Below are 124,969 nucleotides of genomic sequence, written 5' to 3' on the forward strand. Positions count from 1 at the left end.
ATAATGTATGAACAATGTCTATCAAGCTAACAATGACATGATACCATCACCATGTAGATGATGTTCATTGCAGGATACTCCTCATTGACTACTCTAGCAAGCATTATTTTGTAGGAAAATAACACTAGCTCTCTAATTCAGGTAAGTTGGTTTTAGTTCATAATGTATGAACAATGTCTATCAAGCTAACAATGACATGATACCATCACCATGTAGATGATGTTCATTGCAGGATGTGTATATAGTTGGAGGACATATCAGCCGCAGTGAAAATGACAAAGGAAATGTGTTTTCGATTCCTTCCAGTGAATATGCAGAGTTCAATATGTTTCTTGACCCGTTGGCTGCAAAGACTGTGTTTGATTCCTCACTTAACATCACACTCATTCCTCTTGGCATCCAGCAGAGAGTTGGTTATTTTCCAAAAATATTAAAAAGGCTGCGCAGCACGAAGAAGACAACACCAGAAGCATTGTTTGCCCGGCGATTGCTGTCAAGGCTATACCGTTTGCAACAATTGCACCATAGCTATCACCACATGGTAATGCTTCTTATCTAAGAAAATGCCTAAATACTTTAGCTGTATTATGACAGGTTTTTCATGCATGTAGTGATTTTAGGAATATTCTTCTGTTTGTGATATCTAGCATGCTATACATTGAGAGAATAATCTGCACTACATATTTGATCATTGATTCAAATTGACAGTAACAAACATAACATGCAAGGAATGTTTGCCAAGAGAACATTTCCCAACCATTTTGGTCAATGTTCTGTTACTATATATTGGGCTGCTATGTTGTGAAACTGTTACTCTGACAGCATAATTGAAAACAAGAACTGACTGGGAGTTCAGAGTTTGGTTACCCCACAGTTTGATTCTATAAAAGAAAGATTGATCGGCTGCGAATAAGATGATACGCATTTAAAGAGCTTGAGAAATTTATGACATGAGCTTTTAACTTGATCCCAAGTACATTTGGTCTCCCTCTATTGAATGATCTTTGCTCTCATATGTTATTATTGTGCAGGGAACTTTCTTGGGGAAACTTCTTGGTGCAGTTCTCTTGGACGGTGATTCTCATCTGAGCCAAAGCTTCAAACTTAAACACATCAAAGTTTTTGCTGATGATATTGAATCCAGAGATGGGGAAATTTTGATTCATCAAAACCAAGGAAAATTAGTCAAAGTATCGGACAAAGTAAATCCCAGGGCATATTATGAACTTTTCGCAGAAACGGCTTAGCGATTCAAAGCAGTCTGCTGTATTAGCAAGTTTTGAAGAGCAAAAAAAAAAACTGTGACAGAAACCGCCAAATCAAACTGAGCCTGCCGAGTAGGTATTCTACTATTATTTTTAGCTCAAAAAACGGCAACACAGAGAAAAGGATACAGAACCGGCCAGGAGTATAGAAATTGTCATTGGAATTTTGGTCTTTGGCTTATAAGTTTAACAAAGCAAAGCTGTTCATTGTGCTTATAAGCAACCCATGACTGTATATTTTTATTTCACAAGTGTCACTAATGACTTGAAGAAGATAATGTTACTCCCTTTCTGTTTGATTTTGACAAGGATGGTTTGCTTACTAAAAGAACAACTAGGAGCTTAAAGAATTTAGGATCATTGCAACCAACAAAACTTAATTATCATCTTCTCTGTTATTATTACAATTTCACCATCTCTGACCTGCCAACAGTGTATCTTATGCAGTGCTGCATCAAAATTTTGAAGCCATGTTTTTGAAGTTGATTCTATCAATAATTTTCACAATATTGAAGGCTTTTTATGTAGACCCACTTTGTATCTATTGATGTATTCATCAATCATTTGATTCATTTCGTTTCTCTACAGTCTACACTGACTAATTTAAATAATTCCATTGGTTTCTGAACTAAATGAACTGACTCGATGGAAAATTCTATGTAGTAGTCTTCAAGTATCAACAATTGAAATGCAACTCTTTGCTTGATGATTATGAACCCTAAGACGCAGAAGTAAAGTTGTTGTAACCACACTTGTATCAGAGCTCTAAATTTGTTTGGTTAGGCACCTAGGCTGACGATGGTGCTTCCCTTTCTCCTTTTATTCTCCGCAACCAAACAAGGATAATTTTGATTAAGGAGCAAGAACTTAATGGCCACATTGGTGATTGACTTTTTTACATGGATTCTCCACGTTTTCGTACATGCTTTAGCAAAAGACACAGATAGACAACCAAAGCAGATCAAGATTGACCACCAAGGCTTCAAAGAATCAAATCTTTCGAACGGATTCATATTTCTTTTTATATTAGATTCCTCAAAGTAGACAGGCTCTCCATTATCATTAGTTTAATCTCTGATAGCAGGATGACAACCAAGGACTAATAATAGAATAGTGGTCTCTAAACAGAACAACAAAAACAAACTTGATTCACTGCAAAGGTTCCACAAAGCAAAAACTGCAAGCTGTCAGTTTTCTCATAGTGTCATATGCAAACTCAAAATCGATTTCTGCGCTTTTAACTTCAAACAAAACCAATTCTTTTCTTAAGTCTAAAAACCACCCCTAGCTCTGAATGAATATGTAAATGAGCAGCTAGCAAATAATTTCCAATGAACAAAACTCATGTACAAAATTATTGCAAGTAAATAAAAGAAAAGCATAGGTTACAAAGGTAACAAGGTTATTTGACCCTTGAAGGTTCATTAAGAAGTTGTAGCAGACAGAAAACTCCTTTCCATACAATTCATACAAGCATAATTCATTAGTGAAAGAGAACTTTCAATCAATTTAGAGAGGTGTTATACAATAATCTTGAAGAGATTCTCTACAACCTCCCAACTTTCTTGTTTTCTTTTGACAAATTGTAGGCTTAGAAACTTAATTCCAACATAGGAATTGACCCACCAGCTGCCACAATTTGTTGCTCCATCTGCAATCAACAATATGTAATCTTAAGAAACAAAAGCATAGATAAATAAATAACGAGTTCAGCAGAATAAATCAGTGTATTCTACTCACCGCGAAAAGAGTTTCAAGCTTGTTCTTCACAAGGTAGTACTCTTGCTTTAATTGTTGAAGACATCTGATACACCTGTTAACAACAAGATCTCAGTTAACTTTTTCATTAATTTTCAAGAGCTGATAAAGAAAAAGCTTATACGAAAGCTAATCTAGGAGTGTTTATATCTGAGGAGCGTTGAGGAAACTTACCCTTCAATGTTTTGTTCCTCACAGAAGTTGCGGAAAGCAATGCAGCCATTTTTAACTCTTTGTGCACCAACACTGCCAAACGACAAAATTCACCACAGTGAGCTTTAGACATTTTTGATGTCCTAGATCTGAAACTAGATTAAGGTTCTTGCATAGTTTAATTTGAAGGGTGCAGATAGTGGACTTAACCCATGTTTGCGAGACATTTAAAGAATGTTGCAGTAACCAAAAAGCCAAGATTTGTAAGTGGATCATTTAGCTCATAACGCAATTTTGAGAGACATTAAACGAATGTTGCAGTAACCAAAAAGCCAAGATTTGTAAATGGATCATTTAGCTCATACCTCAATTTTGAGAGACATTACTTTCTGTAATTTTCTATTTAAGAGAAAAAAGGGAAATTTATGTGTACCTGGAGCTGCTACCCTTGAACTGGTGAACATGGGCACCAATCTTTTTGAAGTCTACACTCGGCTGCTCTCTGTGCAATGAAAACAAAAAACGCAAAACCCCATGAAAATCGAAGTATCCAAAAGCAAAGCATGAGCACAAAACCAAGCAACCCAATCCAAAAGAGAAAAAGACAGATTGAAAAGGAAAAATCTTGGGTCCTTACAGAGCTCTGGTGATATCATTGAGAAGCTTCTCAGAATCATCAAAGAATAGAGACACCACTTCCACAACAAAATCTGGGTTGCTCTCATCTTGAAGCTGTTGAAGCTGCAGAAACTGTCCATCCAAAAGCCCCTTCTCTCCCCCAAAAACCCACCAGAAAACAAAAATGACCAAACAAAATCAAGAACACAACAAAAAGGCAAAACCAACCAAAATTCAACAAAACCAAAACAAACCCATCTGAAAATTATTCATCATAAATCCTCAACATTTTATGTTCCTTACCTCCAGAAACAAGGACTTTGTGTAGTCAACCCACTGTCTCTGCATCTGACCCACCTCCATGTTTTTGGTTTTGTTCCTCCCTACACAGACAGACCCAGCAGCAGCAAAAGCTTGTGCCTTGAAATTACAGATCTTGAGGAATTATTGCACAAACATATAAATGCTTGGAAACCCTGAAAAGGATTTGATAAGTTCAACGTGAAAGAAACAAAATCCAAAGCTTTGTTTTTGGGTATGTCTACTGTCTAGTACTAGTTGTAGAGTCTGACCCTGACCCCCCTTCCTCTCTCTCTCTCTCTCTCTCTCTCTCTGGATATGTGCTCTGGTTGTTTTAGTATTTTTATTCACAGAATCATAAACCCCACAATGGGCATTGGCCATTTCTTTACGGATTTATGAGCATTTAATCTCCTCTCTTTCCCCACTCTCTCTTCTTTTTTTATTTTCTAATTTAATTTCTCTTTTGTTTTTTTTTTAAACTAAAAGAAAAGAAAAAAACTATTGGTCCTGATTGATTTTTCTTGGCCAATAACTACTGGTCCTCATTGTAAGTTGTACATGGGTTTCGACTTTCGAGTGTTTGACACAGAAGTGACTTCATTTTTCTTTTTTAATATTTGGGAAGAATGTGCATTTCTTCGTGCTTCTTTTTCTTTACTAAATTACAAAAGTCATTTTCATTTTTTTGGACAAACAAAGTCATTTTTTCATTTGCTACTAGCATTATATAAACCTAAGTTTTCAATTTTCCCCATCAATAAGTCTTTGTCATCCTATCATTATACGTCATTTCTGTAGTAAGTAGTATCAAGGGCAGATCTAGGGTTTTAGAATGAAGTGGACAAACTAAAATATTTTAATATTCAATTAATAATATTTTAATTAAATTTAAAAATTTCGGGTGTGCTATTTTTTAATATTTAACTTTTTAAATTAAAATTAAGCCCTTTTTTTTTTTTTCAAAAATTTGAAGTTTGCTATAACCCTGCAGCCCATGTGTAGCTCTATGTCCTTGAGTATGAGTAGTATGATTTTCAACTTAAAAGACAAGGCATGTATTTAATATTTTAGCTAACTTTCTAAGGGAGCGGCTGGAATGCGCCCTACGTAGGGTGCGCCCCTGTGGGCCAGGCGTGCGTGGCTGATTCTTGTCCACAGGATTTGAATTGCAAGGTCAATAATGTAATTGTAGAGATAACCAACGTTATCAGTAAAAAGACTGCCGTTACTGTGACAACCAGAGGGTAGTAACGTAATATGCGCAAGAGGTAACAAGCTGGTTAAAGTTCTGGTGAAGGAGAAGCTCCACATAGTATCCTTTATAGACCATAACCCCGGATATTCACACCTTCTCGAAAACTTGATTCTCGTCAGTTTCAAATTCAAATCGATCAATTCGATTCTCGTATATTCTAGATGGCATAGATCGAACAAATTAGCAAGTACCAAGCCTCCATGATTGTTGATGATGACGGAAAAAGCCACGATTCCGGGTCCGATTGCTCCGAATCTAGCTCCCGCGCCTCAATTGTTTCGGATCTCTTCGAGGTTTTCAGTCGGATGAGATTGGTTATGTTAGAAGAAGATGATATGGAGTATGAGTTTACGAACAAGAAGTTTTCCATGGGTGTGGAATCGACCGGAGTAGAAGGGAGTGCCCAGGTCTCATGGTGTCGGAGTTCAATTGTTTGCTAATAAATATTCTTTTGAGGCTGATGAGAATGGGCTGAGGCACATGAATCCTATTCAAATTCTGCAACACCCAAATTCATATTTACCTTCCACCCAAAATTGAAGGAAAAATTGGAGTTCTTTTCCCTATTCAGGACGGAGAAAACATTAGGCTTTTTTATACTTTGCAGCAAGAAGAGCCACTTGCAGAGGACGAAGAACTTTCGGTTCTTGAAAGAGTGAAACAGACTATTAACAGCCTATGCAGGTTGACACAGCCCTTCATTTGTGTTGAAAGTGATTCTCAAGTTCTGTTGAATGAAATCCAAAACTCCAAAAGTAGAAATTGGTCAATTTACCCATTAATTGCTGCTATTCGTCGCCGGAGCAACAGTTTTGCCGGTGTTCGTTGGAGTTGGATCTCCCGTTAAGGGAATTGCGCTGCCCATGGGGTGGCTTCCCTTGCCAATCTGAGGGTGCGTCTTCAAAGATGGGCTAATAGGCCACCACCTTCTATCTTGCATGTTCTTAATTCTGATGGTCTCCCTTGTCCACCATCATCGAGCTAGCTTTTGATCTTTGCTGGGGTTCTTGTTCTGTGGCTTCTCGTTGATGTCATCAGAGTGAAATCTCCGGCTTTCTTTTCTTTTTGTGGGCTGGGCTGCCCTTTGTTGCCCCTCCTTTGCCCTTTTGGGCTTCTATTCATTTCCGTTCTGACCAAAAAAAAAAACATGGTGGTGAAGCCACAGTCACATACAATTATACAAATAACTACTAATAGTTAATTAGTTATTGTGGACGGTGGTCTGCACTCTGCAGGTTCGAGCCGAAAACAATTTTTTTTTATTTTTTTGTTGCCGAAAACTGTTTCTTCTTTTTTGTTGTTGGACTTCCAGAAAAAGGAAATGCTTGAGGTTTGTGTTTAAAATTTCTTTTATAATAAGCATTAAAACTTCTAATTCAATAAAAAAAATTAAAATGTGTAAAAAAAATTATAACAATAAAAAATATATTTAATTTCAATAGCGGACGACTATAAACTCTAAATATACATAAAACTGAAATGTTCGTAACCGCTCACTCGCAACTTATTTTTTCGATCAGTCAGCTCTTATTCTTTCGTGGGTATGAGCAATATAACCTAATGTAAAAGTTTCGGGAAATTTATCTATTCGTGATTCAGCTCCCCTTAAAGAAGTAGAAACAACTTTATTTAATGTCGAAATAACGAACGATCGGGTTAATTTTTTTACACAGTACCTAATAATACACTATAAATAGATGGATAATGTCAAACTGATCGATTTTTCAATTTCGAATATTTAGATCGCACAAAATGCTTACATGCCCACTAATGTAGTTTAACTTATTTATTAGTTACATGTAGAAGTATACATTCCATGACAAACAAGGTGGATGAAATATAATATATCAAATTCGACCGTTAGATATGATCATGACATAAATAAATGGTTATGGTCAAAATTTCAATTTTTTTTGTCGTAGTTTGAGTCTCGATCTACGTGGTCAACCGCAAACCCTAAATACACATAAAACTAAAATGCTCATTACCGCTCACTCGCAACTTATTTTTTCGATCTGTCAGCTCTTACACTCTCGTGGGTATGAGCTATATAACCTAATGTTAAAATTTTGGAAAATTTATCTCTTCGTGATTAAGCTCCCCTTAGGGAAGTACAAGCATATAAAGGGTTGACCGCTTTATTTAATGTCGAAATGACGGCAGATCGGATTAATTTTTTTACACAGTACCTGATAAAATATTATAAATAGATGGATAATCTCAAACTGATCGATTTCCAATTTTGATTATTTAGATCGCACAAAATGCTTACATGCCCACTAATGTAGTTTAACTTTATTTATTAGTTACATGTAGAAGTATACCTTCCATGACAAACAAGGTGGATGAAATATAATTTATCAAATTCGACCGTTAGATATGATCATGGCATAAAGAAATGGTTATGGTCAAAATTTCAATTTTTTTCGTCGTAGTTTGTCTCGATCTACGTGGTCAACCTTCCATGACAAACAAGGTGGATGAAATATAATTTATCAAATTCGACCGTTAGATATGATCATGACATAAAGAAATGGTTATGGTCAAAATTTCAATTCTTTTCGTTGTAGTTTGAGTCTCAATCAACGTGGTCAACCTTAAACCCTAAATACACATAAAACTAAAATGCTCATTACCGCTCACTCGCAACTTATTTTTTCGATCTGTCAGCTCTTACACTCTCGTGGGTATGAGCTATATAACCTAATGTTAAAATTTTGGAAAATTTATCTCTTCGTGATTAAGCTCCCCTTAGGGAAGTAGAAGCATATAAAGGGTTGACCGCTTTATTTAATGTCGAAATGATGACAGATCGGATTAATTTTTTTACACAGTACCTGATAAATATTATAAATAGATGGATAATGTCAAACTGATCGATTTCCAATTTTGATTATTTAGATCGCACAAAATGCTTACATGCCCACTAATGTAGTTCACTTATTTATTAGTTACATGTAGAAGTATACCTTCCATGACAAACAAGGTGGATGAAATATAATTTATCAAATTCGACCGTTAGATATGATCATGGCATAAAGAAATGGTTATGGTCAAGATTTCAATTTTTTTCGTCGTAGTTTGGGTCTCGATCTACGTGGTCAACCTTAAACCCTAATTACACAAAAAAAAAAACTAAAATGCTCATTACCGCTCACTCGCAACTTATTTTTTCTATCTGTCAGCTCTTACACTCTCGTAGGTATGAGCTATATAACCTAATGGAAAAAATTATCTCTTCGTGATTAAGCTCCCCTTAGGGAAGTAGAAGCATATAAAGGGTTGACCGCTTTATTTAATGTCGAAATGACGGCAGATCGGATTAATTTTTTTACACAGTACCTGATAAAATATTATAAATAGATGGATAATCTCAAACTGATCGATTTCCAATTTTGATTATTTAGATCGCACAAAATGCTTACATGCCCACTAATGTAGTTCACTTTATTTATTAGTTACATGTAGAAGTATACCTTCCATGACAAACAAGGTGGATGAAATATAATTTATCAAATTCGACCGTTAGATATGATCACGGCATAAAGCAATGGTTATGGTCAAAATTTCAATTTTTTTCGTCGTAGTTTGTGTCTCGATCTACGTGGTCAACGTTAAACCCTAAATACACATAAAACTAAAATGCTCATTACCGCTCACTCGCAACTTATTTTTTCGATATGTCAGCTCTTACACTCTCGTGTGTATGAGCTATATAACCTAATGTTAAAATTTTGGAAAATTTATCTCTTTGTGATTAAGCTCCCCTTAGGGAAGTAGAAGCATATAAAAGGTTGACCGCTTGATTTAATGTCGAAATGACGACAGATCGGGTTAATTTTTTTACACAATACCTAATAATACACTATAAATAGATGGATAATGTCAAACTGATCGATTTTCAATTTCGATTATTTAGATCGCAAAAAATGCTTACATGCCTACTAATGTAGTTCAACTTATTTGTTAGTTACAAGTAGAAGTATACCTTCTATGACAAATAAGGCGGGAGAAATATAATTTATCAAATTCGACCGTTAGATATGATCATGACATAAATAAATGGTTATGGTCAAAATTTCAATTTTTTTCGTCGTAGGTTGGGTCTCGATCTACGTGGTCAACCTTAAACCCTAAATACACATAAAACTAAAATGCTCATTACCGCTCACTCGCAACTTATTTTTTCGATATGTCAGCTCTTACATTCTCGTGGGTATGAGCTATATAACCTAATGTTAAAATTTTGGAAAATTTATCTCTTTGTGATTAAGCTCCCCTTAGGGAAGTAGAAGCATATAACGGGTTGACCGCTTGATTTAATGTCCAAATGACGACAGATCGGGTTAATTTTTTTATACAGTACCTAATAATACACTATAAATTAAATAGATGGGTAATGTCAAACTGATTGATTTTCAATTTCGATTATTTGGATCACACAAAATACTTACATGCCTACTAATGTAGTTTCAACTTAATTAGTTACACGTAAAAGTATACCTTCGAAGACAAACAAGGTCGAGGAAATAGAATTTATCAATTTTGACCGTTAGATATTATCATGACATAAAGAAATGGTAATGGTCCAAATTTCAATTTTTTTCGTCTTAATTTGGGCCTCGATCTACATAGTCAACCGTAAACTCTAAATACATATTAAACTAAAATGCTCGCAATCGCTCACTCACAATTTATTTTTTTGATCTGTCAGCTCTTACACTCTCGTGGGTATGAGCTAACCTAATCTAAAAATTTTGGAATATTTATCTCTTTGTGATTCAACTCCCCTTAGAGAAGTAAAAGTTTATAAAGGGTTGACCACTTTATTTAATGTCAGAATAACGATGAATCGAGTTAATTTTTTTACACAATACCTATTAATACACTATAAATAGATATGTAATGTCAAATTGATCGATTTCCAATTTTCATTATTTGGATTCCACAAAATACTTTCATGCCTACTAATGTAGTTTAACTTATTAGTTACATGTAAAAGTATACCTTCCATGACAAACAAGGTAGAGGAAATAGAATTTATCAGATTTGACCGTTAGATATTATCATGACATAGAGAAATGGTTATGGTCAAAATTTTAATATTTGTCGTTGTAGTTTGGGTCTCGATCTATGTGGTCAACCATAAACCCTAAATACACACAAAACTAAAATGCTCACCACCTCTCACTCGCAACTTATTTTTTCGATTTGTCAGCTCTCACACTCTCGTGGGTATGAGTTATATAACCTAATGTTAAAATTTTGGGAAATTTTTCTCTTAGTGATTCAGCTCCCCTTGGGGAAGTAGAAGCGTACAAAGGGTTGACCACTTTATTTAATGTCGAAATGACGAGGGATCGAGTTAATTTTTTTACACATTACCTAATAATACACTTTAAATAGATGGGTGATGTCAAACTGATCGATTTTCAATTTCGATTATTTAGATCGCACAAAATGCTTACATGCCTACTAATGTAGTCTAATTTATTAGTTCCATGTAAATGTATACCTTCCATGACAAACAAGGTGGAGGAGATAAAATTTATCAAATTCGACAGTTAAATATTCTCATGACATAAAGAAATGGTTATGGTCAAAATTTTAATTTTTTTGTCGTAGTTTGGATCTCGATCTACGTGATCAACCGTAGACCCTAAATACACATAAAACTAGTATGCACATAACCACTTATACACAACTTCTTTTTTCGAGCTGTCAGCTCTCACACTTTCCGACTTTCGTGGACATAAGCTATATCAATCAATGTAAAAATTTTAGAAAATTTATCTTCTCTTGGTTTCGCTCACTTAGATAAGTATTAGCATATAAAGGGTTGACCGTTTTGTTCAATTCAAATTTATTGATTTTCAATTTCGATTATTTGGATCCCATAAAATCCTTATATGTCTACTAATATGGTCTAACTTGTTTATTAATTGTATCAGATAGTATACTGTGAGCCCTGGAAAATATACAAGAAGTGGAAATGCAGTTAATGGATATTGAGTTTACAATCACAGTAATTATAAAAGGTGCTCGAGAATATTTTCAGAAGTACTCAAGGTGAAATCCTCTATTTAAAAGTCAGATAATAAACTACACGACACGATGATTTCGTAGGAATTTTCGGAAATTTTTTTGCATACTCAAGTTATTTATAGTGATTTTTTGAAGTTTTGGAATTATAAAAAATCATTTAAGAAAAATAGAAATTATCGCGGTGCAATCTGAGCCATTAAAATTATTCATCCCTTGATCTTAACCGTCGAACTTTATTTTAAAAAGGGGTATTAAAGACCAGACGGTATCGTACGACCCATAACCTTCGAGCGTCTCGAATCGTGAGATCGTACCCGGCGACGCTGAAACTTGACGCGACCTCATCTCTCGATTCCGGCCACCTCAGGTCGACGGACTAGTGGCGACTGAACCATCTTAGCGGTGAGGTGCAAGCCGTGACCTCAGACCATCCAATCGGTAACAGTACGACGTCGAGAAACCGCTGCAACTCCGGCTAGTTTTCTAGCAATTTATGGCGACTCCGGCGGCGGTTCAGCGTGCATGTTATACGGAATTTGGTCTACTCCTCGTCCTCTACACGTCTCTGTAAGTAGATTCGATTCGATTCGATTCGATTCGATTAAGGCAATGCAAGGACAGTGTGCCCATGTGGTCATACTTTAAGGCAATGCATTTTGGACAGAGCATGGAAGCTTGAGTGTTCCTTATTTGCTCAATAATAGATCTCGATGTAGGGTTATACACCTGCAACCATGCATGATTACCCAATCTCATCCTAACTATTTCTAGTAGGTAGGCCGTTGTAGATAGGCTGCTAGTGTATTTAAATTGCATGGCTGAAATGTCACGCAAATAAACATGCATGCATGTACATGGTCATATATGGGTTAGCACGTAACCTTGATGCAAGGTGTCATGGAATTAAAACATGATTGTATTTTCTTCACACACGTCTAGTCTAGCTTGAAGCTTATGCACATGTCACAGAACTGATTTGGTGGGCATGTGTTGCCAAATTATGGTTGTAGTGCACAAGTGTGTCATGCGAGCATTAGAACGTGTTTGTGCAGCAACCACGTACTTATATCATGCAAAGTTATATGAGATGTGGTTTGGTTCATGTATAATTGAGGATAGAAGCAAAGTAGCAGACTTATCTGTTGACTGCGTCTAAAGCATGAAGGAGCATTGCCCAGAATTCCAAGGACTTGGTGTATACTTAGGGTGTCCATAACAGTTGTCTTGGGTGCCCAAAGCAGACCTAGTCCCTCCTCCTTCTTCATTTTTTTTGGGTGTTTGGGATTTTTACTGTAATTTCGGTTTCGGTAGCAATTCCGGACTTCTGACTTTCTTCGGTAGCTATCCTGGTCCCAGAACTCGGAAGCATGATAGGTCGAACCCAGATGGTTTCGATTTTGATCAGAAATATTGGACCAGAGAAAAACAAACCCAGATGAGAGTGTGAATTGGATTAGAGTTCAACACAAGTCTCAATTGATATAATGACTAGGAGCAAAACCGAAAAAAGCACCAATAGGAATCATTAAAGTTGCGATTTTGATCAGAAGTGTTGGACCAGAGAAGGAAAAGAGGGAGACCCAGATGAGAATTTGAGTTGAAGTTAGAGTTTATGTGAAGAAAATTGAGATAAGAGAGTATTACAGATGAAGGGAAGCTCGGGTTCTCCGGCGAGGTTGTAGGAGAAGGAGTGAAAGTGAAACTCTGTGTTGTGTTGTGTCGAACCCAGATGGTTGGCCGAGCTGGGTTGATGATCTTGGAAGTTCTGCAGTTGATGATCTTGGGTTAATGAATATCGAGCTGGGTTGAAAGCGGCCAAAGATTCAGACTGGTGGAAGCCAAAGGTTATTCAATGGAATGAGAATACCCTTTTGCCCTTGGCAAGTGAGATGAATGGCGCGGCAGTAACAAGTTTTTACCCACAAGAGATTGCTTGTCGTTTGCGAAACCGGAAATTACGATTATACCCTTCCGTTAACGGACGTTTATGGCGCAGCGTGCGCAGGGCGTATTCCAGAAATTGCCACTTTCTAATCCTTTTTATAAAATCATGATCCATATATATATAGAGGGAACAATGCCTATCATAATCATATCAAGCTGTTGAGGCTCCTTCAATAGTTAGACTAAACTAAAGCCATGTTGTTAAGATGTTTATGTAGTAATGAAGATAATTAGGATTACTACCAACTATTCAGGGTGCTTTCGGTGGCCTACGTAGTTTGCCAAATGTTGAAATACGATTTGTCAGGAGCAAATGCAAATGATGTGAAAGTTGAATATCAACTTTTTCTAACATAATATTTGACTACTTTTGCTAACATACTATTCGATCTTTTGAAGATTATCGTGTGCGTATTCAATTGTTTGTTGCCAAATCATTCATCATCACTTATCGTTTAAGTTTAAGTTTTATTATTAGATCCATCTTTGTTTATTTTTTTTCTAGCAACCAATAATATTAGTACAGAGGGAATCTTGATATGGAAACAACACCAAATCTAACAGCTGTTTGTGTTCTAATCAAATGTCAATTATGGTTTGTCAACCAAGAGCAAGAAGCCCTTCGTTGGACAAAACAATGAAAACATATATATGCCTTTCTTAAAGTTAAACCTTTGTAAATTTTTTACATAAATTAACATATCTTTCCACCCATAAAACGTTAGAGATTTGAAGAGAATCTCATATAATGTGGACTTTCAAAGAACAAAATGAGGTGTCTGCTTACTCTTATTCTTCTCTTTTTCATTCTTGGTAATGATAGACTGCAAATTTTGGGTTGAGAGATATTCGTGATGAAGGAATCGATTCTGTTAGTTGTCAACATTACTTACTTGGGCAATGAGTGAAGTTCTTTAGGAAAATGAATTTTCCCATCTAGAAGGGAATCAATTTTGTGTGTCAAACATAAAAAATAGATAATTAATAATACCGTTAAACAATGATCTTCACATGCTATTAAGAAGACCAAAAAACCTAGGGTTTGAAGGTTTCGAGTTCAACAGCGGCGGCATCTTCTCCAATCGGATTCCGTTGAGCCTAGAGGTGCTTGACATCGAGCTCTCCTTCCCTTCAAGGATTGAGGTGTTGTTGAGGACGAGAGAGCGACACTACGGCGAACTTCTCATGCAGGGCTCAGAGTTGACGGACGACATCGACAGATTTTGGAGCAAGGGTGCAGTTTTGTCCGCCGGCAATTGAAGATAGGAGGCTGACAATCTGGTCGGACTCACGTTTGTGAAGTGCGTCGGTGCAAACAGGTCGGCGGGCTCTCGAATTCTAAGTAGCAATCAATGTTGCGATGGACAGGTTGGCTGCCGGAGGCCTTAACGGCGGCGTGGACAGCCTGGCGACCAAGGGCTAGGGCTTATGTCTTGTGTTTGGACCCAAAATAAGCATTTTGGCCTGACAAGGCGTGTCTTGGAGAAATTGAGCCAATGTCAGTGGCTCAAGCTATATATTGTCGACAAGTTCGAAATATATATTTAGAGGCTAAATAAAGCCTACTATGAAAGCATGGAAGCATGGAAACATGAAAAGTCAACTTTAGCACATTTTCCTACTTCGGCTAGGAGAAACCGAGCTAAACAAGGAAGGAGGGGCGGAAGACTGACCAAATGAACTTGAAATGAGCTGAAACTCTGCAGATCCATTCTAGACAGCCCAAGGATCATTTCTTATGAAGAGTACCAGAGCTTTTTTTTGAGTGGAAGGCCTTCAAACAATCAGCCCAATTTTCTACAGAAGCAAAACTGGAAAACTGGACCTGTAAGAGGTCCAGCAGCATTTTCGGCCCAACCACATGGAATAAAAATCTGAAAATTTGTCAGGATGATCTACACTCATAGTGGAACATTTCATATGAAGAAGTCAAAGGCATATAATGAAGTCTTGTTGGAGAAATAATTGAAGGAATAAAGGGGCAGAAACTGACCTAAAACCAGCTCAATATTCACATGTTCATGTTTCCTACCCACATGAAGAAAGCTAGATGCTTTTCTCTTTTTCCTTGGATATATTTTTCTTCTACAATCTCTTTAATAGATCATCACCACTTCCATGTTGCTGCACCTTCATGCTTTGCTTTCATTTCATCTTTTCTCTATCTTTTCCATATTTTACAAGTGAACTTAGATCTACTTTCATTATTTTTCTTCCACTCATCATTTCACTCTTCTTTTTCTTCCCTATATAAACACCTTCTCCTCTCATTCTAAAACACACATTCACAACACAACATCAAAACATCTCTAAGATGATCTAAGTTCTCTCTAGAGCAACCTCTCTAAGAGCAACTCCTCTCCTTCTCTTTCTCTTAGCGGTGATCACACTCCTAGTCCTAGTCTTCTCAGAAGCCGACTTTTAGTGCCACCAAACCCTCTGTCAACGTGCTTCGGTCCTAGTCTCCTCGGGAGCCGACGGTAGTGCCGCGACCACAACGGTTACAGAACCAGCCAAGCAAGGGTAACGCCCTAGCAACAGACATTCACATTCAACAACAACATCTCTAAGATGATCTAAGTTCTCTCTAGAGCAAACCTCTCTAAGAGCAACTCCTCTCCTTCTCTTTCTCTTACCGGTGATCACACTCCTAGTCCTAGTCTTCTCAGAAGCCGACTTTCAGTGCCACTAAACCCTCTGTCAACGTGCTTCGGTCCTAGTCTCCTCGGGAGCCGACGGTAGTGCCGCGACCACAACGGTTACAGAACCAGCCAAGCAAGGGTAACGCCCTAGCAACCCAGCCAAGCTAAAGTCACGCTTTAGCAAGTTCTCCTCACTTCCCGGTGGTTCTCGCTCTGCTCGATCTACAACATCGAGTATCGATTTGGTGATTTTCAAGAAGCTCAGCAAAAGTCCTCACCACGAGGCACAAAGAATCCCACGACGAGGTTGGTGCTCTCCTTGTCTACAATCGCTTGATAGAAGTCAGGTCAAGGGACACCCCCGACGACCGCACCCGAACGGTGCTAGCACGCCCGCGCAGAAAAGAGACTGTTGACCAGCTGCAGCAAAATTGGAGCCAAACATCTTGTTTTCTAGGGTTTGGGCGCCTGGGCTTGGATTTTATGGGCTTAATCTCTTCTAGGCCCATTTGAGTATGTCTGATTCTATTCCGAATTGGGCCAGGTTGGAGGGTGCCTTGACACCCTCATTTATTACTTAGTGCCTTGGGCTAGCCTGGCCCGGCCCGAGAGTCTGTGATGGTGAGCCTTTAAGGTCTCTATAGTGCCAGTCATAATTCAGATCATGGTTCTACGGAATTGGTAATTATCTCGAGTTGGACTGGAGAAAGCGGTTTATGGATGATGATTGATTCCTATTTATTTGCTGAGAAGTAGCTTTCTTTTCGTATCACAATTGCGTGTCTGGTGGATGGAGGGCTAGAATATGATTTTTCCTCAAAAGACACGGAGTTGTTCTTTGTTTATGAGTTCGCTTTACTAAACGGGCTCAAATTGACTTGTAATGAGTTTACATTGCTTAGATAGAAATTTTTTTGTCTTTTAAGTGTATGTTAGACTCTACATTTTTGACTCGTCATTTAATGCTATGAACTTTTATTTCAAAAGGAAAAAAAAATTGTGTGTCAAACATAATTCCGTATTTAGCAAGTCAAACTCCAAACCGTATATTTCATAATTTTTCCGCAACAAGATGGTTTACGAAGAAAACAGATATTGAGTATGTGTATCTTCGCCCGGAGACTCATTAAGTCGAGGTTTCTTTACAGAGAAGGTCCCTCATTAAGCTATGGTGGTGTCAACTCATACCAGATGAAGATAATGGATTCCCTCATCAATCTCTGTCTTCATTCTTTTTCAAGCAGCAGCTTTTCTTGGGGGTTCACTCTACCGAGGCCCCTGGAGGCTTGGCCTCCTTCAAATTATTGGGCCACCTGGATTTGTTTGCATGCTCATTTCTCGAATATATTTCACCACAAATCTTGAAAAAAAGTAAAGAAAAAGAACATGGGTCTTTCATGCTTTTATGAATTACCAAATATGAAGAAGACATTATTTTCCAAAAAGAATATATGAAGAACACATTCAAAGTTCCCAAAATGCTTACAGGACAGACATGAAGGACCACTACCCTTTTGCTTCTGATAATGATGGGAATCTCAGTCTGGTCCATTGAAATTGCACAACTCATAGCACGACTATTTCAAGGGGAATCAATCCAAGAATACAAGTGCGTTAAATTTTTGTCCAAAACAAAAACCAATTAATAACAACATTCCATGTCACTAAAATCAGGATCATGAAATAACAAAGACAAGTTACAATACAAATGCCCTTGAACTTTCTTTCTGGCCCAACTTCAAAAGAAAATCTGAGATTACATACAAACATTTGGGAACCGCAGTACTATGACACCACTTGCACCAGCTCAAGATCAAGATCGATATTTGCCAACTAAAACAGATCAAGATAGATCATGGGTTTAAAATTAGGGCCGTCACTCGGTCGGTTCGAATCGGTTATAAGAATTACCAACTTCAAAACCAAAGCTTTCGGTTTCAAAATTGAGCTATCAATTACCAACCAAAATTTTCAGTTTTTAGTCATATCTACCAAATTTGATATTTCGGTTTTCGGTATTACTAACTTAAAAACAACTAATTCTTTATAATATAAATTACAATGAACAATATTAGGTTTTTCAATTTTATAGTCGTCAACTTTGTACTGATCTACTTATTATATCTTTCTTTTTTACATATAACATCAAGTTTTAACCATTTTTAATAAAACTAGGTTATTTAACAATCTTTGACCAGATTACTTAAAATACATGTACTATTAGTGTAGTAATGTTCATACTATTATGAAATTTTTTATATTTATTTCTTAATATACATGTATGAGTATTTAGATAATCGGTAGATTCGGTATTTACTAAATCCAAACTAACTTTTTCGGTAATTTTTTATTTCGGTTTTATCGGTATTGATTACCAAAAAGTCAATTTACCAAACCTAAAACATCGGTTGGTGATCGGTTTGGTAACTACCAAACCAAGTGGCAGCCCTAGTTAAAATGGATGCATATCTAAACCTCTTCCCATCTGGACAAGTATCTATCTAGTACTACAAAATATGTCCCATTCATTCATCTTTCCATCCGAACAAGTAAAAACATGAGTTTACATTTAATATCTCCCTATAACATTCACAACTTACTAAATGCATTCTAATTATATGCTATAAAATGAACTAAAAGTCTTTATTTCATCTTTGATTCTACACAATAACACTTCCTTTGGTAACTTTCTATTGCTGTATTCCCTTAAAAAAAAAACAAAAAAAAACAAAAAAAAAAAAAACAAACAAACAACCAAGTAAGAGCAAGCAAAATTTGAGGTGTGCTATAGCTAGGGTTTCCCGAGTCAAATACTCTTCTCGTCCGGCGGCGCACCTACATCGGCGTGGGCCTCTGGCCGCGTCGGCGTGTGGCGCGTGCAGCCGGACGGGCACTGTCCTCATGGAGCTTGTGAGGTTGTCGTGCGCACTAGCAGGTTTCTAGCTCAAGCGTGGTCTGGGAAATATGGCAGGAAGGAGGATGTTGGGGTGGGTGGATCGATTCCGATCCGATCTTCTCTGGTCGTGGGAAATCGCAAGTGCAGAGCAGTGTGGGGGTGTGGCCAACCGGTGATGGGATGGGGGGTCACCGACGCCTTGACGATCTGGGTTTGGGTTGGGATTGGGGGTTCTTTCTCCTGGCAGTGGCGATTCAGACAAGGATTGGCTGTACTTTGGGGTCCGGCCGTCGATTTCAGCGGTGATCTCTGATTGTTGGCGGCGTGGTGTTACAGGTTCGATGGCGGTGGAATGGGTGGTCTGCAGCTCTGGCGTCCTTTGCTGGAATGATTGGAGGATGGGTCGGGCTTAGAGTGTTGGGCCTGTACTGGTGGGCGTGTGTTAGTTTTTTGCTTATGTTTTTTGCTTTGTTAGTGTTTCCAATAAGTCCCCATCCAAGTATGGTAGGCGAAGGTTTGCCATGGTGGCGGGCTTGGCTGTTATTAGTGTTTTTGGGTCTGGTTTTATTTTATTATTGGTAATAAGACACTACTAAAGGTGTGGCAGAGACGATCTTCTCTGTCGCGGTCTCGGGGATCGTTCCTGTTCTGGAGTTTGGTCAGCAGCGGTGGCGAAACAGTCTGGCTAGACAATCATCCTTGGCCTTCTAGTGGGTCCTTCCTATATGGGATCGGGTCGGAGGCGATGGCGTTTTGGAGCAGTGGTGGATGGATGGTGTCGACAATAGGGTGGTGATGGTGTTGGGTTTTCTTTAGTCTCAGGTCTGGAAGTCTGACAATCCTTTTGGTTGAGTTTAGGTCACAATGAGTGTTGGCTTGGTCGATCAAAAGCTGGTCAGGAGGACTCTGGTTGGTGAGTTTAGTGTCGACACAAATGAGTTGTCTAGTTTTAGAGTTCTTACTGACTGGACGAGAGGTGAGATGTCAAGGATTCACTGCTCCTGCGTCTTTTGTCTTTGTCATACAGTTGTAGTGCAAGTTTAGAGTCAGTATATAGAAATCCAGTGGGAAGTCTAGAGGCCATTTCTGGATAAGAGATGTCGCCTAAAACTCGTTGTAAGCAGTTCATTATTAATGAAGTTCTTATTTGATCAAAAAAAAAAAAACAAACAACCAAGTACATAGTTTAGCTCAAGTACAATTAGTAGAGAGACGACACAATTACTAGACAAAACCAAAGGTCGATTCAGCTGTCTGTAGAATACTTTTCAAGATAGTATTACAGTCCACCAAAAAATAAACGAATAACCACACCAGGAACAGAAAGCTTCCAATGGATGCTGAGCATGGAAATCATTAAGAACTCTAACACACCTTACAACTCCTCCTACAGTAGCCAGGAAGGCCAGCAGATCCAACCATATACTCTCGGTTCTTGGTGCATTCCCCAAGGGCAGCCCATCTGTCACAACTCTCATTTAGATCTGTGCAGTTCCCACCGGTATCCAAGATCTTGTCAAATGAGTCAACATGAATCCACTTTGTCGCTGACCATTTCTCACCTTCAATCACTGGGCACCCCGCATGGAGACTGTTTTCGTCTGGAACTGCGTTTGGGTGGAGACTGAAGAAAAGAAGGGCATCTCCTCTTCGTGGTTTCACTAAAATATGTCCAAGATGGAGAGAGAAAAACAACAATATAACATCACACTTTATCAACTCTGAAAAATAATCAATTTTCTACAAACAGTTCATATATTGTGATAAAAGCGATATTAATTTCTCTAGAGCTTTTACCTGCAATTCCTTTCTTTGCACAGTCAGAGAGACTCGCATCTGGTTCTGCAGCCTTTCGGCGGTGAATTTCCTGCAGGAAGTTTGGTTTACAAAACAACCATTAACAAGATTAACCAAGGACATAAGAAAGCTGGCATACTATCACTGCCCAACCCCTCCTACAGATGAGAGCATGACAAATAATTCCTTATTTTTGTTCTTTTTAATTTTTTTAGCCTGAAATCCTCAAGCATTCCATGCTTTCTATAACAGACACTGGGTTGAAACACTATATGCAATGCGAGGTTTTTGCTGATCCAAATGTGATATCGAACAAGGCAGTGCATTTTTGCTAATCCAAATGTGATATCGAACAATGCAGTGCAGACTCAGGTTGTTAACAGGAATAATCCAAGGGCAGCCAGCTGGAATTCCTGGAAGAATATTCTACAGGTAATAAGATTCTATCCTCTTTGAAAAGGGAACTAAGGTTAGATTCTGAAACCCATACGACACTAAAATTATAGAAATTCTAATAACATTAATCTGTAAAATGGAGCTAAAGTTCGCTCAATGGAATGCAAGAGGTAAATACTCCAACTAACCTCTGCTAGAGGAAACACTGTTTCACCACCTTTGGCCACATCAGTAAGATACATAAGTACAGTTGCTATACGATGTCCACCCCGCGCAATATTGACCTTGTCAGCAAAGTAATCATAGTGTGGTTCATATTTCTGCCCAGGCTCATATCTCAATACTTGTATGTCTTCTCCATTCTCTGAGAATCAAAAAGCAGATACATGAATGCTTGTTCCAGTAAATTAAGAAAATATTCTTAGTCTTTATCAATCCAGTATTGCCAATGCTCAGTTCATGCTGTTAGAATAGACAACCTCCAAAACCTTATCCACGTTGCTACTAATAAGTCTTACTTTCCTTCCCCCCTTTGTTCACATCTGAAGCAGTATGGTCATAATGAGACTTATACCAAAACTTTTTTTTTTTTTTTTTTCTGTTTAAAATTAGTTTTCATTTCGATATCAGTTATCAGAACATCTGTAAGTGTACATCCAGATATATGGGTCATCATATATAGATGTGCTCAAACAGGAAAAGAAGTATACGACCATAAAACAATAACCAAATGAAAAGCAGATCAACATGTTCCTTCACATATTTGTGTCCCATACATCGCATATTGTGTATTTGATGCATCATATATACATATTCTTGTGAAGCATGTGTGCCCTCTTTCCCAAACCATGGCGGATAATAAAAGCCCACACCTTCAGTTCCTTCCGAGCTACCTATTGCCATTTTTATCAAAACTGAACAAGTTGGAAACTTGGCTTCATGCTTCAAACTCCCTGAACTCAATCAGCCAGCAGACTGGCAGTTATGAGTTACGGTACCCTCTTTGCAGGGCTTATGACACTCCCATGGGTGGATGCCATGGGGAAGGTCTATTTCAAATTACCACTCTGCTGCACAAAATCAGCAGAACCAATTCCCAAACACTTACAGGAAGGTCCCAATTTCATGCATCCATTAGAAACTGAACCTATGAATTCACCGATTATGAGCTGCCAGCTCAGAGCTGGGCGCTTCAACCATTCCACCATGAATGATCAGAAGGGATACTCATACATGATAAAATCTAACAAATTTTAATTCGCTATTAAACTTTGAAGATGAATAAATGCAATTCTGGAGGACTCAATGAAAGGGCACGAACTGATTCTAGATTACTGAATCAAAAGATAGATGACCGTGGATGACAGTGACATTACTTAAGAGTAACTAGACGTTCAATGTGATACGAAAAAAATAACGTAAACAGTATGCCTCTCTAATCTATTTACCTTTTGGGAGAAATGTCCATGTTGCAAGCTTGTCCTCTATACCAGCAACAATATGATCCTACACAAAAAGAATCCAAATTGCACATATGTATCGAGTTGCAACCAAATTCAAGAGCCCTATACAAATCCACATTGTCTAATTCAAGTACTATTCTTTTTGCCGAAAAATTTCCCTAACAAAAACAATACACACAGATAAAGCACAGACAGCGGCGAATAGAAATGGTGAGAGAAAGAGAAAAAGAAGAAACCTTGGCCTTGGGGATGAACATGCCGGAGCTGGTGCGTACCTCGCTGAGCTTGCTCTGACCGGACAAGTTATCGGCGACGGCCGATCTCTTCAGCTCCGATTTCGCCTAATCCCACAAAACCATAATTCACCACAAGTCACAGAAATCAATGGATTGAGACGCGAGAAAAAAAAATTTGCAAAACTACTCACAATGGAGATCAAGTGATCGCATTCCAAGTCGGTGAGCAAACCTTCGTACACGAAAGCTCTGAAATGGATGATTCAATGGCGTCAAGGAAGACGGAAGTTTAGAATGGGTTTGGTTTATTTATTTACAGAGAGAGATGGATTACCTGGGGTTCCATGAGATCTGCTTCACTTTGGAGGGGTTGACGGTGAAGGTGGCAAAGGTGGTGGTTGAGAGAAGGAAGAAGAGGAAGCAGAGCTGAGGCGAAGAAACCCTAGTCTTCTTCATCCCAGATTTGATGGAGAGGTTTTCAGAAAGAGAAAGAGAGTCAATTCAACTTCTTGTTGGAAATGGAATTATAGTCAGTCCTAATATCCTAATCTCACTGCTACTCCTCTTAACTGCCCATGGCGCCATCTATTTTTATCTATCTATCTATTTATTTATAAAACACCTGCTTAATTATAAGGGATACTGCATCTTACGGTTCAGAATAAATGCATCATTTAAATTGTTCTAATTTTAGAGTTTAAATTGTTATATACAGAGCTTCTCCACTGCGGACGTCCGCAGTTTTTCTTAGGTACGGATTTCTAGTTTTTACCCACTTTTCGATCATATTTTCATATCTTAACTGTTCAGTCTTTATGTCATTTATCTCTACAAATTTTCAGCCAAATTGATGATCGTTAAGGCATTCAAAACTGCAATTTACCATTATAAACACGAACGGTTCCGGTTCGACAGATTCGGTTCGTTCGCGTAAATTGCAGTTTTGAATGCCTTACGGATCATCAATTTGGCTGAAATTTTGTAGAGATGATCTATATATTAGGACCTAAAAACTGAACGGTTAATTAAGATGTGAAAATATGATCGAAAAGTGGGTCAAATATGGAAATCCGTACCTTTTTGCTTAGGTGCGGATATCCGCACCTAAGCAAGGTTATATCGCTTGTCGGACTTACTATTTAATAATTAAATCGCGATGATTATTGATTCGCAAAGTTTTAGCCATGCATTAATTTTAGTTATCATATGAGTTATCGAAGTGGTAATATGAGTCCTTAAAGTGATAAATATTTTATAAAATAATACATGTATGAGAAATATAAACATACTATGTGTTACTTGAAAGAGGTTTCGTTAGCATAATTTACTTTTTATAAAGTAAATAGGAGAAGTAAAGAGCATGTGATAAGCAAATATAGAGTTCCCAATTGAAAAACTCAAAAGAAAAAGTTTTGTCAAGAAAATAATATTTTACATGTCAAATTTTAATCAATCAAAAAAGTACAATAATTTAAACAAAGATGATAAACATGAAACACATATATCTGTTATGCGATAATATAAAATAGGGGAAATTATCATTTACCCAATTTCAGCTTAAAAATTGTCCACTTGCTCCACTAACAGTTTTTTAACCCCGTTTACCCAAAACACTCTAAGAGATTATTTCCCTAATACCCAATTAATTCTTTTTTATTTATTTTTGGGATGTTTTTGCCCTCTCCTTCTTTCTCACTTAGAGGGAAGTCATCCTCCATCTTGTCGGACTCCGGTGACCAGTGGCCGGCCGCCGACTCCGGTGACCGGAATCCGGCGACCGTTCACCGGAATCCCGAATCCGGCTACCGGACTAGTGACCGGATTCCGGCATCTGATTTTATTGCCCCTAATAATGCCCAGTAATCATATTATTGCCCCCCCTCCCAATGAACATATTATTGCCTCCCAGTAACAAGTTTATTAGGGATCAATAATTAATAAAAAATGAACATGTTTATAATTTTGAAAGTTTTTGTGGGTTTACCCAAATAAATTATCGTATTATTGCCCTGTAATAATCTTATTATTGCTCCAATAATCATATTATTGATCCCTAATAATCTTATTATTGCCCCAATACACATTTTATTGCCCCCCAATAATCATATATATTATTGACCCGCAATAGACATGCATAACTCCTCAATAAAACCTTTTTTTTCATTCTTCTTTCTCCTTTCCTTAGACATGTATAAGCCTTCTACCAAATACCTAAAAAAAAAAAAAAAACCACAGAACGACGTCGTCCGAGCGAAGCCCAGACCCGAACTTGGAGCTTGAGCTTCGAAGCTTCCAGGACGTCTAACAAACAAAACCGGCGTGCCGGACTCGATAACGACAGAGGAAGAGTGTCGAACTCAGAGAGAGAGCACCGAACTCCAGTTGGAACTCCGGACCCGACCCGGACTCGGACTCGAACTCCGGCTGCCGCTCTAGCATTAATCTAGTTCCTCTCCGACTCGGAAACAAATGCCGCAACCGGAGCTTCTTCGTCATATGCAATCGACGTCGTCTTCCGCCCATGAAGGATCCGGTGAGTGGTGGATCTCTCTCCTATTCCTCGCCGTGCCGGACTCGATAACTCACCGACGATCGAGTACTCACTGGAGCCTCCGTCGTAGAGCGAGCCGGGCTCGGAGGCGTCTGGTTCGGAATCCGAGGGAAGAGAGAGAGAGAGAGAGTCCGGGTGGAGAGAGATTATGAGAGGAGAGAGAGAGTCCGGATGAGTTTCAATTTGATTAATGAGGGTAAAATTGTCAGTAGATGTTAGACTGGGTAAATGGGGTTAAAAAACTCTTAACGGAGCAAGTGAGCAATTTTTCTGCTGAAATTGGGTAAGTGGTCACGGCCCCTATAAAATATATATGTTATATATGAAGCAATTCGTAGAGAATGAGAGAAAAACTCATAGATCATTAGCCTCGGTCATAGGCAACTGTGTTGCACCATAAGGCTTGCAGATCATCATGGAGTTTAAGGAGAAAAAGAAATAAGTGCAACAACGTGCTGATAACGTGTTATAAACTAGAGCATAAGAAAGAGAGAACAGAGAAACAAAATTTATGAGGAGGTAGAAGTGTATGTTTAGTTCTCATTAGACCTCTTTATAGGAGTAGTGTTTACATCATAATGACACAACTAATGAGTATTTACAGTGGACAGCCACGTATACATAATATTTACAACAGTTCTTGATTTGTTTAATAAACTGGCAATTGTTGATGTTACTAAATTAGCAACTGCCATATTCATCAAAAATTAGCATTTACCTCTAGTTACACAAAAGCAACGTGATTTGTAAAATTAGGAGTGTAAATTCACTCCCCACAATTTGATTGTGGAACAATTTCAATTCAGGTACATTTTCTAAACCCTTCAAATGTCATTTTTCAAACAAAGCTTCTTACCAAGTAATTTGATCAACTAATGTCATTAAAAAATATGATATCTAACTAGTAGTAAAGTTGCCAATGGGGATTGCAAAGAATGATAAGGCACTTACTTGAGTAGAACCCCCACTCAATCGAGCCTCAACATTCACAATTGGTCCCTCATTGGTAAGTTGTTGAATACTGATCGAGGTCTTGTGGGACCCATGTAACGTTCGTAAATGTGTTAGCTTCTAGAGAATTTGGATTATCACTAGGCCTGCGAGCTTTTAAAGTGGAAAAGCCAGGGGGTCTAATTGCTCTCCTATGGTAATCGGCGCTGAACTTAGATGTTAGTTGAGTTCCTACGGGCTACGGGTGGTTCATAATGTTTCGGGGCTGGTGGGCTGTATCTCCCCAGTCCCAAAACCAATGTTCAAAGAAAAAAAAAAACACAAAAAACAAACGAACAGGCAGGCAGGCAGTATGGGAGGAATAAATCTTGAATCATTTTCAACTTAGTAAACAACTATGAGACAATCTAATTTTGATATTTGACATCTTCTCTTGATGTAGGTTTATCCTTCATGAGAATCGCTTACAAATTTACAGTACAGACTTCTGGTAAATAAAAACGAGAATTATTGCAGAAAGCACTCATACTCACTGAAAACAACTAGCTTTCCACCAGCTATGGATCACTAAAATCGCATCACTAAATTTGTCAGCATGTCACTCACCACCCCTTTTCTTCATCTGGTAGTTACTTTCATTATAAGTAACTACAATGCTTACATAACATTCTCTTCCATGTTGATCTGTTATCCTCCTTCCAAACTTTTTAGTTTGTGCATTCTCCAACCAATTCTTCCACAGAAATATTTACACTTCATTACAGGGGCCTAAAACAAACTCCAGACGCTTATCCAGATCAGTTAAATACTTGGTGGAGTTGTACTCGTCTGCATCTAAGAGCTCCTCAGAATATGTCCTCTCAAGTTTTTTAGACTTTTGCCGTTTTTTTACAAGATCCAAACTCTCTTGATCACCTTGTAAGACCTGGACAATCTGCGGTAGGTTTAAATTCAAATCAGAAGAATATTTACTACAGTGTCTCTATTTGACTGTTAAATTGTTAAGTCTTCATATTGAAACCGAAAAATCATGAATTTGATAACAGTCATTACTATATAAAAAAGAAGAATACGTGCCTGTCTCATTTGTGGTCGATTCACTGAAGACTGCTGTACACACATCGAAGCTATCGAGGCAAGACATTTCATTTGTTCCACATCATAGACATCAACAAGGCTTGGATCAGCTAGCTCTTTAATATTATTTTGCATGAGTAAAGGTTTGGCCTGTAAAATGTTCAAAACAGATTGAAATTGTCCAAATATTTCACTACTACTACTAACCACCTTCAAATAAACTAAGAAACCAGGATAATGCAGAAGCAAACATACCCACATGACAAGGCTTTTATGTGAGCTATCCAAAGCTTGCCGGCCAGTGATGAGCTCTAATAATAGTACCCCGTATGCATAGACATCAGTTTTTTCATCTACTATGCCATGCATGAAGAACTCAGGGGGAAGGTAGCTGTAATGGTTGGGGGAGTGGAATTTTGTCAATATATCTTAAAAAAAACAAAAAAAAAAAAGATAAACTTTCGGATTAACTAACCCAAATGTGCCTTCAAATTTTGATACAATGTGGTGAGTCCATTGATCTGGTAGCCACTTTGCTAGCCCGAAATCAGATATCTGAACAAAGAGAAGTATTAAAACTTTCAACTATTCAAAAAGCATATTTTCATTCATCAGCAATATATAGCCACTGATAAAAGAGATTTACCTGAGGCTCAAAATCCTCTGTGAGCAATATATTAGAAGCCTTAATATCTTTGTGGATAATTCTTCTCTGGCACCCCTCATGAAGATACACAAGGCCCTTAGCCGTCCCTAAAGCTACTTTATATCTGATGCCCCAATCTAGTATCTCTCTCGGGCCTAGAAATTTGACAAACCGATAATTGGAATGTCAGTGAAATTGAGAGGAATTTAAGATGTAAAAGATTCATAATGATATACCAACCATATAGTATAGATGCTAGGCTCCCGTGGGGAGACAAATGAAGAACAAGGTGCATCCCTCCTTCAACCCCATACCCAATCAGTTTTGCTATGTTGGGGTGGTCAACATGAACTATAACACCAAGCTCAGATAAGAAGTCTGCTGTCATTTCTTCTGGGTTACCTCTAGTTAGACGTTTAATTGCGACAATCTGCCCATCTTCCAATGTCCCCTTGTAAACTTCAGCATAGCCCCCCTCCCCAATCAAGTTCTCTTTACAAAAGACAAACAGAACACGTTATCAGCCCCATAGGATGAGAACCGTTTTAAAAAGAGAGCATATATAACCTTATTGAATACCATCAAAGTAGCTACTAGCTAGCTAAGAAAATGTAATGTAAGTTCTCTGAAGAAGTAAGAGTACAGACCATTGCCAAAGTTGTTGGTTGCAGCTTGGAGCTCTGAGAGTGAGTAATTCTTCCAGGAAGATTTGAAGCCGTATAGTTCAGGATCCAGAGGAGACCTCAGAGCGGGACTGTTGAGTGGTGGAATGAGGTCTTCTCTTATTCGTTTACTTTTCCGTCTTGTGAGTTTTGGTTTTGCTGGAATCTTCACAGGAGGGAAGGGTTGCTGTCCTCTTCTCAACATTCTGAAGAAACCACGAATGGGGCCATTATTGACTTTTCCTTCCGAGTCTGAAGTGCTTGCCTTGGGAGTTGATGCTTCAGATTCTAAGCTTCTTGAGTAGTCATCCTCAAGAACATCTCGAGGAGTACAGTCATCTATGACCGTCTCCTCCAATCTCAATGCTCTCAAATCTAACCATGACAAATTCCCAACATAAGTACCACTACATATATGCACGAATACTAACAATTCCGAGCTAGAGAGGAAACAATTCCAAGGTAGAGAAGGAAAAGAAATGAATTTGTTACCATGGTTTGAAAAGGTGTCGGAGAATCCAGCTCTTGATCTTCTTGTTGTACTACCTCCTGCAGGACTAGCAGCCACGGTAGTAGCAGCTGGTGCCGAGCTAGCAGCCTGTCCTTCTTGATTTTCTTTGGGGACGTCGCGCGAGCCATTGCTGCCCATTCAATGCAAGCCTCTTGTCAGCAAGGAAACAGAAAATATGACAAAACCCAACACAGCCAAAGTGCCCAAGAGCAAATTCAGACCTACCACGATAGTGAGTAGTACGTACTACTAATAATAATCAAGAAAAATGCCAAAAACAATATATGGCATATGGCAAAATATCTCAAAATCCAAAGAATCAAACAAATGATTTGGTACGGTTACAGAGGCACCATTGAAACATCATCTCTTGAGCAACAAGGGAAATCAAGCAAAACAGAAAATCCGAAAGAAAGACAAAACCAAATTAAACACATGCAACAAAGAAAATCAAAATGCAGCCAAGATCAGTCGGGCATTACATAGAACATTTACATATGCATGAAAAGCCAGAGAGAATACATACTGCTTAGAGACAAAAGCCGCAAACCCAGAAGCTATGAACTGAAGAGCAGGCACGGAGGCGATTACCATGAAGAAGTTTCAGGGTCAGATTGTAGGGCATCTTCCATAAACTTTTGTTCTCAAAGGCTGCCAAACCAAAGAGGAGGCTCCAGAAGCCAGGGAAATGACAGGCAACCAAAGAGAGGAAAACTCAAAAGTAGTGGTTGGCATCATCTTGTGCTGTAAATATTCCAATATTTTTGGACAATTCAACGGATATTCATGCACGAAAATCGGGTTTCATTGTCACTTTGACACAGATGGGTAATTTTAGAATGTTCATGAACGACCTTGGCTTTCAAGCAAGCACGGATATGGTTTTCGCTTATGCAGCTTAACTGATTCCCTCGCTTTTTTGTACACGCGGAATTAACAAGAGAAGGTCTGGACGTTTAGGCTATCATAATATATATGCTACCAGACTAGCAATCTTAATAGTTAATTAGGTCATTATTTCTTATTTGAAGGTGACCACGAAATATGAACATCAAGTCATTCCATAACAATAATAGATAAAGCGACCACGTAATGCCGCGTCATATGAACATTACGTAACGATAATGACACTCTAAAATTAGCTTCTTTCACTTTATCCAATGAAATTATCGTCATCACAATAGTTGGTGAGTGAAAAAGACTAAAACTAGAGTGTCATAATCGGTCATCCCAAAACAATAGAATCTTTCTAATTCAATCACTAGTATCAATTTTATGTGAAAATGATATCGGACTTGGCCACAAGGGCATTACTAAAGGCCTTCCTTAAAGTTGTATCAGACATGGACCATGAAGCAAGTAAAATGAAGTTGTAATGTCCACATTCCTAAGTTTGGAGCTGAAGAAAGTAAGGTCTTCAACATTCAACATTAATCGTATTGTGTTACCTAGCCTCCATCCACAAGCCTTGGAGCATATTTAGCAAACTCTCTATTTTGGCTCCTTAGCATTTTTGAGAGTGTGTTTAGCTTTTTATATATTTTAACAGCTGCACCACACTCTTAAGTGACTCTCTATTATAACTTTTAGCTATCTCGCTCTTAAATATAGAGAGAGCGAGATGATGCTCTCTATAATTTAAAACATTCATTTTGAGTTATTTTATGTAACTTATAAGTATATTTAGACTATTTAATCTTCATTTAAAAAATAATATAAATTCAAAACTAGCTAAAATAGAGAACACTAGTGCATCTGTATTTCTAAAAAAGCTAGTCAAAATGACTTTTTAGCTATTTTGGCTAAAATCTTACTCAAAAATGGCGCATTGCTAAAGATGCTCTTAAGAAGTTAGAAACAAGTCATTTGCCAACATTCTCGCAATTTTACTACTCATACAGTTACAGGAGTTCAAAGAATTGGTTTAGTAGAGACATATTTAATTTACATCGAAAACAGATGGAAGTAGTGAAACTGACGTTTACAGACTTCAATTGCCACGAAAAGTCAATGGACATTACGACTGATCAATCCTTCAAATATGGCATACAGATCCTTATTATCTGGGCCAAATATCTCATCAGCTTTATGCAGAGTCTCCTGAAATGCTCCAGTTTTATATTAGATGAGTAACAGCCAAGCAACAGTCTAAATCAAGTGTTAAAGAACAACACCACACACGAAAAAGAGAGAGAGAGGTAGGGAGCATATACCTCTTTTGTTTGCTTGTGGGCATTTAGTTCCTTAACATTTGCCAGAAATGCACCAAACTGCTCATAAGACAAACGACTCCTGAGGAAAACAACAGAACAACGTGAGACTTATTAAAGCACCATATGCAAAATGACTTCTGATGGCAATAAGAGGAAGAAAGATTACAAACATATGACTATCCAAGAAACAAATTTGTAACTTGAAAGAACACAACAGCCGGAATCTTTGTTCTCATGCTGCTTGCATTTATTGGTATTCAAAATCAACTCAGTACTTACTACCATATCAAGTAGATACAAGAAAATGGGGGGAGCTCAAGTAAATAGTAAATAAGGGGCTTATTCCTGGCTAATGTGTTGATGTTCAAAAACTGCCGAGTCCAGTTACTTGGAAGTTGGAAATATTTGCGTAGAGAATAGGGAATGGATGGATTAGGGTCGAGACATTTGAACTATCATTATAGTCACTAGTATTAGTGAACCTAGTTCAATTGATTTGAATCTGATACAAACACCATCTAGCCATTTGGGTTTCATCTGTGTTATTAATTTGGAAGAGCACACAATTTTACATACTCAGAAACACGTATTTTAGTAGTATGTAAAGTTTTCTATAAATTATTCTTTCCACCAAACTTGATGATCAAAACTAACAATGTCTTTACCTGACTTGGCGGAAAAATTCTTTCCCATCCACTCGGGTCCTTCCTGAAACAGATTAAGAAGATAATAAACGGCATTAAAACAATGCACATAGAACTACCTTAGGCAGAATCGTAAGCACGAGCAGTTCAATAAGGGTAATTTCCATAAGGATGGTTGTTGCGATATTAATCAACTGTACATCTGAAAGAGTGTTAGCTACTCTTTAGTATAGCTCAAACAGGAACCATAGTTTGCAAACTGGTTAATGGCCAAACTCTTTTAAAAATCTAGCAGAGAATCACATCTTAATTTGCATGTGATAAGTTAATTAAACTATCAAAAAACTTTATCTACAAAAGGTTTCTCAAGCTAACCATGTTCAGCGCCTGGCATGGAGCCGTGATGGCTTGAGGGCACCGAAGATCTATCATCAAACATGCCTCTTGAGGTAGCAAATGACATGGAATGCCGCCTTGGGGACACCGGCTTTGATGTCCTAGTTGGGGATGTGGATGCCGAATAGATAGGAGGAGAACCAGGGGGAGTAAGCCGCGGTGTGCTGGTTTGGGATGCTAATAGGAGCCCCGGTGATATGCGTGGAGCCCTCGATGCTGCCATTGCAACAATAAGAAACAAGAAATGCAACAAGATTAAAATCAACACAGTAAGTTGAGGGTTCAGCATAGCATTCCCTAGCACAAAAATGAGCAGTCTGGCACAATGCAAGCAAATATCACAACTAAGATCAGCATTCAAATCGTACCATTTGTGTCACGATCCTCAGTATATGTGCTTCCTGTTTCAGCGAATTGGCTCTGGCTCTGGATTGAAGATGTTCTCGAAGGTGGGAATGTGGCATCATGTTCTGAAATCATAGTGAAATTATGGTTTCATTTCACACTTAAGCACACAATCAAACGCTTAACCATATGCAAAACGTTAAGAAGATGCCACATTTTAACATCTACCAAACAAACAAACAAACAAAAATCCTCTTCCACGACAACTACAAACATGGAGACTAAACAACTCCCTAATTTTCTGCATTTCGGTCACAAATCAATGGCTGAGATATCTTAGAAATGTATACATTATTATTAAGCCTCAGATAATCAAAATTGAAAATTATATAATTCAAGGTCAGCAGACCTGCAGGTCCAGTCTGCGATTGAGAGGATAAGCTCTCTCCGGTCTGCTCCTCCGCCTTAGCAACCACTTCCGAAGCTCCACTCTCGTCCTCCTCCTGCAGCGAACGCATAAGCGTCTTTCTGAACACCTCCAACTGCGCAAATTACAAATCCAAACTCAGTCCAGCAAAAACGACATCGTTTTGTGAATTTCAAAATCGAGTTTACCTTGGAGACATCTCTGTTGAGCTTCCTCACAGTATTGGACAGGTAGCTCTTCTCCTTCAACAACTCCTCCTACACTCACCACAGCCAAGTCAACAATCAGTCAACAGATAAGAAAATTGAAGAGAAAACGGGTCGGGTCGGACCTTTTCCCTCTCAGCGAGGGCGAGCTTGTCGGCGGTGTCGGAGAGAGAGGCGTCGAGGGACTGGACCTGGGCCTGGAGGTCGGCGACGAGGTGGTCCTTGTCGGCGAGCTGGGCGCGAAGAGCGTCGGTCTCGGACTCGAGGGAGGAGACACGTGTCGCGAGGGCAATGGAGGTGATCTTGCGGGCCACATCGAGCTGCTCGAAAGGATCGGGCGGCAGAACTCGCAGCACTTCCTCGGGAAGATCGAAGTTCGAACTGCTCGATTCCCTCGCCAGCATTTCTCTTTCTCTCTCCTCCCTCTTTTTGCTTTTTCTCAATTTCTATTTTCAGATTTTTTTTTTCGTTTTTTGTTTTTGTTTTTATTGGGAGAACAGGGACGGTAGGGACATGTCCTACAAAGGAAAGGCAGCATTTTGTTTGGTTTTTGGGAATGGAGGGGGGGGGGGGGGGGGGATTTATGTGGTGTGGGAATGGATAGGAGTGTGGGAAAGAGACGAGAAGGGTGAAGCTGGTTTTTTCATGGTGGTGATGTGTTTGTGTGGTGATGAGAGGAAGAAGAAACCAGTGGATGTAACCAAGTAGAGGTACTACATCCAATTGAATGTACAGGGACCATACGATGCCTAAGATTTTGGGGCATATGGACATCACAATCTGTAATTAATTAGAGGAAGGGAAGAACAACAATTAGGGTTAGTAGTATAATGGTGTTGAATGTAATAGTTCATAACTAGTGTAAGTAACTACTGCGTGGATTGAGTTAGTACACACCCATTAAGTTTCTAATATTTCAATTCTGTCAGACTTTAAAGCCTAATATAGATTAAACTTTTAATTGAGGAAATTGAATAAAGCGTGCTCGGGGTGCTGACATCGTGTTGAAAGAGATTTCACGACTGAACTTGAGATCGATGCATGCGCATGAGACCTCAAGGTAATTAAGGGTTTACCGTCGAAGTGTGAATTCTATCTTGCGAGAAACCAGTCAGCCACCATAGTAGACCAAAGTGCTCCTGAGCGAATCACTGGTTTGCTTGAGGGAAGGTTTTTCCATGATTGTTCGATTAATCCCATATCATAATACATGAACGCGTACTGAAATTCATATGTAATATTTTGATATCGGTACACTTAGGTGTTCTATACAACCAAACCAACACTTTTGGTATTTTCAATTAGATGGTTCTATTCATACCTCCAAATTTAATATTTAGACCTCTCATACTTATTAGATCTCCAACTTATTTTTTGAGATATAAGATATGCTAATTGCACCTAGCTCGATCCCTAGATTCCCAAAACACCCTTCTTCCACAAACTCTAAAGCCAACTAGGGTTCTTCAATGCTTACAAAACTAAGAGAACAAAAATGCCATGACGCTTGGCCTAACTACAACCAATTTGAGTGGGGGAAAAACTAGTGAAGATTAATTGCAGCGTCGAAGACATGATCTTCTTTGTGCTCTGGAGATGATGAGTTTTTGACTTATATATATTGGATAGAAATATGAAGCGTCGATGACCATGTTTGCTATTCATACCCATGCCAGCTGTTTAATTGTATTGGTAATCAACTAATCATTCATTGAGTTTGACATAAACTTGGTTTTTTATGGTGCAAGTCTTGTTGTTCTACCAAATTTAAGTAGAGATACTGATTGATGAAGGGACAAAAAATGGAGAAGGAAGACGCTGGATTTGAAAAGGAAGATTTGGATTTGTCGAACAAAATGGAGGCTTGTGAGAACATAGTTTTTTTTTTTGCTAAATGTTTAGTGGTAATTTCATGTGTTGAGAAAGTCAACTATCACTTGAAAAAATGAGAGGTCTAGATATCAATTTTGGATATATAAATAGAACTACAATTTTCAATTTCAATATTTATTGATTTCGATTACCAAAAATCAGTTTATCAAATCAAAAATATTTAGTTGTTACAGTATTGAGTCGTTTAGGTAATTATCAACCCAAATGATAACCCTACCAGAAATTATGGGATTAAACCTTGTAGTCAAAGTTATAGTGCATGCGAGAATGAGAGAAAGGGATAAAGTGAAGCAGAGACGTAGAGCAATGACATGCGCCTCACGCGCGCCACCCAAAACCCCTAGAGCTCTGCTAGGGTTTGCCTAACCCAGTTTTCTAGCCACCGAACATAGTAAAGGAAGGCCGCCCTGGCCGGGCTTTCGAATCGCCCCTCATCCTTCTTCGTTTTCCCAATCCATGCCACTTGTTGTTAACCCCATGCCACTATTTCAATTTCCCACCCAAATCCTAGCAAATCCTTTTACATTTTGCCCCCTCGCTACATGTCTAACCCAGGCATTCATGACCTCTACCTCCACTTTCCGACCTAGATTCTTCCCTTAGGTGCCCTTACCCCCTGCCTGTTTTAGGAGGATTTGCATTTTACAAGACACATTAATGGAGGGTGAGATTTCTATTTTCCCTTTTGCCAACGAATCCAACGGCCAGGTATGTCTCTCTATCTGCTTTTTGTTCGTTCTGATTCTTAATGATTGCCCTGGTTCCATGTGGTTTGTGGATTGGAAATTTGGATTTGGTTTTCTAGGATCCCCCTGAATCGTTACGGCTTCCCCTTAGATTCTCTAGGGCAGTCTTGCGCTCTCTTCACATGATGCATTTATTCAGACCCTTCCACGCAGAGTTTTTACTTCTCCAAGACCATGCATATCTGACATGTGTTACTTTCCCAAACGATCCATATCCTCTGGCAACCCCAGTAGACACTATTTATCGGACCCCTTTTGGAGAAACAGGTCTTACACCACTTCTGCTACTAGTTTCTCCCCTTTCACTCACTTATCCTTTCCTAATGGCCTTCAGCCTAAATGCGCGAGCCCAAGCTAACTCCTCAAGATTCCGTTCCTCTCCTGTTTTCAACCCTTATCCTAGGCCAAACCCAAATGAACCCCCCTTCGTCACCAATGTTGATGTCGCTAGAGTTGTGGTGAAACGAAACCAAACCCAGGTTTTTGTTCCAAAGGATACTGTTACCCACAAGGATCACCTTAACAACTATTGCCTTCTTGCCAAAATTTTTAGCAAAAAGGTCTCAGCTAATAAGATCGTCAGAAAATGCAACTGGCATTGGTCAAGCCTGCAAGGGACAGTGAAGATGGTTAAGATGGCAAATGGTTGGTTCTCCTTGGAGTTTGCCCACCTACAAGATGTGGATTTTGTGCGGGCTACCCGTCCTTGGTTTGTCAAAGGAAGGATTTTCCATATCAGGAAATGGGCTCCGTTGTTTGATCTTAGGGAGGCGAAGATAAAAACCCTTACTCTATGGGTCAGGCTTCCTAACCTACCCTTGTACTACTGGAGTGAGAAGGCTATCCATCCCATTGTCAGGGTCATTGGGTGTTTTATCCGACTCGACGAAAGGACTGAGAATGCGAAGAACTACATCTTCGCTCGAGCTTGTATGGAAATCGACCTCCGAACTCCTTTGAAGCGTGTTTTGGTGATCCATGAAGAAGATGAGGGAGACCTCCCCTTTGATATGGTAAGTAAACCTGCAAGATTTTTTGTGTCGTATGAGGGTATTTTTGAAGTTTGCTTTGAGTGTGGCAGTCATAAGCATAAGATCTTGGAATGCCCTCCCAAAAAGAAAGATCAACATTTCATTATGGTTGATAGAGAAGAGGGAGACAATGATGTGGAACCGGAAGGCATGGAGATGGACTCTGAGATTAGGGGCCTTGCCTCTGAAAATGTCATGATTTATTTCCCCCAGCCGGACAAAAGAGATGTGGATCATGATGATGGCAACCTCAACAATGCAAACCTAAACCCCCTTCGATCCCCTGGATGGACCACTGTCTGTCGAAGGAGCAAGGCAACTTCAAAAGTAACTGCTGCTTCCAGTGACAACAAGGCTGAAGGACCTCGGTCTGAAGGAAAAACCACTACTGCAAAAGGCAAACAAGTTGTGGGAATGAAGAAGGCTTCCTTGGTCAAACCAGGAATCTCTTTCAAAGATGCTGCGCAAGGTCATGGAGTCATTGTCATTAGTGACAATGAAGAGGAAAAGGCTGAAAAATAGTCCAAGTACTCATCTTCAAGCGATGAGGAAGTGGTGAGACCTACTGCCACAAATAATCATTCTTTACTGTCTTATTCTAACTTTTCTAAAATTGCTAAACTCTATGATGACCATACCTTAGAATTAAACCCTACTCCAGTGGAGCTCTATTCTCCCACAGATGCTATTGATTTTTTCTATGCTAACTTTAGTCAACCTGACATGCAGTTTGAGAACTTTAGTGATGCTAGAGGGTCTGAATTTGTTACCAAGGAGGAGGACATGAATGAATATGATAACAAGATGGTAGATGGAAAAATGGGTCTGTTTCTTAGGACTGACAGCTCAGACATGAGCACTGGATCAAGAAAACGTACTCGGGATATGGCTAAGGAGTGAGGACCATAGCATGGCAGATGCTGAGGAAGCGGAGGGTGGTGCCTCTTCTCCTTAACTCCAGAAACCATGAAAATTATGTCTTGGAATAGTAAGGGTAGTGCATGGGATGGTTTTGTGGCACAGGTCCATTTCTATGTTTCCTGTTTTGATGTGGATGTTCTTTGCATCATGGATACCAAAACTTCTTCTAATATTTTAAAGGATTAAATACTTGTTACGTACTTCCTGTACTTTGCTCTAGAAAACAGTTCAGTCCCTCACCTTTTAAATTAAACAATTTAGTCCTTATTCTCTCTAATTCTCACACAAAAGGTCCAAAATGATCCAAAGTGACTATTATACCCCTCACTTCGTCTTTTTATTTTTATTTTTATTTTTTCTCTATTTTTATTTTATTTTTCTCCCCTTTTTTATATTCTCTCTCTCTCTCTTCTGTCTCTCTCTCTCTCTCTCTCTTTCTCTCTCTCTCTCTCCCTCCCCCTTCCTGAAAACAAAATTCCTAAAACTCTTGTTCTTCCTCTCCTTTTTTTCTTTTCTTTCTTCTTCTTCGCGTCTTCTTCCTCTTCTGGTTCTCTATTATGTTGTTTTTCTTGCAGAGCTGCTGCTGATGGGTGGGAGACGCTGGCAGAAGCAGCAAGATACAGCAAGCTAGCGGGTCTGTTAGAGGCGGGGTGTGCGCAGGTGGAAGGGCGCTGGGATCTGCGCAGCCGTGCGCTGCCCTAGGCTGACGCCGATGAATCCGATCTGGAGGCTGGAGGCTTGCTTGGCTGGAGGCCCGTGGGATGAAAGGATTATGCCGTCGAAGTTCATGGCGGAGCGGAGGGGAGTTCAGCGCCAGTGGCGGCCCGTGCGGCGTCTCCTCGTGTCAGTGGCTAATGAGGATTCAAAGGTAGGATGGCTGATGTTTGCTGTGTTACTATTACCCAATTCGATCCTCTTCTTCTGAGAGCACCAAAGTCTCTGTAGATTTGTACTACGAAACCCTTTATCCTGATTGCTCTGATTTCATTGTTAAACATCTGATCAAGCTCTTCGACACCGGACTCATCTCTGCCGTTGACTTGAATCTCGTCCCCTACAGCAACGCCAAGCTCGGAACCAACGACACCATCACTTGCCAGGTTCAAATTTCCTTTCTTTCTTCATTTCCTCTATATAAAAATTGAATCTTTTGCTTTCACAGTTTTCACAAAAAGAATGAATTTTCTATGTTTCTAGCTAGTTCTAGCTCTTGGGTAATTTTTAAATTGTACTTGGTTTCTGGTTTTCAATGTCGTTGCTGGGTCGAGTGATGGTGGCAGCACGGCGAGGCGGTGACCGGAAGTTTAAGAAAACCTGAGAGCAGAGGCGTCGAAGATTTGAGGTGAGCTTGTGGAGGCTGGGATCTATGCCATGCATCGATCCTGCCTCGGCTTCAATCCCGGGTTACCAGTCGAGTTGGAGAGGTTGGAGTGGAGCCAACTTCAGGAGCAGCTTGTCGAGAGAGAGAGAGAGAGAGAGAGAGAGAAAGAATAAATAAAAAAGGGATTGAAAAAATAAAAAGAGAAAAATTAAAAAAAGAAAAGAAAAATAATATAAAAAAGAAAATGAGGGGTATAATAGTCATTTTAGACCTGTTGTGGACTTGTTATGTGAGAATTAGAGAGAATAAGGACTAAATTGTTTAATTTAAAAGGTGAGGGACTGAACTGTTTTCTAGAGCAAAGTACAGGGAGTAACAAGTATTTAATCCTATTTTAAATAAGACCAGGAAACTTCTGTTTAATGATTCTTTTGTCGTTAATGCACTAGGACAGTGTGGTGGAATGGTTCTGCTTTGGAATACTAGATCAGTTAATTTAGAAATCATTCAACCTCATGACCATTTTATCCATTGTCGCCTAACTGACTTAACCTTGCAGCGCACTAGCTTTATAACCTTTGTTTATGCCTATCCTCAAAAGGAAAAACAACTTGAACTTTAGAATACCCTTGCTACTTTACAACCTCCTAATAATGACTACTGGGCTTTAATTGGTGATTTCAATAGTATTTTGGACTTAGAAGAAAAACTTGGTGGCAACCAAGTTGTTACCAGATATATGTTAAATTTTTTCCAGTTTTTTGAATGATCTACATTTGCTCTCTCTAAGAGCCTCTGGCCTCCCCTTTACTTGGACGAATAAACATGAAGATGATACTCTTATGTTCGAAAGACTTGATAGAGCCTGTGTCAGTGGTAACTTTATGAATGATTATCCAAATCTAAAGGTGGAAAATATTCCAATTATTGGTTCAGATCATGGTCCAATTTGTCTCACGTTACATAGTGAGCAAAGGAAAAGGCCCATATCTTTCAAATTTGAGGCAATGTGGCTCTCACACAAGGATTTTAAACCTTTTGCGAACACCATTTGGAAACAAACTACTGATACTAATCCTATTTTTAATTTTCTCACCATTGTAGGTCAATTCTCTCATCAGGCACAAAAGTGGAACAAGCTTGTCTATGGAAATATTTTCAAGATAATGGAGGATCTGAATTCTAGAAGCTATGACATCCAACAACAACTAATGATTTTCCCTACGTACTTCTCAGACTCTTAAGGAGAGGGATATGGCCATTAGAGAGGAACTCATGCAGCTTTACAAAGATGAAGAAACATACTGGGCACAAAAAGCAAAGGCAAATTGGCTCTCTCTAGGGGACAAAAACAATAAATTTTTCCAAACTCAGGCAAATGTGAGAAAGAAAAAGCATGGTGAAAGACCACATTACTATCATGACTAAGGCCACTGATGCAGATTCCAACAACAACAAGATGAAGAATATTGAAGATGATGAAGACTCTCTCTCTCTCCCCCCCCCCCCCCCCCCCCAATCCTCCAAAGAACCCATTACTCTCTCAATCTTTGCTCTCTAAAGAAACCCATAAAAACCCATTACTGGGTTTTGAGTATACTCCAAAGAACCCATTTCTTCTCTCTCAATCTTTGCTCTCTAAAGAAACCCAGTATACCCATTACCGGAATTTCCGAAGGCCAGTAAACAAATTTCGCACCGGAACCGCCTCGATCCTCACCGCTCTGCTTCTTCTCCTCCCCACCACCATGAACCAACTCCACAGAAGCTTCATTCTTTTCTTAGCCTTATTATCATCCCCGGTGATATTTCGCAACACCGAGTCCTCATTGGAGGTCTCCTCCGCGACCAAATAACCGTCCTTAGAATTCGAATCCGCGTCGCCTCTCGCGATCGGCCTCAGCTGGAGATCTGACTAGGCCCTCACACTTGCGACGGCGATGCCTCCGGCGAATCTGACATCACCATGGAAAAACCATAGCAATTGTTGATTTCCTGCTGGGATGTATTGAAGGAAGATGGCGAGGGGAGAGAGAGAGAGAACTAGGTGTAGAGAGAAGTCTTAGGTGTCCATAGCAATTGCTGGTGTTCCAATTTTTTTTTTCTTCAATCAAACTTGAAGAGACCGAATTGCCCTTGTAAATATGACACGTGGCATCCTCCATAATGGAGGAGATAACGGCATGTATGGAAGGTGGGTCGGGTTTCAAAGTCCATGTACTGAAGTTAGGTTTCACAAACGTTGGCCACCTTAATTCTCAGTGGCCTTAAGGTCATGTACTGTTCTTAAAATTTTCCCTTGCTGAAATTCTTGTGCAAAATTTCAAAAAAAGATTTCAGCTAGATAATCATATCAATGAACCTGATTTGTCGGACTTTATTTCCATTATTGATCCTTGTATTACTGATAATGACAATCACTGTCTTTTGCAACAGGTGACTGATGATGAAATCTTTCAGGCTATTATGTCCATTGGACCCCTGAAGGCTCCAGGACCTGATGGTATCCATGCCTCTTTCTACCAAAACTGTTGGAAAGAGGTTGAAGGTACTATCATTCCCCTAATTAAAAATCTTTTCATTGATAGTAGCTCCTTGAAACTTATTAACCATACTAATATTGCACTCATTCCAAAAGTGGAGAACCCCTCCTTAATTGGTGGGAGACTTTAGACCAATTAGTCTCTGTAATGTTTCTTATAAAATCCTAACCAAAATCCTGGTGAGTAAGCTTAAACCCCTTTTGGAAAAATGCGTTTCCAGAAATCAAGGGGCGTTTGCTCCGGAAGAGATATACAACACAACATCCTCATTATACATGAACTTTTTTCTGATTTTCAAAAGATGAATGGCAGAATTGGAGCCTTTGCTTTGAAATTGGATTTAGAAAAGGCTTATGATTTGCTAAACTGGTCGTATCTTTCTCAGTGCCTGAAAAGGTTTGGTTTCCATGATAATTGGATAAATCTAGTTATGAATTCTGTTTCAACTGCCTCTTTTTCAGTACTTGTGAATGGCTCCCCCACTGGCCATTCAAACTCCAAAGGAGAATCAGGCAGGTTGACCCTTTCTCCCCTTATCTTTTTATTCTAGCCATGGAACCTTTGATCAGACATCTCAATGATCTTGCTTGTAATTCGAAATCCCAGGTAGGTCTGCTTTCTTCTCCTCTGGGACTTAGAATCTCTAACCTAATGTTTGCAGACGACTGTTTAATCTTTGCTAAAGCAACAAAGATGAGTGCAAGGAAGATTGCTTGAGTTATGAATTTTTTCTCTTTAGCCTCGGGCCAGAAGATAAACTACCATAAATCCTCCTTGTTTTTCTCTCCTAAGGTAAATCCCTCTCTTAAAAGGAATATTGTCAACATTCTCAATATTCAACAAAAGGCTACTATTGGTAAGTACCTGGGAATTCATAATGTTATTTGTTGGAAAGACCTTGTCAATGCAAAGGAGTTGCTCTTAAAGATTTCTAACAAGTTAGCAAGTTGGAAAAAATCCTCACTGTTAAGAGCAGGTAGACTAACACTGATTCAGTCCAATCTAGCTTGCTAGTATGCCCAACCACACAATGTCCTGCTTTAAATGCCCCAAAAGCATAACGAACCAGATAGACAAGCAGGCTAAAGAGTTATTTTGGGGTTCTGATTCAAAGTGCCCCCCAATTGCTTGGGATCAAGTTTGTAAGGCCTCTTGGAGGGCTTGGTATTAGTCCTTCCAGTTTCTTTAACAATGCCGCAATTGCTAAACTGGCTTGGAAAGTTTTACAGGATAATGACAATTGGTGGGCTCAAATTGTTAGGAAAAAAATATCTAAACAGTTCTTCTTTTTTCCAGGTAAAAGAGAAACAGAAGAATTCGATGGCCTGGAAGGGTATACTGGATGCAAGAAACCTCATTTTGAAGGGCATGCACTGGATCGTTGGTAATGGTAAGACTATAAAGTTTTGGACTTTTAATTGGGTCTTTGATACGCCCCTTTTAAATTTTTATTCTTGAAAATTGCAAGCATTTGATCAACTTAGAAGAGATTGTGGACGATTATGTGTTACATGGCTCCTGGAATAAACCAAAGCTTCTAGCTTCCCTGGACTCGTCAATTGTAAAACATATCCTTGGTATTCCTTTGCCAGTATATGATCAAGAAGACAATTTTATCTGGGGACCTTCTGTGAATGGATGCTTCACAAATCACAATCAAATCGGCTACCTGGCTTCAATTACATGATCATCATCAGAAACATGATCAAAGTGACCTGATAAATAAACTTTGGAAACTCAATATCCCTCCTAAGCTCAAAGTTTTTGGTTGGCTCCTAATTAGGGGACGACTAAAAACTAGAGATAGACTGACCAGGTTTGGTCTGCTTGATGATAATACTTGCCCTCTATGTGGTATTGATAATGAAACAGCCAATCATCTTTTTGAAACCTGTGATTTTATAATGCAGGTTTGGAGCCTAGCTGGTATTGACCCCTTGATTAATTGGGAGGATGGCTACATCTCGGTTTTCTGAGAGCTCTTTATCAGGAAACCTTATCATTCTGATCTATTTACAAAATTAATTACTCTTTGTTGGCAGGTCTGGAAAGCAAGAAATGACCTCATCTTTAGAGGAATCACTCATCGTCCTTCTTCTGTCGTTGTAGCTTCTGCGACAACTATTAAAAGTTTCACAGATGCTAATGTGCAATCTAACAAAAACAAGAGGGTTATTGCACCAACCACGATCAGATGGGAACCACCAAAGCATGATCATGTTAAAATAAACTTCGATGGCTCTGTCCATCGAGATTCGGCTGCTGGGGGCTTCATGCTTCATCATTAGAAACCATGTGGGTAAGCCTTGTTGGTGTGAGTTGTACTTACCTTATTTATGTAGATATTCTGTACTATTATGTGATCTGTAATATTCTGTAATATCTGTAGTATTATTAGATTTACTACTTGCCTTACGAGTAGTACTTGTCTTATTAGGCACAATTGTAATTTGTATATAATTCCTTCTCGTAAGGTGAATGAGATATCGAAGTTATTCAGCCAAAATTATCTCTTGTTTTGACTTGGTATCAGAGCAGAGATCTGATCCTGGACTCTGACTCGTTGTTCTTTGATCCTTGACCCTTGTTCTTTGTGCTTGGATTTGTTCCTTGTCCTTTGATCTTTTCATCACCGTTACCTTCTTATATTTCCAAGTACTTTGTTGTTTTTTCCTTCCGCTGCGTATTCACCATGGTGAAAGATCAAGACGTTTCTCCCAGGTTCTCCTCAAATCTGACTTGTAACTACTGCAAGAATCCATGCCACATCAAAGCAAATTGTTACAGGTTGGTTGGTTTTCCAGCAGGCTACTTTGATAGGCCCGACCTCAGGACAACAAACCCAAGGGAAAGGCTGCTGTTCATCTTGTTCAAGACCAAGATTACTATACGGTGACAAAACCAGATCACACCAACTTTGCTGGTAAGGATACCGCACCCGTAAGTTGCGGTGGTAATGGTAATATTGGAGTTGCTTTAAAAATTTCTGGCTTTACTGGTGCCAATACTTGGATAATTGATTCTGGAGCATCTGACCATATGACCTATGATCGTAGTTTCTTTCTTTTTCTCAATCCACCCTCTATTTCCTCTGTTGTCAATGCCAATGGTGATTCTTTTCCTGTTTTAGGAATAGGGTCTGTTCGTCTCACCCCTTCTTTGACACTACATGATGTTCTTTATGTCCCTGATCTCTCTCATCATCTTATATCTGTGCCTCAGCTTAATACTCAATCTCGGTGTTCTGTAACATTTTTTCCTTTGTATGTGATTTTTCAGGACCTCCTCACCAGGGAAATAATCGGCAGGGGTTATCTGAGGGGTCGACTATTCCATCTGGATTGCATGTTTGCCGGAATGAAGTCGGAGAAGGCAGTCCAAGCAGCTTTGATTTCGACTGTGGTTACTAATCAAGTTGAAGAATTATGGCTATGGCATCGGAGATTGGGACATCCTTCATTTAGTGTCATGAAGAAATCTATGCCATCCTTGTTTCTGGGCATTGATGAGTCTAAGTTGCATTGTGAGTCATGTGTCTTAGCTAAAAGTCATCGTACTAGTTATCCTTTGAGTACTACTAGGAGTTCTTTTCCTTTTGAGCTTATTCATTCTGATGTCTGGGGACTAACCTCAAGATTGGGACGCTCCTCAGGGATTGGTTGACAAGGGTTATCTGTATCTAAGAGGGGTGGAGGAGCTTGGCCTTCTTGAACTGCTAAATTTTGGACGTCGTGTTCGCTGACATTCTCAGATGAAGATTGGAGAGGAAAGATCCCACATTGGAAAAGTGACAAATAAAATATAACTTATAAGTGGGTGGACCTCACCCAATTGTACCGAGGCCTTTTGTGATTAAAACCCAACACCTAACGAGTGGTTAAGTTGGGACAGTATCGGTACAATGGTGGGCCACGGGCTACGCTTGTCGCTGTTTAACATAGTATCAGAGCGGGTCCCTCTCCAATTGCGTCTCCAATTGTCATGGGCCCAAATTTGAGTTCCTTATATTGTCATCGGAAAATTCCGATTGGATTGTTACCAAGTGTCCGATGTGGGCCTTGGATTGTATTGACCAAGTCTCCGATATGAGGCTTGTGTCCCAATTTCCAATGTGGGAATTAGATTAATTAATTTCACGAGCAGACCTAGAGCTAGGTTGCACGTGAGGGGGCGTGTTGGAGAGGAAAGATCCCATATTGGAAAAGTGACAAATAAAATATAACTTATAAGTGGGTGGCTCTTACCCAATTGTACCGAGGCCTTTTGTGATTAAAACCCAACACCTATCGGGTGGTTAAGTTGGGACAGTATCGGTACAATGGTGGACCACGGGCCACGTTTGTCGCTGTTTAACAAGCCTCTCTACGCAGCCTACTGGAAATGCTTCAGTTCTTGTTGCTTAGGTGACTGCGCTCCGAAATAGCCTCATTCATGCCAGAGAGAAAGGTATTCAGAAATGCTTCATCATTAGAAACCATGTGGGTAAGCCTCTCTACGCAGCCTACTGGAAATGCTTCAGTTCTTGTTGCTTAGGCGACTGCGCTCCGAAATAGCCTCATTCATGCCAGAGAGAAAGGTATTCAGAAGGTGGAGGTTGAAGGCGACCCCAAACTTGTTATTGATGCAGTTAATGGAGTTATTAGTCCACCGAGGAGGCTGATTAAAATTGTCCAAGACATTAGAAGGATTGCTGCCAATTTCAGTTCCATTGCTTTCAAACATGTTCTAAGGGAAGCTAATTTTGTCGCTAACGCTCTAGCCAATTTAGGTCAAGTTACCAATTTGTATTCCATCTGGAATGACAGAGTTCCACCTCAGACTGCACAAGCCTTATTGCTTGACCTTATAAACTCTGGTTACCCTAGAAGTTTTGCTATGTAATGTTTTTCTCTTCATCAAAAAAAAAGAAGAAGTTATAGTGCATGCATCTCCTTCTTTCTTTGCCTTTTTCTCCTTTTGAAGCACTTCTTAAAATCAGCATATGCACCAGGATATGGGATTAGACATGAAAATGGTAAAGCTTTAAAGAGACTACAGCTGAAGCTAGTACTCCTTTTATAAAAAGAGGAAATAAGCAAATTAAGCATGCACTGGGTCTTTGGCATGGCCAGCCACTTTTGACGTCCTAGCCATCACGGCATCATCAAGTCCAAGCTACCCTTTTGGAAAACTCTTCAGTCTTCACGGACACTCAGAGCCACAACAGTCATTGCTTAATTGGTTCATGGAAAATATTATAAAGGAAGCTGCACGTAGCAGTCGTAGCTAGTTAGATCACTACTGGGTGATGACTCGTAAATGATCAGAGAAAGCAAGTACTGCAATTCTGTAAATTAATAATGTCGCCGACATCTTACGGCCGGCCGGACAATTATTTGGGTAGGTCAACTGCATACAGAAACCAAGTTGATCGAGTACTAGGTAGTAATAATTTAAAAGGTCTATTCCTCCTCAGATTCTGACCAAATCAACCTCTCCAAAAAGCTGAGCTCAGCTTCCATGATTCTTCTTCAGCTAAACTGGAGCTAGCTTTAGTTTGCGTTATTTTCTTTCTTTCATTTTTCTGGAAAGATGTTTCCACTACATATATGTAGACCTCATTAAGACAAGATAGCATGATTGCTTCCTTACAATTCACTTCTCTGTATATGAAAAAAGGCATGTACTGCATTTGAAGTCGACCTATAAAAGCTTCCCTTCTTCTCCTTTACATGTGAAAAAGAGTGATTAAAGAAGATCTGCATGCAGCTGGTTAATGGGATTTTTGGTTGGAAGGCACTGAAACTAAGAACTATGATTATCAAAACCGATCACGATCGAATCTAACCTAAAGATATGCTATCTAAGAGCCTAAGACTACTTACATATTCTGTGTTATCTTCTTATTACATGGATTATTTTGCAGTAAACAAGCATAGGATTGGTTTTACATGTCTCATTTGGAGTAGCACGACTGAGTTGGGTTAGATTCCTTGACCAAATCAATGAACAGTTTCATCATAATCTCTACAAGGAAATAAGATAGGGAGGGACAAGTCTGATTTTGAAGCTTTTCTTTAATGTAATGCAGAGTCATGCATCTTTAATTATTTATCACTTTAAAAAAGAAAGACAACCTTTAATGATTTCAGTGTTTAGTCTTGCTGATTAAACAATATAGCTAAGTGCATGTTAGTGGGGGGTTTATAATAATCATACATGAACAATGACAACTTGACAAGTAAAGCGTACTAATTGTTCTATCTTTTATCTAAAATTCTAGATCGGCCACCTTATTTATATTAGCAGTTGTTGTTCTTGTTGAAATTCCTTTTTATAAATTATTTGGAGGGACAATTTTGATTCTATATATATCAAAATGAATAAGTACTTGTTTGCTTTGTGCTTGTATTTCGTAAACACTGCAGCTACTTAAAATAAAAACAAAATGTGTTGATGCATAGTGCATTTTTCCCTACATTTTTTTTTAAAAAAGACCTTATTAAGAAGGTACGTATATGTAGATGCACAGTAATAATCATGACTTCCTTCAAAAAAATTTCGAGCCCCCCAAATAATATCACATCTTCCTCTGAGACAATCGATCAGTTAACAATTTTGAATTTCTTGGCCGGCATCATGCCTTTATATAGAACAACATGTATGTTCTTCTTGCTTGCTTTAGATCTTGAATTAAAGTAAGATCCTCCGCTAGAACACGTACATAATTTCCAATCAAACCATTGAAGTTCAGCTTTGGTACTTTCTCTTTTTCTCTCTTTCTTTTACCAAAGGTACTTTGTCTTTTTGGCAAATGAGTTGTATTGTTCCTATTGTTGTAAAACAAAACAAAAAAAAGTTACTATATTTAACTTTTAAGTGATTAGTACTAGTAAAATTAAATTAAATTCGGTGTGTTTGTATGAGAAAATTATGAAATTCATGAGAATTTATAAATGATGGAATCTTTAACTCTATCAATTTAAAATTCTATTAATTGCAATTTCTGTTGTTTGGTTGTATATATTTAGGATTTTAAATGTGTAATAAATTAAGAAATTTTAAAACAAATAAAAAAATAAAATAGAAAAAAGCCTTGTTTTGGAAATGAAAATTAAATATTGCAAAGAAATTCGTAAATGACACTTATTTTGGTGGAAATTGAAGTAGGGAATTTAAATAATGAATTCCTTCGTTTTTTTCCACAGAGAAATTTAAAATTTCTAATCTGATAATGCCAAACGAGGGAATTAGCTTGTAGGAATTATGAAATCCTCACTTTCAATTAAATTCCATTATTTTTTTCCCTCATCCAAACACACTCAAATGAAAACCAACCTGAATCTAACAATAAAGATACTATTTATCCACCCTATTTATCACTCTAAAATCATTGTTAAATATTTTGGCACTATTGTTGATATAACCACACCCGTATTATGTTGATAATTAACCTTTCTCAGGTTTGTAAGGTTTCTCAATCAGCATAATACATTGCATACTCCGCTTGTCAATTTAGTCGAAGCAAGATTTAGCATCACAATAACTATTATAAGTCCATATAAAACAAAAGGTACTTCTAAATATTTCTCCTTCACCCACCAAGAGAAAAATCATAAAGTTAAAAAGTAATTTGACCATCCCAACCAATATGGTATGGACATACCCTTACAGCTTTATTTTCAAATACATCTAACTGAAAATAAAATGGTGTCCTCGAGAGAATTTTGAGAGTGTATGAACGACTTTTCTTTTGGTCAAGGTGTATGAACAACCTAAGACAACAATGCAAAGTAATAAACTCCCAAATTAGAGGATGTTCTCTCTCGTCTATGAGAGATATAATCTAGCACCTCTCAACGTTGTTCTCTTTCATGGTTGCATAAAAAGGCTTGGTCCCAAAAGCTCTTCACATGTGTCGTAGTAGTGAACTAGTGATCAATCTTCGTCCTCTTATGAAACGCAGTTATATTTTTTTATTGTGAATGTTACTTAAAATACTATTTTATTTTAAATTATGTCGTTTTCCCTCAAAAATAACTATTCAAAATATGCTACTACACAATGGTTACTAGTTTTACAACAAACATCACAAAGTTCTATGAAGCATAATTTATAATATGTCAACCAACCAAGGCTAATTTTTTTTTCTCTCAGATACATGAAAGAAAAGCTACAAAACAAAATCTCTAGCACAAACATCTCCCAGCTGATCCAACTGAAACGTTGGGGACACGGATAAGGGAAGACAATGAAATCAAACATATACAGCCTAGATCGATTAGCGATTCTATCAGCTACAAAATTAGCCTCTCGAAAGATATACCTAACGTTAGATGAAGATGAACTTGACGTCTGCTGCAAGCGATTTAATTCTCAAATGAATGTTCACCTTTCCCGTAACGCTATCAATGAGTAATCTAGAATCTCCTTCCTCCCAAAGTAAAATAGTCTCCTCAACTAAACCTAGCTAATTTCCTAGTCGCTTCCCTTAAACAATGATTACCCCTCTTAAAAACATATCTTCCCCAACAGACAACATAATACACACACAATATCCCACCGAATGTGATTTAACAACCAAAAAAATAAAAAAAATATCACAACCGCGTTTCCAAGAGTGAAGAGTCCAAAGCAGCACACATTTTCGGCGAAACAAACCAAGCACCCGTCCCATTTCCCCGACGCTCGCAAGTCACAAGTCACAAGTCACAAGTCACAACCACCAAAACGCCGTTACACATAACGGAGCCGAGACCCAAACGGTTTCCGTCAAATCCGAACACCGAGGCGGGTCAAAAGACCCAGTCTCTCCTTCTTTGAAAAATGATTACTTGTATCACCCTCACGTAGACCCCACGCGCCACCCAAGCTCCCCTATATATACCCCCATTTCCTCTCGCAACACCACAAACCGATTAGATTCCAGCAGAGCAGAGAGAAGAAAGAAAACAAAAACAACCTCCTTCTTCCCTTCGTGTGAGGAAGAAGAAGAAGAGGCCAAGAAAAAAAAAAGATTAAGAGCTTTTTCCTTCTTTGATTCTTTGTTTCTTCATCTAGGGTTTGAATTTTAGGGTTGTAATCATGGGGACTGAGATCTTGAGGCCACAGGATTGTCTGATCGAGCGGATCCGAGTCTCTCCGCCGAAGAGTAATTACTATGGAAATCCCATTCCCATTCATGTGGCTAGCAACGTTAGATCTAGAAAGCCGGCGGTGAGGGCGGAGCAGAGGAGGCCGGAGCCGGCGGCGGCGGTCTCGAGGAGGTCCGGCCGGTCCAGCTCCGAGGATTTGAAGGCGGAGAAGGTGACGATTTTGAGGCGGGGAGAGCCGATGAGCCGGTTGAAGAAGGCGGCGAGCGACGGCCGGTTGGAGAGGTTGGGACCGGGGCCGACGGTGGTGCCCAAGGAGGTGAGTATTTTGGATTTGAGGGCTCCGGCGACGGACATGTATGCCGGATCGGCTTTCGCGATGTCGCCGGAGCCGAGCTCGCTCCCGTTGCCGTCGTTCTCGAGGAAGAAGAAGCAGGCGTCGAGGAGCTTTGACGACTCTGCGACCAGAGACCTGAGGCGTTTGCTTCGGCTCGAATGACGAAAAATTTCAGAGGTCAATAGTCCGGTGGGAGGATCCGAGTCCGAGGACCCGAAGAAGGCCCGAATGGATTCGGATTCGGATTCTAAAAATATAAGTGAAGCTACTCTCTGTCTCTCTCTCTCTCTCTCTCCTCTACGTCTGTATGATCGGCGACCCTCGTCATGTTTATCTGGGTTTCCGGGTCGGATCTGTCCGTGATTTTTTTAAACGGCGAGGCAAGATCCGGAAATCTGGAAAAAAGACGAGGGTGAATTAGTAATTACGTACTACTTGGTAGCGCTTGGTTTTATGGGGTTGTTGGTGAATGGGGTAAATTTGGAAGTTAGGATGGTGGAAGAAGGAAAAAAGTGGGAAATGGGGGGTTGATTTGTAATATTTGGGAAATTAGTTTGGGTTGGAAAAAAAGTAAGAATTTGGGATATGGTTTTAACTTATTTAGTGTGTATGTGATTATGAATATGTCAAGTGTTTCTGCTCTGTTGGGGAAAATATGGAAGGTGGGAGACTTTATGTATAATGTACTTTGTAAAGGAAGGAGGATATCAAAGTCTGGGCAGAATTTATATACATCTTATGCTTGGTGTCGATTAATTTATGGTGCTTAGGTTTAAATTTTCTGTACTTCCCAGAACTAAGAAGACAGTCAGACAGAGATGAATGTGTAAACATGGCAATTCAGATATGACATGAATTGAATTCCTACCCAATAGCTCAATATAAAACTAATAACATTTTGGAAAAAGTTGATATTTTTGTGAGTCTCACTCCAGAAAAGGTTCAAACTTGGGAGAATATTAGGCCACACTGATCCTATATATATCACATAAGTTATGTGCACGTCATGTGACTTTTCCTGAGAGATATGGAAATGTGTCGTGGAATCCCCCACCTCCCACTTTCCTTACTACTCCCTCGTTTCCTCTACTGATCGGCTTGATTCTCACAAAAAGTACTCCTCGATGGTCTTCGGGCAAACCCATTTTCAGTCAAGTTGAGCCTCATCCAGCCAAGTCCTTTGTATAGCTGCTCATGTTTTTAGAGAGGCGAATGCAGTAGCAGATGAAACGGCAAACCTAGAACCTGAGATTTTGAATGATTGTATTTTGTATTGGAAGAGAAAAGTGGGAGAGAAAAAAAAAAAAAAAATGAAATACATGTGGATTCATAGACTTTATTATATGACACTGATTTGGTATAGAATAGTATAAAAGACAACAACTCTATGTAACACACTTTAATGCCTCGTGGGAAGGGAAATGAAATTTCCCAACTTTCCATTCCGATGTTTGGTAAAGTAAGGAAAGTTATCAGGAAAGTTGTTAAAAAGTTTGTAAATAATGTAATAAAATAATATGTTGTGAGTAATAAATGCAAGGAAAGAAGAGGGGAAAGTGATTCCTTTAGGGTTTGGAATGAACCACTTTCGCTGACCAGGTATGGTCAGCCAAAGCTGACCATATCCACTAACTGGATGACATGCGTCCTTCTAAGCCAATTAAGCCTTCCTCACGCGCTCCCAGTAGCGATGTTGGTGAAGGCTTTGATTGAGAGGGTGGGGAAGGCGGTGGTGGTGACTGGAAACCGACGATGGGGAGTAGAGAAGGGGTTGAGGATGGTCAAGTTGGTCGCCGATAGAGACTGGAGAAGAGGGAGACGGAGTATAGGAAGAGGAAGGAGGAGAACAGAAAGAGAGGCAAAAAAAAAAAGACACGTGTTGGATTGAGAGTGTGACACACAGGGGTTGGTTAGGAAGGGCTTGGTCAGCCAAGTATTGTCCTTTCCTTTCCTTTTGCATGCCAAACGCAAGAGGTTTCATTTCCTGTTGCTTACTTTCCGCGAACCAAACGTGTCCTAAAAAGAGGTCATCTTTAGAACGGGCCTCTATATATGAGAGATACATTTTTTTGGCCAATTTAAGAAATCTTTTGTGGGGCTGACTTTTCGAAGATCAGACTATAAAAAATGGATAAGAACCACCCCCTATATATCAACCCTGAAAATTGTAAGACATTCAAATGAGGCTTACGTTCCAAGTAACTAGAAATTGGGATCATAATGAGTAGTAATCATCTACTATCTGGTACTGCTACTTAATTGGTATACTTGGAGCAACTCCAACAGCTTCTCCATATTTTGATTTTACTCTACTTTAGAGAAAAATAACTTCTTTTGCTCCAACAGATTCCTTATAACTATCCCTAAAATAGGGATAGTGAGGAAAGAGAAAACCAAATTCCCTAAATTTACAGCACTCTCTAAAATTTTAAGGAAGGATTATGAAGATTTTAGAGATTGTTGTAAAATAGAGAATCTGTTGGAGTTAGAGAAGAAAAAGAGATTAAAGCTTTAACCTTTGCATCCCTATAATACAAAAATTATAGATAAGCTATTGGAGTTGCTCTTAATAGAGAAGTAAATTGGATGTGAAGGCGAATGTTGACACTCTATTGGGAATCGGTTGTGGGTTCTAAGGTTCTGGATGCAAATCTTTTTGACAGATTAATAATAATAGCAGAATAAATTTATGGAAACATATCATCTCTCCCCTCTGCTTGATCATTCCTTAATTCAGGAGCATGGGCTATTTTTTATGGATTGAAGTTCTGCCTACGTGAAGGACTGTCTCTTATCGAAGTAGAAATTGATGCAAGCAATGTCATGTTGTTGTTGATGCAGCTCACACCGTCACTAGAGCAACACGGCCTTTAAGGCAGTCATTGTATTGGAAAGAATCTGGGCCTTCATGGCTTGAAAATGCTTTGTGGAATAATGTAATGATCTGACTAGGGGGTGGTACTCCTTATCTTAGCTTGATCGAGCCCACCGTTCTATTGACAAAACAAAATGCACTGCTTAATTAATTAACTAGTTCGAAACAGATAATTATAGTCCAAACACCATAAACACCAATCTGGCCAGGAAAAGAACAGAATAGCATGCATATAAGCAAAATGACAGGAAAAGAAGGAAAGAAAAATCAAAAAAGCTGGCTATAAAGAGAGCTAGCATTATCTCTCATCATAAGCATCCATAATCCCCTCACAAATCTCCTTAGCTTTCTTGAGCATATTGATTCTCTTTTCAAGACCCTTGCGTGCCAAAGGATAGTTCTCAAGCATATCCTCAAATACATGAGCAAAATGTGGCCTCTTCAAGATCTGCATATCGAACATCTCCAAATCCATGTATGTGTCCAGAAGGTTTGCAACGTACACTCGACTGCAAATGAGAAGCCATACCTTCAATAAAAGTTTCTGTATGTATCTTCCGAAATGCAATTGATTGCATTCTGACGCTAAAGGCTTCAGATAGTAGATCACGCGAGTAACTCCTAAGACCTTCAACCACAATCTCCCCAATACCGTCTACAATAATTGTAGAGGGCTTTTCCGGATCATCAAGGACTCCATGGATGAATACATTGCATTTGGACATAAGTCTAGTATACTCGGAAAAAAACTCATCCGTTTTTTCCTCATTCACATTCACGGTATAATAGTTCTCATGCGTCCACTGATACGACCTCTGAATCATCTTGTCCATTATATTATAAACAAGTGACTCAACATGGATACAAAGATGAACATATCTTGATAGATAAGTCTTTAACACAGAACGAGTTACTTGCATGATCACGTAATACCAGAACATATACAGAAACCAGGAATCATGGTGATGTTCCACCACGGCTAGATCTGCTGTAAGATCCGCGGCAAGTTTTGCTGCAAGACCACTGGCTTTTCCCACCTGCTGAGTAAACATACAGTAGTTGATCTCCGACTGTAGGAAGTTACTTTTGAGGTCACGTCGGAAAAAGCTGGAATGCAGCCAGCCACGTTCATCCTTGAACTGATTGTACATCTCAGCCAGGTTTGCAGTGCCGTGCATGCTCTTGTCATCAGGATACTCATCAAATTCTCCTCTCACAAGGATTTTTATGAGAGATTCTTTGGACAATGCCACCAGTTGCATGAAAGTGGCAACCGCCTCATCAACCGATGAAATACTAGCAGACAGCAAATTAAGTTCCGAGAGGCAGTAACAGAGCTTGGCATCGATCTTCTTAGCAATCTCTGGCAAGTCTCTAGCTCTGGTTGGGACTGGAATTTCAATCCCTTCCTCCTTGCAAGAATTGATGACATGTCGGATCTTGCGGCGAGGAATTACAGCATCTTGGTTTGCTACTCCCATTTCTGATCTGGTCTTTCTTTCTTTGGAACCTCTTGATGATTTGTTTTTTCTCTTTCTCCCCATTTCTGAAGTATACAAATGGTCACAACTGAAAGAAAGTGAATCAAGAACTCGAGAGTGATTAGTATTTAAGGAGGTTCGGTTGGAAGCATTGGTACTCGAGCAATCTTAAATTCATTGGAGCTAATCTCCTTAATTAGGTGCATGCATGATGCACGCATGAAAAGTTTTTCATGTTTTCAACACATAAAATTAAATTCTGGCTTTAAAATTTGAATTCTCTTGGGTATTTGGACTGCCTCATGTTGTCTGCTTTGGTTAAAGAAGTTTGCGTCTTTTCAAAATTTCAATGGTTTTTGGTCAAATCGTTCTCTGGTAATTATTATACTAGTAAATGAATGATCTAAATATACAGGTCTACAGAGGTTAAACATACAATGACATCCTTATGCAATCTGTAAAACATAAAACATAAAACATAAAAGGCGGGATCATACAATGAAAGCATTAAGAGTTCACCTTCACAGAAGTGTGGGAATAAGTAGCATTACTCATACATAGTAAATGCCAAATCGGTAATACTGTATTAGTGATTCTTGTCAATGAACGTGGTGGAACAGGCATTAACCATCAAAGAGCTTTACATTAGAGGTTCAAACTTAACTCACAACAGCTAAAACCCTAACACATAGGGGCTTCTTTGACTCTCCACCTATAAAATAGAGTTCAACATCAAATGTCTTTTCTGATCATATTTACTTTCCCACATATCCAAGTTTCAGGAGGTAGTACACTGTAAACGAGAAAGAAATGGAACAACACTGTTATACTACTCCGCAAATGCTAAGAGATCAGAATTAATATTGCTAAAATAAAAGTTCAAAGAAGTAAAAGGGGTTTCTCTAGAACAATAATATGGTACAGAAGAGGAGACAATGAAGATAATGATTTTAAATTGTCAATTTGTATGTCAAGGTATCTTAGACAATTGAACAATCAGTAGCGATTTGAATGTCCAAATGAACACTTGTTTCCATCCAGGAAAAAGAAAAAGAAAAAAACCCCACAGGTTTAGAAGGGGGGAAGGCAACTCAGTCAATCATTAGATTAGATTAACTTACAACAAGATAATTCCGCTGAAGAAGGAAAAGACATTGTGAAGTTCTATAATGGAACAAAGAAAGGCAAGGACGATTCTCAATCTTTCCGATTTGTGGGGTTTTTTTCCTCTTTTCCATAAGAATAAAAAATCTCAAGGATGGTGGGTATGGCAGGCATACGATCACCATCTCTAAATATCAGAATCTGAAGTCAGGATCGACATCCATTGCCCAAGCAAACTTTGCCAGGAGAGACTTCTGGAATATCTGTGTCAATAGCAAATGGTCTAGCTTATTAGCACCAGCTCTTTATACATGTGTACAAATCACCTATTGTTCATATAAAGACCCAAAAATGGAGCATATCTATTGGCAGTATCTCCATTGAAAAAATAATTAGGATAGCTCACCTTCTCAATGGGGACTTCATGTCGTTTGCACCATGCAACGGTGATTCTAGGATCAAGATAGTTGATTTTTGATGTTCCCAATGCAATTGTTTTCATGTCGTCTTTGGTTTGCATATCCAGTTTTACTTTATCAATCTTTTTATTGGCATCAGCTATCTTCTTCTGTAACCTGTAACAAATAAAAAAACTAATCTACTGAACCACTATACTCACCAAAAAAAAAAAAAAAAACTGAAGCAAACAACTAGTCGTATTACGCTTCCGGGGTCAAATTTCTCTTCTGCTTTCCATCTGCATCTTTCAGTGGGGGCTTTCCATTTCTTGCCCTGTCTAAATCTGTCTTTAGCTCTTTTAAAACACTCTGCAACCACAAAAGAAAATTAGGTCTGGAGCAATAATCACATATTGTACTTATAATTCAAGTACGAGCACCTAAGGATTACAATGAAGTTGCAGATGAGGTCATCCTGTCATTACCTGAAGGTCACTAAGCTTTTCCTTTAGCTTGTCCATTTGTGATTCATGAGACTTTGACACAGCTCGCTGATGATTACAGATAATAGCAACCTGCAAAGTAAAATACCAACAATTATAGATGCCACTTAATAAAAGATAGTAGTACAAGTTCTCATGGGATGGACTGTCTTCACCTTCTTGTTTGCTGTATCATAAAAAACTTTTTTCTTCAATACATCTCCCTCTGCAGTTTCCTGGTACAACTGCCATCAAGAGAATGATAAATAAGAATCAGTATAACAGGTTCCTGATGAATGATATATCTCTTGGCTATACTGAACATTTTACAATAACATCAGTCATGGTTTGTAGGGAACAAAATGCTTTTATATGCTTGTGAAACATGTAATGCTAACGTGATGACAATGTAGTATTAACAAAGCAGACAAAAAATAAAGTAATGAAACTGAACTATTTAGGGAGGTTGGATGAACTTCTATTCATGGACAGTAAGTACATTCTAGCCTATAGTTAAAAAGAAGCTCTGCATTTTTGTTTCTTTAATTTAATCTGATAATAAATATAATTAAACTTGAAAATAAACTTCTTTTAATATTTCTCAGAACTATAAGTCAATAAGCATCAAAGCTCCCCGGGATTACGAGTATTTCATCCCATCTGAGGTCAAAGATTCCAAACAGTTTGATTCGGCAAACAAATAAGAAAAACATTCACCATGTTATTGGTATTTTCATTAGCAAAAGTATACGGGGTTTTATATCTCACCATACAATGAAAAAAAATTATATGATTGTATATCTATAAAAAATGCTTCCCCTACATTTTTTTGTGAGAGGCTAGTGCATTTTTTGTTACTGCTTGTCCAAAATTGTGCACAGCTAGAAATTTACCGAATTTCGGAGTCTTAGCATTAAGAGAGTCCTATTTTTACTTGGGAGTTATATTTCAAATAGGAATCAGCTGATATGTAAAACATAAAAAAGCACAGCAAGAAACATAAAGTTCAAAAAATCAGTGAAGGGCAGCACCAACTTACTTCATTATCCAATGTGATAGATGCATTGTATGTACGGAACACTTTTGCAGTAAGACCAGGCATCAGTTCCTTTAGATGTGCATTCAATTTACTGGTATCTAACTTGTCAAAGAGATCATCACTGTCCTTTTTCCCTGAGCAAATAGGAAAAGAAAAATATAATTCATGCACTTTGGAGTCATGTACAGACATAAATATAGATGATATATATGACTGCTGTGTTTTGGGGGTGGGGGTGTAAAGTTGTGATCAATTTTTCTGAAGTCTGCAGTGAGGAAGTATGCTCCTGACAAAGTAGATATTATATCAAAATATTCTAACAGTGCAAGGTCCACATTGTGGATGTCAGCTCCAAAGCATCTATCTCTCCACACACATATATATCTCTCTGTGTGTGTGTAGCCACACAAAAGTGACAAATACTAAATTTAGAAACCAGCTACTCACCTTCCTGAAACTTTTTTATTTCCTTGTAAACAGCAGGTTCTACTTCAACAGTATTTTCATATCGGATGGAATCTTTACCAAGAAAGTTAAACTGATTTGAAAAGGACAAGAAAAAAAGAGTTGACATGTCATTTCCTGATGATCAAACAAATTTATAAACAAACTGCACCAATTTAGAATTCCAATAAACATACCTCCAATGAGTTGGGGGGGATTGCTTTTACATTCTCTACTTTTAATGTGCAGCAACCAACAGTATCAGCTTCATCATCATCCTGCAGGCCGTAAATGTGAAGCATTCATAAATAACTGTCTTAGTCGATTTTTTTTAGCATAATTGGTTTGACCTCTCATGTTAATTCTCCCTCTCTATAAGTAAGAATTAGCTGCACAGATACTGTCGATACTGGATAGTGAATTTAAATGTTCGGCTGATGTTTACACTACTTGTTAACCTACATAAAAACCTTGTTCAAAAAAACTCTAAGACACTAAAAATTGAAAAGCCAATTTATCTTACACCAGAAGAGTGCTTGCTATACATACATATATTATTATTATTTTAAATTCATAACATCATGTGGAGCCAAGCACAAGCTTGAATGTGGTTAAAAACAGTCTATATAGGCTCTGTTAAAGTACAACTGCAAATTATACCTTCTCATTTCCAGCCCTCAGAGCAAGTTTGTCAATGAGATACGTAGCAACAGCTATTTGCCGCTTTGCAGGATCTCTACTTGTAAAATCCCTAGTGTATGCAGCCCTGATATCTCCTATGTAGTCCTGCAATCAAAATAGTACGTTTTTCCATAAAAAAGATGATATTCCTCTTCGACATTATCATATAACAAATCACTGTAATCAAAAGCTTATAGCACATCTTCATCTAAACACCTTCAACTTCCTTGCTTTCTCATATTTCTCCTTGTCGCTTTGCCCCTTCAAGGCACTACTAGCTGCAAGAAATACATATTTGAACTCCTTTGGATTGATTGGATCATTCCAGAAAGCCAACCATGTAACAGTATTGTCATGCCTTACTTCTTTCCACCTGCGTAAAAAAATGTACCAAGTTAACCTCAAAATAGTTCCAGAAGAGAAGATAAGTAGATCAGGAATAAACAATAACCTTTAAATCCAATATATTGAAAACAGAGAGGAAGAACAAACCTTTCACCCGGAATGGGGCATTCGGGAACCTCGGCATCCTTTCCTATATTTATTGTAACTTCACTTGGACTAATCCGCCTCTTCAGCTTTCCTGACTGATACCATGAGTAGATATAGTTAACGGCAACACGAAGTAAGGAAAACTCTGAACCTATGTAAGCACTTCAACAGATAATGCATATCAAACTATCTCATCATGAACAAATCAGAAATCTATGTCACAGAAAAGAAGAAAAATCAAACAAACCTTCGGATGCTCGCCACGGCCTCGGAATAATCCAGGTGGTTCAACTCTGAAGTTTCCAACCTGTATTGAGATTACAATCAGAAACCACATGGGTAAATTAAATGCAAACAAGAACAGAGCTATGCTATTATCATCTATAACACATTATAATCAGGATACCAGGAAATGGATCACAAGAAGCATATCCATATTCAGAATCATCAGAAAAGCATATCCATATTCAGAATCATCAGAAAAGAGCCACAAATTTGGAAGATATATTGCAGATAGGCAGACTGCTAAAGAGGAAAGATAATCAAAGCTAGAGATAACCTTCTCTTTTACACCATCAACGACAGCCCACATATACTTCTCCTCTTGTTTCAATTTCTCTTCCTTGACAGCTTTCTTCTCCTGCATCAACAGAAATTCCATGACAGTCATGCAACAGGACAAGGAAATCTTCTCCATATAGTATAAGTTGTCACCAAATATAAGCCGCTACTGATGTAATATAGGAAATTATAGATCAGTCTGACGTAATATACAAGGAATGGATACAGTGACGCTAAATGCATCTCTCACATGTAAACCAAAAAGGATCAAGAAAGGAATGCATTGATCTCTTGCCAATCCATAATGAATAATCAAAAGATCGTGACTTGTTATTGACAATAGATATTCCAACAGTATGCCATGGAAAAACATGCTTTACAGAGAAACACTTGCCAAAAAGTGCATTGGGGATAAAGACTGTTCGGATCACTAACAAAAATCCAGAAACCAAATCCCCAACTTGTTTCAATAATAAGTCCCTAATGCTAGTAGTGGATCATAAAGGTGCAGCAAACATAATAACATCAAGATCCTAAAACTTGACAAACATGAGTGGAGCACCATAAACTATACTGCAAAATAAAACTGGGGGACAAATATGACTGGCATGTCTGTCAAAACATAGCTTCAGCAACCCATTATTGCTTAGTACAAAAGTGAGCCCAGACAGGTAGAAAACCGAATCTTGCCAGTAAAACCAATAATGGATACAAAGACGGTTTGGTTAGTATCAATCTCTTAAGGCAAACTTTCTTATATCGTTATTATGGATATCACCAACTTACTTCTGTACTCATTTGTTTCTTCTTCTCCTTTTCTTTCTGATACCAGTCGTATATTGGTTTGAAATCACAAGCATCCAATTTCTGAATTACATGGTTCTTCCCAAGCAACTTACGCCAATCATTCCAGAAGTTGTCTCTGAAAGTTTTTTTCTGCACATATTCTGTATCTATCATCACTGCATACATTGTTGCAACCTGTAAGGCAAAATACTTTTAGTTTAATAACTTTCAGAAATGAAAACTTAAGCGATATAAAGTATGTCAAGGAGAAAATAGATCGGCAAGAGTAAGAAACCTCCTCTTGTTCAGGAGTCAAGTTCACTGGCTTGCCATTGTAAAGCATCTTAACCCCGTGAGGCTTGTAAGGAGGTGGGAAAATGACACCATTGTGCTCTAAAGTAGTCCATTTTTTCTGCCCATCATTAGAGCTAGGTCCTTCTCTTGTTGACTTAGAATACTTTGAAAACTTATCTGTTTTTTTGCCTTTCTGGATCTTTTTCTGGATTGAGGATGAACTGACTTTAGATACAGTTTTCTTCGTCAGAGATGATTTATTAGCAGATGTGGCTTTCTTCATTCTCTGGGAAAGTGTCATGTCATCATCATCTGCCTTCGGCTCTGTTTTGGCCGACACCTGCTTGCTCTTTAGAGATGTTGAAGACTCTGCAATTTTTGGCTTTTTAATTGAAGACTGCTCAGCATAATTCGCCTTATCTAGAGGCCTCTTACCTGACACCAAAGAAGAGCTTTTCCCTTTATCTATTGTGCTTGAACCATTCTTCTGAACCAATGGCTTCCTTTCTTTAGCGTCACTTGGCTTACAGCCTGAGGTTCCCACATTGGACTTATTAACCCTTGTCGATAAGGGTTTATCATCTTCATCATCTGAATCTTCCTTTTTGACATTGTTTATTTTAGCCTTCAATCTGGAATTTATCGGTTTTTCATCGTCAGAATCACTGTTGTCTTCAGCAGGGCGTTCAATAGGAATATTTTCCTCTTTAATAGAGACCGCCTTGTTTTGTTCTGATAACACTTTTGGGATTGCTGTGGGAGATTTCCCTGGTGGCGGCTTTGTAGATGGAGCCATCTTACCCTTTTGAACACTAGAGTTTACACCATTGGAAGAGTGTACGTCAGAGACTCTTCGTGGTTGTCCATCACACCTCTGAGACGATAATTTCTTTGTGTCTGTGTTTGACTGATTTTGTTTAGATGCTGTAGACCGTTTGAAAACTAAAGGTTCCTCGTCATCTTCAGATAGATTTGGATTAATATTATTCTGATAAGCCATCAGCAAACTTTGTGCTCTACTTGCATGTAGATCACCTAAATCATGCAAAACATAACATATATTTCAAAATGGGTACACTCCCCCAACAATTACAATGAAAAGCACACATGTGAGGCTAGATAATTATCCATAAACAACAGAAGAAATATTATCAATATGACCTAAATCAGATGCTGTAGACCGTTTGAAAACTAAAGGTTCCTCGTCATCTTCAGATAGATTTGGATTAATATTATTCTGATAAGCCATCAGCAAACTTTGTGCCCTACTTGCATGTAGATCACCTAAATCATGCAAAACATAACATATATTTCAAAATGGGTACACTCCCCCAACAATTACAATGCAAAGCACACATGTGAGGCTAGATAATTATCCAAAGACAACAGAAGAAATATTATCAATATGATGATAAATTCAGGCAATTCTCTTCACAATTGGTTCAACACGTTAGCCAACTTTGAAATGAACTATGAGAAATGTGACACTCCCCTTAAGCTCATCCAAGGCATCTAATGTGACCCTAAGATTCTCCTCAAGTTTTAAGCTCAAATTACTGTAAGGTAAAGTTTTGGACAATCTGTCCATGTAGAGACTGGCAATGACAAAATAAGTAAAAAGGGACCAAATTGATAACAAGGAAAGTTACTCAACACCATTCACAAGCCTCACAAAGCAGAGCCTAGCATTGTCTCTAAGTTAAACGAAAACCCGAATTTCTAATTCCACTTATTGTGTTACCAATTAGAGCCGCATGAACTACAGACAACCATCAACTCCCCCAAACTTGCTTTTCCCCCAATCTCCCAAAACAAAAGATACCAGCTTTGATTGAACAACCCAGAAAAAGCAAATACAATTTTATCAAAACTAGAACAGATAAACACGTTCGTTATATATTCAACAATGTTTGCCTCACACCAAACTCAGATACAGCTCAACTACTTGAACCAAACCTAACCTAAAAACCTAGCAATGGAAAAAAAAAATTAAGCCCATTATTTCCGTCTTCACTGTTTCAATTCCCTCCAGCGGAACCCTAATTTCAATTCAAAAAATGGTGCGAGAGAGAAAGCAAAAAGCGAGAGGCTTGAGACGTACTTGTTCGGCAAATGTATTGAATGCGACGGCAGCGTTTTGTTGTCTGAAATTTAGGGCAAAACCGAATGGTATTGAGCTGAGTTTAATTTATATATTAGGGCAAAGCCGGGACCTCCAGACGACGCCGTTTTTGGGGTTAGAGAGAGAAGGAGAGCTCCGGATTCTGGTGAGAAAGAAGGGAAGAAAGGTTTGGCCTTGGGACAGGTTTTTACAGAAACCGATCAGGAAAATTTGACAGCTCCAAAACTGGCCCAGCCTTGTTTCCTCTTCACGTTTTTGGCCCTTTTGCCACGTTTTTAAGGTTCTAGACTGCTATCCCTGTTTAAACGTTGCGTTTTGAGAGGGAGGTGAGGTGGAATGCTGGCACGATAGGGTTGGAGTGTGTATTGGATACAATTGGAACCTAGGGCTTGGATGTTTTGATGCACCGGGGGCGGGGTTGGATTGGATCGACTTAAATCTGGAAAGATTCTCGGATTTAGATTATGTTTATGTTAGATTTAATTTCACGTTTCAGGTCCACTGAGTATCGGATTTCAACCCGATTGCGTATTATTATGTAGCGATTTATTTCCATAAAAAAAATGTAGCGATTTATTTTAGTATATCTATATATAAGCAAAATCTTATTAGTGGATTTAACTAGATAAGTTACCGTAAGAGATGAGTTACCGAGTCAGGTATTGTGTATCTTTAATCTCAATTCTTAAAGACATGTTGTTTTCCTATGTTTGTTAGGGTTTCCTAAGGTTTGGAACAGCCTCAGTGTTGCAGCACCCTAATTTTCACTCTAAGTTGTTGATGAGATGCCTATGAGATTTGCGTCATCTCTAGCATGTAAGATTGTTAATTCTAACACAACTCGATAACACCTGCACGATTAAAAAGAAAGTCATTTGCTTGTTAACCTGCTACGAACCAATTAATAAACAAGTAAGGTTTAATTTCAGTTTACCCCGCTGAGGTTTGGGGGTGTCATCATTTCACCCCCCAAACTCTCAATTTCACTTTTTTACTCTCTGAACTTTCCAATTTCAATCAGTCGTGTCCAATTTCTCTTATTTCGTCCAAATTGGACTTTAACTCTGACTTTTGAGGGGTAAAATGGTCATTTCAAGACAAAAAAAAAAATATAAAAAAAAATTCGTTTTTTTATTATTTTTTTTTTCTGTTTTTTTGTTTTTTTTTATGTTTCTTCGTTTTTTTTTTTTTAAAATTTTATTTTGTCTTCAACCTATACACCACATGTTATAATAGGTTTATAAAAATAAAAAAATACTCTAGGTGGTTAAAAGCCGCTCGCTGGTCTACGATATTTGTTATATATCTCCGATAAAGTGAAGAATTTTAGGATATATCCCCAATAAAGTGAAGAAATATCTGTAAAAAAATAATTTTACACTTTATCTGTAAATAAATATCTGTATATCCCCAATAAAGTGAAGAAATATCTGTGTGAAATCATTTTTGGTCTACGATATTTGTGATATATCTCCAATAAAGTGAAGAATTTTAGGATATATCCCCAATAAAGTGAAGAAATATTTGTGTAAAATCATTTTTGGTCTACGATATTTGTGATATATCTCCAATAAAGTGAAGAATTTTAGGATATATCCTCAATAAAGTGAAGAAATATCTGTAAAAAATGATTTTACACTTTATCTGTAAATATCTGTATATCCCCAATAAAGTGAAGAAATATCTGTTTAAAATCATTTTTTACAGATATTTATTTACAGATAAAGTGTAAAATTATTTTTTATAGATATTTCTTCACTTTATTGGGGATATATCTTAAAATTCTTCACTTTATCAGAGATATATCACAAATATCGTAGACCAGCGAGTGTGTAAAATCATTTTTTACAGATATTTATTTACAGATAAAGTGTAAAATTATTTTTTACAGATATTTCTTCACTTTATTGGGGATATATCCTAAAATTCTTCACTTTATCGGAGATATATCACAAATATCGTAGACCAGCGAGCGGCTTTTAACCACCTAGAGTATTTTTTTGTTTTTATAAACCTATTATAACTTGTGGTGTATAGGTTGAAGACAAATTTTTTTTAAAAAAAAAAAAAAAAAAAAAATAGAAAAAAAAAAATTTATTTTTTTTATTTTTTTTGTCTTGAAATGACCATTTTACCCCTTAAAAGTCAGAGTTAAAGTCCAATTTGGACGGAATAGGAGAAATTGGACACGACTGATTGAAATTGGAAAGTTCAGGGGGTAAAAAAGTGAAATTGAGAGTTTGGGGGGTGAAATGATGACACCCCCAAACCTCAGGGGGGTAAACTGTAATTAATCCAACAAGTAATTTACATGTCAAATGGCCAAAACGAAATGAACCAGTGTCACTCGTTTATTAAACGAATCGGGTCGAGTTGTATATAGTTCGTATACATAACCAATTTTTTTGAAATGAATTATTCATAGACATTAATATATGATCCTAACTTGGGTATAGAATAGTACAAAAGACGACTACTCCATGTAAACAATTTGAGCACCGAGTACGTAGTCAATACCAAACAAAAGTACTTCGCCTTGTAGGTAATTTATTCTACTTGACTTCATAGGCCTAGCACGCAATTGTGGTACGATAAAACCAATCACTTCCAAATGCTCCTACAAGCGCTTTCGCTAACATAGACATAAACAAACTAGGGCCAGTTAGTCGGGGCCCAATCTCACAAGAACTAGACTTAAGCTGGCCGACCCATATGAACTTGCACCCACGAGACCCAGGCCTAAACCTAAGCAAAGCTGACATAAGCACATGTAGAGTACCCTGCACCTCCTGCCAAAGCATCACTAAAGCCGTCTCTAGTGGCCAATCTTTCCAACCTATCGTCACTGAACTTAGACTCTACTCACCACGAGACCCAAGGCAGTCGACAACCAATAGCCGATATGCTATTCAACAGTTTTCGACAAACATCGGTCAAACCTACTAGAGACTGCCGATCGGTACCACGAATTCGTTGTCGTTGGGAACCACGAGTTGCATCGAGAACAAAACAGATCTCGACACCACCCACCGGATCAAACTCCCACCCAGTGAAATCGATCAACCAACTCCACTGCAGGGTAATTGACACCTCCGCGCACCACCATTGTCCTCAAGCCTCAATAACCGTAGACCTATGGATGCCCCGTCAAGCTTGACACCGACACTGCACCGTGATGACCAAGCCACTACCGCATAGACTCGAAACCATTAGGGTTTCGATATACACAACCAACTAAATATGAAATATTTTTAGAAAGTTAACATCTTAAAGAGATGCAATGGTGAAGTTGTGTACTAGTATTTTAAGATTTTTACATCCTTTTCAATCACGTATCTTAAATGGGTCAAATCGTGACCCACTTATATAGTATAAATAGGTCATCAAATTAACTTTCACACGACTTGTTTACTAAATGGGTTAAACGGGTTACAGTGCGTCACCCGTTTAATAAACAAGTTGAGTTTGTGTTTGTTTATTATGACATATTTATAACCGTGACACGTTTAATATCTAGATATGATATGCACTCGACTCAACATGACTCATTGACAACCTACCAGCATACATAACAATGTTGTTGGTTTTTAACCCATTGGTGGTGTTGTTCTTAAGGTGAGTCATCAGTTTACCGTGAGATACTCCTCATAAGTAAGAAGATTTCGAAAAAAAAGAAATAACCTTGAACTCAAAAGTCATCTCTTGCTTAAAGTAAGGATGATTGTATATATAATTTTTTTTACTAATTTTTTTGAGTAATGCATTGCATATGGCAGTGTCCAAAGGCTAAACATGTAGGTGTGGAAATTAACTTGGTTGAGGTCAGTGGTGAAGATATGGAGTGTGCCTTCTTTTATTGATCTGTTGTGTCATGTTGCTGCAGAAGGAGAGGTTAGGGAGATAGAATTGTTTGCAGGAATAGCTTGGTGGATTTGGCGTCATAGAAATAATGCTTTTCATTGGGGTAAGGAGCTGCAAGCTTCTGAGTTGTTCCATAAAGCAGTAGAGTGGATGGAGGAATGGTCCAATGCAAATGTAAAGGACCAGAAGCCTTTGCAATCTAGCGACAATGATGCAGATTCGTTAATTTGGGAGGCTCCTCCTCCTAGTTGGATCAAGCTTCACTTTGATGGTGCATGTGATGTAAAAAAATGGAAGAGTTGGTATACGTGCAGTAGTTCTTGATGAATTTGGAAGGATGCAAGGTGCATTGGTTGATCCTGTTGATGGGACACTTAGTCTGTTGGCAACAGAAGCTGGAGCTTTAAGGTATGGAATTCTTTATTGTAAAGAGCTGGGTTTTACTAGAGTTGAGATTGAAGGTGATGTCTTGAATGTGTTGAAGGCTTTAGACAGTAATGGCTTTGACTTGAGTGAGATTGGGGCTGTTATTGAGGGTGTTAAACATGTGATGGTAGAGATGGAGATGGTTAAGTGGAAGCATGTTAGGAAAAAGTACAATTAGCTTCCTCATGCTTTAGCCCGGCCGGTCAGCTTTGGCTATGGCTGGGAGTATGTTTTGCAAGGAAATAGGCCCTATTTGGCTACAAGATCTTGTGGAGAAATATACTATGTAACAAGTTTGGGGGCAGAGGCATCTATGCGCTGCTATTACCCTTTTTGCCTTTGGCATCAGTGAATGAAATTATCAGTTTGAATCCAACAAAAAAAAAATAATATAATATTGGAATTTTTCATGGTATTTTCTGATACTTGATGCTTATTCTAAATGATAATGACGGCCATGAGGTCATCAAATATGCATCAATGCATTTCATTAACATTAAGAATATAAGAGCATCTTTAGCAATACAACCATTTTTTAGTCAAATTTAGCCAAAGTAGCTAAAAAGTCATTTTGCTAGCCACTTTAGAAATATGTTTGCATAAGTTCTTTCTATTTTAGCTAGGTTTGAATTTATATTATTTATTGAATGAAGATAAGTTTAAATGTATTTAGAATTACATAGAATGACTAAAAAGGAATGTTTTAAATTAACAAAAATAATAGAAAGCCTCATCTCGTTCTTTATATTTAGAAGCGGATAACTAAAAGTTAAAATGAAGAGCCACTTAGGAGTCTGGTGCAGGCGCTAAAATTGATAAAAAGCTAAATATGCTCTCAAAAATACCTAAGGAGCCAAGATAGAGAGTCTGCTAAAGATGCTCTAAGTATTTAGTATTCATCTCACTCTACAAACTCAGCCACTTTGGTGACGAAAAATTCTGAAAAGGAGTTTGACTCACCAATGAATGCGAACTGGAGCGAGAGCTGACCAGGAAAGATTGAGAAGTTTCCTTGGGGAGTTGACTCGGAGTTTGACCGTCAGCTCGAAGAGGAGGGGGGTACCTGCAGAAAACCCTTTGATGCCTAAGTCAGTACGTTTCTTAGTCGAGTCTAATGAGAGGAATCAGAATGAGATGGTTTACCTGGACGTCAAGCCTCATTTATATAGGCAATGACTTACTTGGGGGACAAGCCGCCATTAATTCCGCTTTTATGGCCGCATTTTACATACTTATGATGATAATCACTGCTGCATTAACGATGGTTAATCATGACTCATTTATGACAGTCATTCATCGCGCATTCATAACCGTAATCATTGCGTGTAGTTATTATTGTAGTTAAGGCCGTATTAATTGTCGCTTTTATGATCGATATTCATCACCATATTAACTACTGAGTTAATTGTCTTTATTATGGGTCTAGTAGTAGTTGACCACCCCCATAATGCCCCAAATTTTCTACTTAGGAACCTTTCCCAAGAGAAAATTTCTAAAGCTTGAACTTTCTCCACATAAGAAGAGCCTCGTCCTCACTTAAGTCAGCATCTCATCTCATGGACGACGCTGACGCCGATGCACCCAGACCAGAACTCGGATCTGCCTCTGTCTCACAACAGGTGTTGATGTCTGAGATTTAGCGGTAACTAGATCTTGTTTAACGTTGGTCCACACTTGGACCGCTGCTGAAGAGGTTGCAGCACTTCCGTTACTTGTCAAGTAAAATACACAGGGCGTTAGAGGGAGACCACGGTTGGCAGTCTTCTCTACTCTGATGCCTAAGTCAGTCAATGTATTTATGTTGATAGAATAATGTTAGGTAAGTAGTAAAGGCATAATTAATTAGGAGAGAGGAGTGGACCTTTTATAGGTGAGGGAGAGACTGATCTCTTTCTTGTTTTCGATGTGGGACTGATGTGCTTCAATTCCTAGCTTCTGATGTTTCAGCGAGGTGACCTTGGCGCGGCGCGTGGCGGAGCGTCAACGGTGATCTCGGGCTGAGGCAGCGTTCAGGTGGTAGCCCGCTTGGTGGTGTTTCCGTTGGTCACACCCTTGCTGGTTGTTGGTACCGCTGGCGGTGGTATGAGTGTAGCTCATTATAGCTAATTATGGTTAGGCAAATGCTTATGTAAGTATAGCAGGTCAATCGCCGGATCTTCACTTCGCAACCTCGCCTGCTCGCGGCACCGGAGCCTAGTTTTCAATCTCGTCTGCGTACAGTGCCCCTGACGACCAGCATCGTCTCACAGGCCTCATCCCCGAGCTGTACCCCCAGCGCAGCTCAAGCTAGATGTCGAGCCTAAGTACCCTACTGCGAAGCTCTCTCTCTTCTCTTTGTGAGTGTGTTTTTTTTTTTGGCTCGTGACATCATCACAGAGTACCGCCAAAGCATGATACTGAATTTCCTTGGGATAGACGAGTCTCTCTTATCGTATTGTGTGGGCTCCGACGACGCTCCTCGACTTCGAAGCTTCTCAGCCTTCTCAATCACTCGAACATTTAGTTTCTTGGGACATGACTGTTAATCTCGACAACCATGACGCTCATCTTGACGACGACGACGGCGCTAGTCTCGATGACAGTAGTGCTTCTCCCCATGACTTTTTTCTCGACGATGGTGACGCCTTTCTCGATGACGGTGACGCCGACCTCGATGACCATCATTGCTGTTTCCATGACCGTGACAACGACGCCTTTCTCGATGACCGCACTGCTGGCGTCAACGATTAAGATGCCGGCACCGATGACCGCGATGCCGGCATCGATGATTACTACACTGACCCCGATGATAGCGTCGCTGGCGTTGATGATGGCGACTACTTTTCGATGACTGCAATGTTGACTCCAACGTTGGTGACACCTTTCACTATGACCGTGACGCCGGCCCCGATTACCATCTCGAACGGTTGGCATGATCACTCCCTCAATTACCTGTCTCCTTGAGCGTTTACCAACATGCCTTTATAAATTATCAATCATTTGAGTATTATCATATCATATGTACTAACCTTGAGTGCTTGGCGCAGTTGCTCCCTCAAGAGCCTGCCTCCTTAAAAGTTCACTTTTTTGTCTCTTTGAAAATTCGCCTCATCGAGAGAAACTTACCTCTACGAGCCCTTGCTTCCTTGAGGGTTTTTCTCTTTGAGAAAAATTCGCCTCCTCTAGAGTTCTTCTCTTTGAGAATTCTTTTACATGACGTATAATTCACTTCCCTACATGCCCCTTGTTTTTCTTCCCTGCGTGTGCAGTCGCCCAAGAAGAAAAACAAAACAAAAAAGCAATGTATTGGAGAATTTGAAACCAAACTTGGTTTACCAGCCGACGATCTCTTATGGGATTTCCCCCATGCCCTGAGGGGTTTGCATCCACTATCAATCTCGCAAACTAAGTTTGTCAATCTCCACGTCCCACAAGAATAAGATCTGTCACCTCGTCCCACCGTCGCATACAGCGAGGGTGAGGTCCATCATCCCACCCCCACCTACAGCGAGGGGGTGAGGTATATCGGCTCACCCCCGCCGTCGGCGAGGTGTGGTCCTACCAGCCCACCCCGCTGCCGGAGAGGGTGTGCTATTTCATCCCACTCCGCCGCTGGCGAGGGTGTGGTCCATCATCACACCCCTACTGCTGGGGAGGGTGAGGTTCAGGAGGTCGCGCAAGTTAAGCGAACAATATTTCAGTCACTCCAGCCACTAGCCTCAATTGCATTTCGAGATCAATTTTGAACGAAAATCACAGGAGTAACTGCTAATCACTGATCTGTGTTACCTGGGTTGGTGCCCATTTGCAAATTTGAATGGAGATTTGTAAAATGTCCCCTTAGATTTCTGTTGTGAGCCCTCGAGGACCGGCTTAATTACATTCATCAATCACTTTCTTCAGCGCGTGCTTTCTTGGACTGGCCTGTACTGGTTCCTCCGGTTATTCATCCAATCAGTGTGTTGCTTGCCACCTCGGCGAGAGGCACGCCAAAGCCTTTGTTGGCGGCACTGAAGGTGCCCGCGCTTATTACTCTGTTGGTTTGGCAAGCGCCGTTGCTGGCCTCGCCGCTACATCAGCCTTTACATCTCGTCGTCCGGAGGCAAGTTCAGATCTTGGATTAGGTTTGGGGCAAGTCAGTGTAGGGGCTGGGTTTCATCACTGCTAGTCCTCAGTGACAGAAATGGGATTCCTTAAGGTGCAGCTCCTGCCATCACTTTTTAGGGAAAAGTGCTTCCCATAGACGGCGCCACTTGTTGGTGACGAAAAATTCCGAAGAGGAGTTTGAATCACCAATGAATGCGAACTGGAGCGGGAGCTGACAAGGAAAGATCAAGAAGTTTCCTTGGGGAGTTGACTCGGAGTTCTATCGTTGGCTCTAAGATGAGGGGGCTACCTGCTGAAAACCCTCCAATGCCTAAGTCAGTACGATTCTAAGTCGAGTCTGCTGAAAACCCTCCAATGACTTACTCTGGAGACAAGCCGCTATTATTTCCGCTTTTATGACTGGATTTTCTTACACACTTATGATGATAATCATTGATGTATTAACGATGGTTAATTATGGCTCATTTACGACAGTCATTCATCGCGCATTCATAACCATAATCATTGCGCGTAGTTATTATCGTAGTTAAGGCCGTATTAATCGTCGCTTTTATAATCGATATTTATCGCCATATTAACTATAGAGTTAATTGTCTTTATTGTGGGTCTAGTAGTAGTTGACGACGCCCACAGCCACCATCATATTGATTGGCTCTACCCTTAAAATATGCTTAGGATGGACACTAATAACAGTGAGACTGCAATGGTCCATATTGCCCACTGCATATAATCAGCTCCACAATGTTAAGATGTAGGCAAACATAAATCAAAATAGAGTTCATTTGTAAGCAGTCATTCTAGAAATCCAACATAAGAAGTTAAATATCAACCATTATAAAGTCAGTAGAAAATTCACACAGTAGTCCACACTAGACTACTAATTACAGAAGCACCATCACCAATTCACCATGAGAGACCATATATAACCAGTGCAGCACCAAAGCACACATTTGTCCAAGTTCACACGAAGGGTATTGTAACTTGATATTTTACTGAAACTTTTTTTTTTGACTTTGTCAAGAGGAACCCAAAGGCTTCCTAGGCCCAAGATAAACCCCTTCGGCACATGTGAAATGCTCCAACTGTGCATTGCAGTACAGTGCCGCCTGACCACTTTGACAACTTCGGGGTTCAAACCTAGATTGAGAAGCACACCCAACTAGGCAAGAACCACTAGGCCACTTGCAGTGGTTAAAATTATGAAAAATATAAAAATGTGGAGAATTAGAGGGGAAAACAACAATTAGTTCATAGAGCTTGGAATATCCATAGACTAACAGTAGACAAGAATGTCATCTAGTAGAATAGGCTAGGAGTGATGAAGCCTAGGGATTGAGCTAGCTCCATCATACCAAGCTCTCCATCAAGAGTTCAAGACTATGCTTGGCCAAGTGGTTTGTTGCCAACTTGCCATGTTAGATTTACGATAAATGATATTCAAACTTGAAAGTTGTTTTTTTATTTGGGAAAATTTCGCAAACAGTACACCAAATAAAGGCCACTAATAATTCTTATACATAAAGTTCCAAACCAAACATTTCGGTACACGAAATTTGAAACTCGACCCACTATCAGTACACGACGTCAATTTTTGACACCAAAATGTCCATTATGCCCTCAGTTTTTTTTTTATAATTTTTTTTCTGTTATTTTTTTCTATCAATTTTTTTTCCTTCTTTTTTTCTGTTATTTTTTTTCCTTCGTTTTTTCTGTTATTTTTTTCTATTATTTTTTTTTCCTTCGTTTTTTATGTTATTTTTTTTCATTCGTTTTTATCTCTTTCTTCTTCCTTCTTCCGGGCTCACTCCCTCGCTTCCAACACCGCCCTTGCCCTCCAATTGGTGAGATTTATGGTCCTACAGCTTATATTTGTAGGGTAAAGCTATGGTATGTTAACATTTCTCATACATCAACTATTTTTACCACTTTAATGACTCATGTTACCACTTTGAGGACTAATATTACTATTTTGAGGACTCATATGGTAAACTAAGAAAATTTACCACTTTAAGGACTCATGTTACCACTTTGAGGACTAATATTACTATTTTGAGGACTCATGTGGTAACTAAGAAAATTTACCACTTTAAGGACTCATGTTACCACTTTGAGGACTAATATTACTATTTTGAGGACTCAAATTACCACTTTTAAGGCAATTGTATGCATGTCATACGTTAACATTTTGTAGAATTTTCCATATTTGTAACTCAGCCAATATTTAGTCATGTGAAAAGAAAGAAAGAAAGAGATAAAAACGAAGGAAAAAAAAAACGAAGGAAGAAAAAAAAATAACAGAAAAAATTAAGGAAAAAAATAATAGAAAAAAATAACAGAAAAAATAATAGAAAAAAATAACAGAAAAAATAATAGAAAAAATAACAGAAAAAACGAAGGAAAAAAAAATAACAGAAAAAAAAAGAAGGAAAAAAAAATAATAGAAAAAATGAAGGAAAAAAAAATAACAGAAAAAACGAAGGAAAAAAAATAATAGAAAAAGAGAAGGAAAAAAAAATAACAGAAAAAAAAATTTATTTAAAAAAAAAAAAACTGAGGGCATAATGGATATTTTGGTGTCAAAAATTGACGTCGTGTACTAATAGTGGGTCGAGTTTCAGATTTCGTGTACCAAAATGTTTGGTTTGGAACTTTATGTATAAGAATTATTAGTGGCCTTTACTTGGTGTACTGTTTGCAAAATTTTCCCTTTTTATTTTATACTTTTAATTCTTATTATTATTTTTTTCTTTCACATTGGATAAAAATTGAACCCCTAATCTAATACCCTTCACCACTTTCCAAATCCTAATATAATATACGGAAACTTGTGCATTACAATAGAAGAGAAATTATATGTAGTGTCGGTATCTCTATCAAATAAGGATGTGTGATCCACCAGCACGGAGCCACATCATTGTGAAAGAGCCAAAACTAATCTCATACAATCCACATATTGATATCTGAACGATAAAAAATGGCTACTATTCAACCAAATCTATTGGTTGGCCTAAAGTTGGAGTCACAATCCTTAATCAAATCTTTGAAAGGTACTTCAAACACTTGAAATTTGGTTAATGAAAATAAAACAGCAACAAAATTACAGAACAAAACACTTCGGAAATTTGGTTGGCAATTCACAACCTTCTCCAAGATTTTCTTAACTCATTTAGGAGGATATATATGACCACCCAAAATTAGAATATTTGAAAAGTGTTTTCTTAATCCAACAGTCCAACACAGATTTTTCTTAAGCAACTAAGCAAGTACTCTTCCATAAACATAGAATGATTGAAAAGTGCAAAGAAAGAAAGCAACTATCTTTGGAGTTTGGAATATGAGCACAGAGCATCTCCAAAGATCAGAATCTGAAGTCAGGGCCGACATCCATTGCCCAAGCAAACTTTCTCAAGAGGGACTTTGGAAATACCTGTGTAAGTACCAAACGGTCAAGTTAACTAGCTCGCACCAGCTCATTCAGTAGATTGCTAAGTCTTATAACAATCACCATCAATAATTTTTGTATAGACCACATGTTTAATTTCATTCGAACAATTGAAGCATATATATCTATTGGTAATACTATTGGTTTTAATAAGACAATGAGAGTGTGACTCACACTGTCAATGGGAACTCCATGTCTCCTGCACCATGCAACAGTGATTCTAGGATCAATCATTGTGGCTATGAGCCACCATAGCCACAATGAAAAGTTGAAATGAGCCACCATAGCATCCACACAAGATTTTCAGTTGGTGCAAATTAAAGAAGCAAACGAGTGAAATTACTCTTCTTGAGCTGAGTCACTCTTTCGTTTTCCATAAGAATCTCTCGCTGGGGACTCCGGACGCTTCTTATTCTACCCCGTCCAAGTATGCTTTCAGCTCTGTCAAAATGTCGTACATCCCAAACAGAAATGGACATGCATTTCAGTCAACAATATTATTAAGTTTTCACGCATGAGCATCAGATAAATTTTCATTCATTACCAGGAGCTCGTAAATCTTCAGCATTAACCTAGGGGTTTGTGCACTATCAGTCTTTGAGATACTACGCAGATAATTACAAGTGATATATAGCAACCTGCAAAGTGAAATGGCAACAGTTAAGCATCGATCCCGCAAAATTGAGAGAACAGTACAACTAGTTCAGTGCAAATTCTCCAGGGGTTGTTACCTCCTTGTTTGCACGGGCATAAACATCAAGTTGCTCTGAAACATCTCATCTATAGTCCCTTGCTCAACTGCCATAAGATCAAAGAGAAAAGGAATATTAAGAATCACTATAACAGGAGACTGAAACAGATAGATGACAAGGAAAGGCATGGCCACAAGAAACTAAAGAAGACAATCAGATTGGTAAAGGTGTTACAAGTCATGGACTATCTAAGATCTCCCATATTAATGTCAATACTAAAATATTCAAAGAGGTTACTGTTTTTATTCCCTCTTCCATTACCTTAATTACCATTTTTAATCATGAGATCCTATGGATGCCAATAAGTCCTAGATAATTAAGGTCATACCTGAAGCTCACCGATCTTCTCCATGAAGCTATCAAATTGTGCACTATAGGATCCTGTGATATTGCGCTTATGATTAGAGATGATATCAAACTGAAATGTAATTAAGAAAGGTGTTAAAAGTCACAGAGCTAAGCAATCCCCTACCTTACATATAATAGCATACAAAAGAGGTTATATATTGTTTTCTATGTCGAGATGTTTCAAGCATAAAGAACTCAGAAAGTCAAGCAGATAGGTCTATTACCTGAAGCTCACCAATCTTCTCCATTATCCTAGACATTTGTGCACTATGAGGCTCTTCGATATCAAGCTGATGACTACAAATCATTTCAACCTACAAAGAGAATACCAACAATTATAGATGCCATCAAGTAACAGATACCATTATTTAGTGTATGACTAGCTCATTTAAAATTCTTAATTGACTGTCCTTCACCTCCTTGGTTGCTGATATATCACCCTCGATAGTTTTCTTGTTCAACTGTCAAAATGACAAAGGAAACAAGAAAGTAAGAATCGCTACAACAGGGGGATGATGACATACGATTTAAGACCATATATATATTGGAAGAGCAAAGATATGTGACAAAAAAATTTAACCAACATATAACAGCTGATATTAATTAAGCACAGCCAAACATACAAGGTTCAAAATCAGTGATGGCAGCACTAAGTCACTAACTTACTAGTTTATCCAATGTGATAGACAAATTGTATGCACGGCTGCACGCAATACTTCCGCTGTAAGGCCGGACATCAGTGCCTTTAAATGTGCATTCAATTTACGGGTGTCCAACTTGTCAAACAGTTCGTCACTGCTACACTTACCTGAAACACAAAAAAAAGTTTTCATAGATCTGCATCAAGGTTTCAATTAATCACCACAGAAAATGAAATATCCTAAAATTAGAAAACCATCTGCTCACCAGCCTGAAACATTACAATTGCCTCATAAACAGGAAGATCAACTTCAACAGCATTTTTATATCTGATTGAATCTTTACTGAGGAAGCTAAACTGGTTTTTATCAAAAACGCAGTTGACATGTTATTTACTAGTCATAGTGTAAGCTCACAGTACCATAAAAAATTCAGTCTAATTCCTGTAAAGCATGGCCTTACCTCTAACAAGTTAGGGGATATTGCTTTTACATTCTCTACTTTTAATCTGCGGCAACTGACAATATCAGCTTCATCATCATCCTCATCAACCTGCAGGCAAGGAAAGTCAAGCATGCATAAACCACTCTGTTGCTGTCAACTTTTTTGAGCATAAATGGTTCGAAAGTCAAATTATCTCCCTCTCTCTGCACAATTGAAAATTAGCTACCAAGATCCTAATACACCATTCTGTTGCACTAGAGAGTGGATTTAGCCTACATCAGATCCCATGAGAACCTTGTTCAAAAACAGTAAGACTCTTAAAATTGAATGCCAATTGCTTTTAAGCACTCAGAAGAGTGATCACTATACTTTTCTTTTTATATATAGTATCTCACAGTACTCATCAAGGAACAGAAAATCATGCATGCAGCTGAAGAAATTTCTATAGTTTAGTACAGAATGTCCACATGTTATACCTTCTCAATTCCAGCCCTCAGACCAAGTTTATCCATGAGATAGGTAGCCACTGCTAGCTGCCGGCTTTGACCATCCTCACTTGTAATATCCCAAGTGCATGTATGCAGCCCTGATAGCTCCTATGTAGTCCTACAGGTAATAAGTTTTCAAACAGCAAGTTCGATCACAAATCTCCTCCACATTATCCAAAAGCAGAACAAGATATTTCTCATTGAAAGATATTATAAGCATATTTCAATAAAAACACCTTCAACTTCCTTGCTTTCTCAAATCTCTCCTTGTCACTTTGCCTCTTCAAGGAAGTACTAAGTGCTAGCTAGATACCCAAATTTGGAAATTCCAGAAGTTCTAAGTACTGGAGGTCCTGCTAGAAACATGCATGCATGTATGTGAATTCCTTTTGATTAATTGGGTGTTGGTAGAAAGCTAACCATGTCACAGTATTGTCATACCTTATTTCTTTTCAACTGCATAGATCACATGTTCTAGTTAACTTCAAAATAGTCTCAGATAAGAAAGAGATTAATATATCAGAAAAATTAAGCACCATCCTTTAAATCTTAGACAGTAAATCAGTCAACTTTGTTTTACAGTTGGAAAAGATGAAAATCAAAAGTTAAAACCTTTCACCAGGGATTGGACATTCTGGAATCAGGGCATCCTTTCCTGTATTTATCATTTTATTGTAACATCTTTTGGAGAAATCCGCCTTACAAGCTTTCCTGACTGAAACCATATATAGATAGCAATTATCAGAAGCAAGAACAAGTAAACAAAAAGTTTTACATTTGAGCAGAAGTATCACTCCAGAATGTGTATCACATAAAACAAAAGTAAATCAAACAAACCTTTGGGTGCTCCCCACGTCCTCGGAATAACCCAGGTGATCTAACCCGAGTTTGCTGCTCCAACCATTACCAAACTAATCGGAAACCACATGACATCTTGAAGGTAATGGTTAACTCCAAATAAAAAAGAACTATTGCCATCTACATCGATCATATTATAATCGGAAAATAGTTTATATAATTAAAATTGGATAAAAATATATTCCTACAGGCATAACTATCACATATTTTTTCTTTTCTTTATGTTAAAAGCATAAGACTCATATTCAAACCATGAGAAAAAAAAAACACCGTAACTTTGGAACATATATTGCAGATGGGATATCCAGATTACGCCAAGTAAAAGTGAAAAATATCAAAGCTAAAGATAACCTCTTTTCTGACATCACCAACAAGAGCCCACTTCTACTTCATCTGTTGTTTCAAGTCCTCTTGCTTGACGGCTTTCTTCTCCTGCGTCAACACAAATTCCTTAACATTTTCATAGACACACAATACAAAGCAATATTCAATGAAAGCTGAATACAACTCCAAAGAGTGAAAGCAGCATAACCTGCTCCCCATTGTAAAACCAGGACAGTTTGGTTTGTAAAGGAACTCATTGAGTTGACTCTATTCTATGTCAAATTATGCATATAAACTACGGGGGCTGTATTGTATTTGGATTTGTACAGACTTTTTTTAAATGATAGACTTTTTTAAAAGTCCACAAACTCTTTAAAAAGTTGATAGACTAGCTGTTATGGATTTCTTAAAACCATTGATTTTAGCAACAGACTTTTATTGATTCATGAAAATCTATATACTTTATTATGAATGACTTCTACAGATTTCCTAGCATGTACAAAATATAAAAACAAAAAACAATAAACAAAAAAACAAAACAAAAGCAGCCCAAACACAAAACAAGATAATAACTCGTTATCTCTTCAATGCTCAAGTATCTTCTAATAGAAATTGACTCAAATGAATGATCGTTAGTCTGTCTAGCTGATTACGTGCATTTTTGATGTACGTAATCGCTACTTAAACACTGAAAATACATTAATCCTCAAATCAATTATTATGTAATTAATCCATTTATATTTATTTTGTAGAAATAAGTGGAGTTGCAAAAATTGAGATGAAATGACCCGAAATTAGAGCAAAAGGAATTTTCGACAAATGACGAGTCGAGGCCAACGAGAATGGTGGACCATGATCACTAATAAAGAAATGAGACAAGGAAGGACATGGCAGCAGAATTAATTTGCATTACTTGTTGATTCAAATCGGAGAATGGTGGTAGCTTAATTAATAATTAAGCCAATTTGGTTTAATTACAAAAGGTGCTGCATGGATTTAATTAAGCTCAATTAAGCTATGAGCTTAATTAAGCTACCAATTTATTATCAAGGGTGCAGTTTTTAGTCTTCCTCTCCCAGCCAAAGACCACGTGCAGCTAGCCTGTTAAACAGCGACAAGCGTGGCCCGTGGCCCACCATTGTACCGATACTGTCCCAACTTAACCACCTGTTAGGTGTTGGGTTTTAATCACAAAAGGTCTCGGTACAATTGGATGGGATCACGGGCCACGCTTGTCGCTGTTTAACATGGTATCAGAGCGGGTCCTTCTCTAATTGCGTCTCCACGTAGGCACGTATCATGAGTCCAAATTGGGGTTCCCTGTATTGCCATCGAAATTACCAAGTGTCCAATGTGGGCCTTGGATTGTATCGACCAAGTCTCCGATATGAGACTTGTGTCCCAATTTCCAATGTGGAAATTGGATTAATTAATTTCACGTGCAGACCTAGAGTTAGGTTGCACGTGAGGGGGCGTGTTGGAGAGGAAAGATCTCACATTGGAAAAGTGACAAATAAAATATAACTTATAAGTGGGTGGATCTCACCCAATTGTACCGAGGCCTAAACCCTAAACCTAAAAGGCCCCCATCAGACACTTGGTAACAATCCGATCGGAATTTGTTCAATGGCAATATAAGGAACCCAAATTCGGGCCCATGATAATTGGAGACGTAATTGGAGAGGGACCCGCTTTGATACCATGTTAAACAGCGACAAGTGTGGCCCGTGACCCACCATTGTACCGATACTGTCCCAACTTAACCACCCGATAGGTGTTGGGTTTTAATCATAAAAGGTCTCGGTACAATTAGGTAAGAGTCACCCACTTATAAGTTATATTATATTTTGTCACTTTTCCAATGTGGGATCTTTCCTCTCCAACACGCCCCCTCATGTGCAACCTAGCTCTAGGTTCGCACGTGAAATTAATTAATCCAATTCCCACTTTGGAAATTGGGACATAAGCCTCATATCAGAGACTTGGTCAATACAATCCAAGGCACCCATCGGACACTTGGTAACAATCCGATCGGAATTTTTCCGATGGCAATATAAGGAACCCAAATTCGGGCCCATGATAATTGGAGACGTAATTGGAGAGGGACCCGCTCTGATACCATGTTAAACAGCGACAAGTGTGGCCCGTGGCCCACCATTGTACCGATACTGTCCCAACTTAACCACCCAATAGGTGTTGGGTTTTAATCACATAAGGCCTCGGTACAATTGGGTGAGATCCACCCACTTATAAGTTATATTTTATTTGTCACTTTTCCAATGTGGGATCTTTCCTCTCCAACATAGCCATCCTCATCCTTCACTCTTTCACGCGCCAGCATATAGTTGCATCTTTCTCTTTCTTTTGGAGCCATTGAGGAGCTGCCACCTCAACAAATCTCATCCTCTCCATTCTATCTGGGACAACTGCACACCACCGAGACCATATTTAAGCACCCTATTCTCTATTCTACATTCTACAGGAAGAACGACGATTGCGCCGCACCACCACTCCAGCATTTTCATCCGCACTCCCCAATTTCCTTTCATCTTCTCTCTAACACCGAACCCACTCACCCCATATCTCATCTTCTCCACACCACTTCATCAACTTTCTCTCTTCACCAAGATCCACTTCACTTCACCAAAATTCACCTCACCAAGATCTACCTCACTAAGATTTCATCTTCTCATCAATTCCACAAATTTCAAAGGGGGAGCCCAAGCATCAAGAAATTCATCACCATTAAATTTGGGTAAAAGTGGGGAGCCATAAATCAAGGCTAGTCATAATTGCTTTATAGCAATTTGTGGCTTATTCTTGTTACTCCTACTTCTCTTCACTTTGTTCCTCTTTAAATTATGTATATTGATGTTTGTTTAATGATGGGTAGTGAGTAGTTTTGTTGTTGGGGGCTATGGTTGTGTGCCCTAGTCCAAATCTTGTGTAAAAGATGCTTATTTTAATGTAATGATGCAATTTTCATATGATGGATGCTTATGACTATTTTTGTTGGGTTAAAATGCATGTCTAGGAGCCTAGTCAACTCTAGGGTGTGTATTTTGAGCATGTCTAGGATGGAGTTAGAGGCTTGACCCCCTCTAATTCCTAAGCTAGAAACCTTCAATTTCGTATTCGAGGGGTTATAAGCATGGTGATTTACACCCGTTGCGTGAATGCGCGGGCGGGTCGCTTAGTAGTCTAATTCCTCGATCTTTAGGCCTCTTGATGTGAATTAGAGACCCTTGAACCGGCTCTAATTCATGTCAAGTGAGTTCCTACGACCCTTGAACCGGAGTAGGAATACCATGAAAGAGAATTTCGGTCCTTGAGCCTTGAACCGCCTTGGATACGACTACCGCCAAAGTAGAAAATTTGCATCTACATTAGATTAGCTTCCGACACATGAGATTTGGGTGAAGGAACCTCCCTAGCACCCAACATTCTCATTATATTGTTTACACTTTTCGAGTTTAATTTTCTTGCATTTTTATTAATTGCTTTGCATTTTATTACTTTTTGTTAAGTTCAAATCCACTCTCAAATATTAAATCCATCGACTCATTTGTGTATACCCATCTTGAGGCTACAAGTTAGTGGCTTTGAATAGGCTTGGTGTGAGCTAAGCCGAGCATTGCCAAGGCTTGGTGCCTTGATTGTTTATAGTCTTTATTTTACTTTTTATTTTTCTTGTGTGCTTTTAGTATCCTACCGCCAATTACCTCGGTTAGGTCCAACACCTAATCCCCTAGGTACGATAATCAAGGTTTTAATACTTCCTTTACTTGACAACGATTCGTACGCTTACACGCATTTTTATACCCGTAATTACGTTCTAAACACTAGAATTAAGCTAATATCTAAAGTAATTATTATGTAATTAATTCATTTTTATTTATTTTGTAGAAGATAAACGGAGTTGCGGAAACTAGACAAAAATGTGCAAAACTGGAGCAAAATAGAGTTTCCGACAAAAGGACGAAATAGTAAAGATTGGTCAACCGTAGTCAATGTCATTGAAGGAGTGGGATCCAATTGCTTCCGATAATATGTGCGGAAATGCATGGAGACGAGTGAGAAAAAATGGAAGAATTGTAAAATGCATCTTAATTAAATAGGTTAATTAATTAAGCGATTAATTACTTAATTAACCTAATCAGTTAAAGAATGGTTGCAGCATGTATTAATTAACTAACTTTGCTTAGTTAATTAAACATGCACGTGCTACCTTTCCTTTTCTTCACCGAAGCCGTGCCACAAAGCTAGCTTTCTGGTCTTCATTTATTCATTCTCTCCAACCACATAGTGACACGTCACCAAGAACCTTATCCCTTCACATATAGCACCGTGGAGTCCTGATCTCCTGCTCAATGAAAGTCAATGCTCATTTGGTCACTCACCGTCCGATTGAAAATCGGACGGTTGACAGATAAGCACTCATTTAGTCACTTACTTGTCAACCGTCCGATTTTCAATCGGACGGTGAGTGACCAAATGAGCATTGACTTTCATTGAACAGGGGATCAGGCCTGTAGCACCGTGATCCAATCATCCAACCCTTCCTTTAAAGAGCAGAAGACCACGACCAATTGAGAGGGGGGAGAACAGAACCAAACAGCCGCACCACCACAAAAACAGAGGCAGCCCTTTGGGCTGCTCTCTTTCCCATTCTCCTCCTCCATTTTTTATAATAGTTTTAGTTTTCTTTTGGGTATTCATAGAATTTCTCACACAAGCTTCAAGGATTCATCAAGAGCTACAAGATTCAAGCTTTAGGTATTTGTGGGAGTTGTAATTCAAGGGAAGTCATATTAGTTTCCTAGCTAATTGTGGCTACCTTTGTTTTCTCCTACACTTTTATAATCTTTTCTCTTTGAATTTTGTATCTTTGATGTTTATAATTATGAGTTGTGAGTAATTTCTTTGTTGGGGGTTAGGGTTGTGTGCCCTAACCCAAATTTGATGTAATGGATGCTTAATTTAATTTTTATATGTAATTTGTTAATTATTGGATGCTTGTGTTTTGTGATAATTGATTAGAATGCATGCTTAGGAATTGTCAACTCTTGGGTATGTGTTTTAATAAGTCTAGATTAAAATTTAGGGGATGACATCCTTAGATTTTAGAGCTAGAACCTCGATTTAATATTCGTGAGAAGTACAAGCATGGTTCACTACATGATTAGCTTAATCGCAATTATGGTGAACTTGGTTGCCTAATTCCTCGAACTCTAGGCCTCTTGATGTGAGTTAGTGACCCTTGAACAGGCTCTAATTCATGTCAAGTGAGTTCCTACGGCCCTTGAACCGGAGTAGGAATACCATGAAAGGGAATTTCGACCCTTGAGCCTTGAAAAGCCTTGGGTACGGCTTCTACCATCTTTAATAAATTACACGTAAATCAAATTAGCATCTAGAGTATTGAATTAGAGTTAGGATTCATCCCTAACTACCAATCCCATATCTATATCATTTCTTACTTTTCTTTCCTTAATTTAATTTAGTTGTTAGTTAAAATTTTCATTTAAATTCTTGCACTTTAGTTGTTAGAAATGCAAATTACATTTTCGGTGACATTTCCTACTTCATTGTAAATAGTCATCACTAGGTCTTAGTTTTGATTAGGCTTCGGTGCAAACCAAAGCCGAGCATTGCTAAGGCTTGGTGTCTTAGAGTAGCATTTTTATTTATTTTCTTTTTATTTTTCTTTTGTTTGCTAAGTGTCTTTATTTCCGATTATCTAAGGATTGTGGGTTAGCCACTAATCCCCGTGGTACGATAACTTTGGGCATAATATTTCCCTATCTTGACAACGATACGTACGCTTGCGTAAATGTGTATCCAAGTCACTAGCGAGTTTGTTCTCATTCTTAATCTCCCAACAACATAAATATGCAATATAGATCACGGAAAATTCTACAAAATGTTAACGTATGACATGCATACAATTGCTTTAAAAGTGGTAATTTGAGTCCTCAAAATAGTAATATTAGTCCTCAAAGTTGTAACATGAGTCCTTAAAGTGGTAAATTTTCTTAGTTACCACAAGAGTCCTCAAAATAGTAATATTAGTCCTCAAAGTGATAACATGAGTCCTTAAAGTGGTAAATTTTCTTAGTTTACCATATGAGTCCTCAAAATAGTAATATTAGTCCTCAAAGTGGTAACATGAGTCCTTAAAGTGGTAAAATAGTTGATGTATGAGAAATGTTAACATACCATAGCTTTACCCTATAGATCACTTGATGTTGATGGTTAATTATTCTCATCAATTTTGTTTTCGCCGATTAACATATATTGTAGCAAATATTGGTCAATGTCTTGATCTATAATCAATCAATTGAAATTCAATTGTTCAACCTTTCTTTGAACCATAATATAAATTCAAATTAATGAGAATAATTAATTAATAAGATAAAATTTAGTATGCCATAGCAACACTATTCAAGGTCTTAGGGGTAGACCACAATATTTGAGTTTTAGGGTTTCATAAATCATTTTTATTGCTATTAGGGTTCGAAGTATCAGAATTGAAAAAAAAAAAATCACATTCAAGAACTACAATGAACATGTTGGGTATCAAAAAACGTTGATATGATAAAAGATTAGAGAAAAAATAAAAAATTAAGAAAGAGAGATGATGAAGGACCAACTTCTTCGTGCGTAGAGAGAAGAACTTTGATAGACCTTTTTTTTTTTTTTTTTTTAAAGAGGAAACTTTGATAGACTTTTTCAAATCTTTGGTGTGGAGGCTGGAAAATTATTGGAGTTTGGTATGTATAGTTAACACTACAAAGTCCATGATTATCCATGATTTTCTAATTCCATAAGTATGAATCATATTTTGAATACCTCTGTACTTTTATTCATTTTAAAAAATCCTAATTGAATACCTCTAGATTTTGGTGGAATTCATGAAGTCTTTAAAAATCCTAATTGAATACCTCAAGACTTTCATGGACTGTTAAAAGTCTATATTGAATACACCCAGACTTATAAATTTCATAGATTTCTTTAAAAGTTCCACTAATTCCATATACAATACACCCCCCTACATATTAGAGGCACCAACTTACTTTGTCACTCCTCTGTTTCTTCTTCTGCAATTCATTTCGATACCGATCATATATCGAAGTGAAATCACAACCACCCAAGTCCTGAATGACATGGTCATTGCCAAGCAACTTACATTAATCGTTCCAGAAGTTGTCTCTGAATATTTGTTTCTTCACATAATCAGAGTCTCTCATCTTCGCATACATTGTCGCAACCTGAAATAAAAGCTTTCGCATAAAAAATTGAGTAATGAAGAAACCGGAGTATAACGAGCAGTAGACAGAGAAAGACCTCCTCTTGTTCAGGAGTCAAGTTGACTAGCCTCCCATTGTAAAGCATGTTTACCCCATGAGGCTTGTATGGAGGTGGGAAAAGGAAACCATTGTGAACTAAACTAGTCCATCTTTGCTGCCTATCATTAGTAAAATGCAGCATTTTGGCTGATACCTCACACCATAAGTCAAGTTCACGATGGAAGTAATGGGCAGAGCTATTCGATCACCATCAACAAGCATTTTAAAGCAGAACATTCTGTTAGGCTGTTGCAGTTAAATTACAAAAATAAAATATGGCAATGAATTCTAATGGCGAAACCCTAGAATTTCTAATCACCGTAATCACATAAGCAATTGGAGATATTGAGCAAACTACAGGGATGAGTGATCAAACCCTAATGGGGCGAGAAGCAAAACACATAGGTTTAGACAAGGCCGGTCCTGAGATTTCCGGGGCTCTAGGTTGAAAAAAATATTAACTACCTTCACATATATCCACCCGAACAAGAAGTCAAGGGCATAAAAGATTAACAATGCAGTGAATTACAAGAAGTTGTAAAATCTTAAATATACCCAATTTGAACAAAATTTCAACGCATTCATAACAAATATATAATCCTCTATTAAATTACTTCAATATACCCATACACATAGATTATGGAAAGAAAAAAAAAAGGTTATATGTTGAAAGATATCGACATAATGTGTGCCTCTACAAACTAGGGTTTAGAGTTGTAATAGGAATGTGTTCTAGGTATTCAATTGTAATCGGATTCTATTACCTTTTTGGGTACCTTGTAACTCCCTATTTAAAGGGCTCCTATTATCAATAATACACACACAATTCCATTCTCCTAGAACACGTTATCAGCACGAGTTCTAACCCTAGCCCAAAAGAAAAAAAAAAACCTAAAAATTTCTCTCCCAAAAACCTGCCATAAACTCTCCTTGCCCATAAGACCCTAGCTGCAGCCCCGCCTGCAACCGGCCTCCCTGCAACCTTCAGCCGGCCTCCCTACAGCCTGCAACCCGCGCACTACTGCTGCCCTCGCAACCCCTGCTGCCCCCGCAGCTCCTGCACACTGCCTGCAAGCCCGCCCGCGCCCTGCCTGCCTGCGCACCAGCTCGCCTACAGCCCTGCGCACCAGCTCGCCTACGGTCCTGCTGCACAGCCCGCGCACAATCAGCCCTGCCCAACTCGCCAACCCCTCTCAAGACCGCTGCCTGCTCCCTGCGCACGCCCCTGCGCGTCCGTCCCCTGCTTCTTGCTGCACCTGCAAGCACGACCCCCACGCCTGACTAAGCTCACCCACCTGCAGATTAGGAGGAGGAAGAACATAGGAAAGAAAGAAAGAAGAAGACGAAGCGAAGAAAAAGAAAGAAAAAAGAAAAAAGGAGAAGGGACCCGACCTAGAAAAAAAAGAAGAAGAAACAAAAAAAGGAGAAGGGACCCGGCCCAGAAAAAAAAGAAGAAGAAAAAAAAAAAGAGAAGGGACCCGGCCCAGAAAAAAAAGAAGAGGAAAGCCCAAAGAATAGACGGCCCAGAGAAAAAAAAAAACACGCCTGCATCAACACGCGCGTGTTCTCAAGCCCAAAATCATCATGTAAGTTTTTGTAATTAAAGTTGCTGCTTTTATGTATTTTAAATTTTTTATTTTCTGCAGAATATTGGAATATATGTTGCCAAATGGTTTTGAGTGTTTAACAAAGCGGAATTGTGGGGATTCACGCTTAACGAACTAAGAGTGTTCGTATGAACTAAGAGTGTTCATAATTAAACGAACTAAGAGCGTTCGTATGAACTAAGAGTGTTCATAATGCTTGGACTAAGAGCGTCCACAAGCATCAAATTGTGACCATATTAAAACATCATTTTTTGGTCTAATCCAAAAGAGATTCTTGGAAATTGATTTCTTGGTAGCATAGCTCGGAAATCTTATTATTTTAGTTTTCGTGGAAGTTTAACTCCGAAACTAATATATCTTCTCTTCTTATTTTCAGGATGTCGAATGAACCTAGACTCGACTTTCCCATGCTTGACTCAACAGACTCGGATTACCACAGTTGGGTAACCGATGTTGAGAACCATCTCACTTCAAAGGGAATATTACCCATAATCCAGGCACCTAACCTGGATCTTGTGTTCGTGCGAACACCTACAAAGCATGCTCAAGCAGTTATCTTGATGCGACGCCATATGGACAAGGCACTCAGATTGGAGTATATATTGATCAAGAATGAAAGAGAGTTATGGGTAGTGCTAGAAGAGCGCTTTGGCAATGTCCAAGATTCCCTGCTCCCTGACTTGAAGGTTCAATGGAACAATCTGCGCTTTGCTGATTTCAAGTCTGTTGCTGAATATAATTCAGAAGCTCTTCGCATAGAGTCCATGTTGAGGTTTTGTGGACAACCTGTCACAGAGCAAGAGCTAATTGAGAAAACTCTCTCCACCTTCCCCGTTTCAGCCATTGTGGTATCAAAGCAATACCGTACTGAAGTCAATGCTGGACGGATCACGAGGTTTCATCAGCTTATTAATGTTATATCTGTAGCTGAGAAACATGATAACATACTCGTGAGGAATTATAATTCAAGACCCATTGAAACTAAGAGCGTTCATGAGGCGAATTATAATGCACCCAAAGGAGGGCGCAAGGAGCGGTACCCTAAGAATGGGGGACATGAGAGACGTATGGGCCCATATAACCGCCCTAACCAGGAAGGAAACCGCAAGTTTGGTGTGGATACAAGTGGTGGTAATGCCACACGTGGGAGAGGGGGTCGTGGTATCCCTAGCCATAATGGTGGCGCCATGGGTCGTGGTGGTGGCACCAACCCTCCTAGGGAACGCCCGCAACGTGCACCTCAATTAAAGGGAGGCAACCACAATGATGAGTGTCATCGATGTGGATCAATTGAGCATTGGTTTAAGCAATGCAAGGCAAGCGAGCAACTAGCCGCAAGATACAGGGCATATAGGGACCTGAGAGAGCAAGAAGTGTACCTTGCAGAAGAAGAAGAAGATGGTGGAGATGTCAATCTCACCATAGAGGACTTCAAAGCTGAAGATGAAGTGCACAAGGATGCAACAGACTTTGATTAGATTAGTCCTTTTATTTTTCCAAGAACTTTTGTAATGGCAATATGCCTTAGTCAATAAATGACAATTGTATTAACTCTTTCTTATGTGGCGGACCCAACAAAATGTGATGTCTAGGAAAGTCATTGAGATTATTGGTACTTAAGAGAGCCTCGCTCCACCAACATCTCTCTCTACTTTCCTGGTCATATTTGATTGGAGTTACCAAACGGATAGAGTGACTACAATGTGTCTTAGTTTGATTTTATTTCGGATTAGATTTTGGAAACTTTGATGTAATCGTTGGCTATTAATAAAGTGTCAATTCTTTTACTTAATGTCTTGGACATACCTTAATTCGAACTTTATTATATAAGAGCCAATGGTTTTCATGTGGAAACACATTATGAGAATGGACAGAGTTCCTTTGCATCACCTCTAATGACTACGAACATAAACGAGTATTAGAGAAACTTATGTGTCGCTCTAGTGGGTTGTATGCAACCACTATTCGAGTTATTGAATCCAACCATGTCATGAGAGACGACTTATGGGATTTTGACACATATAGGCTTTGGCATGATGATCTGTGTATTAAAAACTTTACCCGGATATCCATTTTCAGAACGAAGAAAAGTAAGAACCAAGAATTGGTTCGAGGAACTGCACATGCGCCTCATGGAGCCATGATTGTGCAAAGACCAGCCACACATGGCCGGCGCCGCCTACCCCCTGCGGCAAATACATGGCATTGACGCCATAAACCCTTATTCAACTCCTCTTCCTACTTCTCAAGTCCATTGTGACATTGTGGCTTAACCAAAACCTTCATTATAAGGCCCATGTTTTGTTCTGTAAAGCCTGTTATTTAGGATTGAGACCATCCTATGCAAAGGAGATTGAGGAAATAATTCCATTCTCACAAAGAATCTAAGGGAATTTTGTGGATTTGATCAACCAACTTGCGGACCGTATAGATGTTTTATGGTGTTGGTTGATACGCAAACACGTTGGTCCCGTGTTGTGCCATTATCCACTCGTAATGCTGCTTATACTACACTTCTAGCACATATCATATGGCTACGGGCTCACTACCCAGATCATCCCATTCAGTCAATTTGACTTGATAATGCTAGAGAGTTTACATCGAAAATTTTCGATGACTATTGCATATCATTGGGTATTGATATCTACACACCCAATTGGTCTCGCGAAAAAGCCACCATTAAACGACTACGATGGTAGCCCAGACTTTGGTAATGCGCACCAATATTTCCGCTTGGGTTATGCAATATCGCATGCAGCTATGCTAATTCGTCTACGACTCATAGCAGCCACTCAACCTTTATTTGCGTTACAGCTAGTGACTGGGTTCGAGTCTAATATCTCGTACTTATGCATATTTGAGTGTACAGTTCATGTGCTAATTGCGCCGCCACAGCGTATCAACATGAGTCATTGCAACGAATGCATATATATATATATATATATATATATTTGTTGGACATGAGTCTCTAACTATAAGTCCGCTACGTAAAACCCTTGACAGGCGATCTCTATTTCGCTGGATTTGTGAATTGTCACTTTGATGAGACAGTCTTCCCGTCGTTAGGGGGAGATTAGAATGTCAATGTTCAACAGGAACAACAGAAATTGTCGTGGTCTGTCCCCACTATGTCTCATCTTGATCCCCTAAAAGTGACGAGATCACATATACCTGCTGCAAACATGCCTGCAAGTCTTGATGTCCCCACAAGAGGACATGGTGCCACCCAGAGAAGATGGATACGGCAACACCACCATGGATGGTGGTATGGTGACGCCATAAAGGTGGCATAATGGCGTCATAGGCCATGGGTTCCGCTAGAGAGAGTAGGAGACCCATAGGTTCGATGGATTCTCGCCCTAAGAAGAGAGCGAGTTTGGCACAACTTGATCCATCGATCATTGATACTCAAAATCCGTCTCATGAGAATATTTTGGATTGTGGTTATGTCCAAGAGACATCGTTGGGGGACGCCTCAAGGTTAGAACCAATTCCTGAGAATATAGAGATCTCTACGAACTACACTAGTGTACATGAGGACATGGAATTATTGAGACCAATGACATCGAACCTTACTCCGTTGAAGAATGCTAACGTAGAGAAAATTGGCCTAAATGGAAAGATGCGTCCAGGTTGAATTGGATTCACTAACGAAGAGGAAGGATTTCGGGCCTGAGATGCAAACACCTCCTAACATAAAACCTATTGACATTAATAGGTATTCGTTAGATAGCGTGATGAGAAAAAGAGATGGTAATCTCACCTTATGGGGCAAAGTTTCTCACAACGCCCTGGAATCGACTACGAGAAGACATATTCTCTCGTAATGGATGTCATTGCACTCCACTACCTTGTCAGTTTGGTAGTTTCCAAATAACTGAACATGCAGCTTACGAATGTGGTAACTATGTATCTCTATGGGGATCTAGATACGGAATATAATGAAGGTTCTTATGGACTTCTTTTACCCAAGTCAAGTGGCTCTAGACCACGGAGCGTATTTGCAACGAGGTTGAAATGCTCACTAAAATGACTACTTGATTGGGAAGAGATTTGATGAACTATACCCACGCGTTTCCATGACAAGTTCCGAATTTGCAATTGTCGCGGTTTATGTTGATAAACATAATTGAAACCCTTGAGAGCTAAGGGAAACCGCTGAACACCTGAAATCCGAGTTTGAGAGGAAGGACCTTGGGAGAACACGGTTTTGTCTAGATTCAGAACTTGTATACCGTGTCAATAGATGCTTTGCATTTTGATAAAGTCAAAGATGCACTCCCATGGTCGTCCGTAGTCTTGACCCAAAAAGGGATCAGTTTCGTCCCAGGGATGATGACGAAGACGTGTTAATAGCAGAAGTGCTTACTTATATACAATAGGCGCATTATTGTACTCAGCACAATACAAGACCGGACACCTCAATTATTATAAACTTGTTGGCTAGACATAGCCCCGCGCCAACGCAACGCCATTGGATTGGTATAAAGACAATATTTCAATATTTGAGGGGTACTATTGATATGGGCTTGTTCTATCCCTACAGTGAGAAAAGAAATGACGGAAGTGTGGGATCGGACCCCACAAGGCAAAATGCCACCTTCCGTGCTCCTCCTCCCCTCCATCAAAATGACAACAAGCATTTCTAATTGAAGTGAAGCAAATCCGATCAGAGGATAATGTAGCGGACTTATTTACTAAGTCGTTACCAAAATCCACCTTCGAGAAATATGTGAAGAGCATCAGATTGAGAAAGTTATCCGAACTCCCATGATTGTAGCAATCAGGGGGAGATATTGACATCAGGGGGAGGCATGATGTCTACATGTTCGATCTCGAAGAGTGAATGACGTGTTGTGCTCTTTTTGTCCTTCGACTAGGGTTATTTTTGTCCCACAGAGTTTTTGTTACTTGGCAAGGTTTTTAATGAGGCAACAATCAATGCGTCATCACCAAGTTGGAGCGGCACAAGGGGGAGTGTTGAAGGATATCGACATAATGTGTGCCTCTACAAACTAGGGTTTAGAGTTGTAATAGGAATGTGTTCTAGGTATTCAATTGTAATCGGATTCTATTACCTTTTTGGGTACCTTGTAACTCCCTATTTAAAGGGCTCCTATTATCAATAATACACACACAATTCCATTCTCCTAGAACACTATATACTTCTATGCAAACAATTAGAGTCCAGAACTAAACCAATCATGAAGAATAGTACCCTAATTAAACACATCAAGTACCCAAAACCAAAATGCAAACCAATGCAGGCCACTCGAAGAAGATCAATACTCCATTTATCTTAAACTCAGAATAATGTAGGCCTAAAGCATCAACTGATCAACATCGAACATGAACTCATGAAGTTTCTTATCTTGACTCATAATCTTATTTCCCTTTCTGAATATGAATTCAAGCTTAAATTTTAAAAACAAATCAACATTTTCTATATTCATCATAGTTCATGTGAATGAACTAATAATAATAATAGAAAATAAATAAAATTGACCCAAAAATCTAAATCACTGAAAAGTAAAAGATAATTTGAATTTGCTAAGAGATACTTACCCAACAAAATTGCTATTTGTTACTTTTAAGAAATTATAAATTCAATCGTTCTTTCCTTCTTGTCAATAGAATTCCTAAGTCTGCCAGACATTCAGAAAAATTAAAAGATGAAGAACAAGAAAATTACATAATTGCAGATTTGCAGATGATGATGATGACGACTAACAACGATGATTTGATGATCCTGCCAATTAGTTGAGATTTTAGAATTGGAATTGTGGAGGTGGGAGGCTTGAAGAAGAGCTGAGAGGGTTTTGTAGTAGAGTCGTAGAGAACAATGATAGTGACTAATATTGAGGTTAGGGCCCGTTTAGAGGCACTTACACGTACATCAACAAGAACTGAACTGGCCGGGTGTGCATGTTTTCGTTCTCTGAAATGTTTAGGGCAAATACGAAATTATATGATTGAGGTTAGAGAGAGGCTTGGCGCACAAGTTTTACAGAAAGGAGCGAAAAAAGAATTGGGCAGCTCACTCAGTTGCATCCCATGCAAAAAGTTGTGCTTGGCGAGGGAGTCCACACCTGTGCGCCTCTGCTCAAGCTATTGAATTAGATGTGAACTCCTCTTTTCATCATTAAAGTACGAGCCTTTTTTTTTTGACGAAGATATTTGGACTGGGGGAGGGGGAAGGTAGCCCACCAGCCCAGGAACATTATGAACTACCTATAGCCCGTATGAACCCAACTAACATATGAGTTCAGCACTCACGCTGGCCCAATGTTTTTTATCTTGAAAGTTTGTAGGCATTTGGCAGTTGGATCTCGTAATGAACTAAACTCTTTGGAAGCTGACACTTTCACTAGCATCACATGGATCCCGCAAGACCCCAGTACTCAGCAACCTACCAATGAGGGACTTGTGAGTATTGGGCCTTGAACTTGAGCGTTTCTATTTATACATCTAAAATTAACATTTACACTTTTCTTTTTTTGAAAAAAAAAAAGAATAAATAAAAAACTTCTGCCAGTTGTTGTGGGCTTGAAGTCATATAAAAATATAAAATGACTTTATCAACTCATATAAAATGACCAGTAAATATATAAGACCACAAAAAAAAAAAAAAAAAAAAAATCTTACCTTCAGCTCCATTGTATTTGACAACTGGTATTTAAAAAAAAAAAAATTAAAAACTTTTTCTGCCCTGTTGTTGTGGGCTTGAAGTCTTGAAGAAGCAATAATGAATTTAGAAACTAACTTGGAAACATACTCAAATCATGCGAATAGAGTATAGAAAAAGTGCTTTAAAAAAGTGTACTTGCCTTTTCATTTGCATTTTGGAACCAATAGTTTTTTCTTTGACCTCTAAGGGCAACTCCAACCATTGGGTTCAAAATTAGAATTTGAACAATTATGGGACTTTTCATCTCCAACCAAGGTTTTTACAGGGGGCTGGTCCTATAAATATGGGACTTGGGCTCATTTGAAGTCTCAAATTTGAGACTTTTCCAGGACCAAGACTCATCAACAGTGGTCCGAGACCACAAGTTCGGCTGACCCAGCCCAAGAAAGAGAGAGACGCGCTGGAGAATGATAATGAGAAGCACGCGCAGAAGGGAGAACAAGGGAGGAAGAACACGCGCTTAATTGCGCTGGAGAGAGAAAATTATGTTGAATTGGTCTGCTCCAGTCGGCCCCTCATTGATGGCGTTGTCTCTTGCCGACCGTTGGGACGCCCAACGGTCATGTAATCGACGGCTGAGATCGGTCAGGTTTGAATATGGACGGTGAGATGTGGAGTTTATTTAATTTTTTTTTTCACTGAAACTGATCTATTTCCAATCTGAGGGCTGAGATTTGAGATAAAAAAAAAAACAATCAATGGCTCTTATTAAATCAAGGGTTATTAATTCCATTTTTTTCCAAAAAAAAAAAAATCAGAAAATTGAGGGAAAATAATATACCCGTTGGAACAGTAATTTGTAGGAAATTCTATAAATACCAACCCATTCTTTTCTATTTCCTCACACCAAATATCCTCTATCTCCTTCACAATTTTTCATTCATTAATGATTAACCCATCTTCTTGTTCTTAAATATTTTTTTTGTCTTGTAAAAAATGGCTCCAAGAGGGCCGGGGATTCTTGGAGACACAATGAAGAAGTTATTATTTGTCGAGCTTGGATCACCGTTGGGGGTGATGGTTCCGTCGGAAAAGATCAAATGTCGGAGTTATTGTGGAGTCGTGTTTCATAGGAGTACAATGCTCACAAACCGGCGGGTTGCATGGATAGAACAATTTCTAGTTGCCAAGCTCGTTGGAAGAAAATAAGTCCGGCATGTATGAAGTGGCACCAAGCTCTTAACAAGGTCGAACACTTTCAACGAAGAAGCGACGAAAATATGGAGGACGAGGTCATTATATTGAAATATGTTCAATAATGATTATTTTTTTATTTCTCATGTAGTTGTTTTTTTTTTTTTTTATCAGTCATGTAGTTGTTAAAAGTAAAATGTTCTTATATAGTTTATTGATCGATTTATACTAAGCTAATTTTTTAATTAATATTTTATTTACTTAATATTATATGTAGCTCATGAATGTTAAATCAACGTACTACGACACATGTGGTTGTGATTTTGTGTTTGAGCATTGTTGGAGAGAGTTGAAAAATACGGAAAAGTTCGGGAAAACGCCATCAATGGAAAACACCCACTTTAGTGTTCCTAATCATGTCGACTTGGATGACGATGGAACACCCACTACTGAGGATGAGCCGACTTCATCAAGGAAGGTACGTCCTCCAGGACAGAAAGCTCAGAAGCTAGCTAAGAAAAAAGGCAATAAGCAGGATGCGGATGGACTACGAGTTCAAATGCAGAAATGTTATGAACAAACAGAGCGCGAGTACCAACAAAGGCAAAGACAGTTCGAAGAAGGTCAACTAATTGAGCAACGCGCTGAGGATGCTCGCACGATGCGGGTGGATCCATCAATTTTCACCCCAAGAAAGAGGAAGAAACAACAAATAATTGATAAGGAGGCAGAAACTTCAAGCATCCCGGAACAATCTCAAGATCCTACACCCCCTGAAGGAGACAACACAGGCTTGACCACTTATGATCCACTTGACGAGACATCTTGGATGTAATTAATATTGTTAGTTGCTTTGAATGGTTTGTGTTTTAATTTATGATAATAAAAATTATTTTGTTGAGTAGATCATCTTCGTAAAAAAGGATTGAACTTTTATTTTCATTATAAAGCACACCACACAAATTAAAAGCACACAATACAAAGTAAAAGCATACCACACAACAATACAACCAAAGTAGGCCATGACTACTTATCATGACAACATGGCCACTTATTGAAAGCCAAAAAAAAAAAAAAACTCCTCACTGGTGGTTCGGATCAGCTTGTAACTTCATGGTTCATAGGTGATCGACTAGATCATCTTGGAGGTTTTTATTCATCACTGGACATCTAACCTCCCTATAACGACGCAAGAATTGATTTAGTTGTTGAGGATTGTGATGAACATCAGTGTCCATTACTGGTCTCTTATATATCTATGTTTTCCTTGGTCTGGTTGGGATATCATCCGGATCAAATGGCTCTGCTGCATCTTCATCATGCTCATCTTCAACAATCATATTGTGCAAGATAATGCACGTCATCATGATGTATTGAAGGTTCTCCTTACTCCACCCACGAGCAGGTCCTCTTATGATTGCCCAACGAGCTTGGAGAATACCAAATGCTCTCTCCACGTCTTTTCTGTATGCTTCCTACATCCTTGTGAAATGTTGTGTCTGCGACGACCTCAGGTTTCGGATTGCTTGTACAAATGACCCCCACTTAGGGTATATGCCATCAACTAGGTAATAACATTGACTATAATGCCTATTACGTACCTGGTAGCTCACTTCAGGGGTTTCACCAAGGCATACGTCATTGAACAACGGTGAACATCCAAGGACGTTAATATCATTCAGGGAACCTGGAAGTCCGAAGAAGGCATGCCAAATCCAAGTATCGTAGGAGGCCACCGCCTCTAAGATGATTGTCGGTTTCCCCTTGTGGCCAGTATACTGCCCTGCCCATCTGGTGGGACAATTTTTCCATTGACAGTGCATACAATCAAGCTACCGACCATCCCCGGGAATCCCCGTTCTGCAGCTTTATCAAGCAGCAGTCGCAAATCTGCCGGTGTTTGTCAGCGGAGATAAGTCTCATGGTACACATTCCAGATTGCTTTTGTGAAGTGCTCCAAAATCTCAATGGCAGTGGTCTTCGCAATATCTAGGTAATCATCGCAGAAATCAGCTGTGATGCCATACGCGAGCATTCTCATGGCGCATGTCAGCTTTTGTTCAGTGGATAAGCTGACTCTCCCACAAGCATCTCTTGTTTGAACAAAATATGGGTCGTAGTTGGTCACGTCGCGCATCATCCTGTCAAAGACCCAAGGTTGCATTCTATATCGCCTACGAAATATGTTTGGTTCATACCTGCACGGATCCGTGAAGTATTGAGCTTTAAGTCTAAGATCCATCAGCTCTCGATCCCTGGCCTTATAGTTACGACCTTTTGAAGAACCACCCAATTTTGAATCCTCATCTTCCAGAGTTTGGATTTGCAAGGCAGCGGCAGACATCATCAAGGCTCGTCGACGGCTTCTTCTTGATCTTTCTGCAACCATTTCGTCAAACGATTCATTGCAGAAATGGTTTGACAAAATCAAAACAGAAAATAAAGAAAGATTTGTGTGATTTGGATATGAGAAGTGTTTGTGAATTTGTGAGAGATGAGGATGACAATGACCCCATATTTATGGACGGTTTGAGTTGATAACATTAGATAAGATATGACACGTGGCGGACAAAGACTCAACCGTAATGCTAGCCAATTAGAGATTAACACGTGGCGCTGAAATCACATCCAAATTTGGCTGTTTGGCATATATGCCGACACAAAACATCAAAATATCTTCTAAATAGTTTGATTCTTTGTCGTATATGCCGACACAAATAAAAAAATTTAAACTTTTTTTTTAATTCATTAAATAATAAGAATAATTTTTAAATATTATAATAAAATGTTAAATGATTTTTTTTACCTTATTTAATTAAATTAACATATTTTTAATATAATATTCTCATAAGATATAATTTGTAAGGGACAAGTCAATTTGACAGCTGAGAATAAATGTATATTTTAAAGTTGTTGTAAGTTTAGGCTATGATCTTTCAGCACTGTGTTGTAAAGATTTTTCAATTCGTAGGTCGGTTGAGGTATTTTCCACGGAAAATTAAGTACCATAATGAGTGAATGATTATATTGTTTCATGATAATTGTTGGGCGGCCTGTAGTTCATAGCAACTCGGCAACCAATTTCTTCCTTCTCAATTACACCAAATTCTATATCTAGCTATAAAGTTTTAATGTCCAACTAAAATGGTGTCTAGCACTACATCATGCATTGTCTATAAAAGGAAAAATTGAAAAAGATAAGCAATGATATCACAACTGAAATGAGTAAAGCTAGCGAGTGCTGATATCATGGAGTATGTTTCATCAAGTCTCCATATCAAACACGACACACCAAAACAAGAAAAGAGCTAGTTAGACCTCTATAGAAGGGTAACTGTTTGGTTAATTAAAGACATAATTCCTTGCACAGACTAATAAACACTTGCACCAGAGTGTTTGGTTCTTTGTATAGCGTCGGTAGCTAGGATATGTACGTAGATTTATAATAATTAGGTCTAGAAACTAGATTTTTGGGTGTGAAGCGAAATATTAAGAACCGCATTAGATAATGATAGAGAAGTTTAGTCCGAAGTTTGAGTGCTGATACTTTGAATCTTAAGAAAGAAATGCATGATAATATACCTTGATGATATGTTTACCTACTGGAATGAGGAAAAGATGAATCAGGATTCAGGAATAAGTTTCCCAAATGAGTTATATTGCTAGGCGTCGTTATTATATTTAGCTATGCTTGTCTTCGTCTGAGGGTCATTTTCAAATTCTAGGTGTATCCACGAGTATTTAGTAATAGTAGTAGATCAATCTCTACTATTTCCCCAATATACTAATGTAAGGTCACTAGATAACAGCCTTACAATAAACGCATATGCTTTTATTTTTGGGACCATGACCAAATGCTTAAATTTGAGCAAATATGAACCCACTTAATTACTCCAGTAAGAGATTAGTGTGTCCACTTACCCCATTTAAAAGTAAAAATACTATTTTGGACAAACTCTCGTTATAAAATTAAAAGCATGCCACACTCTCTCTTTCATCTGCTTCCCGATCGAACCCGTCGACGGAGGTCTGCACACTCGCCACAGCCGCTGGCGGTCCTCCTCATCGTCCCAGTCAGCAACAGATCTGCTCCTCCGCCATCGTCTACGGCTCAGCTCCCTAGTCACACGACCTCCTCGTGGTCCGATTGCGGTCGCTCTTAACGATCACGGAGCCGAAATCGCCGCCGTTGTCGTCCTCATCGTCGAAGTAGTTGAGGGAGGCGCTGCCGCCGAAGTCCTTGTGAGGCGTTTGAGGAGCGGAAGGAGGGTGGAGGAGTTGTCGTCTTGGTCGCGAGAATACGGGTCGGGTTCTTTGTCCGTAGAGATCTTGAAATTGTCGCATCGCTGTTGTTTCTGGTCTCACTCGGATTCAGAGTTGGAATCATCGTCGTTGTGGACGACTACGGTGGAGTAGAGGTCGGGTTTCGGCTGGATACTTCATGTCCGGTGAGGAGTGCCGGTCGGATCCATTTCTGAGTGGGTAAAGGAGCAAGTCTGTGAGTTAGATGTTAAAGAAGAAGAAGAAGAAGAAGAAGAAGAAGAAGAAGAAGAAGAAGAAGAAGAAGAAGAAGAAGCTATATACTACCATTACCGTATGATCTGAACTTCGTATGCACCTCTGACTTAGCTCTCACTGCCCCTTTAAGGGAGAGGTGACGTTAGGAGTTAGGTTCCTCCTTTAGTTGTAACTTCTCAGTCTTAACTAAAGCAATTGGAACAAGCTTCTCTCAATATGATTACTCAAATTCTTTAATTACCAAAATTGATCTATAGCATGCCAGTCTATGAATGCCAGCATATTCCTTTCCTTTTAAATTTGATTATTGCACTCTGAGTTTAAGTTCCTAGCGGACACACAAACAATATTAGGCAGTTTCTTTTGGACTATGCCCACTGCATGTAATTTTTCAAACAATTAAGTGTTTAAGTAAAATAGATTCGAGAGAGAATTGTAGAGAGAGATGTAGGGAGAATGTAATCATATTATTGAGAATAGGAGCCCTTTATATAGGGATTACAAAGTACTAGTTCTAATGTTACATGGAATACTAATCCGTGTAGGATTGAGAAATCTAGAACCTTCTCTCCTATTGCTACTCCTAGTTTGATAAGGCACACATAAAACTGATTTTCCTTCAACACTCCCCCTTGTGCCGCTCAAACTTGGTGGTGACGCTTCATCCGTTGCCTCGTTAAAAACCTTGCTCGAGTGAAAAAACCCTGTGGGAAAAAATACGCTCGAGGAGGAGAAAAAGAGTACAACACGTCCTCTACTCTTCGAGATCGAACATGTAGACATCATAACTCCCCCTGATGTCGATATCTCCCCCTGATTGCTACAATCATGGAATTCGGATAACTTTCTCAATCCGATGCTTTTCACATGTTTCTCGACGGTGGATTTAGGTAACGACTTAGTGAATAAGTCCGCTACATTATCCTCTGATCGGATTTGATTCACTTCAATCTTTAGAAGTGATTGTTGTTGCTGATTATAAAAGAACTTAGGCGATATATGCTTGGTGTTGTCGCCCTTGATGAAACCTAACTTCATTTGCTCAATACAAGCTGCATTATCCTCATAAATGCATGTAGGTTCATCTGTGGTAGACTTCAAACCACAACTTCCTTGAATATGTCTAATTACAGACCTTAGCCATATGCATTCACGCACGGCTTCATGTAGAGCAATAATCTCTGCATGATTTGAGGAAGTAGCAACAAGGGTCTGTTTTGTAGACCTCCAAGATATCGCAGTGCTTCCCATGGTAAAGACATAACCAGTTTGGGAGCGACCTTTGTGAGGGTCAGAGAGGTACCCTGCATCAGCAAATCCCATCAAAACATCATTGTTGTTTTGATGGAGGGGAATAGGTACGAGTGTGCTGAAGTTGAAGCCAGTTGTAGAGCACGATGATGATGATGATGATACTTGTTCCGTAGTACTGGGCTCTGCAAATTTTGGTGGGATGAAGACAATGGAGTTGGAAATTAACAAAGAAGAAAACTCATAGGGCCATTGAGTCATACGTGGTAGAAGATCATTGGTGTTATGTTTCTCTAGTACATATTATATGCTTGGTTTGGTAATTTTTTGACTTTTGCCTAGCAAACTTTTTCAAAATTGACTTGGCAATTATGATTTCAGTTGGTATAAATGTATAAGCAAATGATTACATTTTATGTTTTGAGTGGTTTATTTCAATGTTTGCTGGAATGGACATTAATCACTGTAATTTTACATGATTATTGCCTCTAATAAAATTTTTTATTGAGGATATTACAGTGTAATTTTACATGATTATTGCCTCTAATGAATTTTTTATTGCCCCTCAATAAAAAATTTGGCAATAAAAATTTTATTAGGAGGCAATAAACTTGTTATTAAGGGGCAATAAACTTTTTATCGGGTCTTATTAAAGGGCAATAATATTCTCCGGTGACCTATGAGATCTCCGGCGACGGGTGACCGGAGTCCGGAGACCGTTAAAGTCTTCGATGACTTCTCTCTATCTAAGTGACAAAGGGAGGGAAAAGGGAGGGGAGGGGGGAAATTAAAAATAAACAAAAAACAATAAAAAAAAAAATACTTAATGGTGTATTAGGGCAAGAAAAATGTAATTTGTTGGGTAAGTAGGTAATCTTATAAGATGTTTGGGTAAATGAGATTAATGTAGCTCAAATTTGGGTAAATGGACATTTTCCCTTTATTTTTTGAAGAGATAAGTTTAATTTGAGTAGTTATATATAGTTTTTGTTCTTGATGACTGCATATATTATATATAGAGGAGTCATTATAGGCAAAATCTTCAATTATAGTCTCCCACACGCTTCTTCTCAAAAAAAAAAAAAAAAAAAAAAAGTCTCCCACACGCTTCAGTCGTTTACCCTAAATATAATACATGCTAAGATCAAAGTCTGAGAAAATTGAAGTCTAAAAGGTTGACAATACATTTGGTTCAATTAATTACCTAAGCAGTCTTAAGCTCCTAAGTCCACTAATATCTTCAAATCAAGTTCGATGTTCAAGTAACTTGTGTTGTGCAGCAATGATCGAGGTGGATGAATTTAATTAGGCACATATACTATTTTGAGTCGATTAGTTACAAATATTTGCTACAAGCTAGGTAAAATCATATCTTGGTCTTTTAGAAATCTCAATCCTCATTCCTCTTTAAGCTTGGATTAGAAAGGAAGCCCTCCCTTTCTAAAAGTAAAAGCAAGCTTTCCAACCCAACACGACAAACACACCATTTATCATTTAACGTGAAAGCAATCTTCTATCCTAAAACAGAAACCAACTCCCTCGCTCTTTCTCTATAAATCAGAACAAATTTTGTTGCGAGAACCATAATACAACACAGCGTTATCAAACAACCCTGCAACTCCCTCTTAAGTCTCTAGCATTCACAAGTAGCATCCATTCCTTTCCCAAATGGGGGCTTCATCCAGCGCTTCATCCAAATCCAAGAAATCCACCAAAAGCAAGGGTGTCAAAGACATTGCATTAACAGGTGTAGGCAACCTCATCAAGCTCCTCCCTACCGGCACGGTATTCTTGTTCCAGTTCCTCAACCCCGTTTTAACCAACAATGGCCAATGCAACCTCCCCGTCAACAAGATTCTAAGCGCCATTCTCATTGTCGTTTCCGCCTTCTCTTGCTGCTTTGCTTCCTTCACCGACAGTTACACCGGCAGTGATGGACAAATTCACTATGGAATTGCAACAACAAAGGGTCTTTGGCCCTCAACCAGTTCTGGCTCTGTGGACTTGTCTGCTTACAAGCTTCGGGTTGGGGACTTTGTGCATGCCTTCTTTTCCTTGATCGTGTTTGCAGGGCTATCACTTTTGGATTCCAACACTGTGAGGTGCTTCTATCCTGCATTTGAGTCCACTGAGAAGGTTCTGCTCCAGGCGTTGCCTCCTGTAATTGGCACTATTGCTGGTGCTGTCTTTGTTCTGTTCCCTAATACACGCCACGGAATTGGGTACCCTTCTTCAAGTTCAGATTCTTCAAAAGACTCTGAGGACTCCTAGTCTTCCACATACTACATACAACCTGTTGCATCCCAAGTTGATTCACTTACAAGATACTCCTAGTTTGACAATTGCTAAGAATGAATGCATGCTTTGATCGGTTTGGTTTTCCATTTATACTTTCCTTGTGTGTTTAGTAGTTTGCCGAAGTTTCATTGATTATTCATTTTCATCCATTTGAGAGTGTGTAACAAGTTTATAAGTCCTATGCACTGAATTTTTATGAATTGTATGGTGTCTCCATATATGGTGGACCATTGAAGCCAAGTTGTGCTTATGTTGCAGAGGCCTATAGATTTCCTTATTTGCCCCAATCAAAATCTACTGTCTACTATATGGAATTTAACAAGATCTACATGTTAAAGAACACAAGCATAATTCCACAAATAAATAGATAAATTAAAAAACACAGAAGCGACATGGGCATGAAGTGTAATTCTGATCAATAATTTCATTGATTATAGGGGACAACAAGAACAATACTATAATCCTTGCAACTGCCCTTGCATCTTGCATGTAAGTACAAACCAAAGCAAAGTTGAGATAGTTTTACATATGCAGTTATGCCAATGCAAAAACTCCTAATTCTAATTCTCCACGAAGCCAACTCCAAATTCCAACAGTAAATTGCAACAAAACCCTTGGCACTAAGGGTACGTTTTACTAGAGATTCTTCTGTTACCCGTCATGCATAAGGTCACAAGCTTATGTTGACAATCCAAACCATTTCCACTACTTAAGACGCTTGAAGTTATCTTACACCACTAAACAATCCATCCAGAAGGTTAGAAGATGGATTGTCATTTGCACTCTTGTCAAAGAAACTATTAGAATTCTGCTCTTTCCTAGATTTTCGCTCTTCAATCAATTACAGAATCTGCTGTTTCTGCAAAGAAACTTCTTCTTGTCTGCTTTGCAGGCTTCTCTGCCACAATATATGAACTTGTTCCCATCACGGGTTCTCTCAGGGAAGCCAGCCCAGACTGAAAGATAGACATGGGTTAGAAGTTTCAGAAGTCGTGCACAATGAGGAACTTGAAAACAGAGAATCTAGTCCATCATTAAAGGTACTAAAAGACCTTAATGTTGAAGGAAAATCAGTTTTATGTGTGCCTTATCAAACTAGGAGTAGCAATAGGAGAGAAGGTTCTAGATTTTCCAATCCTACACGGATTAGTATTCCATGTAACATTAGAACTAGTACTTTGTAATCCCTATATAAAGGGCTCCTATTCTCAATAATATGATTACATTCTCCCTACATCTCTCTCTACAATTCTCTCTCGAATCTATTTTACTTAAACACGTTATCAGCACGACTCTAGCCACAAAGCAAAAACCAAAAACAAAAAACCCAATCAATCCTCTTCACCAAAATCTGCCGAAGCCACCTAGCCCGAGCTAGCCCTACCACATCGCAGCAGCCCCTGCTGCCCTGCGCGCTGCACCTGCAGCCACACGCCCCTGCGTCGCTACCCTGCAGCCCCACGCCCCTGCGCACGCTGCTGCTTGCCCACACGCCCGCTCGCCTGCAGCCCTGCATCGCTGCCGTGCCCCTGCTGCCCCTACAGCGCACCTACCTCAGCAGCTCCTTTTCTCACCTGCTGCAACTCGCTGCCGCTGCAACATCTTTGCAGCCCCTATCCGACACCGCTGCAAACCTTCGCTCCATCACGCCTGCATCGACACGCGCGTGATCCAAATACAAGTAAGTATTCAAGAGAGTAAGTTTTGAAGTTCCTATAATTCGAAATTTAAATATTTCTTCTTTTCTCGGGGACTTGAAAACCTCCCTTCTTCTTCATCCCACCTTTCTTATAACGTGGGTTCGATCATTGAAAAGAGGAATCGTGGGGATTCACGCAATTAACGAATTAAGAGCGTTCGTAAGACTTCGGACTAAGAGCGTCCGTAAGCATCGATTAACGACCATACAAACATCATTGTTTCGGTCTAATCCAATCATTCTTGGAAATCGATTTCTTGGTAGCATAGCTCGGAAATCTTATTAGTTTTCGTGGAAGCATTGACTCCGAAACTAACTTGTCCCTGTTTCATCTTTCAGGATGTCAAACATGAACAAACTCGATTTTGTTCCATTGGATTATGCAGGCAAAAGGTACTTAATTTGGGTCACTGATGTCGAGATCCACCTTATTGCCCGTGATTTATTGCATACAATCCAAGAGCTTTGTCCTATAGAAACAGCTCCAGACCCTCAAACTGAGAAAGATAATTCCAAGGCACTTGCCTTCATGAAACGTCACATGGATAGTGACCTACAGTTTGAGTTCATAAATGAGGATAGCGCCATAAAGCTTTGGCATGCGCTTCGCGAACGATATGGCAATGTTCGTGACTCCATACTTCCGAATACAGAAGCAGAATGGAAAGATCTTCGCTTCTCTGGATTTGACACTGGCATGCAATTTTATTCGGAAGCTCTCAGCATCAGAGCAATGATGCGTCTTTGTGGAAAAACAATCACAGAAGACCAGTTGATTGAGAAAACCCTCAATACCTTCCCCGTCTGTGCTATGAGGTCCTCTGACTTATTCCGGACTCATGTAAATGCAAGACGGATCACAAGTTTTCGACAGCTTATTGAAGCTATGGCCACTACTGAAAGACATGGCAATGAACTTGTGAAAAGAAGATTTGATAGGCTTCAAGATAGCTATCAAGAGCATCGTCCTATGGCTAGAGAAAGTCGCCATCGACGTCATGATCCATACGATCGAAATGCTCAAGAAGGTAATCGCTCAAGGCGACAATCCCACGACCGTAGGAGGCGTGATTTTGAGGGACATAGGGTTGGAAACCATGGAGCCAACGTTGGCCATGGGCACCACTTTCCAACGCCACCAGTCCTAGGGACTATGCATATTGCGCCAATGCGCCTCAATCAAGGGAGAATCCTCTTTATGGTGTCTATTTCTGATATGGAACGTCTGATCAATGGACCTGAATTTGCAATGTACCTACGAAGGTAGTCGCATCAGGGTGATCAAGACATCGAGTTCACAAAGATTTTAAATCTGGCGATGAAGACAAAATGCCGCAGATTTTTATAGTATTTATTATTTCCAAGAATCATGTAATGGCAATTATGCCTTAAATCAATAAAATGACTTATTGTATTAACTCTTTCCCTCTAGGCGTACTCAAGAGTAATTGTGATGTCTAGGCAAGGTTTGATCTGAGAGAACGGTTTTAAAAGTGAGCAACGCTCCACCAAAATCTCGCCTTACCTTACCTGGTCACAACCAAATTGAAATTACCGAACGGATTGAGTGACTACGATTTGATTTTTATGATGGATTAGATTTTGGTCAAGAAACTTTGATGTAATCATTGGCTATTATTAATAAAGTATCGATTTATTTTTCATGTCATGGACATATTTTTCGAACTTTATTACTTAAAAGATATAAGAGCCAATGGTTTTCATGTGGACACACATTGTGAGAATGGACAAGAGTTCCTTTGCATCACCTCTAATGACTACGGAAATAACCGCGTATTAGAGAAACTTATGTGTCGATCTAGTGAGTTGTATGCAACCACTATTCGAATAATTGAATCCAACCATGTCATGAGAGATGATTTATGGGATTCTGACACATATAGGCTTTGGCATGACCGTTTGGGACACCCAGGTCGTGACATGATGATCCGTATATTAAAGACTTCACACGGACATCCATTTTTCAGAACGAAAAGAAGTAAAACTCGGTTTTTGGACGCCGAAGGAGCCCCTGCGCCTCACGGCGCCGTTCCCCCCCCAAATCCGGCCATCCTTGGCCGGCGCCGCCTTCCCCCTGCGGGCTGAGGGTGGCATTGACGCCACCAAGGCTCCTTTGTCTCCAACTTTTACTTCTAAAGTCACTTGTGATTTTGTGGCTCAACCAAAATCATCATTGGTTGTTTCTACATCCCATCATTCGTTCTGCAAAGCCTGCTCTTTAGCAAAGTTAGGATCGAGACCATCCTATGCAAAGGACACCAAAGAAAATATATCATTCTTGCAAAGAATCCAAGGTGATATTTGTGGATCTATTCAACCATCATGCGGACCATTTCTATATTTTATGGTATTGGTTGATACATCGACACGCTGGTCACATGTCATGCTATTGTCCACAAGGAACGCTGCATTTGCTAAACTCCTAGCACAAATAATTAAGTTAAGGGCTCACCACCCTGATCATCCCATTAAGTCTATAAGATTAGACAATGCTGGAGAGTTTACATCAAAGACTTTTGATGATTATTGCATGTCCATTGGGATTGATGTTGAACATCCTGTTCCTCATGTTCACACCCAAAATGGTCTCGCAGAAGCCGCCATTAAACGACTACAAATGGTCGCTAGGGCATTGGTAATGCGCACCAATCTCCCTATTTCTGCTTGGGGCTATGCAATATTGCATGCAGCTGTGCTTATTCGTCTGAGGCCCACTGCCACTCAACCCTTTTCTGCGTCCCAGATGGTGACTGGGTATGAGCCTAATGTCTCACACTTACGCATATTTGGGTGTGCAGTTTATGTGCCAATTGCGCCACCACAGCGCACCAAAATGGGTCCTCAAAGACGATTAGATATTTATGTTGGATATGATTCTCCAACGATTATCCGCTACATAGAACCCTTGACAGGCGATCTCTTTACCGCTAGATTTGCGGATTGTCACTTCGATGAGACAGTCTTCCCGTCGTTAGGGGGAGATAAGAACATCAATGTTCAACAGGAACGACAGGAATTGTCGTGGTCTATCCCCACTCTGTCTCATCTTGATCCCCGAACCGCACAGTCCGAAATTGAAGTGCGGAGAATTCTCGATCTTCAGAACGTAGCAGAATCGATGCCTAATGCGTTTTCTGATATCGCTAAAGTGACGAGATCACACATACCTGCTGCAAACGTGCCTGCAAGGATTGATGTCCCTAAAACTAGAGGACATGACGCCAACTCAAGAGGATATGAGCATGGCGCCAACGTCCCCTCTCACAGTGATGGTGACGTTTTGGCTAGGCCCATGGCTCTTGCCAGGAAGCGCGGGAGGCCCATAGGTTCGATGGATTCTCGCTCAAGAAAGAAAGCGAGTTTGGCACACAATAATCCATTAATCATCGATGTGAATAATCCATCTCATGAGAATATTCCGGATTATGGTTATGTCCAAGAGACATCATTGGGGGACGCTCCAATGTCAAAACCAACTCTAGAGAATAGAGAGATCTCCATAAATTACACTAGTGTACATGAGATGATGGATAGAAATTCTATGGCTATTGATGATGCATTTGCATATCATATTGCAAAAGGAATTATAGAATATGATGATATCGAACCTCGCTCTGTTGAAGAATGTCAACGAAGAGCAGATTGGCCTAAATGGAAAGATGCGATCCAGGTTGAATTGGATTCACTAACAAAGAGACAGGTATTTGGGCCTGTAACGCAGACACCCCCAAGTGTAAAGCCTGTTGGCCATAAATGGGTCTTTGTTAGAAAGCGTAATGAGAAAAATGAGGTGATAAGATATAAAGCCCGCCTTGTGGCGCAAGGTTTCTCACAACGCCCTGGAATCGACTACGAGGAGACATATTCTCCCATAATGGACGTTCTAACATTCCGCTACCTTGTCAGTTTGGTAGTTTCTGAAAAACTTGACATGTAGCTTATGGATGTGGTTACAGCATATCTCTATGGGGATCTAGATTTAGAGATATATATGAAGGTTCCAGATGGACTTCAATTACCCAAATCAAGTGGCTCTAAACCACGGAGCGCGTTTTCAATAAGATTAAAACGCTCACTATATGGATTAAAACAATCCGGACGGATGTGGTATAACCGTCTAAGTGACTACTTGATTGGGAAGGGATATATTAACAACGAAATATGCCCATGCGTGTTCATTAAGAGAACAAGTTCCGGATTTGCAATCGTAGCAATTTATGTCGATGACATGAACCTAATTGGAACTCTAGATGAGTTGAAGGAAACTGCTAAATACTTGAAATCCGAATTTGAGATGAAAGATCTTGGGAAAACACGGTTTTGTCTCGGTTTAGAACTCGAGCACCGAAGTGATGGAATTTTGATCCATCAGTCTGCATATACTCAGAAAATCCTAAGGCGCTTTAATGAAGATAAAGCAAAGCCTGTGAGTACTCCCATGATCGGCCGTAGTCTTGAGCCCGGAAAAATCCGTTTCGTCCAAGGGATGAGGACGAAGAACCATTAGAGGCCGAAGTGCCCTATTTGAGTGCAATAGGCGCATTATTGTACTTAGCTCAATGCACAAGACCGGATATCTCATTCGCAGTGAACTTGTTAGCTCGACATAGCTCTGCGCCAACACGCCGCCATTGGATTGGTGTAAAGACAATCTTTCGATACCTAAGAGGTACGATTGATATGGACCTATTTTATCCCTACAGAGAGACGAGGAACGACGGAAGAATGGGATCGGACCCCATTAGGCATGGAGCCGCCGTCCATAACATGACCGTCGGCCATGTTGTCACCTCCAGCGCCGCCGCCGCCCATGGTGGCCGGCCTCACCCTATTTCCCTCCATCAAAACAACAATGATGTTTTGATGGGATTTGCTGATGCAGGGTACCTCTCTGACCCTCACAAAGGTCGCTCCCAAACTGGTTATGTCTTTACCATGGGAAGCACTGCGATATCTTGGAGGTCTACAAAACAGACCATTGTTGCTACTTCCTCAAATCATGCAGAGATTATTGCTCTACATGAAGCCGTGCGTGAATGCATATGGCTAAGGTCTGTAATTAGACATATTCAAGGAAGTTGTGGTTTGAAGTCTACCACAGATGAACCTACATGCATTTATGAGGATAATGCAGCTTGTATTGAGCAAATGAAGTTAGGTTTCATCAAGAGCGACAACACCAAGCATATATCGCCTAAGTTCTTTTATAATCAGCAACAACAATCACTTCTAAAGATTGAAGTGAATCAAATCCGATCAGAGGATAATGTAGCGGACTTATTCACTAAGTCGTTACCTAAATCCACCGTCGAGAAACATGTGAAAAGCATCGGATTGAGAAAGTTATCCGAATTCCATGATTGTAGCAATCAGGGGGAGTTATGATGTCTACATGTTCGATCTCGAAGAGTTGAGGACGTGTTGTACTCTTTTTCTCCTCCTCGAGCGTATTTTTTCCCACAGGGTTTTTTCACTCGAGCAAGGTTTTTAACGAGGCAACGGATGAAGCGTCACCACCAAGTTTGAGCGGCACAAGGGGGAGTGTTGAAGGAAAATCAGTTTTATGTGTGCCTTATCAAACTAGGAGTAGCAATAGGAGAGAAGGTTCTAGATTTCCCAATCCTACACGGATTAGTATTCCATGTAACATTAGAACTAGTACTTTGTAATCCCTATATAAAGGGCTCCTATTCTCAATAATATGATTACATTCTCCTTACATCTCTCTCTACAATTCTCTCTCGAATCTATTTTACTTAAACACTTAATTGTTTGAAAAATTACATGCAGTGGGCATAGTCCAAAAGAAACTGCCCAATATTGTTTGTGTGTCCGCTAGGAACTTAAACTCAGAGTGCAATAATCAAATTTAAAAGGAAAGGAATATGCTGGCATTCATAGACTGGCATGCTATAGATCAATTTTGGTAATTAAAGAATTTGAGTAATCATATTGAGAGAAGCTTGTTCCAATTGCTTTAGTTAAGACTTAGAAGTTACAACTAAAGGAGGAACCTAACTCCTAACGTCACCTCTCCCTTAAAGGGGCAGTGAGAGCTAAGTCAGAGGTGCATACGAAGTTCAGATCATACGGTAATGGTAGTACGTAGGAAGTAGGAATTAGGATCTCAATAAGGAAAAGCACACAAAGAACCAGATCATTAGTATTTACATTAGTATTGAAGACCAAGAGTAAAGAAGAATAATTAAGTACGGTGTTATAAACATTTTCGATCATAATATTCACACCAAATGACATAAACAGCACAAGTTCATATCATTATTGATAGGTTACCTCCAAACTGATGCAGGACAATAGAAGCTGCGACAGTAACATTCAAGGAAGCAGTACCGTCCCCATACTGTGGGATATACACAAAAAAATCACATATCTCACACTCCTTAGCAAAAAGGCCTGTTCCCTACAAACAAAAAGGAGACAAAGATATCACGCAATGTAAGCTTCAATTGCAAATGCTGGCCAAGTGAAGTTTAACCTAAACAATTCAAACATAGAACACCAAAAGCTAACTTGCACCCTACTCAAACCAACAAAACATATCAAACAAATCAGAGTCTCTATCTCACTGATTTAGAAGAGAAATTATACGTAGTGTCGTTATCTCTCATTGTCCCAAATAAGGATGTGTGACCCACATCATTGTGAGAGAGCCAAATCTAATCTCATACAATTCACTTATTGATATTTGAATGATAAAATATGCTACTAGTCAACCAAATCTGTTGGTTGGTCTAAAGTTGGAGTGGCAATCCTTAATCAAATATTTAAAAGGTACATCAAGCACTTGAAATCTGGGTTTTTTTTAATTTTTTTTTTATGGTGAAATAAAACAGCAACAAAACTATTTTATTCCCCTCAAAAAAAAAAAAAAACAAAACACTTGGAAATTTGGTTGGCAATTTCACAAATTTAATTCTCAAAGATTTTCTTGATGGGGGAAACAAGTTCTTGATGGTGGTTCCAGATGGCGGATTGGTAATGGAAAGAGAGTGAGAATCAAAGAGGACAGATGGCTGCCTTCCCCGGTTACTTTCAAGGTATCGAGTCACACTATGCCAAAAAACGAATCAGACGACAGTTTTTCACTGTCGTCTGAAAGTGAAAATTGCTGTTGTTAATACTCCTGCCGTCTGATGCAGGTATCAGACGACATCGCGAAACTGTCGTCTGATTTGCTTTTGTACAAGAGCAGACATGTATTAGTATGTTGTCTGAACACCAGAAAGAACAACATAAGGAGATGCCAAATCTGTTGTCCAAAGCAAAGTATGTCAACAGCAGCCTAAAGAAAAGCAACTTGTAAAGAGAAGTCAGACAACAAGCCTTCTACAGAAACTGTTGTCTCTATCAATCTCCTACGTCAGAATTTAACTTAATTATGTTGAGTTTATTTAAGCAAGACAACAGAAAATTAAGAAAATCATTGTCTGTTTATATTTCATACAACAGAATGTGCTATTTTGTTGTTGTGTGTTTTCTAATTGGGCAATTGAATATTTTTGAAAAGTATTCTAGTTAGGTGGTTCATACAACAGTTTTTGCATTCCATTTTTTTTATGTTCAATTGTAAGACAATAGTTTTTAGTTGGAATTGAATTGTCTGAGAGAGAATCATAACACATCTAGAAACACATCCATTTATTCCAAAATAAATTCATTCCATCAGTAGTATGTTAATTCCAACATGTTAACATACTAACCCTGCTCACATATCTAAAGGCCGAAAACATAAACTTGTCCATAAATGTGTCCAATGCACATTAGCCATCCCTATTTATACCTAGAAGGCCAAAAACATACTAAGATACCAAAACAGATGAAGAAAAGATGATCTCCTCAATACTTCAGTTCCCACTTGCCATGTATTGGCTTCAAACTCTCATGCGGTGCAATAGCAAGTCTACTGATCAGCTGTGAAAGCTTTTGGATTAAAAGTCATAAAGATCTGTAATCTGCCCATGAACCTGAAATAAAATAGCATCCAATATATAAGTAATAATTTAGGGACCTATAATTGAGGACGATGTAATCAATCAGCGGTATGAATTAACCTTAAACCTTACCTATTGTAAAGCTACAACATCAGACACCTCAACAATCTTTTGTCTATTCCCCATTTGGAAACCAAGTAAGGACAAGATAGCTCCCAGAACAAATTTTAAGGATATAGAGAGAAACTGAGAGAGAGCAAAAGGTATGGAAAAGAGAGAAGAAGATAAGCGTAGAGGCTTAAAAAATGAAAGAATAGGAGAATAGAGACAGAGGACAGAAATAATAGTCAAGTAGGAACTATAAGATAAGCTCAAATCTTTATTATCCAATCAATATGCCATAAGGCCTATATATAGGCAATCCTGTAATCACTAATCATAGCAAAATGAACGCACAGAACCATAGCAAAGTAAACCAATTTGTCATTGAATGCACAGAAAGCATAAAACTATTTGCTGCAAATATATACATACCTGCTGCACTAAACATTCATCGAGTCCTACTATTAATTCAAAGTCTTAACATTTCACCTCATTATCTATACTCATTAGAATATCACTTTTTATACTCATTAGCCACCTTCTTACTACTATACATACAAAGTTCTGTTGCCAATTCAAAAGCTCAACATTCAACCTCAAACTATCTCTCAATTTCTTAGCTAACAAAACAGAAAGCTTTAAACTTTTCGCCCCAAATAGTTACACATTCATCAAGTCCTGCTTTAAAAAAGCAAGGCAATTGAAAATTCACGGTTCCACATAGAGGCCAGCAAGTTTAATCCCAGAATATCAAACACACAAACAACATAGCTACCAATTAAAATTTGATTACTAAAAATGCAAATCTAATATATACCTGATGATTTTTTGGATCTCTATTTCCTTCAATCACTTTTAGAGAATCAAACCCATACTCCAAATCTGGGCTCAGATTCTTCACACAATGAACTACTTTTCGTTAGAAAAAAAAAGTACAGTATATGAAGTAAAGACATTTCTAGAACGCAGTTTGTCAACTGCACTAACTATTGCGGTACAAACAAAGGTAAGTAAAATTATAACGAGCTCAAGCCTTTTGTCCTCTTCTTCTTTTGTTATTTGTTTTTTTCATGCTGGAAGTGATGAAGCTCACAACAATATTGTAGCTTAATAGAGTCAGCACGGGCTCAATATGATTTTTAGATGAAGAGATTACGAACAAAAGCAACATCAGTGACAATTTTTTAACCAGCCACTCAGAGGCAGTTCCATAAAAGTAACCCACATCAAGGCAGATACAATAAGTACCAAAAAAGAAAATCCAATTAACACCACCAATTGAAAACATCAAATTGGCCCAAAAAAGGCAAAGGCTTCAACTTTACACAATTAAATCCAAGAAAACGATCTGGGTATGAGCCAAAAGATTGAGAGAGCCATTCACCTTCATGGACTTGGGGGCTGAGGACGACTTGAATTATTGTCAGTTGCTATTTATCAAATATACCCACCTAAGTAAAGAGCCTGTGAAGACGTTCATGCTCAGCAGCTGTAAAACTCGGAAGCAGTTCATAGAATTCCTTTCGTTAAAAAAAGAAAAATCGAAGTTGAATCTACTACAAACTAGTACATGAAATTCGAAAGAAACCCCAAAATCTACAACAAGGAGTGATGAAACCCCAAAATCAAAAGAAACCACTCCAAAATCGAAATTAGAAAGAAACCATAATTTGATTTGACCCATTACCTAGAAAACCCATACAAATTGAGAAGGAAAGAGATTATCAATTCAGGCAAAGCAAATTTGCTTTGCTCCAATTTCATATTCGAGCACTTGCTTTTGAATAGCAGTAGATCTGGTTTAGCCGTGGTGGCAAAGGGAGTACATGGAGCGCCACCGGTGGGTTTCGCGATATCGATGGTGGCCATTGGAGAGGATTGGATTAAGTCTCAGTCGGAATAGGAAGCTGTTTGAGAGAGAAAGAAAGATGAGTTAATCAACCGAGAAATGAACATTGAATGAAGAAATTTTTTGTTTGATAAAAGAAAGAAGTGGAAGTTCAAGTTTTGGCCCAAAAAAGGGGCGGGAAGTACAAAGTGAGAAAACTAGGGCAGCATAAATTTAACCGAGAAAACTCAGACAACATAAATTAATAGCCATTGTCTGAAGGAGAGTTGCACGACAGATTAAAGCAACAAAAAATAACTGTTGTCTGAAGTCATTGTCTAAAGGAGACTTGCACAACAGAATAAAGTAGCACTAAATAACTGTTGTCTGAGTAAAATCAGTCAGCCAACATCATAACTCAACCATTGTCTAAATACAAATTGCACAATAGCAAAGTATCAATAGATAATTGTTGTCTGTAGCCATTGTCTGAAAGAGAGTTATACAACATAATAAAGCAGCAAAAAACAACTATTGTCTAAATTAGATTGAACAGACAACATCAAAATACCACAATTGTCTGAATAATAATTGCACAACAGTCAATGTAATAACTGTTGTCTGAAATAACTCACTCAGACAACATCAAAATATAACCATTGTCTGAATGACAATTGAACAACAGCAATGTAATAACTGTTGACTGAATCAAAAATTTAGACAACAGAATAATTCTTGCTGTCGTCTGATATAATCAGACGACAGTTAAAAATTTCGCTGTTGTTGGAAATGTGTCGTCTGATTCATTTTTTGGCATAGTGTCACTTACCTATGCAGGGGAATATGAAGGTTGAATCTTTATTTACGGAATCCGGAGCTTGGAATGTACCATTGATAAGAGCTATGTTTCTCCCTCATGAAACTGATATGATACTGAGCATGCCTTTGGGATTAAGAACGGTACCAGACAAGTTGGTGTGGCACTATACAAAGAATGGAGTTTATACGCACTACTAGAATTTTTCTCATATACATCGGCCAGAAACCGATGTAAAAAAAATTTTGTACACATGTGTTAGTGGGTGATGTAAAAGATCGGAAAAAAATAGACATCGGTTAAAAACCGATGTCCCATACTACGATAAACATCGGATTAGATTCTAGAATAGATGTTAAACTGCTATTATGATCACAAATTGGTGTTTTTAGATATTGTTAAACCTTCATATTTATGCATTTAATGCTTAACGAAATATAGGTCCAATAGCACTAGTATTCATTTTAACATCGTTACTCATTCTAGAAACGATGTGTAATATATTCTTACACATCGGTATTTTTGAAATTTGCCTGCTGTTTATAAGCTTTACAGGTACTTGCCATATATCAAACTATTTAAGATTGAATCTACATTCTTTTGTATTACTCAACCGATGTTCATTATTATGTTAAACATCGTTTTCTTTTACGAAGTGATGTGCAAACTTATATTAAACTTCAGTTTTTGAGGTTGACACCGATGTTCATACTTATACTAGACATCGTTTTTCATTTAATAAATCGATGTCCACTGCGTTGTTTTACATCGTTTCTTACTGAATAAGTCGATATCCATTGCGTTGTTTTACATCGTTTCTTACTTAATAACTAGATGTGCATTGAATAAAGAGACATCGATTTTTGTTTCCAATCTAATGTATCATCTCTTTAATGACATCGTTTTTGTAGTTTAATACTGATTTGAAATAAACGTATATACATCATGTCCTTTACATGAGCATGATGTCCACTAACTTTGTAATTGCTGCTAGAATGCATCTATCTAATCCACATTTGACAACATGAAATCCCAAATAATTTCAATATGGGGCATTGCATTAATTTGTATCCAACATACAATTGCAATAACTACATGTAGTTTATTTGATTTGTTCGCAGCTGCTGCAACAATACAACTACTCCAAAATGGTTCAAAAAAATCTAGCTAGCCTTACTCAAAATCACTTTGCTAGTCTCCATCTATAGCAAAGTCTACAAATAGTCAGCCACTTCAATGTGCACATTGTCAGGTTGTTCTTGGGTGTATCCTTTCCAAGTCTTTGCTGCCCGCTAAAAACATATAGAATAACATAAGTCATAATCATCAGGTAAAAGGGTTCGTGATTATAGACAAGCAATCGTCTCTAGGCTGGCAGCATAGTACAAAACAAATTAAGGTTTTAGTTTGGTCTTCACAAAGATAAGAGTGGAAGGCTAGGTTAGGGTCAGAGAAGTATAATATATTAAATGCACATGAATAAAGCTTCAAGGTACGTTCCTTAAATTAATTTGGCATCAGTCAAGGGTAGGATGACAACAAAGTTACAAAAGCATGGTTCATATATATATATACTAGTCACAGTAAGAAGCTGGTGCATGTGTGTATTTCCCAAGTTATAAACAATATGGTGTGTGTGTGTGTGAGACAGAGAGAGAGAGGAAGGCTACAGAATCATTAATCATCTTCTTCACCCTATGCATTACCTACATACTTCATTCATATTCAGCATAAAGTATTCAGGATGGTTCAAGGCACTGAATTCCTCCAGCTGATAAAAACAATTCAACCTACCATTAAGTAAAACCAAGATATATCAGACCAGCCCCTTTCTTATGCTGAGAGATATCATACATAGTTAAAGGTTGGTTTCTGTCTAGGGAACTGTCCATTTCAAGCATGTTGCGAATTTCAAAGAAGCAAATTCATCAATGTACAAAATATTAACACAAGAGATAGAGATTACCGAATCATGTGGAAAACAAAGCTGAGGTCATTTGTATAAAATTGCCCTTCTCCATGTCCCACTGTACTCTGAAGAGGAAAACTGAAAAGCAAAAATGAATCTTCTTTTCCAGACAATTAATTCCAAAACAGGGAGAATGCAACTATAGGTTATGTATAATATGCTGGATTCCGGACACATTGAAACATATAAAGCATAAAAGCACCGACCAATTTGAATTGCTAAATTAATATAGAGAATGAAAATTACAAAATTGATAAATTTAAGCATCAACAGCTAAACCCTTACCCTGTATCAGTTTCTGAAGTAAATTGAACTGGGTCTTTCGTCTCAAACTCTCAATCCGGAATTTCATATTAACAGTGCTGAAAAATCTGGACTGCCTCACCGTGAAGAACTCCGACTGGGTAAACCTTTACAGAAGCTCCAGTTCTCTCCTTAAAAATAGTATTTATACCAAAGTTTTCTGAACCAAAAAAAAATGTACATATGATGAGACAAAGACACCCAGAATTTCATGTTATATAAAAAACAGAGAGGATTTCACATAAGTAGATGGTCCCGATAAACAGAATATTTAGTGAATGGTGCCCATATTTACTAGTGGAAGTAATATAGTTATTAACTGATATCAATTCCCGACAACGTAGCATATTTCCACCATCGCATTATAACTCCTATAGAATCAACGAATCAATTAGAAAACAGATGCTTCATGATCAAAAACAAAAAAAAATGTAATTTAACTACTCCAGAGAGTAAGTGATTTAAATGGTGATAGACAAAACATATGGCTATCTAACTGACATTAGCTTGTTACTTTTACCAGGGAAAATGAAATACAAACTTAGCACTAAACTAGGCTTTAATTGTCACTTTTTTCTCTCTCTTTTTTTCACCAACTATTACTTGTATTTCCTGTTCGCTATTGCTTAAAATACCTTTAACACTCCAACTTGCATTACACATATATATAATTTCACATTGAAAGTAAACTGCACCACAGCTAAACCAAATTCTCTGAGAAATGAATCTAGAAGAACCTTCACATTAAATTGGCCTACTTTTCCCAAGAAACTTAGGGAGTACCTTTTCTGTATATTGTCAGATGATGAAACACTACTTGCTAAGCATACATATTGATAGGCGGGATGTAAGTTCATCCACCTCCTCTCTTGATACTTCATTTATGTCGCAAATCTGCATTGTATACATAATAGTTATTTGATGTTTAGAAAATGGATATTATACCTCTTTTCTGACCATTTTATGATTGAAAAAGCCAATTTGGGAGCCAGATTATTCAAGCTGACTTATAGAAAAGGAAATTGACCACAAGAGGCTCCCAACCCTAAGCATGGTCTGCTTTAACTCTTATCTATTTATTTATTTTATTTTTAATTGATGTCTAGCCAACAAATTATCAGAAATTCACTTAGTTGATTAAAGAAGCACCTGATAAGATAAGCTGCTGATGTTCATAAGACAAGAACTTAGGAAACCCTTGCTTTGAAGTTGGCCTAGGAAATATCTCTCATGATCTACACAGATGATTGCATCCAAAACATAGAGTGACATCGTCTTCCCAAGTTCACTCTTGAGTAGCATCTTTTATTACCTGAAGATTCACAGATAGAGGAAAAGATATGAGACATAAAAAGGGATCATTTTCATTGTAAAAGTCAAACTGATTGTAATGAAAGATCTTGGAAAGCAACAAGCCTTTTACAATATCAACTAATTATTAAATAAAGATGAGTCAAAGACTGCCAAAATGTAGCTCAAAGGTAAGAAAAGAAGTGCACGTGGATATCATTCCCATAAAAGATGAAAAGGACAATTAAACTTGATTAACAAGCATAATATGGCAGCTTATGATTAGGACGAAAAATAAAAAACCACTTAAGAATTTAAGCAATGAACAACACCTTACTCTTCCCAACAGTTTGGGTTCCAGCATGCTCAATACCATCTTTAGGAGAAAAAGAATGAGACATGAGGTGATCAATTCCATTTTCAAAAAGTTTCCAGCCCACAAATCCTTTGAACCATCCCACAAAACCTTTTTGAACCCCTAAATGGTTTGATATATGACATAAAAAGAAGTCAGTAAAGTCTGTAGAATATATGACATAAAAAAAAAGTCAGCAAATCAATCTCAGGATTCTGGAATTATAAATGGAGTGCAACACTTAACAGTAAGAAAATACCTAACATGGATGCTTATGCTTTTAGGTAAATACTCAATTACAAGGAAATAGAAGGCAAAGACTAACATATTGATTACCTTTCTGAGATTATTACTGCTCAGATGTAATAAAGCCATGGGAAACAAGCCCTGCTTCAGGCAAAGGTGTATAATTACACAAAATCCAACCTCACAGAGATAGAACACACTCAAAATAACTAATTAGTAATCCCTAATAAACGAACAAACCACCATCCACAAATAACAACCGAAGAATATCATGGATCAAATTTCAGGATGCACAAAGTAACACAAGGAAAAAATAGAACACATGCACAAATGTATCAGTCTTTCCGATATAACAATCACCAATTTGACCCATAACACACAATACCTTCTTGTTTTCCGCAATAATTCCGAAGATGAAAGACAATACACCAAAAAAGGCCACTATCGTAGCCATCTGCTGCACCATCACAGCCATCCCCCTGAAATGAAACCCCAAACAAAAAAGATTCAAAATTGAAAATCTAAAACTGAAACCACACAAAATGGAATAGAATTCATCTCCATATACCAAAAATCAAACACACTACCTGGGGAAATTGAATCGGGATAAAAAGGGGTCGTCGTGAATCGATTCTTGATAGAAAGAGGGAGGATTTGGGAATCTCTGTCTGTGAGAATCAAAAAGGATGACGAGTTAGATCTGTAGGCGGAGGCGCATTCTCCTTGGAGGCTTGCCGGAGCTAGGGTTTGGCGACTGGGGAGGCTTGGCTTCATCGTCTCCCGTAAGAAATTGCGACGCGGCTGCATGGACTTCATCTTCGTCAATTCCAGAGAGAGACAGAGGGTTTTAGAGAGAGTAAGTGAGAGAGAGAGAGAGAGAGAGCTTGCCGGCAGATCGAGGCGATGATGCCGGCGAGAGGGAGGAGGTCGTTAATGAGAGAGAGACAGTACAGGGAGGCGGTGGTGGCCGTGGAAAGATAGCGGAGAGGAAGGAGGATGGGGCTAGGGCTTCGCGGAAGAGGGAGAGTGTGAAATTGGAAGATAAAGTGAGAGAAGGTAAAAGTGGAAGAACTGACTAAGTGCGGGGGGAATGAAAATTTTGTTCCCCGCGTGTACGAAAACTTTTAACTTAGTCTTTCCGCGTTTTTGAAAATTTTGGAATCAAAATATAGACATCGGTCAACAGTAACATACGATGTTAATCATATAAATAGAAATCGGATTTTTAGAAACCGATGTTAGAATTTTTTTTTACATCAGGTGAAATCTGAACTGATTTAAATGACGTGATGTCTATGAGCATAATTCTAGTAGTGACGGTAAAGTCAGGCTATTGGGTAGCTCGAGACTTGCTGACCAAAAAGTTGAGTTCTGAGGCTTCATGTAGTCATAATTCAAGCAAGGCCTTTTGGGGAATGTTATGGAATCTTAATGTTCCACACAAAATAAGAATCTTTCTTTGGAGAGCAGTACAAAACTTTGTCCCGTGTGCAAAAAATTTGAAGAAAAGAAGAATTTTGGCTGATTCACGTTGTTGGCAATGTGGAGCATTAGATGAGTCAATTATGCATGTTCTCTGGGAATGTCCAAAGGCTAAAAGTGTGTGGAAGAGATCTTTTTTAAATGGGGTTTATAAAACTTGGCAGGAGCCTTCTTTTTTGGACTTGATGCATCATGTCAGCACTACTTCCATTGGATCTGAACTGGAGACCTTTGGCTTTATATCTTGGTGGCTGTGGCGTAATAGGAATTTGCACAGACATGGCGAACAGAATTTAGAGCCAGCTGATGTCATTCGAATGGCTAGTGAATGGCAGGTGGAATGGGAGAAGAAGGGGGGAGCAAGGCAGGTTCATGGCACTTCTTCGGTACAAAGGCAAGTTAATTGGAGGCCTCCTTCTGTGGGTTGTTTAAAAATGAATTTTGATGGGGCTTGTGATGCTAAAAATAATGTCTGTGGCCTGGGTGTAGTGTTTAGAGATAATGTGGGATCACTAAAAGGGGCTATGGCAGTGCCACAGGTTGGAAACCTCCCCCCAAGATCGGTGGAAGCTCTAGCTCTTTTACATGGCTTACGCTTTGCCTTGCATGTGGGATTTATGAGTCTAGAAGTTGAAGGTGATGCCCTTTCGGTGGTTAATGCGATGGAGAATAATTCTGAGGATTTGAGTGTTGAAGGCCATATTATTGAGGAAGTTAAATCTTTAGTTCAGTTATTTCATGTTTGTAGTGGCCACTTTGTAAAACGGAAAGGCAACAATGTTGCTCACCGATTAGCAAAAGAGGCTTTGAAAGTTAGTCAACCTTTTCTTTGTTTAGAGTCGGGGCCTCAGTGGCTCCATCAGTGTGTCAGTATGGACTTTCAGTGTGAAGTCTAGTGTGGGATCTCACGGTCCCATAATCCATTGTAATCGTTTCATTATTTAATGAAGTTCTTCTTTTGATCAAAAAAGATTTTCTTGACTCATTTAGGAGTATATAACCACCCAAAACTAGAATGTTTGAAAAGTGTTTTCTTAATCCAACAGTCCAACATGGATTTTTCTTCAGCAACTAAGCAAAGTACTCTTCCATAAACATAGAATGATTGAAAAGTGCAAAGAAAGAAAGCAACTTTTTTTGGAGCTTGGAATATGAGCACAGAGCATCTCCAAAGATCAGAATCTGAACTCAGGGCCGACATCCATTGCCCAAGCAAACTTTCTCAAGAGGGACTTGGGAAATACCTGTGTCAATAGTTCAATACCAAACGGTCAAGTTAACTTGCTAGCACCAGCTCATTCAGAAGATTGCCAAGTCTTATAAAAATCACCACCAATAATTGCTGTATAGACCACTTGTTTCATTCGAACAATTGAAGCACATATATCTATTGGTAATACTAATGGTTTTGATAAGATAATGAGGGTGTGACTCACACTGTCAATGGGAACTCCATGTCTCCTGTGTCATCTAGTACTGAATGATCATCTATGTTACACAATCACAAGTATATAAACACAAGAACTGAAGGCATGCTAAACATACTTTATGTTAACATAAGAACAAGACACATACTATATGTTAAAATTCCACCAAGTCTCGTAATCATGGACCAAGATTGATAATTATGCAGAACAGTCAAAACTATGCATGTCCATAATTATTCTTTATCTTTATTCAAAACTAAACAGATAACATGGACATTAATCTCATACAAATCTTCTTCTAGCAGCATATATCTTTAGTATTGCTAGGAATAATTTCATCTAGTACCGTAATGCATGACAAATCCAAAACCCAAATTTGCGTCATGCGTTTTCAAAAAACAATTTAAATGAAAACATAATAAAACTTCTTCTTCATCAACTAAGAAGAAGTCAAATCAGTGTTGATACGGAAGTGCCATAAATTTTTACATATATCAATAAACTATGGTCATCTAATATTACCAAAAGAGATACATAGCCATGAAGAATAAGCAACAAAGCAAAAAGATGCAAAACGTGAGTTTCAAAACAGCCGAATATATAGCTGGGTGCAAAATTTGACGTATTGATTCAACCCGAAGTGTTCTCACCCACAACGTAAATTAAGAGAACTATGTTAGAATAGTAGACGAATCAATAATAATGAATTCATGTATTGATATTTATTACATGTAAACATTAGCGGAAGCGAAAGATAGAAAACATATAAATCATGTATTGACAATCATTGTGGTGATAAAAGTAATCTAAAAGAAGATGATATGACATGATGGTTGATACGTATCTCACCCTACGTATTAATTGATGGCCTGAAGTGTTTATAAACTGAAGAGCATAGAGCCAAAGAAACAACAAATTAGTTATCTTCCCCCCTTAAGAAAAG

General features: G+C 38.7%; 10 protein-coding genes, 1 long non-coding RNA gene and 2 pseudogenes across 11 annotated transcripts; 3 read left to right on the forward strand and 10 right to left on the reverse strand.

The window, feature by feature from the left end:
* Positions 1 to 2,610: 2,610 nt before the first annotated feature.
* LOC133709494 (histidine-containing phosphotransfer protein 1) lies at positions 2,611 to 4,478 on the reverse strand. Its single transcript, XM_062135266.1, has 6 exons — positions 4,098 to 4,478; positions 3,814 to 3,944; positions 3,610 to 3,678; positions 3,198 to 3,269; positions 3,006 to 3,078; positions 2,611 to 2,916 (listed from the first exon to the last, which is right to left on the reverse strand). The coding sequence occupies exons 1-6, from the start codon at positions 4,155 to 4,157 to the stop codon at positions 2,857 to 2,859; spliced, it is 465 nt and encodes a 154-aa protein (XP_061991250.1). The 5' UTR covers positions 4,158 to 4,478; the 3' UTR covers positions 2,611 to 2,856.
* A 15,626-nt stretch (positions 4,479 to 20,104) lies between these two features.
* Positions 20,105 to 23,351, reverse strand: LOC133710887 (probable prolyl 4-hydroxylase 4). The gene is made up of 7 exons (XM_062137021.1): positions 23,106 to 23,351; positions 22,963 to 23,020; positions 22,772 to 22,876; positions 22,521 to 22,578; positions 21,261 to 21,436; positions 20,677 to 20,746; positions 20,105 to 20,540 (listed from the first exon to the last, which is right to left on the reverse strand). Exons 1-7 carry the CDS (start codon positions 23,225 to 23,227, stop codon positions 20,245 to 20,247), a joined length of 885 nt encoding a protein of 294 aa, XP_061993005.1. The 5' UTR covers positions 23,228 to 23,351; the 3' UTR covers positions 20,105 to 20,244.
* Positions 23,352 to 26,627: 3,276 nt separating this feature from the next.
* On the reverse strand, positions 26,628 to 30,055 carry LOC133709773 (receptor-like cytosolic serine/threonine-protein kinase RBK2). The gene is made up of 9 exons (XM_062135643.1): positions 29,696 to 30,055; positions 29,151 to 29,299; positions 28,644 to 29,033; positions 28,237 to 28,488; positions 27,997 to 28,151; positions 27,826 to 27,905; positions 27,606 to 27,741; positions 27,351 to 27,500; positions 26,628 to 27,207 (listed from the first exon to the last, which is right to left on the reverse strand). Exons 1-9 carry the CDS (start codon positions 29,761 to 29,763, stop codon positions 27,022 to 27,024), a joined length of 1,566 nt encoding a protein of 521 aa, XP_061991627.1. The 5' UTR covers positions 29,764 to 30,055; the 3' UTR covers positions 26,628 to 27,021.
* Positions 30,056 to 31,034: 979 nt separating this feature from the next.
* Positions 31,035 to 33,950, reverse strand: LOC133709774 (uncharacterized protein At4g15545). Its single transcript, XM_062135644.1, has 8 exons — positions 33,526 to 33,950; positions 33,383 to 33,451; positions 33,177 to 33,309; positions 32,791 to 32,892; positions 32,402 to 32,638; positions 32,048 to 32,090; positions 31,383 to 31,461; positions 31,035 to 31,269 (listed from the first exon to the last, which is right to left on the reverse strand). The coding sequence occupies exons 1-8, from the start codon at positions 33,802 to 33,804 to the stop codon at positions 31,177 to 31,179; spliced, it is 1,035 nt and encodes a 344-aa protein (XP_061991628.1). The 5' UTR covers positions 33,805 to 33,950; the 3' UTR covers positions 31,035 to 31,176.
* Positions 33,951 to 50,729: 16,779 nt separating this feature from the next.
* On the forward strand, positions 50,730 to 51,995 carry LOC133709463 (uncharacterized). Its single transcript, XM_062135217.1, has one exon. The coding sequence runs from the start codon at positions 50,919 to 50,921 to the stop codon at positions 51,423 to 51,425; it is 507 nt and encodes a 168-aa protein (XP_061991201.1). The 5' UTR covers positions 50,730 to 50,918; the 3' UTR covers positions 51,426 to 51,995.
* Positions 51,996 to 54,348: 2,353 nt separating this feature from the next.
* On the reverse strand, positions 54,349 to 56,419 carry LOC133708616 (dynamin-related protein 4C-like). Its single transcript, XM_062134080.1, has 2 exons — positions 56,139 to 56,419; positions 54,349 to 55,707 (listed from the first exon to the last, which is right to left on the reverse strand). Exon 2 carries the CDS (start codon positions 55,680 to 55,682, stop codon positions 54,552 to 54,554), a length of 1,131 nt encoding a protein of 376 aa, XP_061990064.1. The 5' UTR covers positions 55,683 to 55,707; positions 56,139 to 56,419; the 3' UTR covers positions 54,349 to 54,551.
* Positions 56,420 to 56,555: 136 nt separating this feature from the next.
* On the reverse strand, positions 56,556 to 64,281 carry LOC133708615 (DNA topoisomerase 1 beta-like). The gene is made up of 17 exons (XM_062134079.1): positions 64,002 to 64,281; positions 63,062 to 63,184; positions 61,902 to 62,935; positions 61,607 to 61,801; positions 60,819 to 60,899; positions 60,507 to 60,566; positions 60,260 to 60,354; positions 59,984 to 60,140; positions 59,747 to 59,872; positions 59,284 to 59,364; positions 59,090 to 59,180; positions 58,643 to 58,776; positions 57,780 to 57,848; positions 57,607 to 57,696; positions 57,387 to 57,490; positions 57,130 to 57,298; positions 56,556 to 56,986 (listed from the first exon to the last, which is right to left on the reverse strand). The coding sequence occupies exons 2-17, from the start codon at positions 63,147 to 63,149 to the stop codon at positions 56,918 to 56,920; spliced, it is 2,643 nt and encodes an 880-aa protein (XP_061990063.1). The 5' UTR covers positions 63,150 to 63,184; positions 64,002 to 64,281; the 3' UTR covers positions 56,556 to 56,917.
* A 3,499-nt stretch (positions 64,282 to 67,780) lies between these two features.
* LOC133711306 (uncharacterized) lies at positions 67,781 to 68,487 on the forward strand. Its single transcript, XM_062137448.1, has 3 exons — positions 67,781 to 67,820; positions 67,906 to 68,154; positions 68,198 to 68,487. The coding sequence occupies exons 1-3, from the start codon at positions 67,781 to 67,783 to the stop codon at positions 68,485 to 68,487; spliced, it is 579 nt and encodes a 192-aa protein (XP_061993432.1).
* Positions 68,488 to 75,508: 7,021 nt separating this feature from the next.
* LOC133711952 (DNA topoisomerase 1-like) lies at positions 75,509 to 79,786 on the reverse strand (annotated as a pseudogene).
* An 18,585-nt stretch (positions 79,787 to 98,371) lies between these two features.
* LOC133711307 (uncharacterized) lies at positions 98,372 to 98,857 on the reverse strand. The gene has a single exon (XM_062137449.1). The coding sequence runs from the start codon at positions 98,855 to 98,857 to the stop codon at positions 98,372 to 98,374; it is 486 nt and encodes a 161-aa protein (XP_061993433.1).
* A 4,951-nt stretch (positions 98,858 to 103,808) lies between these two features.
* LOC133710776 (protein DMP2-like) lies at positions 103,809 to 104,785 on the forward strand. The gene has a single exon (XM_062136912.1). It carries the CDS (start codon positions 103,906 to 103,908, stop codon positions 104,506 to 104,508), a length of 603 nt encoding a protein of 200 aa, XP_061992896.1. The 5' UTR covers positions 103,809 to 103,905; the 3' UTR covers positions 104,509 to 104,785.
* Positions 104,786 to 105,106: 321 nt separating this feature from the next.
* On the reverse strand, positions 105,107 to 112,884 carry LOC133711308 (uncharacterized; annotated as a pseudogene).
* A 7,211-nt stretch (positions 112,885 to 120,095) lies between these two features.
* On the reverse strand, positions 120,096 to 121,994 carry LOC133712889 (uncharacterized). The gene is made up of 3 exons (XR_009847653.1): positions 121,705 to 121,994; positions 120,849 to 121,596; positions 120,096 to 120,538 (listed from the first exon to the last, which is right to left on the reverse strand). It is a non-coding gene; the product is annotated as an uncharacterized LOC133712889 (long non-coding RNA).
* Between the last annotated feature and the right edge of the window lie 2,975 nt (positions 121,995 to 124,969).

This window comes from Rosa rugosa, chromosome 5, assembly GCF_958449725.1.
Source record: "Rosa rugosa chromosome 5, drRosRugo1.1, whole genome shotgun sequence".
In the NCBI taxonomy this organism is placed as follows: domain Eukaryota; kingdom Viridiplantae; phylum Streptophyta; class Magnoliopsida; order Rosales; family Rosaceae; genus Rosa; species Rosa rugosa.

Bases quoted from the DNA above. Each gene is read 5' to 3' on its own strand.
- LOC133709494 (XM_062135266.1), bottom strand. From the start codon at position 4,157: ATGGAGGTGGGTCAGATGCAGAGACAGTGGGTTGACTACACAAAGTCC. The intron at 3,679-3,813 runs GTAAGGACCCAA...TTCATTGCACAG, and splicing joins AATGATATCACCAGAGCTCT to AGAGCAGCCGAGTGTAGACT. The intron at 3,079-3,197 runs GTAAGTTTCCTC...TGTTGTTAACAG, and splicing joins GAGGAACAAAACATTGAAGG to GTGTATCAGATGTCTTCAAC.
- LOC133710887 (XM_062137021.1), bottom strand. From the start codon at position 23,227: ATGAAGAAGACTAGGGTTTCTTCGCCTCAGCTCTGCTTCCTCTTCTTC. The intron at 21,437-22,520 runs GTAAATAGATTA...TTTGATTCTCAG, and splicing joins ATGGACATTTCTCCCAAAAG to AGAATGGAGAAGACATACAA. The intron at 20,541-20,676 runs GTAAAAGCTCTA...GACATATTTTAG, and splicing joins TGCAAAGAAAGGAATTGCAG to TGAAACCACGAAGAGGAGAT.
- LOC133709773 (XM_062135643.1), bottom strand. From the start codon at position 29,763: ATGGTAATCGCCTCCGTGCCTGCTCTTCAGTTCATAGCTTCTGGGTTT. The intron at 29,034-29,150 runs GTAACAAATTCA...TGTCATGGTTAG, and splicing joins CGACACCTTTTCAAACCATG to ATTTGAGAGCATTGAGATTG. The intron at 27,742-27,825 runs GTTAGTTAATCC...CAACCATTACAG, and splicing joins AAATTTGAAGGCACATTTGG to CTACCTTCCCCCTGAGTTCT.
- LOC133709774 (XM_062135644.1), bottom strand. From the start codon at position 33,804: ATGCTGGCGAGGGAATCGAGCAGTTCGAACTTCGATCTTCCCGAGGAA. The intron at 32,893-33,176 runs GTCTGCTGACCT...CTATGATTTCAG, and splicing joins ATCGCAGACTGGACCTGCAG to AACATGATGCCACATTCCCA. The intron at 32,091-32,401 runs GTTAGCTTGAGA...AATCTGTTTCAG, and splicing joins CATGCCAGGCGCTGAACATG to GAAGGACCCGAGTGGATGGG.
- LOC133709463 (XM_062135217.1), top strand. From the start codon at position 50,919: ATGGGGACTGAGATCTTGAGGCCACAGGATTGTCTGATCGAGCGGATC.
- LOC133708616 (XM_062134080.1), bottom strand. From the start codon at position 55,682: ATGGGGAGAAAGAGAAAAAACAAATCATCAAGAGGTTCCAAAGAAAGA.
- LOC133708615 (XM_062134079.1), bottom strand. From the start codon at position 63,149: ATGGCTTATCAGAATAATATTAATCCAAATCTATCTGAAGATGACGAG. The intron at 60,355-60,506 runs GTTTGTTTGATT...TCATGGTATCAG, and splicing joins GCCGTGGCGAGCATCCGAAG to TCAGGAAAGCTGAAGAGGCG. The intron at 56,987-57,129 runs GTGAGCTATCCT...CTATTGACACAG, and splicing joins ATGAAGTCCCCATTGAGAAG to ATATTCCAGAAGTCTCTCCT.
- LOC133711306 (XM_062137448.1), top strand. From the start codon at position 67,781: ATGCATTGCATATGGCAGTGTCCAAAGGCTAAACATGTAG. The intron at 67,821-67,905 runs GTGTGGAAATTA...ATGTTGCTGCAG, and splicing joins TCCAAAGGCTAAACATGTAG to AAGGAGAGGTTAGGGAGATA. The intron at 68,155-68,197 runs GTGCATGTGATG...GTATACGTGCAG, and splicing joins GATCAAGCTTCACTTTGATG to TAGTTCTTGATGAATTTGGA.
- LOC133711307 (XM_062137449.1), bottom strand. From the start codon at position 98,857: ATGGTTGCAGAAAGATCAAGAAGAAGCCGTCGACGAGCCTTGATGATG.
- LOC133710776 (XM_062136912.1), top strand. From the start codon at position 103,906: ATGGGGGCTTCATCCAGCGCTTCATCCAAATCCAAGAAATCCACCAAA.